Source organism: Giraffa tippelskirchi, chromosome 6, assembly GCF_054371585.1.
Source record: "Giraffa tippelskirchi isolate mGirTip1 chromosome 6, T2T-mGirTip1v1.2.pri, whole genome shotgun sequence".
Classification (NCBI taxonomy): Eukaryota; Metazoa; Chordata; class Mammalia; order Artiodactyla; family Giraffidae; genus Giraffa; species Giraffa tippelskirchi.
Window position 1 is genome coordinate 71,110,283 of NC_137280.1, and position 144,179 is coordinate 71,254,461.

The 144,179-nt window shown below is 40.1% G+C and overlaps 1 long non-coding RNA gene and 1 pseudogene across 1 annotated transcript; both read right to left on the reverse strand.

Moving 5' to 3' along the window:
- Window positions 1-16,355: 16,355 nt before the first annotated feature.
- On the reverse strand, window positions 16,356-90,639 carry LOC145508938 (uncharacterized). Its single transcript, XR_014055701.1, has 5 exons — window positions 90,509-90,639; window positions 60,462-60,717; window positions 19,918-20,030; window positions 18,195-18,424; window positions 16,356-16,478 (listed from the first exon to the last, which is right to left on the reverse strand). It is a non-coding gene; the product is annotated as an uncharacterized LOC145508938 (long non-coding RNA).
- Window positions 90,640-131,293: 40,654 nt separating this feature from the next.
- Window positions 131,294-136,013, reverse strand: LOC145510786 (protein CFDP2-like; annotated as a pseudogene).
- Window positions 136,014-144,179: the final 8,166 nt, after the last annotated feature.

Here is a 144,179-nt window from a genome sequence, read left to right on the forward strand (position 1 = left end):
TGTCATCTGTTAAAAAGTCTCATATCTTCACACTTTAACCCGTTTCAACTATTTGTTCTATAAAATGAAATTGCACATATTATGTGTCCTGTGTCCTTCGACTTCCTCTTTAAAACTAGCCTAGCCTCTCTGGCACTTCCTGGACCCTCACTTTCTCCTGAGTCATTCAGGCTCCCTTTTGTGACTGTTTGATAGCTCAGTTGGTAAAGAATCCACCTGCAATGCCGGCAACCCCATTTCGATTCCTGGATCGGGAAGATCTGCTGGAGAAGGGATAGGCTACCCACTCCAGTATTCTTGGGCTTCCCTTGTGGTTCAGCCGGTAAAGAATCCGCCTGCAATGTGGGAGACCTGGGCTCAATCCCTGGGTTGGGAAGATCCCTTGGAGAAGGGAAAGGCTAACCACTCCAGTGTTCCAGCCTGGAGAATCCTATATGTCCATGGACTGGCAAAGAGTCAATTGAGCAACTTTCATAATCCACTCTTCACCCCACCCATAATCTCCTCAGTTTATGCTCCTGTAGCATGCAACTCGTCGTGACCTCCTACCTCCATCAGGATGTTTCATCACACTCAGAATGATGCCCCTTCCTCTGACTTAGACTTATATTTAATTTAGTGGTATATTTTCTCCACTAGTCACATTTTTCTGCTTTCCTTAGGCAGAATAGAGGATCCTTCTCAATACAAAGAACACTCTCTTTGTATTGCAAGAGAATATATTACACTGCAAGTGTTTGTTTGTTTTCCTTCCTCCCAGTTATGCACAGCAACATCCTTAAAGGCAGGGACCTTATTTTTTTCCTTATTCACTCTTTCCCCTAGGAAAAGGCTTATGGATAGTTGATGGTGGGCTCTGCTATTTAAAAAATGATTGAGAAATTATACTTTCCAGTTCCGAATCTCTATCCAATTCTAGTCTTAGATGTCACATAAGGTTCCTTGAGCAACCTCATTCTTAGCACTCCTCTTAGTATTCCATTATGGGCCATACCTGTGGTCCATTTACATTTGACTGTGTCCACTTAGATTCATTCTTTCCTGGAGGCATGGCTTCCTCTCTGAGGCTCTGGTGGATGATCTGTTATGATACAGGAGGTGTCTGCTGGAGTGGCCAAGAGCTATGGTCAGAAGGAGTATGCCCAATATTCTTTCACTGATTATTGATCTATTCACATGAGAATTCTCACACTAGGAATGGTAGGGGGCATTCCAGACCCCCTGCTGCCTCCTACTTCTTAGATCCTTAAGGCCTAACATTGATATTAATGTGCTGTTCAATTTTCCACATTTGCAGTAATTTCTCTGCCAGACCTACGTAATGATGTATGTTTGTGTTCCTATGTGCTGTTTCCATTAAGCAGGGCAGCAATGTCAGAAAACCGTGCCACATTATTCAATTTTTATTGAATAGCCAGCATCTGTTCTGTGGCAAGGGTTATTACAACTGTCAGTATTATCATAATAATCAAATAAGTGAGATCTGTGCTTCGGCTGGGCCACTTGACATTTTGGATGTGTCTATCTCTTTAATGTCACTTTAGAGAAGATGACTTGGTCTGTCTTGGCACCAAATTAATGGTTTACAATCAACCTGGATCTTTCAAGGAGTGGAAGAGGTAACTCAGGACTAGGTGAAGGAAAGTGGGGTTTCCAGGAACAGCAGGGGAAGGTTCATTCCTTGTGGTATGTAACAAGTGCCTGACTTTCTGTGGGCCTTCAATATTCCCATTTTTAAAGATATGGTCCCATTTATCTCAACAATTCTCAATTCTACTGGGAGCTTCCAGGGGGATACATTACAATGCAATTTGCTGTTAAACACACCTGCATGAAGTTCATTGCAGCTGTTCTTTCATTTGTTGAGAAAATTTCTGTGTAACATTGGGAACTCTAGAACCCTCATTTCTCACAGATAGCCAAGAATAAGTTGCGCCTTGGGCAAGCAAGTTTATTTCATGGAAAGAGTATGGACTGTGGTATTCTGTCTACGATTTACAAGCAGATTCCCCATTTGGAAAACAGGGGCAATGCTGCCTTCTATCATGTGTATTAACCTGTTGGATTCAAATGTACAGGCTCTTATGACAGAGGCCTTGGTTCAAACTCTTTCCAGGTAAGTCTTTTTAGGCAAGTGGCTCTACCTCGCCCGTTCACCCCAGCACTTCAGCTTTCCTGTTTCTGAAACAAGATAACGATCATAGTGTCTACTGCAGAGGACTCTGGAGTGAAACAGGGGTGACTTAAATAATACTTAAAGGCTTGACTAAAGTGTGAGTTCATGGAATGATAATAGGAATAACCAATATTAACATCCTCTTCATAAATTTAAATATTTCAGTGTAATATTTTTTATGTGTTTACATATTAAGTATTTTTTAATGTTCACTGAGTTAGTAACTGAAACCATAATTTGCTATGGTAACTTTATAATTTACTCTATGAAGTAAATCATAGAGTCTATTCCTGAGAAGCTTAATTCTAGTGAGAAAAGTAACATATCAAGAATTATATGCCTTCTGCAGGTAGCTGATGATCAGTAATGACCTAGATATAATGGAGATGCCTTCTAGTGGGGAGAACAAGGCAGAATATCCCATAAAAACACACTCTGGCCAAGCTGTGAAGGACAGGATGCAGAGGGCTTCAGCTTTTGGTTCTGTAGGTTATGAGGAACCATGCTTGTTTCATTTATAAAAACAACAAAAAATGAGTTTTTGTTTATTTTTATATTGTTTTAAGTGTTCATTATTCTCTCCATAAATACCAGGCATTGTGCTAGGTCAGCAATATTCACAAATCACTTACAGTAGTTTAGCTTATATTCAGTGTAGCAGATAGAATATGAATCAGTAAATAAATAGATAAAGATTGGATGAAAGAGTCTATGAAAGAACCAAGAAGGGGCCGCAAGCTGCTATACTAACTAGGGTGTTCACGATTGGCTCTATCCGAGATATTCTGTTTAAGCTCAGCTCTGAAAGAGCAGAAGCGGGAGGAATCTGGAAGTGAGGAGTGGGGGTGTCTGGGGACCTGCATGGGAAAGTTGCTGGATGAGAATCAGTGAGGTGTGGAGTGTGTGCAGTGGGTTTCTGCTGTGGGCTGGCTATTACTTCTGTCTCTTCTTGACTATCTCTCCTGTGGCATTTCATGTCTCAGACCTTTTTGTGCTCATTTGTAAAATGGAGCTCCTACTGTTAACATGCAGAATTGTTGAGAGTTTATAAATGACTTAGTTTACTGCCTGTATCTTAGTTCAGATTTCTATAACAAAAATACCATAGCCCAGGTGGCTTAAACAATAGAAATTACTTTCTCACAGTTTCAGAGGCTGGGAAGTCCAAGCTGGCTGGCTGATTTCAGTTTCAGTTCAGTCGTTCAGTCATGTTCGACTCTTTGAGACCCCATGGACTGCAGCATGCCAGGCTTCCCTGTCGATCACCAACTCCCAGAGCTTACTCAAACTCATGTCCATCAAGTCAGCAATGTCATCCAACCAACTCATCTTCTGTCGTCCCCCTCTCCTCCCGCCTTCAATCTTTCCCAGCATCAGGGTCTTTTCCAAGGAGTCAGTTCTTTGCATCAAGTGGCCAAAGGATTGGAGTTTCAACTTCAGCATCAGTCCTTCCAATGATCACTCAGGACTGATCTCCTTTAGGATGGACTGGTTGGATCTCCTTGCAGTCCAAGGGACTCTCAAGAGTCTTCTCCAACACCACAGTTCAAAAGCATCAATTCTTCAGTGCTCAGCTTTCTTTATAGGCCAATTCTACCTCCTCTGCTAGAACATAAATCCTGAAAGGGGAGGATCATGTCTGTTTGGCTCACTGAGCACTTAGAATAGTGCCTGGCATAGTAGGTGCTCAGGATTTATCTCTGACCACATGATGGATCAGACAGGAAAGAATCTGTCTACAATGCAGGAGACCCAGGTTCAATTCCTGGGTCAGGAGAATCCCTCAGAGGAGAGAAAGGCTACCCACTCCAGTATTCTTGCTTGGAGAATTCCAAGGACAGAGGAGCTTGGTGGGCTACAGTCCATGGGGTCACAAAGAGTCAGACACTACTGAGTGAAGGACACTTTCACTTTAGTTAAACAAATGAATGAATAGACAGCAAGTTGTTGTTACAGTTGCTGTTGTTGAAAGATGATGACAGGAATGCAGAGACTGTCTAGGGGTCTGGACTACATATTCCAAATATGTAGCATTATTTTGCAAAGTAAGGATTTCTTCTCTGTTCTCCTTTCTTGAGCCCTGTCACCCACAGCAGCTATTTATTTTCCAAATATAAGCTATATATTAAAAACAATTAATTTCACTTAATATACTGAACTGGGCTTATGGAAAGATGAAGTGTGGTTGCATAATTAGAGAATTAATGTTGGAGGTGACGATTGTAGAAAAGGTCCCTTTAGGCTCTGACTGACTCTGTTGTTTTATTATGTTTTAATTATACTTGGTGGTTTGTGGTTGGATGCAGACCCCATAGATCATGGGAGCTTAAACTCCTGTGGTTTTCCATTATGCAGGGAACTTTTGTGCAGGAGGGAGAAGAGAATTGAGCAAGGAGAATGTTTTCTACAACTGGGAAAGGGATGAAGACCCAGCTCCAGGGAAAGAGATGCATGCTGAGGAGAAAATGAGTCTTGAATGTGGTGGTTGCATTGCCTTCCAATATATCCCAAGGAAATGGCCTGGTCAGAATCAGAAGGTGGTCAAATGCAGGAGATGGTGTCTTTAAGATGAAGAAAAGGAAGAGTGGGACACTGGGGTACAGTATGGTTTTTTCTAGAAAGAGGAATGGCTTCAAATACTGGCCAGGTTATGTAGCACATGTATAAACAGGGAAGGGGCACTGACTTAATCTCTCTGAGCCTCAGATTCCCCACCTATCTAGGATACATTTCAGATAGTAGCGTGGGGCGTACTGACTCAGCATGTGCAGAGAACTTGGCCTATATAAGAGCAAATGTTAGGGTTTATTTTCCTTCTTTTCAGCAAAATAAGAAAGCTGGACAATCTCTCTTCTTTGGACAGGTATTTATCATGTTACTATATAAGGGCTTCCCTCATAGCTCAGTCGGTAAAGAATCTACCTGCAATACAGGAGACCCGGGTCCAATACCTGGGTTGGGAAGATCCTCTGGAGAAGGAAATGGCCCTTCACTTCAGTATTCTTGCTGAAGAACCCCATGGACAGAGGAGCCTGGCAGGCTACAGTCCATGGGGTCGCAAGAGTTGGACACAACTTAGCGACTAAACCACCACCACCACGCTTTATAAAGCAAGCTTGGTTTGAGTATCTCACAAAATCCTTGTAATTTATGAGAAACCTACTATTGTCCTTATTTTTCAGACTATAAAATTGAGGGACAGAAAGGTATAGGGATTTATCCAAATTTATCAAGCCATAGTTTGATAAAAACCAGCTTTACAGCTCTTTATACTATATCTCCATTAACAATGATTATTTTCCTGAAATGAGTATATTCAGATCTCACTTTCTAGTTGCTTACTGAGGAAACAACCAGATTCACAAGTATTTACCATTTGAAGAGTTGATACAGGTGGGAAGAAGGAACATAGGATTTGATAAACAGCTTTAGCAACTTGAAATAGTCACTTTCCTGATTCAAGTAAAACAGACACTATTTTCCACCCGTGTTTCCAGTTATGACCAAGGGCAATTTTAGAGATAAAAGCCTAAGAAATCCAATAATTGGCTCTTTATACATCCAGAACATTACTGGAATAGGAATTGCTTAATTTATGTTTCAAACTCTACATGCTGAAAGAGCATGAATTCTGATGTCATAATGCTTAAATCCTGGCTTAAATCCCATCTCGTTCTGTGGCTGTGTAACTTTGCAAAGACACCCAACCTCTCTGAGTTACAGTTTCTTCATTTACAAATCAGAAATAACACTACTTACTGTGACAAGTAAATTGGAGGAAAAAAAATATATATATATATATTCCTTAGCATGGCCCCTGCATATAGTAAACACTCTGTACAAATTAGCTACTATTTGTATTAATATTAGCAAAAAATGATATCTAGCAGTGAAAATTTCTATTGTATAAATCAGCAATCATCATTTTTGTAAAGGTAGAGAACTACCAAAACCCAAACAGCAAGAGCAAACCCAGGGATAAAAGAAAGTCCTCTGAGGTTAGAAGACTGTCAGTGCAAACTGATGACTTAAGGTAAAGCCAAGAGCTCTTGTTTTCCCTACAATTGATGTGGAAAAACCTTTAAGAGAGAAAAAAAAAAAAAGAGCGATGAAATTAAAACAGGAAACCTGATGAACTCAACTGAATTGAAAGAGAGACATTCTTCTGAACCTGAATATGCTGCTGCTAATTAGTAATTCAGCTTGTCAATGAACTTATCCAGGAACTTAAAACATATAAATTAATTTTTCTTGGTGGGACGTGGAGAAGGTACAGAACATCCACAGAGGTTTTAGAAAGCAATTTGGCAAAACTAATGTTTCCTAACAAAATTAATTTCTCAGAGAATTATTTACAATAGTAAACAAATTAAATGCCTCCTAGCAATCTTAGGAAGTACATTTTGTTAGTTTTTTTTTCATTTTATTAAATTGAAATTACAAATTCAAAAGTGTCAAAGTACTCTGTAGATATTAAAATTAAATGTAGAAAAAAGTTTAATGACATTGCAAAACGTTTTTATTTTAAGTAAGTACAAAAATAAGGCTTCTGCATGGATTATATAAAATCTCAACCATATAAAGGTACTCAGGAAAAAGTCATGGCAGTAGTTAGCTCTGAGAATTGGTTTTGGCAGGTATTTTATTTATCTTATTTTGTTTTATTATTTTCCTTTATTTCATTTTAGTTTAACTTCTTCAAGGAGAGTATATGCCATTTACAACCAGAAAATAAAATACTATTTTTAATTCTCTAGAGAATGAAAAATGAGAGGACATCCATTTTTCTCTCTCTTTAACTGAAGTTAAAGATAACTTCAGTTTTGCTGTTTTGGTACTTTATAATCTAACTTTACCAACCTCAAACCATTCACTGAAGTTGTAACTCTTAGTTCCATTATGGTAGCAAAATTTCTCTGCCCCTGTCTGACTTCTACATGAAAAAAAGAAACAAGCTGTTCACATCTGTCTTATCTTTTAATTATTGTATTTTAAATTATAGCTATTTGTCAAAAACACTTAAACTTGTAGCTATGGATCTATAAGCTCCCCATGACCTGTCTCCTCTGGAAAGGCCTGATGTAATTAGAAACGTTCCATTATCAATCATTCAACTAATGTGCTCTCCTGCTCGCTCAATCTGTGTCTCTATTTCTTCCTCCCGCCCTCCTCTTCTCAGATGTCAACTGTTCTGAATATTTTAAACAAAAGATTAGACCAACCTTACCTTCTCTCAGCTATAGTGCTGTCATTGTCGCTAATGGAATTTAAAATTTTCCCTTAGAAGGAAGCTTCCTGGGGAGACTTCTTTGCAATTGCCAATTAAGGGGAAGCTAAATCTCATACTCTCAGTGGAATTAGCAATAGATTATAACACATGTGGTTAAAAGTAGCCCTTTTGGAACAAAGTGACTTTTTGATATTTGATGGCTGTTGCTGTTTTTAACTCCTCGGATCAGGAGGGTTAGTACGTTCCAAAGTGTTAGCTACATGTTCAAGTGTTCTGCAAAGGAGCTGTTCCTTCTCCTTCCTACCCCAGCAGGGCACTTCTGCTGGGAATGGAAAGATTAACAAGAGTTGAATATTGTTTCTTTGTGCTTGTTTATTTTATTACGCATAAAAATGGCATTTGGAGCATGTTCTTCATCTCTCCTATTTAGCCTGTGTGCCTGATCTCAGAGGAGCCCCTTGTCCCAGGGATTACCAAGGGAGAGAGAATATCAGAGCTGCATTGCCCACCTGTCTGTCTGGAAATTTACAAGCAGAGCGTTCCTCCCTAAGCTCTCCCCAAACCCTCACCTATTGACAAATCTTATTTCACCTTCCTATGTGTCAATTTCCCATACATGTGTCTTCGTCCCAAACTATTCTCTGAGAATATTTATGGTCCAGAAAAATGTCTCACTTTTCTTTGAGTAAATGACAAAATGTTGCCTTATAATGTTTAGATTAATAGAAGCTTACTCTATTTATTTCAAATCAAATCGAACTGAGCCCCCACTGACCAAAGTAGTGGCTAATTCAATCTATCACATTGTGGGGACCGCCTGTCTTTCCTGAGACATTAAGTCCGCTCATCTAAAGTAGGGAAAGGGTGTGGTCGTGAGTCACTGTGGGCTCCGCCCTTGCCTTGGCTCCATCCACCACAGTGACTGTCACTGTAGAGTTGAGGTCATTGTGATTAAGTCCTCAGCTCTCAAAGTGCCAGTGCAGAGACCCTCAACACAGCTCTTGGAGGCCTCTGGTCTTCACGTCTAGTCTTTGCTGATATCCAGGGGTCACCCATAATGGAGGGGCAGCAGGCAAGCATGGTACAGACCTCTACGAAAGGATTGACCTGCAAATGATAGCTTTTTGACAAAGATAAGGTCATATTTAACTTTCACAGCACTTGAACTGGGTAAAGAGATCTACATTTGACAGATAAGGAAACTGACAGTGAGTTGAGGTGACATCAAGTATGGACATCTTGGACTGGAACTGGTAATGGGATCCAGGCTCCCTCTTTAACCTTTTGTCCTCCTCTACTATTAATACATAGACTGACCAGACGCACGGGCTTGCACAGGACTGCAGTTTCCCAGGAAGTGAAATTTCAATGCTAAACCTGGAAAGTCCCAGTAATACCAGTGTAATTCAGTCATTAGACTACTACATATATCTTGTTTCCTATCTTGGGGGCCCCAAAGTCATAGAGTTTGTATGGTCCTTGAGGTATTTTAAAAGCTTAACAAAATCATTTTTACTCACATTTTATGCATTAACTTTGTGTTTGAATCATTATTTCTACTACTCTCACATTTTCTTTTACCTTCTGCTTTTTAATTTGATATTGAATTTGATAACTTCTCATGTGATTGTTACCGAGCACTCTTTAGCAAGAAGGGCCTCCCTCTTTCTGATTCCGCTGTCCCTTTTAACACATCTTTAAGAGACATTTGAGGCTCATGGAACTTGAAGATAAATAATCATGGATTCAAATTTAGTCATTAATTCTAAATAGCATTGCCTTTAGTAACATATTTAAACTCTTGTATTTTAATTTCACTAGATACTGATACTCCACATTCCATCCATCTTGTATTGCCATTCTAAGGTGCAAGTTCGGTGTTCTAAATAAAAGTAATTAAAAAATCTTTAAGTAAGAATATACTTTCCATGGAGTAATGTTTTTCTGCCTAAGGAGAGAGGATGGTGACCCTGTTATTTGGGGGGAGTATTGCTGTGAGAAATAACCATATCTATTGAAAGAATGCATTTCTGAATTGGGATTCTTTTGATCAATCAATCACTGATTTGTTACAAACAGTACAGGGGACCTCTCAGTTGTCTTCTATTGTGCATTCCCACTTTAAATTTCCTGGAGGATATTCTAACGCAATCATTTAGCTCTTGGTATAAATTATTCTTGATTTAATTGGTTTTGCAGAATCATCAAAAACTTGTCTGAGTGACTATACTGGTCACCATGGTCTTCGTCCCAACTTGGACAGACAGGCCTGGATCACCCAGGGAATCATTCTGTGATAAACCACCTCCTTCAGTCTCTATTGCAGCAGTTCAACAATGGTGTCCAGAGAGCTCATTATAAGAGAGGGAAGAGCCTTGCTCACTTCTCGGGCACAATAAAATTGTAATGTAGCCCTGAAGGAGGTCATAAGGAAGGTTTCTAATAAAGCCCACTCTCTGCCATGGGCAGCAACCATGGGTACCTGATCTTCTCAGGAAAGTTCTGGAATATCATGTGTGAAAGGGCGACATGGAGAGGGAAGATGATGAAATACAGAAATCTATTGGAAAATGAGTCTGTCTGAAGTGGAAAAAAAAAGATGAAAAGGAATAGGAATAAATATAAAGTTTTGAAGTTTAGCCTGAAGAAAAAGAAAAAAATATTTCTTGGCAGAAAAGAAGATTCTTAAATTCCCTTCCTTGCTCTCCTACACTGCTTGCTTACCTATCTACTACATAATTATCTCATTGCTTAGGGCGAGGACATTTGCAAGACCAAGCTTATCAGTAAGCAGAGTTTTGGTCCATTGGAAATCACAGTCCTTTTAAAAGGACTGAGGCAAGATCTCTAGGGGTAGAGACAGCCAGTTCCCTTTTTCTGCATGTTTCTGCATACCTATAACTTGAGTGGAGCATCAGACCAGCATCTGTCTATCCATCCTTCCACTGATGTGCCTGAGTATGCTGGAGGTTTACCTACAGTAGGAATAGGAAACCTAGATTAGATCTTCAAACTAACTTAAAGATGTGCTCCAATTCAGTTCATATTAGAGCTCTCTGCTTTGGAAATTATTTGGTTAAGATATTAAAGTATTTTTTGACCTCGTTCTGCTGTTGCTCTTTTATATTTATAGACTGAGAATAAAACAGGGTAGAATAAAGCATATGAACCAACAGTATGTTGTCTATAAGAAACTTACTTCAAATATAAACATATAGGAAGGCTGAAAGTAAAAAAAAAAAACAAGGAAGGACATAGTATGAAAATATGATGTTAAGGAAAGTAGGAGTAGAAACTAAATATTTACTGTTAAGAATCAAATAAATATAAATATCAAATAAACCAGATATTGGGACTTCCTCAGTGGCTCAGGGGGTGAAGAATCTTCATGCAATGCAGGAGATGAAGGAGACACAAATATGATTCCTGGGTTGGGAAGAGCCCCTGGAGGAGGGAACGGCAACCCACTCCAGTATTCTTACCTGAAGAATCCCATGGACAGAGGAGCCTGGAGGCTACAGTCCATGGGGTCACAAAGAGTCAGACATGAGTGAGTGACTGAAAATGCACATAGTTATTAAGGATATCACAGTTGTAATTACAAAATCCCTCAAGATGAACTTTCTGGGCTAGATAATTTTATTGGTAAATTTTACCAAACATTTATGAAAAATAGCAATGATGTTACAAATCACTGACAGAAATAGATAAGTTGGACCCATCAACTGGAGAAGGCAATGGCACCCCACTCCAGTACTCTTGCCTGGAAAATCCCATGGACGGAGGAGCCTGGTAGGCTACAGTCCATGGGGTCGCTAAGAGTCGGACACGACTGAACGACTTCACTTTCACTTTTCCCTTTCATGCATTGGAGGAGGAAATGGCAACCCACTCCAGTGTTCTTGCCTGGAGAATCACAGAGACGGGGGAGCCTGGTGGGCTGCCGTCTAGGGGGTCGCACAGAGTCGGACACGACTAAAGCGACTTAGCAGCAGCAGGACCCATCAACATTAGAAATGTTTGCTCTAAGAAAGACCCCGAAAAGAGCAGAGACAGATGAGCTACAGCATGGGAGAAAACGTTTGAAAATCTCATATTTGAAGAAGACTAGTATCTAGAATATGTGAAGAACTCTAAAATCTCAGTTCTTTTTTTAAGATACATGAAAAAAGAATGCATTAATCCAAATAAACAACAGGTACAAAACATGAACAAAAATTTCACCAAAGTGGATGTACAGGGGATAAATAAGCACATGAAAAGATTTTCAATATCATTAGCCATTAGGGAAGTGCAAATTAAAACCATTATCAGATATTACAACACACCTATCAGAAACGCTAAAATAAAAATGAATGACTATAGCAAACGCTTTTACACTCGCAAAGAGTGTGGAACAGCTGGATCCTACTCATCCATGAGAATAATAATCTGACTGTGAAAATCAGACTGTGAGACTGTGACAGAGCACAGCCTCTCTGGAAAATACTTTGGCAGTCTCCTTAATAACTTACATTCATGTTAAAACTTATATACAGCTGCTTTTAACAACTTAATGTGCAAAAGACGGCTACTGGGGACAACCCAGGTGTCCTTATAAAGTTAAACTGCAGTACATCTATACCACGATGTACTATTAGACAATAAAAAGGAATTACACATTAATAAGCGAAATGCAACAAACTGCATGAAGCTCCACAGAAGGATGCCGAGTGAAAAAAGCCAGTCTTAAAAGGTTACACACTTTCTGATTCTCACTGTAGAGCATTATTGAAATGAAAGAACTGCAGAAATGGAAAACAGACTAATGGTTGTCAAGGATTAAGAAGACGGTGAGGATGGAGGTAAATAAGTAGGCACAGCTGAAACACGACATCATGAGAAATCATTGTAGTGATGGAAATGTTCTATATGTTAACTCTGTTGATGCCAATAACTACCCGTGATACTGTACCATGTGGCTGAACCACACTAACTCCTTTTTGTCGGTTCCATCTTTGGCCTGCAGTCCTACTGACTCCCATTCTGCATCACTGAGGTTTAGTCTACTCACAGGGAATGTACCCAAGTCAGGTAAGTTCCATATCACCTTCAGCCCTTGCTTTCATCTGATATGAAAGCCTTTTGCATAAAGGTTATTTATTTCAAACACTGTGTTAATACAATGGTGGGACTATTGAAGAGAATGTCTAAATGTTACATTGCACTACTCTTACAATGGGTTTACACAAATTTATTGCTCAGATCACTCATTCACTTGTTCGTTCATTTATTCAATACAAATTTATCCATTATTTACAGCATGAGCAACAGCTGTGATTGGCTAAAATAGAAAGTAAGATGATATGTTTCAATAGTTTGGATTTTCACAGTCAGATTATTAAACAACACATTATTTCTCCCACCACATTATTAAAAAGAAAATAAAGGACTGGAGTAGAAGTCCAAGCCAGTAAAGTAAAGAAAGCCGTTTTGAAGGTTGAGACAAAATGAAGCTCTCCAGACACTGATTATCAAAACCCTTTAGGACTGTATTTCAGACCACCCCAGGGAACATAGGTGGCGCTAGCGGTAAAAAAAAAAAACCTGCCTGCTAACACAGGAGACATAAGAGACGCGGGTTTGATCCCTGGGTTGGGAAGATCCCCTGGAGGAGGGCATGGCAACCCTACTCCAGTCTTCTTGCCTGGAGAAGCCATGGACAGAGGCACCTGGCGGGCTACAGTCCGTAGGGTCGCAAAGACTTGGGCGTGACTGAAACAACTTAGCATGCTTGCACGCATGCAGGGAACACATTCGGATGAGAAACTCCACGTTTCAAGGAACAGAAGCGTACGGTTGAAATGATGCGGATGTTACGTGGATCGTTATATCATTATGGAGGGTATTTCTCTACAACAGCTCTTAGTTACGGCAAAAATGTAGCTAAATATGAGACAATATTCATTGAAAATAGGATTCATAAGATACGCAAAAAATTTTCAGGCCATTTTCACTGAAGTATTTCCATTTTTGGAATATGTTGTACAGAGGAGAATCATTTAATATTTAAAGGGGCTATTATATATTTATATCTCAGGAAAGGATTTTTTCATCTCCAAAATAAAAGAATGGGTTTTATAAATGATGCAGAATTAAAACTTTTTGTTGAACTAGGTAGCGCATAAATCAAGGCTTGACTGATTCTCTCAGAGTAGGACTCTTAAAGATACCCATGTCCCCAGAGGTTGCATGGGTTACACACAGGGTTAACATGTGATTTTAATGAAACAAGACCACATCTGATTTCAAGCTGTGGACCAGTGATTCTATACAAACTGCCCTCCATGTCATCCATTTCAGCCCAAGTTCCTCATACTCAGAGATTTCCCTAACAGCTCTAACAGAAAAGGAAAGCCATATTTTCACATAATGTTATTGTGTCAATTTCACATATCATTGTGACATTGATAACAGAAATTATATAATAACCATCATATGCAAGCATACTTTTATTATTGCTGCAGGTTATACTAGTCATTGATGCAGAAGGAACCTAGGCAAATGGAACCCAGATTGTAAAATGTCTTGAGTGGGTATGGTATGGAGCAACTACAGTGAATTTCTTAGTATATCTGTGGTCCAGGCAAAGAATCTCTTGGTGATCTCTTTGAATGAGGCTCCAAAGTCCCCTTGGGAAGACCAGCGATCCAGCGATAGATGAAATGAGGATACATCAGAGTGGAGGTTTTAATGCAGACAGCCACCCAAGTTCCCTCCTATATCCTATCAGAGTGAGAAGTGGATAAATAAGAACATTACCCTGAGAGGGGGATAGTTTTGAGTACTCAACTTCATCTAAGTGTAACAGTAGGGTCTGAGACAAAGAAAAAGACAATTTGAGTCAGGTATGTGGCAGCTACATTGTCTACCTGCCAAGCTTAAAAAAATCTATCCGGGTCATAGACAGTGATGGTCTCTCATACTGAATTCAGTGACTCACAAGTGGTCTTGTAGGTCTACCTGGGGCAGTGCCCATTTGTGTGATAATTAATATCTCATTTCTATCTTAAAAGTCCACTTTGGGTGACAGTGGACTGAATGTTTCTGTTTCTCCCAAAATTCAGGTACTGAAATCTGAACCCTCAAAGTGGGGATGTTAGAAGATAGAGAGTAGGGCCCTTATAGGAGGAGACAGGAGAGCATTTCCTTCCTGTCCTTGCTCTCTGCCATGTGAGGGTACAAGGCAATGTGGCATTTGCAAACCAGGAAGTGGACCCTCACCCAAACCCGCCCATGCTGGCAACAGGACCCTTGGCTTCCAGCTTCCAGAACTATAAGAAACATATTTCTATTGTTTGATAGTCCTCCACTCCTAGTTCACAGCATTTTGTTGTAACAGCCCAAGCTGACTAAGACAGACCATGAATGTTACGGTCATCTCACTGAGTATGACCCCTAGAATCGTATTTTTAAATTTTGGCAGAGTTCTTTCGTTTTCTTCTCAAAGGGAGTTGTAAGGACTGTATCTAAGCCTTCTTCGTGTTTCTCAAATATCCTGATTCTTTTGTTATTAATGATTACCTTGTTTGTGCATGTGGGTGTGTGTTAGTTGCTCAGTTGTGTCCGACTCTTTGCAACCCCACGAACTGTAGCCCACCAGGCTTCTCTGTCCATGGAATTCTCCAGGCAAGAAGACTGAAGTGGATTGCCATTCCCTTCTCCAGAGGATCTTCTCAACCCAGGGCTTGAACCCTGGTCTCCTGCATCACAGAGAGATTCTTTACCATTTGAGCTACAGGCAAGTCCTTACCTTGTTTACTAAGTTTAATAAAGAGGTGTAGAGTCTACACGGTCATAGCACCTTGAGGCCAGGGGTTGTGTTGTAGTCAGTTCTGTATACACAGTGCTTGTTATTGTGCTTGTCTGAGTCAAAAATCAATAAATTGTTGTTCAGTGAATGAATTCTGCTCTTCAGTCTTTTTGAGGGGACAATAAAGTCCCAGGAAATGAACGGCTGTGCTATGTGTAGTCAGGGACTGAATGGGCTCCTTTGGATCAGATGAACACTCACAGCCAGAAAGAACACATTCTGTTTAAGAAAGGGACATAGTCTCTCTGAGAAAGTTGAATCCAGCTTTTCATCGCCTCACTCAGGGCAGAGGCAGCCCTCCCCTGAGATTTTCCTTGTGATGAATGGTTTATTGATACAGCCACATCTGACAGTTAGAGTATTTTAATTTTGCTTGATCTGAATGCTGCTTTTGACACTGTTGATTATAGCATCCTCCTAGACCACTTTGGATGTTATTGGCAGCTTAGCTGAATCAGTTTTGAGTGGGTTTCACTCATGTGTGCTTGACAGCAATCACCTCTCCCAAAGAGAGGCTTTTTCCTTCTCCTGCACAGACATGGTACCTGGGCCCTCAGTTAAGGCCTGGCTTCATGCATCTCTCCTCTCTGCCTTCCAGGTGAGGCTTAGTTCTCTAAAGTGGAAGAAATTTGGTGGCATGCAAAGAAAGCCATCTTTGACGTCAGGCTTGAGGAACTCAAGTGCTACCTCTGTGCGACTAGTTATTAATACTTTACCTCTCAGTGTCCTAGGTTCCTCACCTCTAAGTGGAGACAATTATGCCTACATTTTACTACATCTGGGATGGGTTCTCAGGGTATCTAGTACATTATGCTGTGTGTGTGTGTGTGTGTGTATGAGCTAAGTCGTGTCCGACTCTTTGCGACCCCATGGACTTTAGCCCACCAGGCTCTTCTGTCCATGGGATTCTCCGGGTAAAAATACAGGAGTTGGTTGTCCTTTCCTCCTCCAGGAGATCTTCCCAACCCAGGGATCGAACCCACGTCTCCTCCATTGACAGGAGGATTCTTTACCACTGAGCCACCAGGGAAGCCCAGCACATCATGCTAGTCCCGACCAGAGGCCATCCTCCTGGAAAGACATTTAATAACAATCCCTTGTAAAAAGTGTCATTTATTGATTCAGCATCACAATAGCATTGCCCATGAAGCTGGAATGGAGATTAAAAGTGGTTCTTTCCTTTGGGATCTTGACACTTTTTATTCCTGTTTTTCTTCATTCTGGTAACATGCAAAAAAAAAACATTTTGAACATGTCTACATCTTACAGTAGATTATAAATTTCAATTGAGGTTTAGAATTCTCAATTATTTAGCTTTGGTTTTCCTTACAACTGAGGAACCATATAACTATGATGCAAACTAGGATACTTTAGTGAAGAAAAGGGGGTGATTTAATAATTACTCAAGGATGATGTCAAAACTCAGCACTGTCCTAACTAAATTGATATCATTACCCTATATAAAAACTCTTCCACAAACATATTCATATAGGAAACAGCAAATCACTAGCAAATTAAAATTAAAAATTTACAGATCATTGCCTCACAAATCACAAGTAGCATTTCCAAATTCAGACTTGTGTGCCACTAACCTATTTCTGGTCTCATGTTGCCTACATACACAACTGGCATAAAGAAATTACCTTCCAGAACGGATATAGCAGTGCATCTTTGGCTTTCTCCCTCTCTTAATAACTATATCCCCAGGGCTGCCAAGCTTGTTTGACCCTCTGTCCTAAATACTCTTAAAATCTGCTTCCCTTTTATCTTCCGTACTGAAGCAGCTTGAGCCCAGTTCTAATTATGAATATCATAAAACCTACTCTTTTTCTGCTCATCCAAAAAAAAAAAAACCCCTTACTATTCTTGTTTAATTAATTATAATGAATTAATTAAAATTAATAATTTAATTTAAGGTAATTAATGTAACTCAAATATGATCAGTTGACTTTCATATTTTAAAAACCTTTGATATTCCCCCATTGACTGTATTACAAAACTCAATCCCAAAATTGGTACAGTTGCTGATCTGACCTCAATAGCAATTGAGTCCCCAGTCTATTTCCTGCTCTCTGTGCACCGCTGCAGTTCCTCCTAATAGCTCATGCTTCCCTGAATAGTGATTTTTTTAAACCATCACGATCTTTTCTATCTTCCTGGAATCGCCTTCCTGTCTTCTTTACTTGAAGAATTCCTAATTTTTATTCCAACTGCAATTCATTTGGTGCCTACTCTGTGAAAACATTCTGCCCCCTTTAGGAAGAATGAGGAATTGCTTCCTTTAAGATTCCAAAGCACTATATCTTTATTTCTATAAGAGCAGAGTGATTGTTCTAAATGCCTATATCTGCACTGGAGTGTGAGCTTTGCGGACAAGGACTCTAGCTTATTAACTTCAGTATTTCCATGCTTTCTGGAAATGTCTCATAGGCATTGAGATCTGTGTGTGAAGAAAAAGAAAATAAGAAAAGTAAAGCAAGAGTAGGAGCGTTCACAGTTTCTGTAGATTTTCACAAAATCCTGACACTCAGAGCTGCTAATGCTGCTGTTGATGAGCAATGGTATTATTATTTTCTTTTTACCAGCACTAGTATTATTGACACTAACATGTGCAAACTCCATTTGTTGAACACTGATTGCAGTTCAAGCACTACACTAGCACGTCTTCAGTATTTTCTGTATGCCTATCACTCATTGGAAAAGACCGTGGTGCTGAGAAAGACTGAAGGCAAAAGAGGAAGAGGGCAGCAGAGGATGAGGTGGTTAGATAGGATCACAGACTCAATGGACATGAGTTTAAACAAACTCCAGGAGATGGTGAAGGACAGGGGAGACTGGCGTGTTGTGGTCCATGGGGTTGCACATGACTTAGCTACTGAACAACAACAAAATCACTGTTATAGGTGAGAAGATGAGACTAATACCTTTAATAATACCTTTTATAGATAATTTACTATGTGCAAGCATGCTGTTCTAAATTAGGCACTTTATAATTAGTTGAATTTTTACAGATGAGAAATAGGTTAAACAAATTACTGAGTCACACAACTACTCAGAGATGAAACCAGGAATGAATCCTGGGAAATCTGCATCTAGTCTCTGTGTTCTTAACATCTCTGTTTTCCTGGAGCTGGTCTAAGTTCCTTTTCCCATGAAACTGACATACCTGTGAGGGAAAGAGAAATAGGTGGTATAAATAAATAAGTAAATAAATGACAAAAGCATTGTTTGCTTTGTTCAGTTGCTAAGTTTTGTCCGACTCTTTGCGACCTCATGGACTGCAGCACACCAGGCTTCCCTGTCTTTCACTATCTCCCGGAGTTTGCTCAAACTCATGTCCATTGAGTCGGTGACGACATCCAACCATCTCATCCTCTGTCACTCCCTTCTTCTCTTGCCTTCAATCTTTTCCAGCATCAGGGTCTTTTCCAATGAGTCAACTGTTTACATCAGGTGGCCAAAGTATTGGAGCTTCAGCTTCAGCATCAGTCCTTCCAAAGAATATTCAGGGTTGATTTCCTTTAAGATTGACTGGTTGGATCTCCTTGCAATCCAAGGGAATTTCAAGAGTTTTCTCCAGCATCACAGTTGGAAAGCATCAGTTCTTCTGTGCTCAGCTTTCTTTATGGTCCAACTCTCACATCCATAAATGAGTACTGGAAAAACCATAGCTTTAACTAGATGGACTTTTGTCAGCAAAGTGATGTCTCTGCTTTTTAATATGTTGTCTAGGTTGGTCATAGCTTTTCTCCCAAGGAGCAAGCTTCTTTTAATTTCATGGCTGCAGTCACCATCTGCAGTGATTTTGGAGCCCAAGAAAATAAAGCCTGTCACTGTTTCAACTGTTTCCCCATCTATTTACCATGAAGTGATGGGACCGGATGGCATGATCTAAGTTTTCTGAATGTTGAGTTTGAAGCCAGCTTTTTCATTCTCCTCTTTCACTTTCATCCAGAAACTCTTTAGTTCCTCTTCACTTTCTGCCATAAGGGTGGTGTCATCTGCATGTCTGAGGTTATTGATATTTCTCCAGGCAATCTTGATTCCAGCTTGTGGTTCATCCAGCCCAGCATTTCACATGATTTACTCTACACATAAGTTAAGAAAGCAGAGTGACAATATACAGCCTTGATGTTCTCTTTTCCCTATATGGAACCAGTCCATTGTTCCATGCTCAGTTTTAACTGTTGCTTCTTGGCCTGCATACAGATTTCTCAGGAGGCAGATCAGGTGGTCTGGTATTCCCATCTCTTGTAGAATTTTCCACCGTTTGTTATGATCCACATAGTCAAAGGCTTTAGCAGAGTCAGTGAAGCAGAAATGGATGTTTTTCTAGAATTCTCTTGCTTTTTCTATGATCCAGCAGATGCTCTGGTTCCTCTGCCTTTTCTAAATCTAGCTTGTACATCTGGAAGTTCTCGGTTCACATACTGTTGAAGCTTAGCTTGAAGGATTTTGAAGTTTAATAAGAAAAACCTAACCTCATGAAGTTATTAACTAGTATTAAATAAGTGTTAATATGATAGGATGAGAAATTTACCTGCTTTCAAGTCCATGCCATGTCACATACACTTTCTCAATTGCACTTCCCCAAAGGTGTGTTCCTTGCTTATCCCTGTTCTATGGAAAAGAAGACTGAGACTTAGAGAAGTATCTTACCAGGGTCACCCCTGGGGAGGTGAACTCCAGCCTATTTGAACCTCACAGCCAGTGCCTTTAACACTCTGCCAGCAACTCCTTGTGCTTGAACTCCAGAGAAGCAAGGGATGTCTCTGAAAAGACAACACTGCAGGTTACACAGCAGAAGACATATCCTAGAGGTGCTTTCACACACACTTGGAAGTTTTGCCTTCTGTCCATCAACAGATTTTAAGCTGGGAAATCACATAACATGTTTGTTTTGTTTTTCCAGCTTTCTTTAAGATTGATTCAAGGCTTGAGATAACAGTTTCAGAAGACTACATGAGTAGTTTTGGTTTCAGAGTGTGGAGGAAGAGGTGAAGAAACATGTGAAAGAATCAGGGACAAGTTTCCTTGATCTCTAAATGATCCTGGATTTGAAGATAGTCTGGTCAGTGTTCAGTTTGGTAGAAGCCTTGACTGTTAATCTCTGGCGACATACTTTTCTCTCCTTGAGCCTTACTTTACTTTCTGCAGAGTAAGGCTGATGGAACAGATGATGACTCATTTCCCTTTAAATCACTAATTCCTTTATATAACAAAGGAAAAATCTCAATAATTTAGAACCCTATGATTTCATGAGTAGATAAGATATGGTATGCTTCACTTTAAAAAATTCATACTGCAACTATAATTAATACCATAAAGCATGTCTTCAGATAAAATATTCAGACTCCTTATCACAGTGATCCAAATCTACCACTCTTATTATATTTCACAATGGTAGCACCATCCATCTTGTTGCCCAGTTCCAAGCCTTGCCAAATACCACCACATGTGATTAATGTTCAAACCATGAAGAGCCTATTTCCTCCATGCATATATCCCTGTATTAAAAGACTGATCATTTCTCATTGAGTTGTTATACTATCATCTCCATCTGGTCTCTGCCTCTCACCTGGATCTATCCGCTTCTCCCTCCACACATTTTTCACACTAATGATTTTAAACCAGCATCCAATGGCATCTCGTCTCTGTCAAAAATCCTTCGATGACTCCCTTTAGTTTTCTGGGAAAAACAAAATCCAACTCCATATCCTAATGTAGGAAGCCCTTCATAATTCGAATGATTTGGTCTGCATCACATCAACTTATCTCTTCTGCCACACTCTGCCTCATACATAACATTCCACCCAGAAGAAGTGACTTAAAATTCCCTGAAAACAGCATAACCATACACCCATGCCTTCTAAATAATCCTTCCTTTCACCTAAAATATGGTTGCTTTTTCCTCTCTTACCTTCCCACGATCATCCCCGGTGTTTCTACTTATTGATCTAGATTCTCCCCCAAAATATTTTCTTCTTTCCAGAACTTCTGCTTCCTTGATTCCTCCACTGCAAGGTGTCTGAACACCTCTTATAAGTCGATGACATATCAGTGCTTTTAGTACTTCTCCCATGGAGGTTACCACAGGGTGGTATGTTGGCCCTAAAGAACACTTCACTTTTTTTGCTAAGAAAATGACTCACTCATCTCTGTATCTTTGATCAGTAGACCTTGTGTTTGGCACATAGTAAGTCCATAGAAATGTTTTGAATAAATTAAATAAGTTCTTGAATTTAAGTTCGCCTCAGTAAAGAGGAGCTTCCCCGGTGGCTCAGTGGTAAATAAACTGCCTGCCAATGCAAGAGATGCAAGTGATGTGGGTTTGATCCCTGGGTCTGGAAGATCTCTTGGAGAAGGAAATGGCAACTCACTCCAGTATTCTTGCCGAGAAAATTCCATGGACAGAGGAGCCTGGCGAGCTCAGTCCAGGGATCACAAAGAGGTGGACACACATGACTCTACGTGCACATGTACACACACACACAGAAACACACACACACACACACACACACACACACACACATATCAGTAAAGAAGTTCCATGAAATGCATCCCAGTAATGATAGCTTGCTAGTTGAATTGCAATATGCACATGAAAACCATGGTGATAAGTAATACATTGCCTATTTTTTTTTTCATTCAAGTTTCCACAATTCTAACAGATGTTCTCTTCAGTTACATCTTAATGAACAAGATAATTGTGTGCTTTGTATAGCTTCCTCATAGGAAGACACTGTATTCATGAAGTCAGTGAAGTCCCAGTAAATAATGGATAGTGATATCATTGCCTGAATAAACAAATAATTTAGGTTTGGTTAGTTATGAAATGAGAAAAATTATAATATTTATGATAACTGAAGAATTTAACAAACATAATACAACTCCTCCAACTATAATTACCATTCTACTGCTTTTTTGTAAACAAAAATGCTCCTCTAAACACCTGGAGTGTGAAAATATGACTCTTGGCTATGAAGACCACTGCCTGGAATTTCTTTCAGCTCTCTCATATTTCCATTTTATCCTTTATATTATTGTAAGTCATGAAGCCAATCAATGTCAACAGGTTGAAAATGATGATATTTAATTCCATGGGCAATCACAACATTTTTATCTAGGCAAGGTAAGATGATAATTGGGCCTTATGCCTGAAGGCTCAAAGCGCTTCTCTGTGGGTGGTAGGAAGGACCTTCTTCCATGCTTCATCTCTACTGAGAGGTACAGAAGAACATGAAGGTTTGCAGCATTTCAAGGAAGAATGGAACTCAAACCTCATTCTGTAATAAAATGAGCATGTGGTTATCAGTGGGTCTACTTCAGATTTTTTTTTTTTGGCATATTTTGCAATGCTATGTAAGATGTTTTTTCTACATTCTAATATAAGAAGAGGGGAGGACAAAATTAATGGGCATTTCTTTGATAAGTACTGTATGAGTATTTTAATCTACCTAATTTTATGTGGTGGCTACTTTTATTTCTATTTCTCAGATGAAGACATGATGCCTTGAGAAGTTACCTAAGTTCCCTTACTTCCTGTTTTAATAAGTTGCAAAAAGAGTAGATATAATACTAACCTTTTCATGTAAGAAGTGATTTTGTTTTGTTTTTCCAAAGTGTTCAAATATATTTCTTATCAGGTGTAAGAAGGACTGGCTCAGACAGGATTGGAATATTCCACAGAGGCATTTGGGGACACAAAGTTGGGACACCTCGTATTTGTGGTTTTATTTTTTAACCCATATTTATTTAGGAATCATACAGCAAGCAGGTATTAGGCTGGAGGGACAAGGTAGATAATTTCTTTATCTTCAAAAGGATCATAATACTTGCTAGGGTAGAAGAAAGATACAGCACATATAAGATACTTAATGTAGGTTAAGAAACATCAGTTACCAAAATGAAGTGAGAACACATGATTTGAAGGGACATTATAGAGGCCTTTTGTGTATGTGTAGCCAACTGAACTTCACAAGCATACTCTCATTTAATCTTCCCATCAAAACTCTGATAAGTGATTGCTTGTCTCATTTTACAGATAAGGTAATTTTGGCTAAGAATTTTGACTAAGAATTTGGTCAGTTGCCAGGTTCAATTAACATTCAACTCAATGTTAACTGAAGAACTAACATTCAATCTGAATTAATTCAAAGAAGATATGTTAGGAGACTATTGTATGTCAGACATTGTGAAGAATCTTGAACAAAGTAGACGTGGTGGTTGCTGTTTTGGATCCAACAGATCATTTTGTGGAGAGAAATAGTAAAAGGATCAAGATAGTCTAAGAGGGAAAATCAGTTCATAGGGAACTTATAGCCAATTTAAGCATCCTGGATTTTATTCTTAAGTATAATGGAAAGATACTGCCACATTTTAAGCAGATGACTTACATTTTCAGAAGGCTACACTGACTATGTAGAGAAAAGAGACTTAATAAGAGCATGCACAAGGCATGTAAGGTTTTGAATGGCAACCAGAAAAGGCTTTTTAATAGCTTGAATCTAGAGAGTGGTAGGCTGCCCTGATGGCTCAGACAGTAAAGAATCTGCCTGCAATACAAGAGACCCAGGTTCCACCTCTGGGTCAGAAATATCCCCTGGAGAAGGAACTGACAACCTGCTCCAGTATTCTTGCCTGGGAAATCTCATGGTTTGAGGACCCTGGTCTGCTACAGTCTATGGGGTCGCAAAGAGTCGGACACAACTGAGTGATTAACACTTTCACTTTCTGAGAGTGGAAGTGAAGATGGGAAAGGGTCAATACTGGGAGTAGAATTTTTAGGATTTTTTGTCTTCATTTATACATGGGAAAAAAAGGGAGATGAGGGCTCCATGGTGTCTCTAAACCTTTCATTGATGTATTTGAATAAACAACCAAACTAGTACTCAGGTTAGGTAGACTAAGTTACCATTTTGTGATGAGACTCACCTTAAGTGAATAACTACTATCAGTGGACCCAATGACCTTAGTTCACCTGGACACAACAGGGAGATACTGCTATTCCCCTCTGGCTGTGACCAAAAAGGATCTGTGATCCCAAGAAAATGAAACACTTGAAAATGTAGTCACTTGCAAATTTCAGAGCTCCATCCAAAGAGTGCGGATCTGATTTTCTGAGATGTCAGTATGTTTCACTAGCTATGAAACAACTGAGTTTTCAAGACATCTTCATTAAGATAAGTCAAGGTGCTGATATACCATAATGTAGATGCCAAGATTTCTTGCAAGTCCCTAGGAGATAAGACAGTATCTTCATGGGGTGGTAATTTGGCAGAGTGCCGAGCCATACTGCAGCAAGGGCTCTGTTAGCATTTCTTCTTGAAACCATATTTTCTGCATTGACTATCTGGCAGTTTTGGATTGCCTCAGGCTTGTAATTGGCAACTGAGCTGTTAGACCAGATGGCATTTATTTATTTATTTTATAAAGGAGAGAGAGGGAGACAAGCATGATGTGAATTGGAAAGTCCATTTTTAGTTATAGAACAAAAAAAAAATAAAGGAGAAAAGAAATTGATTTTAAGCAGTTCCAGATGTTGCATGCTTTCTTATTTGCAAAGTCACATCTAAAAGGAAAGTGCCATTAAACACAGAAAACAAAAAAGACAGGAGAAAATTTTAACAAAGAAGCTACAGAGTAACGTTCAGTTGGATTAGTTTGTTAAGGGTTTGTATTTACAGTGAATAAGCCCATATTTTTAAGGATAGAGAAAAAAAATCATGCAATTTACATATGAATAATTACTTTCATACTGTGTCAAGATGAAGAACAGAATAGCTTCAGCTCCTGAAAGTTCCACAGTGTTGTGTCTTAATCACCAAAGCCCTCTCCAGCCCACCTTGCTTATTCCATGAGTCCATCTGTGAGGTTCTATTGTCTTCTGCCTCTTCATCTGTTTTCTTTTGTCCAAAGCAAGACTTTAATTAGCATCCATTAACAGAATGCCAAGAGCATCTTCCATCATCCTTTGTTTCATTTTAGATGGAAAAGAAGCAAAGGGAAATCATAATTTCTGTGATAGATTCTGCTCTGTCCTGAAACCATGTGCCAAGATTTTCCAAACCTTAAATTCTAATGTGTCATCTCTTCCCTGGGCCTCTGAAGTTTACATTAGTAATATTCTAAGAAGATCAGTAACAATGATTATAGTGAACAGGTTTTAGGCTGGTGTGTTAACTTGAAATTCTTGTCATATATGATCTGGGTTCCATGTCATCTTCACTGGATTTATACCATCCAGAGATCTCATTTGGCTCTTGAGTGACAAACTACTTGTATAATTCCCAGTCTTCCTGAAGTGGACCCTCAGACATGGTATTTGCAATCAGCTACCATGTGTTGTTGATGTTGAATATCTGTCACAGTCTGAGGAAGAGGGTTCTAACATACCATCAAAGAAACTGTATTCAAGGACACATGGTCACGCCACTATGGAGACATTATTTCTCCTCTCCTGGTCTCAGTTTCTTTGTCAGCAAATGGATATATGCTATTTTTGTTGCTGCTTATTCATGAAGGCGTGTCTGACTCTCTGTGACGCCACGGACTGTAGCCTGCCAGGCTACTCTGTCCATGGGATTTTCCAGGCAAGAATACTGGAGCAGGTTGCCAGTTCCTCCTCCAGGTGATCTTCCTGACTCAGAGATCCAACCCGTGTCTCCTACATTAGCAGGCAGACTCTTACCACTGAGCCAACAGGGAAGGCCACATGCTATTGTAGGGCTGATCAAATATTGCTATTGTATTGTGTTGATCAAATTAGAAAATCAGTATGAAAAACCATAAAAGTCAGGAAAAATGATTTTTGAATTTGTATTCTACTTGGCTGTTTGCTATCTATGAGACTTTGGAGAACTTGCCTAACATAGCTAGGCTAATGTTTCCTTATTTCTAAATGTGATTACTCTGTTGAGAAGTTATGAGAATTAAATTATACATTCAGGTAAATATAATATGCCTAATAGAGTGCCTGAAATTTAAGGGGCACAAAATAAATAATAGATCCTTCTGCCCTCCTGTTTTCTTTCTCTGGGCTAATAGATTTTATCCATGCTCATGGTTAGGAAATGGTATAAATGTAATTGCTTATGAAAAACAGACTTGAAAACTATACTTTTCATTATTAAATGCCTTCTGTATGCTGGGCAACATTCTAGGCACAGGAAGTAGAAAAATTAACAAAACAGATGGGACTCCACATTCATATGAAAGAAAGACAAAACACATGGATGTGTAAGTGATACAATTCAAACAAGATATCTGGTCTTGCCCTTGTCTCCCCAAACCAAATTCTGCATCATGAAATCTGGAAATCAATATAGCAAAGAAACAGACTCCTTAGATAAGAAAATAAAAAGGAGGAAAATAAGCTAGTAATTTTAAGGTTTTCTTTGTTAAACTGGAAAATGCTAGAACCCATGAATGTGACCACATGCTACCAGAGGAGAGGCTCCTCTGCTCTAGGGAGTGCTGATGCAATGGAAATGACTCAGGTACCTTTATATCCCTGCCTCCCACAAGCTGATGCAAGAGCACTGGCTTTATTATGCTGAGAACCTAGCCCTCTGAAGCTCCAGCACTTAACTAAACTCAAACACAACTCTGGGCATTTGTTTTTCAATTTGTGATAGGAAGAATAAAGAGGGGTACCATATAGAGAAGACAATCATATGAAGTGACAGTCTAACAGGAGGAGGAAACTGAGGCTCTGCACCTGCATAAGTTTGGGGTAGAACATTAAGCCTCACACAAAACATTGAATAGAGTTTCAGCTGATCCTACCTAGAGCTTAAATGACAGAGAGTGGAGATAACACATGGATTAAACACAGTAATTTGGTAATTACTGTTCATGATGGTAGATTTTAGGTATTATGAAAATGTGACTGAATGTGCAGTTTATTTTATTAAGAATACTCAGAATTGTTTGGTATGCTTCTGAAATCCTTATATCACAAATATTCAAAATGAGAAAACAACAACTGTCTTTTCAAGCAATTGACCTTTATTAGATAGATGATATCCGTTAAAAAAGAATGCTTTCTCTATTGACTCTCAATCATAATTATGGTCTTCTGAAAAGACTGGAGATAGATATGACCACTAGAACATTTTGGAGGAGGAAGTGAGAAATGTATGTAGTCTTTAGTACTGCCGCTTAGTGGTGCTTGAACTCCCTGATAATACTAATGATGTCTATTAGATCAGGTTTTTGTAAGATGCAACAGGAAAATGTTCTAGAAAGAGGTCTCCCAGATTCCCAAAATAAAATGAAACAAATTGTTTGGAAATATGTTAGATTTATAGTAACTACATATTTCACTAGCAAACAAGATAACTACAACGAAAAAGAATCCTGATGCCGAAATTAAACAGACGGTCTCAGAATACTACCAAATTTTTTGTTTGTTCTTATTTTTTTATACCCACATTTATTTGTAGGCTAGAAAAGTTTATACTAAGAATAAAAGAGTGGGAAAGCAAATGAAACAAAATGCATACCCATTAAGATGTATAGGGCATCGTTAAAAGAAATAAAGTTTTGAAGCTCTTCACTTGAGAGAAAAGAAATTGGAGCAAACACAGTAAAACCAGCCAACAAGAAGACAAACTTACTTAATGGGGAAGAACACAAAGCTGCATACAGAATGCTTTTAAAAAATTAGGCTTTAAAAGAAAAGAGAGCAATCTGGCTAATTAGAGAACACTAAGGATGTGACAAAAACAGCCAAGTCCAAAACTGTCCTCAAGTCATGTGGCCCTTGAGAGATAAAACTTGATTCAGATGATCATTTATAAATGAAAATTAAACATGTCATGAAACAAATAAGAAAAATAACAAATCCCATTTTAATTTAGTTTTTAAAACTCATAGCCATAATCATGGTGTGGCAAAGGATGGAAAGTTAGATGTTAACTCAAAAAGCAGTACAGTAAAACTCCATTCTGGACATTTTTGTTAAACTTAGTTTTAATCAAGGTTCTAATATTACCAAGTTGTATGATGTTGGAAAAAAAATCACCTAACTTTTCTGGACCTGTTTCCATTTAAAGAAAATGGATTTGAAGCTTTCTGTAATAATGTATTATTCTACAGCAAAACTTAGGCTGTTTGAAATACTCGGAAAATAGTTTTCCAAATGGCTGGAAATGTGCTCATTTTAGGACTAAAGCTTTTCATTCAGACATTCTTTATTATATTTGTTTTAACCTTGCAGGTTGGTTTCACCTGTTTCTCCTTTAGTATGTAAATGATATTAAATGCAAGTTCACCCTCCCTAATGAATTTAACGAATTCATGCTGCCTGACTGTGATTCTAGCTGGGAATCTAGTGTTCAAGTTTTCCTCTTTCTGCCTTTGTTCAGATTGTACCTCCAATTCATAGCAGCGCTTCCTACAACAGTCACTCTTCCCCTTCTAGTCTCAAGCAATGATTAAACTTGTGCAAAAACAGCCTTACAAGGGGCTTTGGGATGGGGTGGATGTTACATAAAATGCACAGGTTTCCACAAATGTATTTATCTAACACTACAGGGGCCCTTTGGGGCTTCCCAGTTGGTAAAGAACCCGCCTGCCGGTGCAGGAGACATAAGAGACACAGGTTCAGTCCCTGGGTAGGGAAGATCCCCTGGAGAAGAAAATGGCAACCCACTCCAGTATTCTCGCCTGGAAAATCCCATGGACAGAGGAGCCTGGCAGGCTATAATCCACGGGGTCACAAAGAGTCGGACATGACTAAGTGCACACACACACTTGGACCCCTCGGAAAACATTTTTCTTTTTCTCTTTTCAGCAATGTGGGTCACAGAGGAGGTGGTTGGATAAATGGGAGACTAAGCTCAGAGAGAGGACTTGTGTTCCAACTATGTTACACACAGCCTGGAAAGATTACTTCTCCCTCAAACAAAGCCAGTAGCCCCATGATTAAGCAAAGTTGGTCTCTGAACACTCTGCTTATTCATATGGAACATTTTTGTTACCTTTTGGAGAAGTCCAAAGATTTTCTCTCCACCTTAGCTCCCTCAGATCAAGAAAAAATAAAGTGTGATTGATCTTAAAATACTGCCCCTACCTAATATTTGCATTTTCAGACAAGCCTGGAGAAGGCAGAGTTTACAGACATACTGAATGAAGGTTGTACGAATGAACTGAAGTGTGAGTGAGTGGTTTAACTGCAGGGAATAATAGACTTAATTCTGGAAAATGATGAAGTGAATTATAACTCATGGTGTTAATATTTTCATGTTAAGTTTGAAAATAATCTGAGCTTATTTGACATTTTAATCACTTGTAACAGGAGAATTTGGCATATTAAAGTATAATTTGACATTGTTGAGTACCTAGTAGATTAAATCGATTGCAACTTAAAATGTGGAATTGAAAATTTGATTTTGCTTGTCATTCTCAGTTGAATAGTCTAGGAAAATTTTACTACATCTGTGAAAAGTATTAGGACATCTTATAATTTTGATTTATTAAATTTATAGAAGTTGGTTAAGTGCTTGGGAAGCTTAGCTTACTAGAGAATTAAAATACTTAAAATTAAATATGAGCACATTAAATTTGTAATGTTTAAAATGTTTAATGGACATTAAGGTGTAAAGGCTGACTTTAAAGTTTTGCTAGTATTTTCTATATTTGTAAGTAGAGTAGAACATAAAATGATTTGTAAATTAAATTTGTAAGTTCAAAAGCAAAAGAACTTTACAATATTAACACTTTAAATATTAATTTTTAAAACCAAAGTAACCTTTCAGATTTCTTTTTATGAATAAAATGTACTTTCAAATACATGAAAAAGAAATACCGATGGTGAAGACTAAGACATCATTACAATGTGCTTTCATTTTTTTGGAGAATCATATTGATGGAATAATAAAAGTTTATTCTTAGATAAAAAACCAATTGTGGTCCCATTTGTTTATTTTTGCTTTTGTTATTTTTGACTGAGGAGACAGATGCCCCCCCCCAAATATTGCTGAGAATGATGTCAAAGAGCATACTACCTATACTTTCTCCTAGGAGATTTTACAATTTCAAGTCTTAAGTTTAAGCTTCAATCCATTTTGAGTTTATTTTTGCATATGATGTGAGAAATGGTTGACCATTCATTTTTTTTTTAATTACCAAACTTTATTATTATTTTTTTAACTTTACAATATTGTATTTGTTTTGCCATACATTGACATGAATCCACCATGGGTGTACATGTTTTCCCCCTCCAGAACCCCCCTTCCACCTCCCTCCCCATCCCATCCCTCCAGGTCATCCCGGTGCACCAGCCCCGAGAACCCTGTATCATGCATTGAACCTGGACTAGTGATTCGTTTCACATATGATAATTTATATGCTTCCATGCCATACCACCCTGAATGCACCCGATCTCGTCTGATCTCGGAAGCTAAGCAGGGTCAGGCCTGGTTAGTACGTGGATGGGAGACCATTCATTTTTTAGCATGTAGCTGTCCGGTTTTCCCAACCTCACTTATTGAAGAGATTGTGTCTTTTTCACATTTTACATTCTTGCCTTTTTTGTTGTAGATTAGTTGACCATTTGTGAATGGGTTTATTTCTGTGTTTTCTATGTTATTCCAGTGTTCTTTGTGTCTATTTTTGTACAAGTACCATGCTCTATTGATTACTATAGCTATATTGCATAGTTTGAAGTGAAGTAGCATTCAGTTCAGTTCAGTTCAGTCACTCAGTCGTGTTTGACTCTTTGCAAACCCATGAATCGCAGCATGCCAGGCCTCCCTGTCCATCACCAATACCAGGAGTTTACCCAAATTCATGCCCATTGGACAAGTGATGCCATCCAGCCATCTCATTGTCTGTCATCCCCTTCTCCTTCTGCATTCAATCTTTCTCAGCATCAGGGTCTTTTCAAATGAGTCAGCTCTTCACATCAGGTGGCCAAAGGATTGGAGTTTCAACTTCAACATCAGTCCTTCCAATGAACACCCAGGACTCATCTCCTTTAGGGTGGACTCTCACATCCATACATGACCACTGGAAAAACCATAGCCTTGACTAGACGGACCTTTGTTAGCAAAGTAATGTCTCTGCTTTTAAATATGCTATCTAGGCTGGTCATAACCTTACTTCCAAAGAGTAAGCATCTTTTAATTTCATGGCTGCAATCACCATCTGCAGTGATTTTGGAGCCCCCCAAAATAAAGTCTGACACAGTTTCCCCATCCATTTCCCATGAAGTGATGGGACCAGATGCCACGATCTTAATTTTCTGAATGTTGAACTTAAAGCCAACTTTTTCACTCTCCTCTTTCACCTTCATCAAAAGGCTTTTTAGTTCCTCTTCACTTCCTACCATAAGGGTGGTGTCATCTGCATTTCTGAGGTTACTGATATTTCTCCCAGCAATCTTGATTCCAGCTTGTGTTTCTTCCAGCCCAGCGTTTCTCATGATGTACTCTGCATAGAAGTTAAATAAGCAGGGTGACAATATACAGCCTTGACATACTCCTTTTCCTATTTGGAACCAGTCTGTTATTCCATGTCCAGTTCTAACTATTGCTTCCTGACCTGCATACAGGTTTCTCAAGAGGCAGGTCAGATGGTCTGGTATTCCCATCTCTTTCAGAATTTTCCACAGTTTATTGTGACCTACACAGTCAAAGGCTTTGGCATAGTGAATAAAGCAGAAACAGATGTTTTTCTGGAACTCTCTTGCTTTTTCGATGATCCAACGGATGTTGGCAATTTGATCTCTGGTTCCTCTGCCTTTTCTAAAACCAGCTTGAACATCTGGAAGTTCACGGTTCACGTATTGCTGAAGCCTGGCTTGGAGAATTTGGAGCATTACTTTACTAGCGTGTGAGATAAGTGCAATTGTGTGGTAGTTTGAACATTCTTTGGCATTGCCTTTCTTTGGGGTTGGGATGACCTTTTCTGGTCCTGTGGCCACTGCTGAGTTTTCCAGATTTGCTGGCATATTGAGTGCAACACCTTCACAGCATCATCTTTCAGGATTTGAAATAGCTCAAGTGGAATTCCATCACCTCCACTAGCTTTGTTCATAGTGATGCTTTCTAAGGCCCACTTGACTTCACATTCCAGGATGTCTGGCTCCAGGTGAGTGATCACACCATCGTGATTATCTGGGTCTTTTCTGTATAGTTCTTCTGTGTAGTTTTGCCACCTCTTCTTAATATCTTCTGCTTCTGTTAGGTCTATACCAGTTCTGTCCTTTATCGAGCCTATCTTTGCATGAAATGTTCCTTTGGTATCTCTAATTTTCTTGAAGAGACCTCTAGTCTTTCCCATTCTGCTGTTTTCTTCCATTTCTTTGCATTGATCACTGAGGAAGGCTTTCTTATTTCTCCTTGCTATTCTTTGGAACTCTGCATTCAAATGTGAATATCTTTCCATTTCTCCTTTGCTTTTCATTTCTCTTCTTTCCACAGCTATTTGTAAGGCCTCCTCAGACAGCCATTTTGCTTTTTTGCATTTCTTTTCCATGGGGATGGTCTTGATCCCTGTCTCCTGTAAATGTCACAAACCTCCGTCCATAGTTCGTCAGGCACTCTGTCTATACGATCTAGTCCTTTAAATCTATTTGTTACTTCCACTGTATAATTATAAAGGATTTGATTTAGGTCATACCTGAATGGTCTAGTGGTTTTCCCTACTTTCTTCAATTTAAGTCTGAATTTGGCAATAAGGTGTTCATGATCTGAGCCACAGTCAGCTCCCAGTCTTGTTTTTGCAGACTGTATAGAGTTTCTCCATCTTTGGCTGCAAAGAATATAATTAATCTGATTTCGGTGTTGACCATCTGGTGATGCCCATGTGTAGAGTCTTCTCTTGTGTTGTTGGAAGAGAGTGTTTGCTATGACCAGTATCTTCTATTGGCAAAACTCGATTAGCCTTTGCCGTGCTTCATTCTGTACCCCAAGGCCAAATTTGCCTGTTACTCCAGGTGTTTCTTGACTTCCTACTTTTGCATTCCAGTCCCCTATAATGAAAAGGACATCTTTTTTGGGTGTGAATTCTAAAAGGTCTTGTAGGTCTTCATAGAACTGTTCAACTTCAGCTTCTTCAGCATTGCTGGTTGGGGCATAGGCTTGGGTTACTGTGATATTGAATGGTTTTCCTTGGAAACAAACAGAGATCATTCTGTCGTTTTTGAGATTGCATCCAAGTACTGCATTTTGGACTCTTTTGTTGACCATGATGGCTACTCCATTTCTTCTAAGGGATTCCTGCCCACAGTAGTAGGTATAATGGTCATCTGAGTTAAATTAACCCATTCCAGTCCATCTTAGTTCGCTGACTCCTAGAATGTCGACATTCACTCTTGCCATCTCCTGTTTGACCACTTCCAATTTGCTTTGATTCATGGACCTAATATTCCAGGTTCCTATGCAATATTGCTCTTTACAGCTTCAGACCTTGCTTCTATCACCAGTCACCTCCACAACTGGGTATTGTTTTTGTTTTGGCTTCATCCCTTCATTCTTTCTGGAGTTATTTCTACACTGATCTCCAGTAGTATATTGGGCACCCATTGACCTGAGGAGTTCCTCTTTCAGTATCCTATCATTTTGTCTTTTCATACTGTTCATGGGGTTCTCAAGGCAAGAATACTGAAGTGGTTAGCCACGTCCTTCTCCAGTGGACCACATTCTGTCAGACCTCTCCACCATGACCCGTCCATCTTGGGTGACCCCTCACGGTACGGCTTAGTTTCATTGAGTTAGAAAAGTCTGTGGTCTGTGTGATCAGATTGGCTAGTTTTCTGTGATTATGGTTTCAGTGTGTCTGCCCTCTGATGCCCTCTCGCAACACCTACTGTCTTACTTGTGTCTCTCTTACCTTGGACATGGGGTTTCTCTTCAGGCTACTCAAACAAAGCGCAGCCTCTGCTCTTTACCTCAGACAAGGGGTGTCTCCTCACGGCTGTCCTTCCTGACCTTGAACGTAGAGCAGCTCCCCTCGGCCCTCCTGCACCCACACAGCCCCCCGCTCCTTGGACATAGGGTAGCTCCTCTCGGCCACTGCCCCTGACCTAGGATGTAGGGTAGCTCCTCTCGGCCGCCGCCCCTGGCCTTGGGCGTGGGGTAGCTCCTCTCAGCCGCATTTCTGCGGGTTTCATTGCAGCTGCCGCGCTTCTCAAGTAGCATTATATCTACACATTTGTTCTTTTTTCCCTCATGATTGCTTTAGCTGTTTGGGGTCTTTTGTGGTTTGATAAAATTTTAGGAGCATTGTTCTAGTTCTGTGGGGAAAAAAAAAGATCAAAATTTTGATAGAAATTGAAATGAATCTATAGATTTCTTTGGTTGAAAGTGAAGTCGCTTAGTCGTGTCTGACTCTTTCTGACTCCATGGACTATAGCCCATCAGGCTCCTGCATCCATGGAATTTTCCAGGCAAGCATACTGGAGTGGGTTGCCATTTCCTTCTCTTTCTTTGGGTAGCACGGGCATTTTAACAATATTATTTTTTCCAATACTTGAACACAGAATATCTTTCATTTATTTTTTGCATAGCATAAGAAATCTTCAACAAATTGAAAAGGCAACCTCCTGAATGAGAGAAGTTATCTGTAAACAGTATGTCTGACAAAGGCTTAAATACATAAAGGACTAATACAACTCAGTACATTAAAAAACCAATCTTATTTAAAAATGAACCGAGGCCCTGAATAAGCATTGTTCCAAAGAAGATATACAGACATGCAATAGCACATGAAAAGATGCTCAGCATCACTAACCATCAGGGAAATACAAGTCAAAATCACAATGAGGTATCACCTCACACCTGCCAGAATTGCTATTGCCATAAAGACAATAAATAATGTCTTGGTAAGGATATGGCAAAAAGGAAACCCTAGTATACTGTTAGTGGGCCTTAAAGTGTTCCAATCACTATGGAAAACAGTAAGGAGTTTCCTCAAAAAATTAAAAATTGAGCTACCATTTAATCTAGCAATTCTACTCCTGGGTATTTCTTTAAAGATCACCTAAACAGAAAATTAACAAGGAAACACAAACTTTAAATGACACAATATACAAGTTAGACCTAACTGATATCTATAGGTCATTTCACCCCAAAACAATGAATTTCACCTTTTTCTCATGCACACACGGAACCTTCTCCAGAATAGATCACATCCTGGGCCATAAATCTAGTCTTGGTAAATTCAAAAAAAATGAAATCATTCCAAGCATCTTTTCTGACCACAATACAGTAAGATTAGATGTCAATTACAGGAGAAAAACAATTAAAAACTCCAACATATGGAGGCTGAACAACACTCTACTGAATGACCAACAAATCACATAAGAAATCAAAAAAGAAATCAAAATATGCATAGAAACAAAAGAAAATGAAAACACAACAACCCAAAACCTATGGGACATGGTAAAAGCAGTGCTAAGGGGAAGATTCATAGCAATACAGGCTCACCTCAAGAAACAAGAAAAAAGTCAAATAAATAACCTAACTCTACACCTAAAGCAACTAGAAAAGGAAGAAATGAAGAACCCCGGGGTTAGTAGAAGGAAAGAAATCTTAACAATTAGGGCAGAAATAAATGCAAAAGAAACAAAAGAGACCATAGCAAAAATCAACAAAGCCAAAAGCTGGTTCTTTGAGAAGATAAATAAAATTGACAAGCCATTAGCCAGACTCATCAAGAAACAAAGGGAGAAGAATCAAATCAACAAAATTAGAAATGAAATCGGAGATATCACAACAGACAACACAGAAATACAAAGGATCATAAGAGACTATTATCAGCAACTATATGCAAATAAATTGGACAACTTGGAAGAAATGGATAAATTCTTAGAAAAGTACAACTTTCCAAAACTGAACCAGGAAGAAATAGAAAATCTTAACAGACACATCACAAGCATGGAAATTGAAACTGTAATCAGAAATCTTCCAGCAAACAAAAGCCCAGGACCAGATGGCTTCACAGCTGAATTCTACCAAAAATTTAGAGAAGAGCTAACACCTATCCTACTCAAACTCTTCCAGAAAATTGCAGAGGAAGGTAAACTTCCAAACTCATTCTATGAGGTCACCATTACCCTAATACCAAAACCTAGCAAAGATGCTACAAAAAAAGAAAACTACAGGCCAATATCACTGATGAACATAGATGCAAAAATCCTTAACAAAATCTTAGCAAACAGAATCCAACAATATATTAAAAAGATCATACATCATGACTAAGTGAGCTTTATCCCAGGGATGCAAGAATTCTTCAATATCTGCTAATCAATCAATGTAATACACCACATAAACAAATTGAAAAATAAAAACCAAATGATTATTTCAATAGATGCAGAGAAAGCCTTTGACAAAATTCAACATGCATTTATGATAAAAGCCCTCCAAAAAGCAGGAATAGAAGGAATAGACCTCAACATAATAAAAGCTATATATGACAAACCCATGGCAAACATTATCCTAAATGGTGAAAAACTGAAAGCATTTTCCCCAAAATCAGGAACAAGACAAGGGTGCCCACTCTCACCACTACTATTCAACATAGTTTTGGAAGTTTTGGACACAGCAATCAGAGCAGTAAAAGAAATAAAAGGAGTCCAGATTGGAAAAGAAAAAGTAAAACTCTCACTGTTTGCAGATGACATGATCCTCTACATAGAAAACCCTAAAGACTCCATCAGAAAATTACTAGAGCTAATCAATGAATGTAGAAAAGTTGCAGGATATAAAATTAACACAGAGAAATCCCTTGCATTCCTATACACAAACAATGAGAAAACAGAAAGAGAAATTAAGGAATAATTCCACTCACCATCTCAACGAAAAGAATAAAATACTTAGGAATATATCCACCTAAAGAAACAAAAGACCTATATATCAGCTCAGTTCAGTTCAGTCGCTCAGTCGAGACTGACTCTTTGTGACCCCATGAACTGCAGCACGCCAGGCCTCTCTGTCCATCACCAACTCCCAGAGTGTACCCAAACCCATGTCAATCAAGTCAGTAATGCCATCCAACCATCTCATCCTCTGTTGTCCCCTTCTCCTCCCGCCCCCAATCCTACCCAGCATCAGGGTCTTTTCCAATGAGTCAACTCTTCGCATGAGGTGGCTAAAGTATTGGAGTTTCAGCTTCAACATCAATCCTTCCAATGAACACCCAGGATTGATCTCTTTAGGACGGATTGATTGGATCTCCTTGCAGTCCAAGGGACTCTCAAGAGTCTTCTCCAACACCACAGTTCAAAAGCATCAATTCTGTGGCAGTCGGCTTTCTTCACTGTCCAACTCTCACATCCATACATGACCACTGGAAAAACCATAGCCTTGACTAGACGGACCTTTGTTGGCAAAGTAATATCTCTGCTTTTAAATATGCTATCTAGGTTGGCCATAACCTTCCTTCCAAGGAGTAAGCGTCTGTTAATTTCATGGTGCAATCACCATCTGCAGTGATTTTGGAGCCCCCAAAAATAAAGTCTGACACTGTTTCCACTGTTTCCCCATCTATTTCCCATGAAGTGATGGGACCAGATGCCATGATCTTAGTTTTCTGAACATTGAGCTTTAAGCCAACTTTTTCACTCTCCTCTTTCACTTTCATCAAGAGGCCCTTTAGTTCTTCTTCACTTTCTGCCATAAGAGTGGTGTCATCTGCATATCTGAGGTGACTGATATTTCTCCCAGCAATCTTGATTCCAGCTTGTGTTTCTTCAAGCCCAGGGTTTCTCATGATGTACTCTGCATATAAGTTAAATAAGCGGGGTGACAATATACAGCCTTGACATACACCTTTTCCTATTTGGAACCAGCCTGTTGTTCCATGTCCAGTTCTAACTGTTGCTTCCTGACCTGCATACAGGTTTCTCAAGAGACAGGTCACATGGTCTGGTATTCCCATCTCTTTCAGAATTTTCCACAGTTTATTGTGATCCACACAGTAAAATGCTTTCGCATAGTCAATAAAGCAGAAATAGATGTTTATCTGGACCTCTCTTGCTTTTTCGATGATCCAGCAGATGTTGGCAATTTGATCTCTGGTTCCTCTGCCTTTTTTAAAACCAGCTTGAACACCTGGAAGTTCACGATTCATGTATTGCTGAAGCGTGGCTTGGAGAATTTTGAGCATTACTTTAGTAACATGTGAGATGAGTGCAAGTGTGCAGTAGTTTGAGCATTCTTTGGCATTGCCTTTCTTTGGGATTGGAATGAAACCTGACCATTTCCAGTCCTGTGGCCACTGCTGTGTTTTCCAAATTTGCTAGCATATTGAGTGCAGCACTTTCACAGCATCATATTTCAGGATTTGAAATAGCTCAACCGGAATTCCATCACCTCCACTATAGAAAACCATAAAACACTGGTGAAAGAAATCAAATAGGACACAAATAGATGGAGAAATATACCATGTTCATGGATCAGAAGAATCAATATAGTGAAAATGAGTATACTACCCAAAGAAATCTATAGATTCAATGCAATCCCTATCAAGCTACCAACGGTATTCTTCAGAGAACTAGAAAAAATAATTTCACAATTTGTATGGAAATACAAAAAACCTTGAATAACCAAAGCAATCTTGAGAAGGAAGAATGGAACTGGAGGAATCAACCTGCCTGACTTCAGGCTCTACTACAAAGCCACAGTCATCAAGACAGCATGGTACTGGCACAAGGACAGAAATATAGATCAGTGGAACAAAATAGAAAGCCCAGAGATAAATCCACGCACCTATGGACACCTTATCTTCGACAAAGGGAGCAAGAATATATAATGGAGAAAAAACAATCTCTTTAACAAGTGGTTCTGGGAAAACTGGTCAACCACTTGTAAAAGAATGAAACTAGAACACTTTCTAACACCATACACAAAAATAAACTCAAAATGGATTAAAGATCTAAAAGTAAGACCAGAAACTATAAAACTCCTAGAAGAAAACATAGACAAAACACTCTCCAACATAAACCACAGCAGGATCCTCTATGATCCACCTCCCAGAATATTGAAAATAAAATAAAAAATAAACAAATGGGACCTAATTAAAATGAAAAGCTATTGCACAACAAAGGAAACTATAAGCAAGGTGAAAAGACAGCCTTCGGAATGGGAGAAAATAATAGCCAATGAAGCAACAGACAAACAATTAATCTCAAAAATATACAGGCAACACCTGTAGCTCAATTCCAGAAAAATAAATGACCCAATCAAAAAGTGGACCAAAGAGCTAAATAGACACTTCTCCAAAGAAGACATACAGATGGCTAACAAACACATGAAAAGATGCTCAACATCACTCATTATCAGAGAAATGCAAATCAAAACCACAGTGAGGTACCATTTCACGCCTGTCAGAATGACTGCTATCCAAAAGACTACAAGCAATAAATGCCGGAGAGGGTGTGGAGAAAGGGAACCCTCTTACAGTGTTGGTGGGAATGCAAACTAGTACAGCCACTATGGAGAACAGTGTGGCGATTTCTCAAAAAACTGGAAATAGAACTGCCATATGACCCAGCGATTCCACTGCTGAGCATACACACTGAGGAAACCAGACTTGAAAAAGATACGTGTACTCCAATGTTCATTGCAGCACTGTTTTTAATAGCCAGGACACGGAAGCAACCTAGATGCCCATCAGCAGACGGATGGATAAGGAAGCTGTGGTACATATACACAATGGAATATTACTCAGCCATTAAAAAGAATACATGCGAATCAGTTCTAATGAGGTGGATGAAACTGGAGCCTATTATACAGAGTGAAGTACGCCAGAAAGAAAAACACCAATACAGCATACTAGCACATATATATGGTATTTAGTCAATCGGTAAAGATAACCCTGTATGCGAGACATCAAAAGAGACACAGATAAATGGAACAGTATTATGGACTCTATGGGAGAGGGCGAGGGTGGGTTGATATGGGAGAATGGCATGGAAGCATGTAAATTATCATATGTGAAACAAACCTCCGGTCCAGGTTCAATGCATGATACAGGGTGCTCAGGGCTGGTGCACCAGGATGACCTGGAGGGATGGGATGGGGAGGGAGGTGGAAGGGGGGTTCTGGAGGGGGGAAAACATGTACACCCATGGTGGATTCGTGTCAATGTATGGCAAAACAAATACAATATTGTAAAGTTAAAAAATAAAATATAAACTAATTAAAAAAAGAATATGCACTCTAGTGTTCACAGCAGCATTGTTTACAATAGTCAAGATATGAGAGCAAACTAAGCACCCATCAACAGATGAATGGAAAAAGAAAGTATGGTATAATGTGTGTGTGTGTGTGTGTGCATGGAAAGTTGAATATTTCTCAACTATGAAATGATGAAATCTTGCTATTTGCAACAGCATGGAGGTATTATGCCTAGTGAAATAAGTCAGACAAAAGAAGACAAATGCAACATGTTTCACTTACATGAGGAATCTAAAAAACAAAATCAATGAACAATATAACAAAACAAAAACAGATACAGAATAAACTATCAATTGCCAGAGAGTTGATATGGGTGAGGTGGATTAAGAGGTTCAAACTAATATTTTTAAACTAAATATACCACAGGGACTTGATGCACAGCACAGGCAATGCAGTCAACATTTTATAATAACTTTTTTGTATGGGAGCAATATATAAAGGTCTTGAATCGCTCTGCTATATATCTGAAATTAATATAACATTGTAAGTCAACTATACTTCAATTAAACACTGTGAAAAAATACTAATAATTATATGTGCATATATATTATTATATATATGCATATATATGTGTATATATATCAGTCAGATCAGTTAAGTCTCTCAGTCGTATCTGATTCTTTGAGAATCCATGAACTACAGCACAGGATTCCCTGTCCATCAGCAGCTCCCAGAGCTTACTCAAACTCGTATGCGTAGAGTCGGTGATGCCATCCAACCATCTCATGCTCTGTCTTTCCCTTCTCCTCCTGCTTTCAATATTTTCCAGCATCAGGGTCTTTTCCAATGAGTCAGTTCTTCACATCAGGTCTCCAAAGTATTGAAGTTTCAGCTTCAACATCAGTCCTTCCAATGAACTCCCAGGACTGATCTCCTTTAGGATGGACTAGTTGGATCCGTTGCTATCCAAGAGACTCTCAAAAGTCTTCTTCAACGCCACAGTACAAAAGCATCAATTCTTCAGCAATCAGTTTTCTTTCGAGTCCAAATGTCACATCCATACATGACCACTGGAAAAACCATAGCTTTGACTAGACAGACCTTTGATGACAAAGTAATGACTCTGTTTTTTAATATTCTGTCTAGTTTGGTCATAGCTTTTCTTCCAAGGAGCAAGCATCTTTTATTTCATGGCTGCAGTCACCATCTGCAGCTATTTTGGAGCCCCCCAAAATAAAGTCTCTCACTGTTTCCATTTTTTCCTCATCTATTTGCCTTGAAAAGATGGGAACGGATGCCATGATCTTAGTTTTCTGAAAGTTGAGCTTTAAGCCAACTTTTTTACTCTCCTTTTTCACTTTCGTCAGGAGACTCTTTAGTTCTTCTTCACTTTCTACCATAAGGATGGTGTCATCTCTATATCTGTTCACTTCAGTTCAGTCGCTCAGTCGTGTCTGACTCTTTGCGACCCCATGAATTGCAGCACACCAGGCCTCCCTGTCCATCACCAGCTCCCGGAGTCCACCCAAACCCATGTCCATCGAGTCGGTGATGCCATCCAACCATCTCATCCTCTGTCGTCCCCTTCTCCTTCCGCCCCCAATCCTACCCAGCATTAGGGTCTTTTCCAATGAGTCAACCCTTCGCATGAGGTGGCCAAAGTATTGGAGTTTCAGCTTCAACATCAGACCTTCCAATGAACACCCAGGATTGATCTCTTTTAGGATGGATTGATTGGATCTCCTTGCAGTCCAAGGGACTCTCAAGAACCGAGGCGGCTGCAACGGATTGGCGCAGAAGCGTCGCCGAGAGAAGCTAGGCTGGGCCGGGGGCCGGGGGCCGGGGGCGGCGGCCGACTGGGGATAGGCTGGACCATGGGCCGGGGGTGGCGGCCGACAGGGGCTAGGACTGGCCGGGGGCCTGGGGTGGCGGCCGACAGGGGCTGGGCCGGGCCGGGGGCCAGCGGCAGAAGCCGACAGGGCCTAGGCTGGGCCAGGGCCTGGGGGCCGGGAGCGGCGGCCGAGAGGGGCTAGGCTGGGCTGGGGGCCGGGGGGCTAGGGGCGGCGGCCAACAGGGGCTAGGCTGGGCCTGAGGCTGGGGGCCGGCGGCGGCGGCGAGAGGAATTACCCAAGGCCCAAGGTAAGAGAAACCCAAGTAAGACGGTAAGTGTTGCGAGAGGGCATCAGAGGGCAGACACACTAAAACTAAAACTACAGAAAACTAGCTAATCTGATCACACGGACCACAGCCTTGTCTATCTCAATGAAACTAAGCCATGCCGTGTGGGGCCACCCAAGACGGATGGGTCATGGTGGAGAGGTCTGACAGATTGTGGTCCACTGGAGAAGGGCATGGCAAACCACTTCAGTATTCTTGCCTTGAGAACCCCATGAACAGTATGAAAAGGCAAAAAGATAGGACACTGAACGATGAACTCCCCAGGTCAGTAGGTGCCCAATATACTAATGGAGATCAGTGGAGAAATAACTCCAGAAAGAATGATGGGACGGAGCCAAAGCAAAAACGATACCCAACTGTGGATGTGACTGGTGATAGATGCAAAGTCCGATGCTGTAAAGAGCAATATTGCATAGGAACCTGGAATGTTAGGTCCATGAATCAAGGCAAATTGGAAGTGGTCAAACAGGAGATGGCAAGAGTGAACGTCGACATTCTAGGAATCAGCGAACTAAGATGGACTGGAATGGGTGAATTTAACTCAGAGGACCATTATGTCTACTGCTGTGGGCAAGAATCCCTTAGAAGAAATGGAGTAGCCATCATGGTCAACAAAAGAGTCCAAAATGCAGTACTCTATATCTGAGGTTATTGATATTTCTCCTGGAAATCTTGATTCCAGCTTGTGCTTCATCCAGCCCAGCGTTTCTCATGATGTACTCTGCATAGAAGTTAAATAAGCAGGGTGACAATATACAGCCTTGACGTACTCCCTTCCCTATTTGGAACCAGTCTGTTGCTCCATGTCCAGTTCTAACTGCTGCTTCCTGACCTGCATACAGATTTCTCAAAGGGCAGGTCAGGTGGTCTAGTATTCCCATCTTTTTAAGAATTTTCCACAGTTTGTTTTGATCCATACAGTCAAAGGCTTTGGTGTAGTCAATAAAGCAAATGTAGATTTTTTTTGGAACTCTTGCTTTTTTGATGATCCAATGGATGTTAACAATTTGATCTCTGGTTCCTCTGCCTTTTCTAAATCCAGCTTAAACATCTGGAAGTTCATGGTTCACGTACTGTTGAAGCCTGGCTTGGAGAATTTTGAGCATTAGTTTGCTAGTGTGTGAGATGAGTGCAACTGTGTGGCAGTTTAAGCTGTCTTTGAATTGTCTTTCTTTGAGATTGGAATGAAAACTGACCTTTCCCAGTCCTGTGCCAATGCTGAGTTTTCCAAATTTTTTGGCATATTGAGTGCAGCACTTTCACAGCATCATCTTTTATCATTTGATATAGCTCAATTGGAATTTTATCACCTCCACTAGCTTTGTTCACAGTGATCCTTTCTAAGGCCCACTTGACTTCACATTCGAGGATGTCTGGCTCTAGGTGAGTGATCTCACCATCGTGATTATCTGGGTCATGAAGATCTTTTTTTGTAAAGTTCTTTTGTGTATTCTTACCACCTCTTCTTAATATCTTCTGCTTCTGTTAGGTCCGTACCATTTCTGTCCTTTATTGTGACCTTCTTTGCATGAGATGTTCCCTTGGTATCTCTAATTTTCTTGAAGAGATCTCTAGTCTTTCTCATTTTTTTATTTTCTTTATTTTTTTGCTTTGATCACTGAGGAAGGCTTTCTTATCTCTCCTTGCTATTCTTTGGAACTCTGTATTCAAATGGGTATATCTTTCCTTTTCTCCTTTGATTTTTGTGTCTTTTATTTTCTCAGCTATTTCTAAGGCCTCCTCAGACAACCATTTTGCCTCTTTGCGTTTCCTTTTCTTGGGGATGGTCTTGATCACTGCTTCCTGTACAATGTCACGACCTGTCCATAGTTCTTCAGGAACTCTGTCTATCAGATCTAATCCCTTGAATCTATTTGTCACTTCCACTGTATAATCGTAAGGGATTTGATTTAGGTCAGACCTGAATGGCCTAGAGGTTTTCCCTACTTTCTTCAATTTAAGTCTGAATTTGGCAATAAGGAGTTCATGATCTGAGCCACAGTCAGCTCCCAGTCTTGTTTTTGCTGACTGCATAGAGCTTCTCCATCTTTGGCTGCAAAGAATATAATCAATCTGATTTCGGTGTTGACCATCTGGTGATGCCCACGTGTAGAGTTTTCTCTTGTGTTGTTGGAAGAGGGTGTTTGCTATGGCCAGTGCTTTCTCTTGGCAAAACTCTGTAAGCCTTTGTCTGGCTTCATTTTTTACTCCAAGGCCAAATTTGCCTGTTACTCCATGTATCTCTTGACTTCCTACTTTTGCATTCCAGTCTCCTACAATGAAAAGTACCTCTTTTTCAGGTGTTAGTTCTAGAAGATCTTATATGTCTTCATAGAACCATTCAACTTCAGCTTCTTCAGCATTACTGGTTGGGGCATAGACTTATATTACCAAGATATAGAATGATTTGCTTTGGAAATGAACAGATATCATTCTGTTGTTTTTGAGACTGCATCCAAGCACCCCTTTTCAGACTCTTTTGTTGACCATGATGGCTACTCCATTTCTTCTAAGGGATTCTTGCCCACAGTAGCAGGTATAATGGTCATTTGAGTTAAATTCATCCATTCCATTCCATTATATATATATATATATAATATATATATATATATATATAAAACTAGTACTCCCCCATCATCCTTATTCACTTTTTACCCTCACCTTAAGGCTCAACCTTACTCGCATTTATTAAAAAATATTGGGGCTCCATAGGAAATAATTTCTTGAAGTTCTCATCCTTTATTAGAAATGTAATTGTAACTAATTTATGAGTGTCTGTCTCCTTTCTGATTGTATCACTGAGAAGAAGAAATACAGAGGCCAGTGTCCACTCATCTCTTTAAGGAGAGAGTCCAAAACAAGGATTTTTCAAAGTCCTTTCGTATGTTTTCTGACCAGCTTACAAGAGTAATGAGAATATAATAACAGTGGCTAAAACTGACAATGTTGCAACTCTTCTAAAAGCTTTGTGTCTATTTTCTCATTTAAGAATTCAGCTGAACTTTTGAGTTAATTCAGAGAATGTGCAAGATGTTTGAGACTCTAGGTCATAGTAGTAGAAGAGTCTGTAGAAGGAAGTGGCAACGCATTCCATACTCTTGCGGAAAATCCCATGGATAGAGGAACCTGGTGGGCTACGGTCCATGGGGTCACAAAGAGTGTGACATGACTTAGCTACTGAAAAACAGTAACAACAAGCAGAAGAGTAGCTGGTAGGTTATTCTTCAGGAAAGAATGGAACTGAATCCAGGAGGCATGCTCAGCTGATTTCTCACCATTTAGAAGATTTCCTACAATTTCAAGATGCAGTGTGCTTTCACATACAGTATTTCACGGTATCCTGACAAAACCCCAGGCCATTAGGAGTAACATTGGATTCTGTAGAAAGTAAAAAGTGAAAGTGCAAGTCACTCAGTCTTGTCCGACTCTTTGTGAGCCCATGGACTATACAGTCCATGGAATTCTCCAGGCCAGAATACGGGAGTGGGTAGCCTTTCCCTTCTCCAGGAGATCTTCCCAACCCAGGGATCAAACCCAGGTCTCCCGCATTACAGGTAGATTATTTACCACCCGAGCCACAAGGGAAAACTGAGCGACTGAACTGAATTGAAGAAAGGAAAAGTCAGTGAAGAAGCCCCGGCAGAAAAGAACATGATGTTTGTGAAGAAAAACGAGAAAACTGGTGTGGCTGAAGCAGATGTGTGAGGGAGGTTGTGCCAGGAAATAAGAAAGGTCAGGCAATCAACTTCATCAGTTTTGGAAAGCTTATTATACATTTTAAATTTATAAATTTAAAAATGTATATTTATATACATTTATGTACATTTTATATACATTTATAAATTTAAAAATGTATATTTATATATATTTATATATAAAAATTTATGAATTTAAAATGTATAATAAGCTTTCCAAAGCTGGTGAACTTGAAGTTGATTGGCTGACCTTTCTTATTTCCTGGCACAACCTCCCTCACACATCTGCTCCAGCCACACCAGTTTTCTCGTTTTTCTTCACAAACATCATGTTCTTTTCTGCCGGGGCTTCTTCACTGACTTGTCCTTTCTTCAGTTTAGTTCAGTCCCTCAGTCGTGTCTGATTCTTTGGGAACCCATGGACTGCAGCATTCCAGCTTCCCTGTCCATCGCCAGCTCCCAGAGCTTGCTCAAACTCACGTCTGTCGAGATGGTGATTTCCTTCCTTAGAATACTTTTTTACCTTCAATCCACAGGGATTTCTTTTCACACCTAACTTCTGTATTTTTCATTATCTCTTTATTTTCTTCCATAGTACTTATTGCATCTGATTGTATAGAATATTTGATATATTTATTCTGTTTGCTTCACATGAGGATAAGAACTTTGTATGTTTTGTGTATCATATCCTCAGCACCACGAGTAATGTATAGTATCTGTTCAACGATGTGGTTGAATGATGCAGCCAAGGATGTGCAGCCACGCACATTGGATCCAGAGCTCACCCCAGGCACTGCTGACTCCTCCCCTTCCTCCTATCAGCATATTATTCCTGGACCTCACCTTGAACAAAGGAATTGTCAAGACTTTGGAGGATTTTTATTCCACACTAGGCTTGTAAGATAAGAGCCCCCATTAATACAATTTAGCAGCTTTTACTACTCAAGTTCAGAGAGGCTAAGTGATTTGGCCATCGTCACATGGGGCCATCAGTACAGGGCTGTTTCTAACCAAGGTCCGCTGATAGTGTCCACTGATGGATGGCCTGTAAGGAATCTCTGCTGTGCTCCTCCTGCTCATGGGATGCTAATTCAGTTTAAACAACAGTGCTTGGCAAGAATACTTCCCAGTAGAGCTACTGTCACTTTTTAATCTATGCCGTGATCGCTGATAATGTTACCTTAATGTTACTAGCACTCATTAACAAGGAGTGACCATGGACTGAGCAGATGACCAAGCCTGGGAAGACAGAAATTCTACAGAGGGAAAACAAGAGACACTGAAACGCTATTGGTAGTCAGTCTTTTTACTGACTTTTATAGCTTTTGTACAGGTTGCAAAGGAGCTTCCCCTGTAGTTCAACAGTAAAGAATCTGCCTGCAGTGCAGGAGATGAGGGTCCAATCCCTGGGTCAGAAAGTTGCCCTGGAGAAGGAAATGGCAAACCACTCCAGTATTCTTGCCTGGAGAATTCCATGGACATAAGAGCCTGGTGGGCTATAGTCCATGGGGTCATAGAGTTGGACACAGTTTAGCAACTGAGCATGCACACACACACACACACACACACACACACACACACACACACACACAGGCTGTAAAGCAATTTTTAGGACATGATCATATTTGTTTCTCAGTTCCTCCATACAATACAACAAGGAAGCTGGGATGGAGTGTTTGATACCAACCTTATATATGATGAAATTGAGATACAGAGAAGGTTTGGGAGATAGATACAAGGCATATTAGTCAACAATTCAGTTCAGTCACTCAGTCGTGTCTGACTCTTTGCCACCCCATGGACTGCAGCATGCCAGGCCTCCCTGTCCATCACCAACTTCTGGTGTTTACTCAAACTCATGCCCATTGAGTTGGTGATGCCATTCAACTTTTTCAACTTCTGACATCCCCTTCTCCTCCTGCCTTCAATCTTTCCCCAAATCAGGGTTTTTTCTAATGAGCCATTTCTTCGCATCAGGCGGCCAAAGTATTGGAGTTTCAGCTTCAGCATCAGTTCTTCCAATGAATATTCAGGACTGATTTCCTTTAGGATGGACTGGTTTAATCTCCTTGCTGTCCAAGGGACTCTCAAGAGTCTTCTCCAACACCACAGTTCAAAAGCATCAATTCTTCGGTGCTCAGCTTTCTTTGGCGTCCAACTCTCACATCCATACATGACTACTGGAAAAACCATAGCCTTGACTGGATGGACTTTTGTTGGCAAAGTAATGTCTCTGCTTTTTAATATGCTGTCTAGGTTGGTCATAACTTTTCTTCCAAGGAGCAAGTGTCTTCTAATGTCATGGCTGCAGTCACCATCTGCAGTGATTTTGGAGCCAAAAAAAATAAAGTCTGACACTGTTTCCACTGTTTCCCCATCTATTTCCCATGAAGTGATGGGACTAGATGCCATTTCTGTTTTCTGAATGTTGAGCTTTACGTCAACTTTTTCACTCTCCTCTTTCACTTTCATCAAGAGGCTCTTTAGTTCTTCTTCACTTTCTGCCATAAGGGTGGTGTTGGCCACGACTGATGCGACTTAGCAGCAGCAGCAGCAGCAGCATCTGCATATCTGCGGTTATTGATATTTCTCCTGGCAATCTTGATTCCAGCTTGTGCTTCATCTAGCCCAGTGTTTCTCATGATGTACTCTGCATATAAGTTAAATAAGCAGGATGACAATAAACAGCCTTGCCGTACTCCTTTTCCTGTTTGGAACCAGTCTGTAGTTCCAGGCCCAGTTCTAACTGTTGCTTCCGGACCTGCATACAGATTTCTCAAGAGGGAGGTCAGGTGGTCTGGTATTCCCATCTCTTTCAGAATTTTCCACACATTAGTCAACACAGGCTGCCATAACAAAACAGCATAGATTGGATAGTTTAAACCACAAGAATTTGTTTCTCACAGTTCTCATGGCAGGGACATCTGAGATTGAGGTGTAGGGAAATTCATTTCCCTGTGGAAAAGGCTCTTTTTAGCTTGGTGACAGCCACCTTCTTCCTACGTCCTCACATGGCAGAAAGAGAGAGACCAAGCTCTCTGATACTCCTTCTGATAAAGGCTGCACCCCCACCATGAGGGTTCCATCCTCATTTGATTTGTTCTCTAGTTGGTTTTAAATTTAAGAAGGAAAGAAAAATCGATATTTGGGTCTGAAAATTCATTAGTTAACAGCAGGAGATTCAGTTGAATGGGTCAGGCATACTAGTGAAGATCTGCAGGGTTCATTTGGAGAATAAGCCAGAGAGAAGGAAATTTATTCCTACGTGCTGCGTACAGTTTATGCAAAAGATAACTGTCCTAAACTATATAGGTCATCATGTTACTATAATAATAATAATAATTGGAAAATATCATATTCTTTCAAATAATGAAATATTAGTATGTGAGATTTTGATAGGCGATTGCTGTATATTATGTGTTAGCACTGCACTACAGCCTTAGTTAGAACTGTTGCTGGCTTGGAAGTTTTGGTTGGATCTATGAAAAATCTCAACACGTTTCTCCTCATTTGGAGACACCAAATGAGGAGAAATAAAGGAAACGAGCTGACAATAATGTGTGAGATTCATTTTTTATAATTTGCTCCATCACCTGGTTATCGAATTTCTTTATCACTATGCCTAATGGAATAGAACTCAAAGATAACCATATCAGATACATTAGTGACTCCTATAGCTAGACTTTCTGTAACATTTGACCATAATACAGTCTCTTGTTCATATATGAGTTTGGAAGCACAGTTCCAATAACAATCACATGATTATTATTAAAGTAGGAGAAAAATTTAACTCTTAACTCAAGAAACAAATGGGAATGTGTCATAGTTTTGTTTATCACTATGGAAAAATAACTACATCTTTTTCATAATAGAGTTTCTCTATTCCATTACGGCAAATATAATTGTAAAATTCTAGAGTTTTGCAGTGCAGTCCAGTCTGATTGACACATATAGACACTGAGTATTTGAAATGGGGACAATTTGAATGGAGATTATTGTAAATATAAAACACACATTGGATTTCAAAGATGTTCTATGATGAAATATTGAAATATTTAAAGCATTTAATTTTAATGGCAACCTAAAGGTAATTGGAGGTAGGTCCCATCATTGTTTCTCTGAGTTCCCATGACATTGCACTTGTTTTTTTACTTGCTTTTGCTTTTCTTCTTCTCAGTGTAACTTTCTATGAACTTGTGAAAGGTAGTGGGAGTGACTTTTATCTTTATATTCCAGTATATTACAGGAAGTGGCAGATAGCCTGGACTATTACAGTGCTTCATAAAGTTTACTTGATTATATCTTAGGTGGCAAAAAGTTATGATTAATTCCTGTAGATGTACTAGGTATACAAAATAACATCCAGATTTTTCTCTACAAAATTTTGGAGTCATATATTATAAAATCATGCTTTCTGGGTGGCACTAGTTATAAAGAAAGCACCTGCCAATGCAGGCAGGTGTAAGAGACACAAGTTTGATCCCTGAGTCCAGAAGATCAATCTCCTGGAGGAGGGCATGATACCCCACTTCAGTATTCTTGCCCAGAGAATCCCATGGACAGAGGAGCCTAGTGGGTTACCATCCATAGGGTCTCAAAGAGTCAGACATGACTGAAATGACTTAGCACATAAGCATGCATTATAAAATGGGACTGTTTAAAGAGACTTTAAAAATCACTTCATTTCACAAATCAGGACATGAAATCGCATAGAAGTAACAGGAGAAAGTGGAATCTTTGTAGATTACTCCTATTGTTAACCTGATTAATTAGGCATTTTTATTGTGAGCAAATAATGTTTATAATAAAAAGAGCTTATTTAATTTTGATAAAAGCAGGCTGAGAGGGTGAATTCAAAGTGGCAGGCTTGATTTCAAATTTTGACTGTCACTATTACTGTACATGATAATGGATGTACATCTCTGAAATCATTTTACTCATCTGTGAAATGGGAATGATGATATTCAAATCCTGAATACCTAGCTTATACACCGAAAAAGACACATTGAGAACTCCTGGCTAGCATCATGTTTTTAGTATATGGTGGATCCTATGCCCTCTTCACCATCTTTCACTTTCTCCTGCTCCTCTCATTTCCTCCCTGATTCCTACTTGCCAACTTTTCCCACACTGACAAAAACTCGTCATATGTGATATATGAAATTATAAAATAAAATCAAACCCTTCAAAATCATGTCACGTTTTGGTAATTGACGTTGAACAGAAACTGGGATTCAAGCTTAGAAAAATATTCCACCTTATACATGCAAAGAAAAGAAATTCAATATTGAGATCAATAACTTCTTCTTTGAAAAAATGAAAAGATGAATTTAAAACTCATTTCATCTTACCAAAGTTTGTTTCTAAACTACTTAAATTCTTTCACACAGTAGTTGAGGGTGCATTGATTTCTAGTTTTGATTAAAAAAGCAAAAATTTAAGAAAAGGTGTAGAATAGAGAAGAAATGCCTGTTACTGTTACTGTACTTGATCCTCAAGGGATCTCATCAAACTGGAGACTAAATAAAGTACAGACATGATTTGAGGACATCCATTGTCTTGTAGAGAACTAAAGAAGTTGCATGGGTGTGTGTGTGCTTGAGCATGTACACGCACATGTGAGTGTCCAGCATACCCATCCTTGCTGTTTGTCTGTTTTTGGCAGTGTCTAGTAACACTACACACTTCCTGAGTAACTTTAAATGACTGTAATCTCATTAACCCATTCTCTTAATTACTCTACTGAGGGCTTGTCATCTGGCTGTACTCATCTGAATATTATCTCATTTTTCAAGGACACGTTGCTTAATCCAATTTCTGAAGCAGCTATTTTTGCAAGGTCCTCACAACTCCTTAATTAACCATATTTCCTTTCTCTTTGCTTTTTCTCCCCACAATTTCTGCTATTAAAGAGCGCATCAAGTAAGAAAAACGAGGCTTTGAAACCACTGTCAAATACTGGTTCTGCAAACCAAGTGTCTTCCCAGAGACCCTCAGACCTTCCCTCTCTTCTTATCTTTGATCACATTCTTCAAATCTACCTTAAATATTTCTTCTCCTTTATGAAGACTTTTTCTTGTCTTTTTTTTTTAAATACTAGAAGCTATTCATTGTATATATTTTTAAGAACTCGGTAAATTTATTATAGAAAATGTTACACGTACACAAACCAGAGAGAATTATTTATTACATACCTCACCCATATTCCTTAATTACCAACTAGTAACTAACCATGCTTTGTATCTATCTCCACTCATTTCCCATCCCATATTACTTTGAAGGGAACTGGAGATACATCATTTTATCATTAAATATTTTAATAAGTATTTATGAAAGATAAAATTTTTGTTTTTATATTTTTGTTTTGTTTTTATTGAGTTATGATTGACATATTAAAAAAGCTGTATATATGAATGTATACTACTCAGTGAGTTTGGGGATAAGTATACACCCATGAAACCATCATCAACTTTAAGACCTTAAACATATCCATCACTTCTAAAGCTAGTTAAGTGAGAAAGCACTGAGCTAAGGCAGTGGGGAGCAGGAGTGGGAGGGATAGGAGGAGGAGAAGAAGAAGGAAAAAAAGAAGGATCACCTCATCAGAAAATACAAGTTTCTGTTAGAAAAGAAAAACTCAAGACAAATGTATAAGTTTTGTCTAAATGTTCTAAAAGAAAGCCAAGAGATTAATAAATGCATAGCACTTTTGATGGCATGAGACCAGTTTTAATCTATTTTCTCAAGTTTCCTAAAATTTGCATTTTCACTGACTTTTGTTAATTGCTAACATTAATTTGTCCATTAGCAGCTGTTTTCTCTTTTTAGGACATGCAGTTTAAAAAAAGAAAGAAGCAAAGAAAACAAGTGAAAATAAGTCTGACACTACCATTGTGTTGCCTTTAGTTCTAAGGAGTCAAACAAACGTGAATGATACTCAGAAAGGATCTATAGAAGGTGTTCATTAACACAGAGGAGTGAAATCAGAGGGTCATATGCTCAGTGTATAATTAACTGTTAAACAGTTTTTCAGAACAGTTCTATTATTTTACTTAACAAAACCAGTGTACAGAAGTTGCAATTATTCTAGATCTTCTTCACTACTACTGATACTGTCAGGCTTTTTAGAATTTTGGCTTCTCCAGTAGAGGTGCTTAGTCGTTCAGTCTTGTCTGACTCTTTGTGACCCTGTGGATTGTAGCTCGCCAGGCTACTATGTACATAGGGATCCTCCAGGCAAGAATACTGAAGTGGATTGCCATGCCCTCCTCCAAGGGATTTTCACAATCAGGGATAGAGCCCAGGTCTCTCTTATTAAAAGTGGCTTTTTTGCCTTCTGAGTCACCAGGGAAGCCCAGATATATACTGTTTTTTTCACTGTGGTTTCAATTTGTATTTCCCTTCCAGTAGTCATGTATGGATGTGAGAGTTGGACTATAAAGAAAGCTGAGCACCGAAGAATTGATGCTTTTGAACTATGGTGTTGGCAAAGACTTTTGAGAGTCCTTTGGACTGCAAGGAGATCGAACCAGTCAATCCTAAAGGAAATCAGTCCTGAATATTCATTGGAAGGACTGATGCTGAAGCTGAAACTCCAATACTTTGGCCATCTGATGTGCACAATTGACTCATTGGAAAAGACTCTGATGCTGGGAAAGATTGAAGGCAGGAGGAGAAGGGGATGACAGAGGATGAGATGGTTGGATGGCATCACCGACTCAATGGACATGAGTTTGAGTAAACTCCGGGTGTTGGTGATGGACAAGGAAGCCTGGCATGCTGCAGTCCATGGGGTCACATAGAGTCGGACACGACTGAGCAACTGAACTGAACTGAACTGATGACCAATAACGTCAAGCATTTTTTCTTTAATGAGCAATGATTGTTGGCCATTAGTATGTTTTAGAGAAGTGTCTGAAAGTTTTGCCCACTTCTTAATTGGATTATCTTCTAATTGAGTTGAAAGAATTCTTTATTTCTGAATACAAATCCTTTATCAGATACATGGACTGAGAATATATTCTTGCATTTTTCAGATTGTCTTTCATTCCCTGAAAATGACTTAGGAAGAGCTGAAGTTTTCAACTCTGATGAAATCCAATTCTGACCATTTTTATATGGCTTAAGTTTTTATTGTTTTGACTCAGAAAGTGTTACTTGCCCCAAGATCCTGCAAGATTACAGATTTTTCCTATGTTTGCAAGTAGAAGTTTTACAATTGCATCTTTTATGTTTAGGTATATGATTCAAGATAATTTTTTCCATATGTTGTGAATTAAGAATTGAAAAAGTTATTTCTCATGTGAATATACAGTTGCTGAATCAACATTTATTTAAAATACTGTTTCCCCTATTGAATTAATATGACATTTTTATCAAAAATTAATTGACATGTATATGTTGACCTGTTTCTAGAACTACTACTTCATTCCACTGATCTATATGCATAAGACATCAAACTGAAAACTATAAACCATTGCTAAAAGTAAATAAATTCTAATCACATGGAAAATCTATCATGCTTTTTGGGCTGGAAGACTAAGGTTCAAGTGTCAATTCTTCTCAGCCTAATATAGGAAGAGAGTCAATGTAATACAAATCAAGATTATTGACATGTTTTGTCAAGTTGACATGCTGATTTAAAAATTTATGTAGAAATTCAAAGAACATAGACAGCAAAACAGGTTTGAAAAAGAAGGAAAAATTGTTGGAGGACTCTATCTGGTTTGAAGACTTAAAAGTTATAATAATAGTGTTGTCGTGCCAGTAAAGCAATTTACTACAACATGTATGGTGTCACAGAGAAAAAGAGCAAGAATTAGCTCTCTCAAGTTGTATGCTTCCAGGATTGCATGAATGAGTCTCGATTCATGCTTTATATTACCAATGAATATGAGGGAAAAAAAAACTATCTGCCAAGGAGAATGAAAGGATGAGTTGCTATGGAGAGATGGCTTACAGGAGTGAATTGAATCAAGGCAAAGATGGAAAACATTCTGACTGAACAGAGAGGTGAAAGGCAATTATTCACTTTGCAGCATCTGCAGTACCAAAAAGAGCTGAGGCGGCCATCAGTAGTATCCCAAACCATTGTACAACATTGCCACCCCACTAGGCCCCATTTTTCTACTTTCTGGAGGTAAAATAACACAGTGTACTGTGGGAGGAAAATCATTTTAATAATAATAATGCAACACATTTTACAAGGTATTTTAACGATAAATGAGCTTCCCTTGTGGCTGAGCTCGTAAAGAATCTACCTGCAATGCAGGAGACCTGGGTTGATCCCTGGGTTGGGAAGATCCCCTGGAGAAGAAAAAGGCTACCCACTCCAGTATTCTGGCCTGGAGAATTCCATGGACTGTATAGTCCATGGGGTCACAAAGAGTAGGACATGACTGAGTGACTTTCACAGAACAATAAATGGCAGTGTTGGGATTTGAACCCAAGTCTTCTTAACACCAGTGATATTTTCATGCTTTTACAAGATAATTTTCTTGGTATCATCTTTAAAATAGGATAGTACACTACATTGGGAGAAGGCAATGGCACCCCACTCCAGTACTCTTGCCTGGAGAATCCCATGGACGGAGGAGCCTGGTAGGCTACAGTCCATGGGGTCGCTAAGAGTCGGACACGACTGAGCGACTTCACTTTCACTTTTCCCGTTCATGCACTGGAGACGGAAATGGCAACCCACTCCAGTATTCTTGCCTGGAGAATCCCAGGGATGGCGGAGCCTGGTGGACTGCCGTCTATGGGGTCGCACAGAGTCAGACACGACTGAAGCGACTTAGCAGCAGCAGCAGCAGTATACTACCTACCCTATTTTCTACATTATACTATTAACCTAATAGAAACATCTGTTAAGGCATATACCTGTGAAGTCTTATTTGACTCATCCAAACATTATAGATAAGGAATCCCTTCATTATTGTACAAAAAGGCATATACACATGGTTGTGTGATTATTTATTCACCTGACACTTCTAATATGAGTTTTATTTACTTGCAAGAGTGATGGTGGCACAGTTATTTTTATATAATGAAGAGGGAGAACAGTATCTAACACAGGGTAGAAAATAAAGGATCAATCCATTGATATAGTGATTAGATGACCTATAGCATGTATTCCATTAAAAATATATATTTGTGATTCTCCTTCAGTATTAAGCCAGAATTGGTGCCAACAGACAAGCTTTCCTCAGATTTTTTTTTTTTTTTTTTTTTGCATCTGACCCAAAATACAGCTTCTAAAAATTCTACTGGGGAATGGCAATTCTCACAAGACTGGAGTCCAATTTCATATTCTCAACAGGCTAAAATAAGCTCTGGATGAAATTCCAGAGGCTTGCCAGAAGTAACCTAGTTTCAGAGCTAGGCTTAACCAATAAAAAATCTGAAGAAAAGAAAGAGAGAAAAATGTATATATGTAGATATATATATGTGTGTGTGTGTATGTGTGTGTGTGCGTGTGCATCAGTTCAATTCAGTCACTCAGTCGTGTCTGACTCTTTGTGACCCCATGGACTGCAGCACGTCAGGCTTCCCTGTCCATCCTCAACACCCGGAGCATGCTCAAACTCATGTCCATCGAGTCGGTGATGCCATCCAACCGTCTCATCCTCTGTTGTCCCCTTCTCCTCCTGCCTTCAATCTTTCCCAGCATCAGCGTCTTTTCCAGTGAGTCAATTGTGCACATCAGATGACCAAAGTATTGGAGTTTCAGCTTCAGCATCAGTCCTTTCAATGAATATTTAGGACTGATTTCCTTTAGGATTGACTGGTTCAATCTCCTTGCAGTCCAAAGGACTCTCAAAAGTCTTCTCCAACACCATAGTTCAAAAACATCAGTTCTTCAGTGCTCAGCTTTCTTTATGGTCCAACTCTCACATCCACACATGACCACTGGAAAAACCATAGCTTTGACTAGATGGACCTTTGTTGGCAAAGTAATGTCTATGGTTTTTAATATGCTGTCTTGGTTGGTCATAACTTTTCTTCCAAGGAGCAAGAAAAACATCTACTTCTGCTTTACTGATTACACCAAAGTCTTTGACTGTGTGGATTACAACAAACTGGAAAATTCTTCAAGAGATGGGAACACCAGACCGCCTTACCTGCCTCCTGAGAAATCTGTATGCAGGGCAAGAAGCAACAGTTAGTACTGGACGTGGAACAACAGACTGGCTCCAAATTGGGAAAGGAGTACGTCAAGGCTGCAAATTGTCACCCAGCTTATTTAACTTTTAAGTAGAGTACATCATGCAAAATGCCGGGCTGGATGAAGTGCAAGCTGGAATCAAGATTGCCAGGAGAAACATCAAGAACCTCAGATACCTTAAGGCAGAAAGTGAAGAAGAACTAAAGAGCCTCTTGATGAAAGTGAGAGGAGAGCGAAAAATCTGGTTTAAAACTCAACTTCCGAAAACTAAGATCTTGGCATCTGGTCCCATCACTTCATGGCAATAGATGGGGAAACAATGGAAATAGTGATAGACTTTATGTTTTAGGGCTACAAAAATCACTGCAGATAGTGACTTCAGCCATGAAATTAAAATTAAATTAAAAATTAAAAGTAAATATATATATATATATACACACAGTACACTACAGGTATATATATACCTATAGAATGTATTCCAACCAGGGAATTACTGGAATGATTGACTTAGAATGAAAGTTGAATTGTGCTGGCCTCATTCAGAGAAGTGATTACAGTTGGAAAAGAAATGTTTGCTCAGGCAGCACTGTGGTGAGCCCAGAGGCTGAGGTCATGGCTGTGATGGACTAAGGATGTGGGGTATCTCTGGATCCCAGTGGAGTAACGGAGAACTCGTGTCCTGGGAGATGGCTGCTGCAGACATGCAGTCTGGGCAACTAGCCCACAGGTAACAGTAACCTCTCAAGAGAATGAGAGAAGCTACCTTGTCTCTTTTGTGATGGGTACTACCTTTGGTGACTGAAGCAGGAGGAGAGCTGATTAAATTAATGAATTTTGAGTCAAGGAAAGGAATTCACAGCCGGCTTTTCTCTGTAACTGATAATGTGTTTGTTTCTATTACTCCCGAAGGTGTGGCCTTACATAGTTTTATTTATTTTTCAATTATATGTAAGCCGCACGAGAGCAGTGACAAGGCCTTTTCCCCTTACCAGGGATTACTAAGAGCGTACCCTTCTGTAAGATCATGGAAACTTGGACTTAAAGACTGACAAAGATGAACGGGCTTGTAGGAAATCACACAAATCCATTTTACAGATGGGGAAAATGAGGACTACAGAGTAAAATGAATAGTCTCACACTAGTGATTGAAAAGAGAAAGTGTGAGCATCCACTCTCCTTGTCTCTCTGCTCTCACTTCCTGCCTTCCTGCCCACCCCTTACATCCCCCCACCATCCCCACTGTGGAGGGAGGCAAGACTGTCAGGATTGGGAGCGCACACCTCCAGCAGAGCACCTGGCATATAATAAGCTGTCTCCCCATAAATGTTGAATATTACTGTTTTTAGAGTTTCAGGAGCTCTTTGTATCAGAGCCACTGTGATACCCTTTGAAGGGTTTTTAGCAATGATATGCTGATAAATCTTAATAACTTGCCATCTCTATTTGTTTTGTGCCACAACAAGCTATCATGGACTGGGTGAGTGAAAAAAACAGAAATTAAATTTCTCACAATTCTGAAGACTGGAATTCTGAGATCAAGATATCAGTTGGGTGGGTTTCTTATGAGGCCTCACCTCTTGGCTTGCAGATGGCTGTCTTGCTGTCTTACCATGATGTATATGTGTCTGTGTCCTAACCTACTCTTCTTATAAGGACACCAGTCCTATTAGATTGGGGTCCATGCTAGTGACCTCATTTTAGCTTAACTCTTTAGAAGACTTGAAAAGTGAAAGTGTTAGTTACTCATTTGCGTCTGACTCTTTGAGACCCCAAGGACTGCAGCCCCCTCAGGTTCCTCTGTCCATGGGATTCTCCAGGCAAGAATATTGAAGTGGGTTGCCATGCCCTTCTCCAGGGGATCTTCCCGACACAGGGATTGAACCTGTGTCTCCTGCATTGCTGGCAGATTCTGTACCTTCTGAGCCACCAGGGAAGCCCTTATTTGCCTAGATAGTCACGTTCTGGGTTAAAACATCAGCCTATAAATTGCGAGGCCACAACTCAACCGGTAACTTTCTATTAAGAAGAGCTATGCCTTGTTGCATTTTATGATTCCTATGGAAGTAAACGCCACCTCTATGACCCCTGTGACTAAGCTACCAACGTGACTTAACTCGACAGAGTCAGAGATGTACACATGCGATACTTCTGAGCCAGTGTAGGCTGTTTAACGGTATCTGTATTTCCAGTTCTATTTGTCAGCTACGAAAGAAGAGAGAACCAGGGGAAAGGGAGAAATGGTAAGCATATTAAAGCTCTATAAGGAGCATAAACTGAATGTTAGTGAAAGAAAGTTCCTCAGTTGTTTCATGAGGACAGGATGAGTGAAAACAGAGGGGCAGGAGTAAACTGTTGGAAGTGATGGAGGTAGGGTCATTATTTTTGTCCTAATACTTTCAAAGACATATACATAGGTGAAAGTCTTGTCAAAAAATATACTTTATACATCTGCAGTTTGTTTGAAAATTATACCATAATCTGTTAAAAATATGCTTATGGAAATATGAAGAAAAATAATCTGACTGTGGTGGGTTACATAATTCAGATCCTTACATAATAAGAAAACATTTATTTTTAAAAAGCTTATACCTTATTTTATAGATGATATGGGCCTTTGAAAGGTTTTAATGTAGGAAAGTGACATAGTCCTATGTGAGCCTGCTGTTGCTTCAGTCGTGTCGAACTCTTTGAGACCCCATGGACTGTAGCCCACCAGGCTCCTCTGTCCATGGGATTATCCAAGCAAGAATACTGAAGTGGGTTGCCATGCCCTGCTCCAGGGGATCTTCCCAACCTAGACATCAAACCCACATCTCTTATGTCCCCTGCATTGGCAGGCAGATTCTCAACCACTAGTGTGACCTGGAAAGTCCGACATAGTCCTGTAACTTTGCTGAAAAGACCACCAGACAACAGTGTGGCGGCAGGATTGGAAAAGGTTGAATCAAGGACCCACATATCAATCTCGCTTGTGTTGCTTGGTTATTTTTTCCTTGTTGCCATGAGCTCCTAAAAAGAAGAAAATATAAGAAAACATACCAGCAGACCTGAGTTATGAATATGAATGCATTCTCCACAGGCTAGCTCTTTGTTGCTTGTCTAATGAGCAGGTGAAGGCTCCTTCAGGGCAAGAAAGGGCTCCAGATGCAGGTGTAAAGTTCTGTGGCTGAGAGGGCAGTTCTGCTCCCATTTTGTGCCTAAGTAAACGTCTTCTCTCACTCCATACTGGGCCTGACTATGCTGCACCAGCTCTTGTTTCATAAAACATTATTCATGGATGGTCAAATGCTTAACACTAAAAAAGAAAATGAAAACATTACACATCAACTTTGGAGAAACCAGCTTTGAAAAATCTTTTAGTTTCAAATCTATTACGATTATTTGCAAGAAATACATATTTTGAAAGTCAAAATATTAAGAATCCTTTGTTTGCTAATCTTAGGTCTTTCTGGTCTTCCCAAATGAAAACGACATTTCATCTATGCACACATCCATGCACAAGCTTACAGTTTGGTACTTACCCTAGCCTTTGTCATAAATGCCTTTTTGTTCCTTAGACTACATTTCTCTATAAAATTTCAACTTGATTATCCTAAGCAATAAGATGAACTTGCCTTTATTTTCTACCATTAATAAGCTGTACATCTATTATTAAATTAGTATATGTTTATTGGGCATCTACCACTTGAACTTCCCAGGTGGCTCAGTGAGTAAAGAATCCACCTGCCAATGCAGGAGACCCGGGTTCTATCCCTAGGTTAGAAAGATCCCCTGGAGAAAGGCATGACAACCCATGCCAGTATTCTTGCCTGGAGAATCCTATGGGCAGAGGAGCTTGGAGCCATGGACTATGGGGTCACTTATGTAACACTTTTCCAGCCACTAAAGGTAAGGCAATGAAAAAAGAGTAAGCGTCCTGACCTAATGGAGCTTAGGTCCTAACACTCTCTTACGGAGAAAGTTAAAATGTAGCATATCAGATAGTGACAAGCACCTGCAGAAAGAAAATAAGACAAGGAAGGACAGTGGACTTCTGATGATCAAGACCAAGAAAATGTGAGAGGCAAGATCAGACAAGTAGAAGTAGCCAAGATGGTAAATGGTATCTCAGCCAAAAGTTGCACTCACACACTCTGAGGGCTCTACCATTGAACAACTCATTTGTGTATTCGAACAAGTCATTTCCCTTTTTTTATCCTATTTTTCTCAGTAGTAAACTGCAAATATTTAAATTTGTTGATAATAACAGCAGTGAAAATAAATGATATTTATTGAGCCCTGATTTTTGTACATCAAACATATCTAGTTCTCAAAACAACATTGTGACATGCATTTCATTTTATTCATACCTTTCGTAGATAAGAAAATATGGCTCAAAAAAGTTTATGTCCTTCCTGCGGATGTCTAGACAACAAGAAGCAGAGCTGAAATGTTGTCCACTTCATACAGCATCCACACAGTAAAGGGGACTTCTACAGCACCCCTCTCCCACTTCCTCACTGAACTGTACAGCCCTGCCTCTGGCCAGCATCTCAGGGTGCCTTTGTTATCTTCCAGCTACAAAAGTTCCTGGACTGCAGTGGCCTCTTCTAGGCCCCATTCTACATTGATATGACCATGTCATGTAGATGAGAACTTCAGAGGACACAGAGAAAAGTTCAGAAGGACCTGAATGTAGAGAAATAGCCCTAAGGCTGTTTTATTAACCCTACTGGCTAATTCTTTATACGTTGTCTACAAAATAAAACCATGTTAAAAGATTTTCATATACTTGCTGCATGGATATATTATTCCTGGAAAAAATAAAGCCTAAACCCAGTGAGGAAAATTACGAAAAGATCTAATCTTATTTCTATAACAATAACTTAAATAGCTCAAGATGACAAAAACTTAAAAATAAGCACTGTCATATAGTAGGCCCATGTACACATGTATACATGTTTGTGTACATGTGCCTGTTGACATGAGAAGGAAAGATACTTCTGGTTAAATATCAACCTCATCTTCTAACTATTTGTCTTGGGACCAATATTCATCCTCTTCTGACCCTTGACATAGATGTTTGTTAAATTGCAGTCAGAAATGCCTATTTTCCAGGCTAGAATAGATTAAATGACAGCATATATGTGGAAATAATTATTTCAATGGCTAGCTTTTAGCAGGTACTTCATTTATACTCTTTCTTATCTATGCCAAATGAGGATAGGGTCTAACATATTTAGTTTTCATTTGAATGATGTAGTTTACATATTATGGTCCACTGTGTATTCTACCATGTGTTGGATCATGATGAGTTAATAAATCAAAATTCCTCTCTTTACTGACAAGATATTTCCACATTTCAACATCACATTTGTGCATGTTCCAAACCAGGCAAGCTGCAACCATTGCTGGTTAAAGTCAGCAAATACTGAAAGTAGGTAGAGTGGAAAGCAGAAGATAAAGGCTGCTGGTATTAATGTGTGGTTACTATATGGGAAATTCTGAAAGAGATGGGCATACCAGACCACCTGACCTGCCGCTTGAGAAACCTGTATGCAGGTCAGGAAGCAACAGTTAGAACTGGACATGAAACAACAGACTGGTTCCAAATAGGAAAAGGAGTACATCAAGGCTGTATATTGTCACCCTGCTTATTTAACTTACATGCAGAGTGTATCATGAGAAACGCTGGGCTGGAGGAAGCACAAGCTGGAATCTAGATTCCTGGCAGAAACATCAATAACCTCAGATATGCAGATGACACAACCCTTATGGCAGAAAGTGAAGAAGAACTAAAGAGCTTCTTGATGAAACTGAAAGAGGGGAGTGAAAAATTTGGCTTAAAGCTCAACATTCAGAAAACTAAGATCATAGCATCCAGTCCCGTCACTTCATGGCAAATAGATGGGGAAACAGTGGAAACAGTGTTAAACTATTTTTGGGGGCTCCAAAATCACTGCAGATGGTGATTGCAGCCATGAAATTAAAACATGCTTACTCCTTGGAAGGAAAGTTATGACCAAACTAGACAGCATATTTAAAAGCAGAGACATTACTTTACCAACAAAGGTCAGTCTAGTCAAAGCTATGGTTTTTCCAGTAGTCATGTATGGATGTCACAGTTGGACTATAAAGAAAGCTGAGCACCTAAGAGTTGATGCTTTTGAACTGTGGTGTTGGAGAAGATTCTTGAGAGTCCCTTGGACTGCAAGGAGATCCAACCAGTCCATCCTAATAGGAGATCAGTCCTGAGTGTTCATTGGAAGGACTGATGTTGAAACTGAAACTCCAATCCTTTGACCACCTGATGTGAAGAGCTGACTCATTGGAAAAGACCCTGATGATGGGAAAGATTGAAGGCAGCAGGAGAAGGGGATGACAGAGGATGAGATGATTGGATGGCATCATCGACTCTATGGACATGAGTTTGGGTAAACTCTGGGAGTTGGTGATGGACAGGGAGGCCTGGCGTGCTGCGGTTCATGGGGTCGCAAAGAGTCAGACACGACTTAGCAACTGAACTGAACTGAACTGAACTATGTCCCATGCGTTTTCTGGTTGTTGTGATTGTTGTTCAGTTGCTCAGTCTTCTCTGACTCTTTGAAACCCCATTGACTGCAGGACACCAGGCTTCCCTGTTCTTCAGTGTCTCCTAGAGCTTGCTCAAACCCATGTCCATTGAGTTGGTGATGTTAACCAACCATCTCATCCTCTGTTACCCTCTTCTCCTCCTGCCCTCAGTCTTTCCAACATCAGAATCTTTTCCAATGAGTTGCCTCTTCACATCAGATGGCCAAAGTATTGGATCTCAGCTTCAGCATCAGTCCTCCCAATAAATATTCAGGGTTTATTTCCTTTAGGATTGACTGGACCAATTTCCTTGCTGTCCAAGGGACTCTCAAGAGTCTTCTCCAGCACCACAGTTCGAACGCATCAATTCTTTGGCGCTCAGCTTCCTTTATGGTCCAACTTTTACACCCATACATGACTACTGGACAAACCATGGCTTTGACAATATGGACCTTTTTCAGCAAAGTGATACCTGCTTTTTAATACACTGTCTAGGATTGTCAGGATTGTTTCCTTCCAAAGAACAAGCATCTTTTAATTTCATGGCTGCAGTCTCAGTCCTCAGTGATTTTGTAGTAAAAGAAAATAAAATCTTAGGTCTCATCAGACAGACTGTCCTTCACTGAAGGCCACCAAGCTGGTAAGTTGTAGAGCCCACAATACAGCCTTTTACTGGACATAAACGTCTGCCACTTACCTGCCCTGGGACATCTGTGTGCCTCCCACACACACTCACTGACTGATTCACTCATGCATTCCCCAGATTCCTATGTTTGAGAATCCATATATAAATATAGCATGAACTCCTCTCCCCACTAGGTCACAGTCTACTTGGGATAGAATACAATTTCCTTATCTGTAAAATGGGGAAAATACACCCTGCCCATCTTAGGAGACTGCTTGGAAGTTCCATTTACATATTTGAAGTTCTTTCTGGGTTGTAAATTATGCAAGTAGCAGGGAAGCCGTACTGTTGCAGCTGAAATTCTTGGGCCAGACATTGAGATTTGTGCATTTGCCATGGGAGAGGGGAAAACAAAAAAAGACATACACAATGTCTTTGCCAAAGCTCAAAGCAGCTCAGAGCTTTCAAAACAAAAGAAGGGAAGGATGGGTCCATCAATCTTTCCTCCTCACCACAGGAAGACGCCACTGAGGACACCAGCATGGCAGAGATCTGTCAGCTCAGCCCATGTGCTTTTTAATTACTTTGCTAATTAGTAGGCAAACTAAATTTAGAAGCAGATCCATTTTTTCCCTTTTAAAAAATATTTCCCACGTTTATGTCTTGCATTTTAATTGCACCCTGCGGCTGCCAGTTATCTTCTTCGGGGGCTGGAGGTGCTCTAGGACTTTGGGACTCAGGCTAGATCTGAGGACCCTGCAGGCTGGAAGTTAAAGAAGGTGGGTCAGAGGTTGAGGAATAAATTACAAATGCTGAACATGTAAAGATACAGTGAAATAGAGAAAATTAGTATTATTTGAATGCACACTACTCCTTGAAAGTAAAGTGAAGTGTTAGTCACTCAGTAAAGAAGGTGGGTCAGAGGTTGAGGAATAAATTACAAATGCTGAACATGTAAAGATACAGTGAAATAGAGAAAATTAGTATTATTTGAATGCACACTACTCCTTGAAAGTAAAGTGAAGTGTTAGTCACTCAGTCATGTCCAACTCTTTGTGACTCCACAAACTGCAGCCCGTTGGGTTCCTCTGTCCATGGGATTCTCCAGGCAAGAATACTGGAGTAGGTTGCTGGCACCTCCTCCAGGGGCTCTTCCTGACCCAGGGATTGAACCCGCGTCTCTTACGTCTCCTGCATTGGCAGGTGAGTTCTTTACCACTAGTGCCACCTGGGAAGCTAAACACTGCTCCTTCAGTTCAGTTCAGTTCAGTCACTCAGTCATGTCCAACTCTTTGTGACCCCATGGACTGCAGCACACCAGGCCTCCCTGTCCATTACTAACTCCTGGAACTCGCTCAAACTCATCTCCATTGAGTTGGTGATGCCATCCAACCATCTCATCCTCTGTTGTCCCTTTCTCCTCCTGCCTTCAATCTTTCCCAGCATCAGGGTCTTTTCCAATGAGTCAGTTCTTTGCATCAGGTGGCCAAAGTATTGGAGTTCCTGCTTCAACATCAGTCCTTCCAATGAATATTCAGAACTGATTTCCTTGAGGATTGACTGGTTTAATCTCCTTGCAGTCCAAGGGACTCTCAAGAGTCTTCTCCAACACCACAGTTCAAAAGCATCAATTCTTCAGTGCTCAGCTTTCTTTATGGTCCAACTCTCACCTCTCACATCCATACATGTCTACTGGAAAAACCATAGCTTTGACTAGATGGACGTTTGTCAGCAAAGTAATGTCTCTGCTTTTTAATATGTTGTCTAGATTGGTCATCGCTTTTCTTCCAAGGAGCAAGCACCTTTTAATTTCATGGCTGCAGTCACCGTCTGCAGTGATTTTGCCAAGAAAATAAAGTCTGTCACTGTTTCCATTATTTCCCCATCTATTTGCCATGAAGTGGTGGGACCGGATGCCATGATCTTAGTGTTTTGAATGTTGAGTTTTAAGCCAGCTTTTTCACTCTCCTTAGATACCACTTACTGACCATATACTATGCAGCAAAACATTATACTAAATGCTAATTCCTTTAATTCTCAAACAGTGTTATAAGGAAGATTTTATTATAATGTCTTGTTTTCTGATGAGGAAGCAAAGGAGAGAAGTAATTTACCTATTCATAATTATAAAATTATGAAATCGAGTCAATCTAGAACAGGGTCCCCAGCCTTCAAGATTTAATGCCTGATGATCTGAGGTGGAGCTGATGCAATAATAATAGAAATAAAGTTCACAATAAAAGTAATGCACTTGAATCATCCCCAAACCATCTCCCCACTCCCTTCCTGGTCTGTAGAAAAATAGTCTTCCATGAAATCAGTCTCTGGTGCTGAAAATGTTGGGGACCGGTGATTTAGAGGATCTGGTTTCATAGCTCACACCCTTAAATGTGAGTTTGTTTGGTACTCCTGTTTTAGACCAAGAAACAAGACTCAAGGTCACATATGTCTTCTATCATCATTCTATGTATTAATCCAAAAACCTGCAGCTTGGGCTGCTATAGCAAAATTCCCAAAGTTTGGGTGGATTAAACAAAAGAAATGTATTTATCTTACTTTTGGAGGCTGGGTGAGTGAAGTCCAAGACTAAGATTCTGGGAAGGTAGGTTTCATTCTGAAGCCTCTTTTCTTGGCTTATAGGTGTAGCCTTATCAAGGCATTTTAGAGTAAAACAGACTTGATTCTTCTTTCGTTAAGTATGAGACAATAAAGAAACAAGTGGTTTATCTTATAGATGGTTCTGCTGCCTCAATTTGTACTGAGATGCCAACAGTTTCAGTCACCTCTTCTTTTGTACCGTTAATGCAAATGTTTCACACAATGAAAACAGGCAAATGATCTCCTAGAATTATAATGGAAATAGTGTAGGCTTCATCACTTCCCTGGAAGGGTCTGGGGGAGCTCTGTGTCCCTAGGCACAATTTGAAAATTGCTGTCCTAGAATGGGATGATAAGATCACATATTCTCCTTCTGTTGAAATACATGAACAATTTTGTGTAAGCCACTATTCATTAGGTATATTTTAAACATAGCCAAAGTCAATCACGTAGCAGTCCATGGGGTCACAAAGAGTCAAACACAACTTAGCGACTGAACAATGACAACAACCACAACAAAGTCAATCACTCACTAATACAGAATTTGGTATCAAAAACAGAATGCAATTGCTATGAGAATCTAAAAGTTGACATTAGCTTAGTGGAAAGGTTTTATCAGCAGACAGAAGGGTCTAGCCATGACCATCTGGAGAGCTTGTGACTACTGTTAAGCAGTGTCAAACCATCTTGCCTAACTACTGTTTGCATTATCTCTAGGCTCAGGCTACAGACTGACAAAGAAAACGTTTAGAGTGGTGAGGTGCATAGTTTCTTCTTGATCCATTCGGCAATGTCTGTCAAGGGAAAATAAACATAATTTATCTTCCAAACTCAGACTCTTTCACAGTAACAGTGAGAACTATTAATAAATGCATTGAGACAAGGAATACACGTCAGGATAACACCAAGTAAAGTGAAATATATGTTCAACTTGTACATGATGGAGATAAACTCATGTTATACCATGCCACTTTGCAGAATGAAAATGAAGTATCACAGCGCTAAGGGGTGCACGAAGTGTGTGTGGTTTGTAGTCTAAGCTCATTGAGAGTCAAAGAATTTGTAGCACTGCTAGGTATAAGATTCACCTATATCGCTTTATACACTATTTTATCCTAACTCAAGCTGGCTTATATGCTGAAATACACAGCCTGGGTACTAAGATCCCCAGACAATCAAATGGTTATTCCTTTATTTTTATTTAAAAAAATGCCTAAATTGCCCCTCAAAATAACTGTCTCTTTTTTCATTAAATAAGCCCTGTAATTTATAAGATTACATATGTCAATTTTTGTGAAAACTCTGACATTACCTCTGCAGGATCCCTAATTTAACACTATGTGGTTGAATAACAGAATGGAATTGTTCACGCTCATGAACTGACTATATTTATTCTTAAGGTTTTAGAATTCCTTTCCTCCTTCCCTGTCCCTCTCTCTCCTCCTTTTCTCTCTTCTTCCCCTTCCCTTGTCCACCTGCCCCTTCTCCTCTCCTCCTCTGTCTTCTTCTTCTCACTTTCCCTAGAGCCCAGCTATGAGGATCTTAAGAAGAAAAGGAGAAAAGAGTTATCACCAGTGTAATATCTATTTAAAACATATCATGGAATTGATATAGTGCCAGATAGACATGGAAAAATATCCCTCAGATGTTACATAACTTATATATATAATTCACACAAGTGATGGTCTTATAACTTATGTAGTAATTACCTAGTGGTTTATTTATTCATTTATACATTCAACAAATATGTTCTCAGTTATTCTTGGTGTTCAAGCCCTGTTCTGGGAAAATGCAGTTGTCAGTAAGATGAGTGGTATCTCTGTGCTGATCCTGATTAGACATATATTTTTGAGAGATCAGTCAGTTTGAAAAAAGAACAGTAAACTAATACATAAAAGAGATTATGTAAATTGTGGAACACTGCAAAGAAAATGATGCAGAATAATTTCGCAGGGTGAAGTAGAGGATGCTGATGGAGAATGACAGTTTCAGACAGGGTGTATATAAAGAAGGCTTTTATGAAAAAGTAATATTTCATCAGCACTCTGAAAGCCAGAAGAACCTCGGTAGGAGAAGATCTGGTGGAAGAGCATTCCAAGCAGAGGAAACAGCAAATGCAAAGTCACCGTGTAGTGAGAAGAGGAGAGTGTTTAGGCTGATGTCAGAGGTGAGGGCAGGAGGCCCATCACATGACATGGAGAGAACACCATTGTTAGGAGTTAAGGTTTCATTTTTTTTCTGAAAAAGCTGGAAGTGAGCGATTCAGAGAGTGATAGAGTGTAGTTAATACTTAAAAGTCACCTATTTGACGTATGAAGGATGTTGTAAGACTGAGTGACTGCTCAGTCCTGTCTGACTCTTTGCAACCCTATGCACTGCAGCACGCCAGGCTTCCCTGTCCATCACCCGCTGCCAGAGCTTGCTCAAACTCATGTCCATTGAGTCGGTGATGCCATCCAACCATCGCATCCTCAGTCGTCCCCTTTTCCCCCTGCCTTCAATCTTTCCCAGCATCAGGGTCTTTCCTAATGAGTCAGCTCTTCATATCAGGTGGCCAAAGTATTGAAACTTCAGCTTCAGCATCAGTCCTTCTCATGTATATTCAGGGTTGATTTCCTTTAGGATTGACTGGTTTGATCTCCTTGCAGGCCAAGGGACTGTCAAGAGTCTTCTCCAACACCACAGTTCAAAAGCATCAGTTTTTTGGCATTCATCCTTCTTTATGGTCCAACTCTCACATCCATACATGATTACTAGAAAAAAAACATAGCTTTGACTATACAAACCTTTCTTGGCAATGTCTCTGATTTTTAATATGCTGTCTAGGTTTGTCAAACTTTAAGAAGACTATAAGCAGGAAAATTAAAAAAAACAAACAAATGATGTGCTGCAGGTAAAAGAAATCAGAGATCTAGAGACTTACTTGATAAACTTAGATCAATTAAAATTATATGAAGCTTCAAGGCTAAGCCAAAAACACTTTAGAACAACAAATTAATACAGTAAGAAATTGTCTAGGAAGAAAGGAAACACTGAGTGCTGAAATCACTGCACCATGAACTCTTTCAACACCTGGAATTTTGAACCATGTGAACATATTACTTATACAAAAAATAAACTAAATAAAAATATTCATATATGTGTCTTTTAAATAGAAAAAATAAAATCAACCTCATGTATATCCACCCATACTTACACTCTTGATTTCTTTTTCTCACATTTTAAGCTTCATTACTTTCTTTAAAGAAGCTACTTTGTGGCTTGCCAAACAATAATTCCATTTTCTTGGAAATCAAGTAAACAATGTGTTTTTGATAAATAAAATCATGGATTAAAGTATTTAGAAGCGTTTGCTCTTTTCAAGTATGTTATAGAAATGGAACCATACAGTATGTGTTATTTTGAGACTTTCTTTTTTCACTGAACATGATTCTTGGAAGATTTATCCAGGTGCTGTGTGTATCAATAATCTGTTTTTTTTTTTTAATTTTATTTCTGAGTAGTAGTCCACGATGTTGATGTACCACAGTTCATTTAATCATTTGCTCACTGAAGGGTATCTGAGTCCTTTCTAGCTTAAGGCTTTTATGAACAAAGCTAGTATGAACATTTGTATTCAGATATTTTTTTGTGAACATAAGAATTTATTTATCTGGGATAAATGCCCCCCAAAGTGAAACTTCTAGATTGTATGGTGATTACATGGCTAGTTTTCAAAGAAATTGCCAAACTGTTTTTTAGGTTGTCTGCAGCATTTTGTATTCCTATCCCTAATGCACAAGCAATTCAGTTTTTCCACATCTTTGTCAGCAGTTAGTGTTATAACCATATCTACAGTCATTATGATAGAAGGAAGAGCAGTGATAAATAATTGTTTTAATTTGTATTTGTTTAATGGTTAGTGGTCTTGAAAGGGTTTTTATGCCCTCATTTGTCATCTCTATATCCTCTTTGGGCAAATTACTGTTCATGTCCTGTGCCCATATTTTAACTGTTTTTTTTTTTTTTTTTTCTGTTGAGTTTTGAGAGTTCCACTTCCCATTATCTGACTGCACATCCTCAAGGTAAGATGGGCATTGGGAAGACATGGCAGAATAGTCCCATTAAAAGGATACACAGGTTGTTGCTTTTACTTCTCTAAAGGGACATTTGGGCTTCCCAGGCGCTCAGTGGTAAAGAACCAGCCTGCCAATACAGGAACTGCAGTAGACGTGGGTTTAATACTTGGGTCAGGAAGATGCCTTGGAGAAGGGAATAGCTACCCACTCAGTATTCTTGCCTGGAAAATTTGATGGACAGAGGAGCCTGGGAGGCTACCGTCCATGGGGTCGCAAAGAGTCAGACAGGACTGAGGACACAGTGGAACATTTCCCTTTTATTCTACCTTCCCTCAGTCCATCTACCTCCCCTCAGCCCCTTGACCTCTGAATATGTCTTTTGTATTAATATATTTTGAATAAAGCTAGTCAAGAAAAAAGCACTTTACACAAACTATGTTCTGACTATGGAATTCTCTCATACTTTTCCATATTTTTTTGGAAAGTCATTTTGTTTTTCTGTATAGATTTTCACATATTAAGTGTTTGATGAATGATAAATGAATTAATCAATATTTATTGAGTAATAATACATAAATTAAGTGAGAGGAAAGTAAAATTAGACATACTAAACTCACTACTACTTTGAGACACAGAGACAAAAACATATTTAATATACAGCAAATTAACATAATTTTCCTCTAATTGACATGAATCAATTAGCTTTTCAATACTGATACATGCAGAAATCTGAAAGGCTAAATGTGTCTGCTCTATTTTTAAACAGGTATGCTCTATTGGACCATTTCCTCAAGAACACAACTTTGTTCAAGATGACTCTAAAAACCCTCTTGTTCTCAGGTCATGCATTAGAGTGGAGCAAGCATATTTGTACTCACACAGATCTGGATTTTGGTACTTAAAAATATTTCTGGGACTTTGAAAACTTAACTTCTCTGAGCTGCAGTTTATTCAGTGACAAATTCACAAATATAAACTAGACTTATGATTTTAACATTTAGAAACTAGATGGATCAGTGAGCAGAGAAAGTTTAAAAGGGGAGGACAAGAATGAGGTAGATATTATGACATTTGATTTTTAATTATGTGCAGAAATGAACAGTTGGTGGAAGACAGTGGGCAGTGGATCTGTGGCCACATGCCCAAATCGGGGAGAGTTTTGACTTGTAGGTGACCAAAGTCAAGAGTAACCTTGATCAGAAACAGAGGAGAGGAAATAGGAGTTTCTGAAGTGCAAGTCCTTTCGTTAACTGGCTGGCTGATGCAGAAAACCATGGTAACCAGTGACTCCTGCCCTTTAATTAATCAATTAATTATTACTCTTTTAAGATGAAATGTACAGATTTTATACTATTTGTTGACTTCAACCACTGTATACACCCATACCTCACTACCCAAAATGCGACATATGATGAAACTCCCCTCCTAATCCTTTCCATCAATTAACCCTTATCACTGAACTAAGCACTTCCAGTTGTTTCTAATTTCATCATCATTATATACCTATAGATTGGTACTGTTATATCTATTTGTAAAAGAAAAGTTCAAATTTGACTCCATATTGAATCTATTTCTTTTACTTTAACCTCTGTAATTCTACTGATTTTATTATAAGCTAAAAATATTGACTGGGCTTCCCAGGTGGCGCTAGTGGTAAAGAACCCATCTACCAATGCAGACTAAGAGACACAGGTTCAATCTCTGGGTCAGGAAGAGCCTCTGGAGGAGGGCAGGGCAACCCACTCCAGTATTCTTGCCTGGAGAATACCCTGGACAGAGGAGCCTGGTGGGCTACAGTCCATAGGGTCACAAAGAGTCGGACAGGACTGAAGCAACTTAGCACACATTTGCATTTTACCTGAAATATATAAGATGGCCCCTTCTCAAAACTCTGGTCTTTAAATGTATTTTTCCATTCACACAGAGATAAAAAGTTGTAGAACAGAGAATAAGATTTGCTTTGCAGGTTTATAGGAGGTTTACAGGAACACTGTAAAGCTGAGCACTGAAGAATTGATGCTTTTGAACTGTGGTGTTGGAGAAGACTCTTGAGAGTCCCTTGGACAGCAAGGAGATCCAACCAGTGCATCCTAAAGGAACTCAGTCCTGAATATTCATTGGAAGGACTGATGCTGAAGCTGAAACTCCAATACTTTGGCCACCTGATGGGAAGAACTGACTCATTGGAAAAGACCCTGATGCTGGGAAAGATTGAAGGCAGGAGGAGAAGGGGATGACAAAGGATGAGATGGTTGAATGGCATCACCGACTCAATGGACATGAGTTTGAGCAAACTCTGGGAGCTGGTGATGGACAGGGAGGCCTGGCGTGCTGCAGTGCATAGGGTTCCAAAGAGTTGGACATGACTGAGCAGCTGAACAGAACTGAACAGGAACACTGACCTGACCTAGGTGGACAGTTGTAAGAACGGAGTCCAGAACCAAGGAGTTTACAACAACCAACCACACTCCTCTCCCCTTTTAGTATAAAAGAAGCCTGATTCCTAACTTAGGGAATATGATTCTTTGGGACACTAGGCCACCATCCTCTTGGTCTGCTGACTTTTCTAAAACTGTCATTCCTTGCCCCAACAACTCATCTCCTAATTTACTTGCCTGTTGTGTCAAGAAGTATGAGCTTGGATTTGTTAACAGATTTTAAAGATGAGGATATTGCCCAGGTTCATGTAGCTAGTAACCAGTAAACCAGGATTCTAAACTTATATCTTATTGCAAAGCATTTTAATTTGGCTTCCAAAGAATTTGGTTGGGTGACAATGATTTGGTCATGTTGATGGCGAAAGACTGATGGAGATGTTATGATGACAACAATTGCAGTGTTGGTGAGATGAAGTGAGTAAGCAGACCATTCAGAGTAGGATTGTAATTAGGCCAGAACAATTATTGTGTCTTCAGTGAATAAGCAGCTCTAAACATCTACAGACTATGGATACTAAGTTCAGTAACACTTTTCCTAACTTCAATGAGTTTATGGTCCTCTGATAGAGAAAACAAATACATTCAGTCAACTAAAATTTTTAAGAAAATATTAGCGTTCAGTGCTATATAAATATCTCAACTGAGTGAATAGTTTGTCTGACTTTTATGGGCCATGCACGATGCTGGGTGTTTAGAAAGCAAAAAAGAGGTGCTCATGGCACAGTGGGAAACAGAGTGGAGGAAAGGGCCACATGCTGGAAAAGGGAGAGCGACCAGCCACGTGTTGTGAGCTGCACAGCCCCAGGGAGAATTCATATGGGAGTCAGCAGAGCGAGAGGACTTTATTTGCCAGGAAAAGAAGCAGCACGAAAACATGTAAAAGTACCCCAGATCAAAGACATGACAAGTAAAAAGCTAGGGAAACATGAAATAGCATGACATGTTTCAGTAATGTCTGAAAACTCAGTGTGCTGGCCGCAGGCATAAGGGAAAAGCAGACAGAGTTAAGACTTGAAAGCTAACCAGGGTCCCTGCCACAAGAGCCTCTTCTGCTGTGTTTTTCTGAGGATGAACTTAATCTTCAGGTACCACTGTCAGGTCACTGCACGATCTTAAGAACAAGGTGGACATGGGAAGGTCTGTCACATCACTCTCCAAGAACATGCTTCTTCCATATACAGGCAGGGGAGAACTCCTAGCCATGGGAGAGACCTTGCCTTTCTTTTTTTTTGGCTGTGCCTCGCAGCATGAGGGATGTTAGGAACCCATCCATGCCTTCTGCAGAGGAAGCATGAAGTCTTACTCACTGGACTGCCAAGGAAATCCCAAGGCCCTCGCTGTTGATGCTAGTATACCACATGTCTAACAGGTCTGGTATAAAATATGCATAGTAGTTCACTTAGTCATTCAACAAATAATGTATATATATATATTTATAAATATATATGTAATTATGTGCTTACTACTGTAGTAAATTCTTTTGTGTTCAACTTGTTTGGAGTTATGTTCCAAAGCAGGTAGACAAATGCAAGCACAAAATAGTTTACCTTTTCTTAATGCCCAGACATTACCCTCATGGCTACACCTTTGTTTTATGTTGTCTCTTCATCTAGAATTTTAAAAATATAATCCAGTGTATGAAACATTTGAGTACACGGAGTTTGATGTGAAACATGCTTCACTTAAATCCTACGCCCAAAATCACTCAACTGAGGTATGACCTAGAGCTTTAACTTCACCCGTCTAAGCTTTGGTGGTGGTTATTATGCAATGTCGTGAGTCGTGTCCAACTCTTGAGACCCCATGGACTGTAGCTTGCCAGGATCCTTTGTCCATGGGATTCTCCAGGCAAGAATACTGGAATGGGTTGCCATTTCCTTGTCCAGGGGATCTTCCTGACTCAGGGATAGAACCCATGTCTCCTGCACTATAGGCAGATTCTTGACCAAATGAGCTATGCAGGAAGCCCTAGGCTCTAAGCTTTAGTTCCCTCATTTGCAAAACATAGATTAAAATATAACATACTTGTGAGGATGTACAAAACAATGCTTCCCGCATAGCTCAGTTGGTCAAGAATGTGCCTGCAATGCAGGAGACCCAGGTTCTGTCCCTGGGTCAGGAAGATCCCCTGGAGAAGGAAATGGCAACCCACTCCAGTATTTTGCCTGGAGAATCCCATGGACAGAGGAACCTGGCAGGCTATAGTCCATGGGTCACAAGAGTTGGACGCGTCTTAGCGACTAAACCACCACCACAAAACAATGCATTTAAAGCACTGAGTACCTATCTGGCACATAGTAGATAATCATGTTAGCCCTGTCATTACTTTCTTGCTAGTTAGACTACTGACACATTATTCTAGTCGTTTTTATCCCTACTGCATTTCCCTACATTTAAAATCTATAGCTTTCTTGTGATTGTCCTTCTGAAACATCTGCATTAATATTTCCTGCTCAAAATTTCAGTGATTCTCCTTTACCAGTAGAATACACAATCCAAACCTCAATCTTTTTCATTATTATGACAAAGTTCCGTATAGTCCAAGCTATGGTTTTTCCAGTAGTCATGTATGGATGTGAGAGTTGGATCATAAAGAAGGCTGAGTGCCGAAGAATTGATGCTTTCGAACTGTGGTGTTGGAGAAGACTCTTAAGAGCTCCTTGAACTGCAAGGAGATCAAACCAGTCAGTCCTAAAAGAAATCATTCCTGAATATTCATCAAAGAGACTGATGCTGCGGCTGAAGTTCCAATGCTTTGACCACCTAAAGTGAAGAGCTGATTCATTGGAAAAGTGCCTAATGCTGGGAAGGATTGAAGGCAGAAAGAGAAGGGGATGACAGAGGACAAGATGGTTGGATGGCATCACTGACTCAGTGGACATGAGTTTGAGCAAGCTCTGGGAGATAGTGAAGGACAGGGAAACTTGGTGCTGTCCATGGGGTCCAAAGAGTTGGACATGACCGAGCGACTGAACAACAACATTCATTTTACACAGTGTTTTAAAATGAACAGACTATTGTTACATAAACCATGCCAAGTTTCCTGAGGCAATCATTTAGTCCAAGCTGTTCTTTCTTCTTAAAACTTTCCCCATGTTCTTTTTCTTGAAATCCTATTCTACTATTTTTCCTGTCTCCAACTAAAAGCACCTCTCTTCTCCTAAGTTATCATAGCATCTTATACATTATGTTCCCCCAGTGGTATTTGTTATATATATTTATTTCCTGGGTTACTGCTTTCATGAGTTCATGCTATTTGAATTAATGATGACGATAATGCACATCTCTTGTGAGTATCTACAATATGCCTCACTTTTTTCCAAGTTTGCAACCTACAATATCTCTAATGTTCATACACTTCCCTGAGATAAATATCAGGGCTCCATTACTTAAGGTGATCACGAGGTGCAGGGATTTTAGGTAACTTTCTAAGATCACCCAGTAAGGGGAAAAAGTAGGTTTCAAGCTCATGCCTGATTTTAAAGCTCATTCAACTGTACGAACTTTTTCTCAGTGAACCTTCTGCTTTGGCTAGATTACAGATTCTTTGATGTCAGGAGAAGTATTTTCCTCCACTCTGCATGTCCTCCAGGCCCTAGCCTTGAGTCTATTTTTCAACATGGAGCTGGCCACCAAGTCGTGCATTTGTACATGTAATTTCAAACACTGCTGCCAACAGCTCTGAGACAGATATTATCTTTGCTATTTGAACTCACATATAGAAACAGAGACAAAGAGGGTTACAGTGATTGTCGATGACACAGAAAGTAAATGGCAGCGGCAGGATGTGAAGAAAAACGGGAAGCTAAGCGAGAACCAACTGTGTGCTGGGCACTAGCTTAGGAAGGTGGATGCTAAGAAGCCGTCCTAGCCCCTGACACAAAGCCCTCTGGGTCTAGGAACATAGGAGGTGTGTGAGGAGAGCCAAGAAAGATGCTTTTAAAGACTGAAAGAAATGCTTGGGCTCCAACCAGCAAATCCCCTGTCTTAGCGAGGGCTGCATCAGATTAGGTCATGCATTTTGACAGTTCCACTCAATTTTATCCAATTTTCTCCTGAAGTTTGAAATGTGCAAGATTACATAGGGGATGTTATGAAAAATGTCTATTTTTACATTTAATTTGCACTTACCAAGCTGAGAATTTTTAGGAGACCTAACTTTGCCTCACAGAAAATCCTCTCTAAGTCGTTTTAGGCCTTTTTATTCTTAGGAACCATCTGGTGAGAAACCTGGGTTCTTGGTTGGAAACTTTTCCTTTATCCTGTTTCTTCTATTTATATCATTTTTCTTCCTTTCTATTTTATGACTCCAAACAAATGTACTTCCTTTCCTCACTTCCTTCATCTCTCTAGCAATGACTTCCTCTCTTTATTGGCTGACATGAAAATATTTATGAATATTAGCAGAGAATCAATTAGTATTAGAAGAATGCTCTATTAAGAAAACCTATGGACTTTGGAGATAAATAGACTGTGATTCAAATATCAACTCCACTACTTTATAGAAAATTAGCCTTCAGTAAGCTCTAGAACACACTGACATAATCTATTAAACTGTAAATTGGAAATACTAGAATTTATATGTATAGTAGTGTCTTATAAAAAATGAAAATACAGTGAAGAACTACGGTGTCAGATACAAGGGACAATCAAGAAGTGAAAGTTGTACTTATTTTTGTTATTTAGTTGCTATCACTATGCTATTTATATTTATAGAATCCATGGAGCTGCTAGATAATGTCATACATTTCTAGACGAGGAATACAGTTCAAAGCTGCTGTTGCTAAGACTGTGAGTGCCATGTACAGAAGATGTCTTTAGACACAAATGCATGTTTTTCTGGCCAATAGTGTTTGTCTCCCAAGGTGCTTCTATGGTAATGGATCAAGAATTAAGGGAATCAATCTTTCTGTCTCTTAGACTGGAATCACTGCCCAGGGATGTCTCTTGCTTTATACTTTATCAAGTAATGTTTATCAGATGGCCACAGAATAATTCACTTTATGAATAGATCCTTGCTTACATCCTCTGGTCTAAATATAATGTGAAGTATGAGTAATTTTATTTAATTTAAAAAAGTATGATAACTTTAATTAATCTGCTTTCTTGTTTGTAGGTATTTGGAATGTAGACTAATTGAATGTCACCACTTTGCAGAGTTTCTGGGTAGCTCCTAGTCCTTCCCTTGGTTTCCTAGAAGCTATTTTTCCTTCTGCAGTACCAGCCAGTGTCTCTCTACCACGTAATGGAAACCTGAATTTAGTCCCTTCTTATGTCTTGCAAATTCTTCCCCTCAGACATTGGAGGATGTCCAGTAGAACCTTTCTCTGTTTAAACTCTTTCTGATTTCATGGCAACAAACCTATTTCTCTCTGCCAGTGACATGAAGCACATTTCCTCCTAAAAATATAAAGGAAAACACAATTTTCTACCATTAGAGTTATTTTCTACTAGAAAAAATTAATTTAATCTAATAAGTTTCCTTGCAGTCTACATGGGAGATCCATATCCTTCCTATTAAATTGACTGACCTTATTACTCACAAAATTATAACCCTGACTAATGGCATGCTCCTTTCTGTTCTCAGTCACCTGGTGTTACTGGTGCTATGTCTAAACAGTTTGTTTTTAAATCTCACATTACTTATCAGCCCCTGATAGCAACAGCGACAGTTTCAGGTCATCCTGATATATCTACATAATTCGATAAAACATCATTTATTAAACATTCACTCTGTGCCAAAGTCTTTGCTAGCAGGAGAAATAAAGCACTATATCAAACAGCTAAGCAACTCAAATACTGGGTGGACACCACGTGCCATGGCCCCTGGAATTTTTAAATGGGAAAAAGGCATGAATTCCCTTTGTATCAGCTTTCTGCCCATAGGTTTCATACACAGCACTCAAAGCTGAGAGCAACTATGGCATATTTGGTACCATATGTCCTAGGTTTTGGGCTTTCCAAGTGGCACTAGAGGTAGAGAATCCACCTGCCAATGCAGGAGACATAAGAGACGCTGGTATGATCCTCGGGTAGGAAAGATGCCCTGGAGGAGGGCATGGCAATCCACTCCAGTATTCTTGCCTGGAAAATCTCGTGCACAGAGAAGGGTGAAGGCCTACAGTCCATAGGGTCGCAATGAGTCAGACACAACTGAAGCAACTTAGCAAGCACGCATGCATGCTTAAGTTTTATCACTATTTTTCAGTACATGGTAGATGATTCATTCCTATATGCTCAGCCAAACAAAAATGAATTGAAAAACACTGAAGAAAGAAAAGAATATTAACTACTCAAAGCAAAAACATAGATATTTTTTTAGACCTTGATCAATAAAAAGCCAATGATTTCCTAGTCTGAATGTCATTCTATTCTTTAGGTAGATATCCCACAGAGGAGGGCTTCCCAGGTGGCACTAGTGGTAAAGAACCTGCCTCCCAATGCAGGAGACATTAGAGATGTGGGTTTGACCCCTGGGTCAGGAAGATCCCCTGCAGGAGGGCATGGCAATTCACTCCTTCATTCTTGCCTTAGGAAATCTCATAGACAGAGGAGCCTGAGGGGCTACAGTCCAGGGGGTCACAGAGGTGGACACTACTTTAGTGACTGAACACAAGATATGTATGTACAGATATTATAGAAAGTAAAGAACCCAGATTATTGATAATTTACCTTTATTTGCCCAGATTATGTTTTGTTCACCAGAATATCTCCCTGGGCAGAAGCACACAAGGACAGCCAAGCAGTTCCCATTAATCACCTCTGTCCTTCACAGCACTGGTGCCGGGAACACAACCGTCTGGGCCACATTTTATGTCCGAGGGCACTGAGGTGCAGAGAGACCAAAAATTTTCACCGGAGGCTACATTGGTGACCACTCACAGTCCCGGACAAGATCCAGGTCTCCTGGATGCAGCCTTTTCCAATGTCCAGCCTCTGCCTGCTGGGGACTCATTCTCTGGTCTGTTCTTCTAATGACCTAAGCCATCCCCATGTCCATGCTAGAGGCACTTCAAATAAAACCAGCAGGAGCTTGAAAGACTGTGCACAAATTCCCGCTTTCTCGTATCCCTTTTGAACTTGCTCCCACACTGGCTTCACTGGGTCCCTAACATGTTTAGATTTATGGCCCAGTGAGCTCTCATTTGGTTATCATTTGAGCTCAGTAATCTGCTTTCAGACAGGCTTTGACGAGAGAAGGATGAGCAACCCCGCTGCTCTGCCCTGAGGAAGGCGCTGGCACACCACCCAGTCTTCAGACCCTTCTCCTTCAGGGAGCAGGGAGAGCTAGCCAAACTCTTAAATATTCATTTTTTATAGAGAATACTTTTGTGTTTTACTGTGACATGCTAATTTAGTATTGCAAGTCCCTTGTCTCTCTCACCCCATTGAAACAATCACTCTCATCACTCTCTTTTAGTATGACACTATTCATTTTGTAAGCTGCTTTCACATATATTAGTTATTCTAAGAGTCACAAACACCTCATGAGACACAGGGCCAAAGTAAATTTGGAAAGTAGAGGAAAAAAACCTAATCATAACAGCTACCCTAACACAAGAGTAGTGATAATGCTGCTGCTGCTGCTGCTGCTAAGTCGCTTCAGTCGTGTCCGACTCTGTGCGACCCCATAGACGGCAGCCCACCGGGCTCCGCCATCCCTGGGGTTCTCCAGGCAAGAATACTGGAGTGGGCTGCCGTTTCCTTCTCCAGTGCATGAATGGGAAAAGTGAAAGTAAATCGCTCAGTCGTGTCCGACTCTTAGCGACCCCATGGATTATAGCCTACCAGGCTCCTCCGTCCATGGGATTTTCCAGGCCAGAGTACTGGAGTGGGGTGCCATTGCCTTCTCCGAGTGATAATGAGGGATCCCTAATTTTTTATTCATGTGTGTGCATTTTTTCTATTGATTTCTTTTATTTAACATTATGTAATGGACTTTCCTCTTTGTACTATATAAAACCTAATATTAATTATGATTCTAGTTTCAATAAAAGCTATAATTTCCCAACCAAATATACTCACTATACTAGGTGCTTTACACACAGTATCAATTCACTTTTAATAAATACCATTAAACATGTAATGTTTTTCTTATTTTGCAAATCAGAACATTACGTTTCAGAGAGATTGAATAACTTACTCAAGATAGCTTGACAATTTTGTGCTATTAAAGAAACCAATTTTTCTCAATGTTAATTTTCATGTGCACTTCATTTTTGCTACTACATGTAACACCAAAATGATCTTCATACAGTGGGTTCATTTTTCTTCCTTTGTTTTAATTCCTTAAGTTCATTTCCCAAAATCAATATCACCAAATCAATATATATACACACATATATATATATATTTATGTATATATATATACTTTTTAAGTTTACTGACACAGGTTGAAGAATAAAATGCTCCAAGCTAACCAGTGACAATTTACACTTATACCAGCCATTCATTTCACAGAACAATTGCTAGATTAGTTTGAAACATACTACCCATTGTTTTTTTTTTTCTAATTTTCATTCCTTTTAGCACATTTTTTTCATCTGCAACTAAGCATTTATATTTTCTCTTGTCTGCATCAATCCTTTACCACTTGCTTATTTATAGACAACTTGTAATTATATTTATAGTCTAAGAGTTGTGCATGCACATGTGTATGTGCACAAGTGAGAGAGAAAAGTGTGATGCTCCCTTCAGAGGATGCATTTACTGCTCAGCACCCATCCCCATCTCCTGCTGCAACACCTAATCTGCCTTTAGGAGCCCTGATCCTTCCACACTAGGTCCATGTGCTGTGGATGCCACTAGCATTGGGCCCTGCATGCTCCTAGCAGTAGTAACAGGGTGAGACCTGTGAACCACAGTCAAGATTGGAGTTATGAAAGACCTGCCCAGTTGGAACTATGGGGAAATAAGTTCTCTGGAACACCTGAGCCGGTAAACACTGTCTCAGACTTCATAGTGGCAGAGAAAGTGTCAGCATCAGAAGTCCCTGATTCTGCTAAGACTGAAACTAATCCCAAATGTGACCTTTTTGGCCATGTGAGACTGTAATATGTGTCAGTTGAGCTGAACCCTGTCACTCGCTATCAAATACTACATCTGAGTCTATCTGCCTGCTTTCTGTTCACAGCCCTTGCTGGTTTTGAGAGAACCATTTGTCTAAACCAGGCTTCTCACTGAGTCCCATTTACTTCCTGTCGCTCTTTCCATTTCCTTTGTCAAGGGTCTACTCGTTGGTTATAAAGCCCATCCTGGGAGTCCTCAGAAAAGAGCTCCCAGATGATGATAATTCCCATTCCTGCTGATTTCTTAAATTTCTTGCTTCAGGTTGCCCTCCATGGCAAACCAATTTTTTATCTGAGTCCTATGACCCCGTCTAGAAATTCTCACAGGTGGTGCCTGAAAGTCAACATTCCAAGTTGTTTAACCCCCCCATGCTGTGTATTACTGACCACTAGCTAAGCTGCATCCAACTCTGTGACCCTATTAGCCCACCAGTCTTCCCTGTCCAGGGGATTTCCCAGGTAAGAACACTGGCGTGGGTTGCCATTTCCTCCTCCAGGGAAACTTCCTGACCCAGGGGCTGAACCCACATCTCCTGAGTATCCTGCATGGATGCTTTACCAGTGAGCCACCTGAAAGCCTAACCCAGTTGCAGTCATGCCCTAAGTATAGAACTCCATACCAACGGTCAGGACAGAATTTCCTTGTGTCACCATCAGCTTTAAACTCCCAAGTAGGTAGAAAATACTCAAAAATATTTTTGTGACTGAATGATTGGATAGATTAATTTTACACATATTCTGGCATAGTTCAACCATCCTAAAGAGGAAAGCATTTTGTTTTACATTTGACATATGCATTCGATACTGTGTGAAGAATGCCAAATGTCTTTGGTGCTAAACTTTATTGATGTGAATTTTATTAATAGGTATTATTCTCCACTTTTGCTCATGGCTTGCACAGCTAAAGCTATTGCTGAACTTTGAGCTTCCTGATAGACAAGATTCATATTCAAAGGTCGCGAGTGATCATGACAACCAGAATACTGCAAACAAATAAGTGATTCCATCCAATTATGGTCGCAGGCAGGTGAAAGGCAAACAACTAAGAATCTGAAGTAAACACGTTCTTCCTCAGAACCATCCTTGAGACTGAACAGATGCTGGTTCTGGAATAGAAATGTCTTTCTGATCAAGTCCTGCTGGGAATAAACTCGGCCCAATACTGGCTCAGCCTTAATCACATTGTCTTCTTTTGATGTTATTCTCTGGTTCTTTTAGGGAAGCTTAGCTGTACTCAGGCACATGTAATTCCTCCTTAACTCTTTTTATCTGCAGACTTTCATATCTCAAATTTTGTTAATTGACAGCAGAATTTTTTTTAATAAAATGAGGGGAAAATGTTTTTTCCTTATTTCCTTCATTAATGTTTCTGGTAAGCACCTTAAAAACAAGATAATGTTCTGTCCGCCACTTCCCTCCCCTTCCCTTCCTTCTTGCTAAGCTGCCAAGTTCTTTTCCCCTTCTGTATACTTGGCTTCAGATATAGAGATTAACTTCTGGGCTGATTTTGGGGGGTTAAGAGCTCTTAATTATTTTCTTTCCAAATAGTTTCATATCTTACAATGGTGATGTCATAAGAATATATGATTTTAAACTAAAAACTTTGGATTCAAAGTCAAGCTTAATTTTTAGGGTTAATTTACTTACTAATCTATGAATATCACTTCATCTGGAAAAAAAGATTTTACAACAATACTTAAATTATATAATGATGTCATTTCTGCCCTTCATACTGAACATGAACATTACAAGGCCAGAAACCCTGTCTTCTTTGCATATCTGCTGTTCAGCTGTGTTTGCTCAGTCGCAACTAGTAATGCATATAGCTGTTACTGCCATTTTGTAAATATAGGTGTTGCCATGAATGACGTAAGGACAGAAATTCATTAAATGGGGTTTATGTTACTTCACCTATTCTTTAATAGCACTGAGAATAGTTCACACATAAAATCTACATAATCCCTTTTATTTGCTTTATTGAAAAGGCTGTGTTTTTTCTTTTTCAGACTGCCTCAGTTCACTCATACACACATTTACACATATATACACCTTGCCTGTAAGTATAATTATAGGTTACAGACTAATTAGAGTGTTATTTATGCCTGAATATTATATACTAATTATATGTGAAGTTATTATGGGAAAACTGGCAAAAGCAATGTGAGCAATGGCTGTAAAATTATAAGTGAATGCTGTTTCATTTTATGATTATTTGTATCATATGAAATAACAAGTAGCCACATATCAAACCAGAAGGGTGTTGTGAATCTGTTACCCATGTCCTTTTAATATTGCTGAGCCTTAGTAATGCCAGAAGCACAGCTTGCTTTGGTTTCAATGACAGTGGCCTTGGAGACAGAGCAGAATTTAGAATTCATGCCTATGATAAAGCAAGTACAAGCTGCCTTGTGATACGACAGAGATGCCTGATTTGGAGTTTGGGGATAAATCGTGAAGAAGGAGCTAAGGGGTTACTGTAAAAGTGTTAGTTTTCTAATCATCATCAACACCATCATCATACTAGCAAATACATACAGAATAAATAATAAAATAGTAGTAGCAACTTGTGCTTGTTCTGTGCCAAGCACTGTTGTAACACTTTTGCATATTACCTCATCACACCCTCCCATCAGTCCTGTAAGTGTCATTCTATGTATTATTAATCTTTTTGTTTTAGAGATGAGGGACCAAGAAACAGAGAAACTTTGAACCCTAGTCCCACAAAGCGTAGGACAAAGACAAGGATGCCAATTGCTCATTCTCCCTGTTTCTTCCCCTTGGCTTGAAGCCTATGACAACAATGCACATCTCTATTTCCTTCCCTCCAGTGTCTAGAAGGGGAAGCACTTGTCGGATCTGGAACTTCCTGCTCCTTTGAACTCTGCTTGCTTTCTCTTTCCTCCTCTGGCAACATCCATTGGTTTACAAATGTTAAGATATTTTTTCACCTTGAGAAACATCCTTGCATACTGCCTCTCCATAAATCAGCTAGTCTATCTAATCCCTGTCCTACATCAACATTATATAAGAGGGGCCCTATTCACGTCCTGCACTTTACCCTGTAACATCTACTGTCTCCATGCTCAGGCAATAAGTTGTGTCTGTCTCTTTTGTGATCCCATGGACTGTGGTCGGCCAGATTCCTTTCTCCATGGGATTTCCCAGGCAAGAATACTGGAGTGGGTTGCCATTTCCTCCTTCAGGGGATCTTCCTGACTCAGGGATCAAATCTGCATCTCCTACATCTGCCACATTGGCAAGCAGATTCTTTACCTGCTGAGCCACGTGGGAGGCCCTCTATCTCCATGGGCTAACTAGAGTCTCTGTGCATCATTGTCTGGTTCACTGTGTTTTAATGCAGTCTCCCGTGGGACACACAATTCTGTTTTTTAAAGGATCTTCTCGCTTTACTTCCAAGTCCTATGTGTCTCCTGACCTCCTTCCTCTTCCTGAACTACTGTGATTTGCCCTGCTGGATGTTACATTTTCTCACCATTTTATTCTCAGTCCCTGATGTGCTTCCTGGCAGATAATAAATGCCTGATACTAGCTGAATGAATAGAGAGTAAAATGAAAAATGCATCCTGAAGGTGAAAATTTGCTTTTATTTTTCATGTTCTGAGATGATATTTATTCACTGGCTTTTGTTTGTTTCTGTCTCCTGACAACAGAATGAATCCTCCATGAGGAGAGAAACTTGTGTGACTTATTCATACTTTCAGCTTCGATGTCCAGCATAACCTGCCAGGCAGTGGGTGCTGAATAAATATGTGCTCAACTAGGACACAAATGTACCTTGTCGAAAGTGGAAACAAACCAACCCACCCACAGAAAGCAGTGCATGAAGACAAGGACGCTGTTATAGAATGGTGGGAGGAGCAGAGAGACAGAGGAAGAAGAGGACAGAGTGAAATCCTCTGTTGAGGACCACGTGTGTCCGACTCCACGTGTGGACATGACTCTAGTCATGCAGTGATGTGTGTTTGTATGTAGAACCACCGTGTTAGACTGTGTGTGGTGAGACAACTGCCATGTCAGACTGTGCCTGGGTGTTTGTACCTGTGCTAAGGTGTAACAGTGAATGCTAGTTAGTTTCTGCTATCAATGTACAGGGAAGGGAAGTATTATGCTTGAGCGTCTACTGTGGGCAGGTAAACACTAGTTGAGCGGTGATCATAAATGCCTGCCTGCATTTCACATCAGTATTTTAAGTGTGTAATCATGTGGAGGAATCAAACCTTGAAACACTTTGTGTCTTAATGAGGCCTGATAGAAATAGCTCAATAAATCATAGGTTCATAAACTTTCAGTGTGTGATGTGGTCTTAGGGGTCATCCACAGAAGTTTAACAGCTAAAGGAGTTGATAAAATCGATGTCAATCATTATCAGCATTAGCTGTTCCAGCCTATTCAATATGTGCTACATGAAGATGATGATGGAAGAGAAAAATAGGACCTTCCAATGTTTCATTTGATGCAATGGGAAGTAATGGAAAAGTGTCATAACACCCAGGTCTTTGCAACTATCATAAATACATGTCAGTGAGGATGCCTCTTAGACTCTAAGGAAAACAGTAAAAGGGCAGGAGGTAAGTCAGCCAGGAAGGATAGGTTTGTTCAGATGTCTTAGTTACCTTGTTTGGTAATAGGCCTTTCAATACTCACAGCCCCTCATCTGGACCACCCTCCTGTGCAGACATCCTGCCAGACTGTCCCACAGGTTAGAACATGAGTGGCAAAGGGCTTAGTAGTCACAGCCTTGAGTGTTCCCAGAATCAAGTACTGGCTCAGCTACTTACTAGCTGCATGACCCATGACAAATTACCCAGATTTGAGCCTATGTTCAATATCTGAGCCTGTGTTCCTGGAGATACAGCATTTGCAACTCACAGGGTTATAGCAGGGATACACTAGCACTCTGCTTTTGGAGAAATAAATGAGATAAATGTATGAAACACACTGTAAAATACTAAGTATATTTCAATTATTTATACAATTGCTCACATCTGTTATATTATTTCATACATAATTAGGTTGGAGGGTTGATGAGAAAACTGTGGTTCAAAGGACTGAATCGCTTCCTAATATTTATTCAGGGCCCATCCTATCTCTTTGCCTTTGAACAGTTGGACAAAACTTGAATGACTGTCAAGTATCCGAGATCCACACAAGCCCAGAGTTCTTCACATTTCACTTCTCACAGAGGCATCCTCTGAGACTCTCTGCCTCTATTTGGGTCCCTCCCTTTTCTGTCATGCTCAACACTTCAGATTCTACCAACTCCAGCTTGGATTCTCCACTTCAAGCTTGCTTCTGTCTCCCTAAACTGGCTCTTCCCAGGTGGTGCTAGTGGTAAAGAACCTACCTGCCAATGCAGGAGACATGAGAAATGTAGGTTCAATCCCTGGGTCAGGAAGATCCCCTGGAGAATGAAATGGCAACCCTCTCCAGTATTCTTGCCTGGAGAATCCTATGGACAGAGGAGCCTGGTGGGCTACAGTCCATAGAGTTGCAGAGAGTTAGACACGTCCGAAGTGAATTAGCACACACACGTACAAACTGGCTCTTCACATTTGACAGTCTAGGCAGTCTTTGTGACCAGCATGCTCACCGTTCTCAGAAAAGGACTTTCTATCACCCTTTGCTCCATGTCCTCACTTCCTCTCCAGCTGTACTACAATTACTGGCTGAACTTCACCACTAAGGCATCAGCCTAGTCTACAAAACAGGTTTCCTTGGGGAGAAAGCCTGGGCTCCAAACTGGATCAGACTCTCCACATCCAGCTTTGGCTGATTATAATCTACATCTTAAGCTGTTTCACTTTGGCTTCTACTGCCCACCTGTCCTCAGGTACCCCGATCCAAGAACTCATTTCCAGTCTGTTACGTAACAAGTACACCACAGACAGACTGCTTCATTGTGTCCCTTCTCTCCTCAAATATAACTCACATTGGTACCTGGATTCTGTGTGACTCCAGCTACAAGAAAAATAAGTTATTCCATTCGGTGCACACCCACCTGCTAGAGATCGTCAACCACTGTTAGCAAATGGTGTCCTAAGACTTGAGCCTTTCTTCCCATCCCATCCTTTTGTAAGTCTATGTTGACCATCCCAGCACACACTGTGAAGCGTGCAGATCCATGGAAGGAGGCTGGTGGCTCAGACGGTAAACACAAGAGCAATGCCAGCATACGATCAGCTGATAAATTACATCATATCAAGAGCAAGGATACTTTCAAATAAATGTGGAGGGACTAAAAATGAAGACAGATCCGTATTCTCTCTCTCTCTTTCTCTCTGTCATATGAATATATTTTGAAGCCATGGGTTTGGCTTTGTTCTTGTTTGTTTGTTTTTTTTCCAGTCTGACCTCCTCACTAGGGAGGAGAGTAATCAGATGGTACCAGATGAGGACGTGACAATGTTACATAAAACACGTCCTCTGGGGATGTCTCCATAAGCACCACACTCCACGAGGGTACCACTACTCTTCTTTCAAAGTGTCCACCACATCCTCCATCTTGCGTGACCACTGACAGAGATTAGTGACACGTTAAAGGAGAGGGAATTTGGATTGTGAAGGATGTTTGCTCATCCCTCATTTATTTATTTTCCCCTTCACTTGTTAAATCTAAGCGACACTTCTACACAGAGTCTGCCATTATTTTGCCTTGATGACTGTGTGACCCTCACTTCCAGGAACTGACTCCAAGGAAGGATTATGGTATGACATTAGAGTTTTGAAGTCTTTCACCTTCTCCTGCCTCATTATCCGATGCTGTGGAATTTATCTTTGGTTATCTTTTTCCAACTCATAACGCCTCTGTATCAATCCAACAAGACAGCTTGGGGGTGACGGAGGAGCCGGCGTGATTCACCATGAAACACTGAGAAGTAACCTCCAGTTGCTGTTCCCACATCAACCATGACCCTTCAGCTGGGACTCACTCAGAACAGAGAGGAAGCAATCAGACATCCCCTAAATATATTCAGAATGTGTCTGTTTCTTGACGATGATGGTGAAAGAATAGGTTGGAAATGACCACAGTTCTATTACCTGTCAAGGATGAGAGTAAGTACCTTCTAGTCCAAGGAGCAAACTGAAAGCAAGGCTGCTCCTGCTTTAAGAACCCTGCTGCACTGCCGCCCCCTCCCAGAATGTCCAAGAAAAATACATTGAGCAAAGCAGGAATGAGAGACAGAGAGGGAGAGGTTAAACAGGTTTTAGATACTTGGTAATTTCAATATATGCTAGTGTGCTACTCGAGGGGAAAGTATTTGCAGAGGTGGCCTAGGGCTCCCTACCTCTACCATGGAATGCAAATCTTTAAGAAATTGTAGAGGGTAATCATTTTGTTCTACCTCCTTAGTTGTGTGGTTTCAGGTCCACAGCAGTTAAGTGATTTGCCTAAAGCCGCTCAGAGAATTAGCACAAAGAAACAGGGTTGTATCATGAAAGAAAAGGAAAGCTTTGATGCTAGGACAACAAAGTGTCTGACCCTGATCCTTGCATTGAATGAGAGTGATCACAAGCAAATTTTAAACTTCTAAGTTTCAACTCTTTCTATTTTTAAAGAAAAGAGGAAAATATCTACCTCACTGTGTAATCTTGAGAGTTAAAATAAGAGGGAATTAAAAAACATAAAAGAGAAAAAGTTACTATAGCAATGCCCATAGCACACTGCAGTTTTACTGTCATTTCATCCGTAGGATGCCCAGTCAGTGATGATTTACAGCATGCTTACCTCGATCTCACCAGGGCTTCCCTTGTGGATCAGATGGTTAAGAATCTGCCCGCAATGCGGGAGACCTGGGTTCAATCCCCAGGTGGGGAAGATCTCCTGGAGAAGGAAAAGGTTCCCCACTCCAGTATTCTGACCTGGAGAATTCCATGGACTGTACATTCCATCGGGTCACAAAGAATCAGACCCCACTGAGTGCCTTTCACTACCCTGACCTCTGTAGTTCAGCCCTGTGCTGGCCCTGGGTGCTCCTGTATGCCCGATTCAGTGCCAGGTACTTCTTACCTGGCAGAGGTGTGGGGATCTCCTCCCACTCTTACAGATGTTCTCAGCATTTGGAGGGGGCAAGCTGCATGGAGGCATTCTCAGAAAGCCTCTGGAGGGGGTCCAGGAAACCACTGTGGCATCACTCGGATCCCTCAGTCCCACTGCTGGAAGGATTGGCCTGTGGTTGGCGAAGACAAGTGTATTATTAGTAGCATAGATTTCTCTATCGCTTGAAGAATGGTAAGTCATCAGCACACACCTGGGGTCAGTTGAGCACGAAGCTCTCATCCTTAAAAGATATGACTCTAATCCATCATAGTCCCAAGCGCCTGAGTGATGCTTCTCACAGGGGCCCTCCTGCAAACCCACCACAAAGAACCTATCAGCTGACACACACACTTTTCTGGCAGAGATCCAGCTCTGAGATGCCTGGCATCCACCTTTCCCTCTATTCCTCTCCTCCCCTGACTCTTAAACTTTAGAACTAAACCCCTTTATCCCACCTTTAAAAACCTGATTTTCTTCTTCTCTCCCATAATAACCCAGGGTGTCTGCTCAGAAAGAATTTTCACTATACACAAAAAGCTGGAGCCCAAATAATTTCAAACATGAAGGCTGGTCTCATTCCCTAGTTTTCAAGGTCGGAGAGGACTTTTCTTCAGAAATACAATGAGCAGGTATTCATTCCCAGAGGGGAGACTGTTTTATCGAGTCCAGATAAGATTTAAACATCCTGAGAAAGGGCAAAGAAAAAGCCAAGTTTTTATGTTAAAAGAGGTTTGAAAGTTCACTTACCATTGAAAGTCCGAATTGAAGTGCAAAAGCAATGAAAACTGATAAACACTTGTGGAATTAAGATGATGTGAAACCAAAGAGAGCTGTATGACCAGAGAGTGATTCTCTGTGTTCATTTAGAGCAAACCTTAAAGCAGAGACATTACTTTGCTGACAAAGGTCCGTCTAGAAAAAGCTATGGTTTTTACAATAGTCGTGTGGATGTGGGAGTTGGACCATAAAGCTGAGCGCCGAAGAATTAATGCTTTTGAACTGTGGTGTTGCAGAAGACTCTTGAGAGTCTCTTCGACTGCCAGGAGATACAACCAGTCCATCCTAAAGGAAATCAGTCCTGAATATTCATTGGAAGGACTGATGTTGAAGCTGAAACTCCAATACTTTGGCTGTTAGAGCCAAACGCTCTGGGAAACTAACTCACTCAGAAGGACAATGCAGATAGTGGAAAGCAGTTTATTACACCGGCGGGGCCCAAGGCAGAGTCTCCTCTTAGCCAAGGACCCCGACCAGTTTTTGTGAAAACCTTATATATACAAAGTGTATGTGCCCAAACCCACCTCCCCAAATTCCCTGAAAGTAGTCTGAACAAAGGAAAAGAAAAATACAATCAAAGTTAACCCGTGATTCATATGCCTCAAACCCAGGTAGTTAACAGTGGACAATTATCACTAGGCCTGTGGTCATACTCCAATAAGCATAACAGAATGTATGATTCTATTCAGTTACACAGATAGTTAGGGTATTCTTTTAGGCGACTGAGAGTCTAAGTACGAGCCCTGGGGCTCTCCCTTACGGGGACCTGATTTTCCAGTTGGTATGTTGTTTCCATAGATACTGGGCATATAGCTCAAAGTTCACAGTCTGGCCCAAGATGGTGTCCTGCTTTCAAGATGGAGCCTGTTCTGTCTGTTTCCTCCTTCAATACAATCAGGTTACACCATGATTCATACTGGGAAGGGTCAGCTGACCCTACATCAATGGGTGCCATAAAGAATACAAAGGTGATTGACTACATAGGGGATGATTGCATTCTTTTTGGTGCCAGGAAATCTTGGTATGGAATCTGGTGTTTATCAGTCCGGGAGGCCAGTTGGGCCCTAGGTATGTTATCCCCATGGCTACCAGGCACATAGTCCAAAGCTCACTGAAAGTGCAGGCAGGCATATAGTTCAAAGTTCACTGGGAATAAGATGGAGTTTCCTTCTTTTTCAAGGTGGAGTCAGCTCCTCCTGTTCCTTTCCTCCTTCATGGCCACCTGAGGTGAAGAACTGACTCATTGGAAAAGACCCTGATGCTGGAAAAGAGTGAAGGCAGGAGGAGAAGGGGACGAAAGAGGACGAGAGGGTTGGATGACATCACCAACTCGATGGACATAAGTTTGAGTAAGCTCCAATAGTTGGTGATGGACAGGGAAGCCTGTTGTGCTGTACTCCATGGGGTCGCAAAGAGTCAGACACGACTGAGTGACTGAACTGAACTGAACCGAAAGGTTACAGCATTGACTTCTCAACCATTCCCTCATATTTTTCCTGTCCAGCTGTTAATTAATTTTAAAATAATAAAAGTGTGAAATGAAAATATCTCTGGGCATACCAATAAACAAGAAATGTCACAGTCATCAGCAATTTCTGGCCTCCAAATGTGAATGAGGGCTCCCAAAACTGTGATACAGCAGATGCTGTCACCCCTTAAGGTGATTGCAGAGGGGCTGGAGGAATGAAAGAAGCAAAGTGAACAAGGAAACAGGATTGGCCCCAGATAGCTGAGGTGCATATGAATGGAATGAATTCAGTGAGCCCAGAGGCTTGCATCTTCCCATACAGAGAATGCTATATTCCTTAACTTGACACCTGATCTTTGCTGTTCAGACTGCCTGCCCTGCCCCCTTTGTTGCAAACTTATATATAGACTGACTCCCTCTCCTGCGTCCTCTGAGCAGTTTTCTCAGAGCTCCTAGGATGCTGTCTCCGGGTCTCTAAACATTCTCACCAAATCAAATAACTCTCTACTTTCACGTTGCACGTATGTTTTCAGTTGACAAAAGTAATTTCAAATTCAGCATTGCCTGATCAAAGCATAACTTGTAGAAGGCATTTTCCTCACCATCCTCACTTCTAAGATTCCCTGGTAAACAGATGTCTCACTGAGAGTCTCAGAAAAACTGGTAAGCATCCTTCAGTCAATTCAGCTCAATTCAGTTGCTCAGTCCTATTCAACTCTTTGCAACCCCATGGAATGCAGCATGTCAGGCCTCCCTGTCCATTGGCAACTCCCAGAGTTTAGTTAAATTCATGTCCATCAAGTCAGTAATGCCATCCAACCATCTCATCCTCTGTCATCCCCTTCTCCTCCTGACTTCACTCTTTCCCAGCATCAGGGTCTTTTCCAATGAGTCAGCTCTTCGCATCAGATGACCGAAAGACCGAAAGTTTGGAGTTTCAGTTTTAGCATCCTTCCAATAAACATTCAGGACTGATTTCCTTTAGGATGGACTGATTGGATCTCCTTCCTGTCCAAGGGACTCTCAAGAGTCTTCTCCAACACCACAGTTCAACAGCATCAATTCTTTGGTGCTCAACTTTCTTTACAGTCCAACTCTCACATCCATACATGACCACTGGAAAAACCATAGCCTTGACTAGATGGACCTTTGCTGGCAAAGTAATGCCTCTGCTTTCTAATATGCTATTAGAATATTAGCATTCTAATATTCTAGAATATTAGAATATTCTAGGTTGGTCATAACTTTTCTTCCAAGGAGTAAGCATCTTTTAATTTCATGACTACAATCACCATCTTCAGTGATTTTGGAGCCCAGAAAAATAAAGTCGGACACTGTTTCCACTGCTTCCCCACCTATTTGACATGAAGTGATGGGACCAGATACCATAATTTTAGTTTTCTGAATCTTGAGTTTTAAGCCAACTATTTCACTCTCCTCCTTCACTTTCATCAAGAGGCCCTTTTAGTTCTTCTTCACTTTCTGCCATTAGGATGGTGTCATCTGCATATCTGAGGTTATTGATATTTCTCCCGGCAATCTTGATTCCAGCTTGTGCTTCATCCAGCCAAGCATTTCTCATGACGTACTCTTCATAAAAGTTAAATAAGCAGGGTGACAATATGCAGCCTTGACATACTCTTTTCCCATTTTGGAACCAGTCTGTTGTTCCACGTCCATTTCTAACTGTTGCTTCCTGACCTGTATACAGGTTTCTCAAGAGGCACGTCAGGTGGTTTGGTATTCCCATCTCTTTCAGAATTTTCCACTTTGTTGTGATCCAAAGAGTCAAAGGCTTTGGCATTGTCAATAAAGCAGAAATAGATGCTTTTCTGGAACTCTCTTGCTTTTTCAATCATCCAACAGATGTTTGCAATTAGATCTCTATTTCCTCTGCCTTTTCTAAAACCAGCTTGAACATCTGGAAGTTCATGGTTCACATACTGTTGAAGCCTGGCTTGGAGAATTTTGAGCATTACTTTACTAGTATGTGAGATGATTGCAATTGTGTGGTAGTTTGAGCATTCTTTGACATTGCCTTTCTTTGGGATTGGAATGAAAACTGACCTTTTCCCATCCTGTGGCCACTGCTGAATTTTCCAAATTTGCTGGCATATTGAGCACAGCACTTTCACAGCATCATCTTTTAGGATTTGAAATAGCTCCACTGGAATTCCATCATCTCCACTAGCTTTGTTCATAGTGATGTTTCCTATTGCCCACTTGACTTTGCATTCCAGGATATCTCACTCTAGGTTGGTGATCACAACATAGTGATTATCTGCATCATGAAGATCTTTTTTGTACAGTTCTGTGTATTCTTGCCACCTCTTCTTAATATCTTCTGCTTCTGTTAGGTCTATACCATTTCTATCCTTTATTGAGCCCATCTTCGGATGAAATGTTCCCTTGGTATCTCTAATTTTCTTGAAGAGATCTCTAAACTTTCCCATTCTATTGTTTTCCTCTATTTCTTTGCATTAATCACTGAAGAAGGCTTTTGTATCTCTCCTTGCTATTCTTTGGAACTCTGCATTTAAATATGTGTATCTTTCCTTTTCTCCTTTTCCTTTAGCTTCTCTTCTCTTCACAGCTATTTGTAAGGCCTCCTCAGACAACCATTTTGCCTTTCTGCATTTCTTTTCCTTGGAGATGGTCTTGAACCCTGCCTCCTGTACAATGTCATGAACCTCCATCCATAGTCCTTCAGGCTCTCTGTCTGTCAGATCTAATCCCTTGAATCTATTTCTCACTTCCACTGTATAATCATGAGGAATTTGATTTAAGTCATACCTGAATGGTCTAATGGTTTTCCCTACTTTCTTCAGTTTAAATCTGAAATTGGCAATAAAGAGTTCATGGTCTGTGCTACAGTGAGCTCCTAGTCTTGTTTTTGCTGACTGTATAGAACCTTTCCATCTTTGGCTGAAAAGAATATGATCAATGTGATTTCAGTATTGACCATCTGGTGATGTCCACGTGCAGATTCTTCTCTTGGAAGAGGGTGTTGTTGGAAGAGGCTGTTTGCTATGACCAGTGTGTTCTCTTGTCAAAACTCTGTTAGCCTTTGCCCTGCTTCATTCTGTACTCCAAGGCCAAATTTGCCTGTTACTGTAGGTATTTCTTGACCTCCTACTTTTGCATTCCAATCACCTATAATGAAAAGGACATCTTTTTTTGAGTGTTAGTTCTAGAAGATCTTGTAGGTCTTCACAGAACCATTCAACTCCAGCTTCTTCAGCATTACTGGTGGGGGCATAGACTTGGATTACTGTGACATTGAATGGTTTGCCTTGGAAATGAACAGAGATCATTCTATCATTTTGAGATTGCATCCAGGTACTGCATTTAGGACTCTTTTGTTGAATACTGTGGCTACGCCATTCCTTCTAAGGGATTCTCGCCCACAATAGTGGATATAATGTCATCTGAGTTAAATTCACCCATTCTAGTCCATTTTACTTTGTTGATTCCTAAAATGTTGTTGTTCACTCTTGCCATCTCCTATTTGACCACTTCCAACTTGTCTTGATTCATGGACCTAACATTCCAGGTTCCTATACAATATTATTTTTTATAGTATCAAACTTGACTTTAATCACCAGTCACATCCACAACTGGGAGTTGTTTTGCTTTGGCTCCTTCTCTGTATTCTTTCTGGAGTTATTTCTCCACTGATCTCCAGTAGCATATTGGGTACCTACCCAGCTGAGAAGTTCATCTTTCAGTGTCCTATCTTTTTTGCCTTTTTCTACTGTTCATGGTGTTACACTTGACAAAAGCATAGGAACACACTTGGGGGGGGTAATCACTAAAATTAATACAAATGGGCCTGATTTTAAAATGTGACTTGACTGCATGCTGACTTTGGACCTGCCAGAGTTAATATGGTCTCTTTCTGCCTCGGTTTGCTCACACATAAATTGGTGAATATAATTACTACCTTGTTGGTTCTGTGTGCTAAGTTGCTTAGTCATGTCCAACTCTGTGTGACCCCTTGGACTGTAGCCCATTGGGCTCTTATGTCCATGGAATTTTCCAGGCAAGGATACTGGAGTGGGTTGCCATTTCTCTCTCCAGAGAATCTTCCCAACCTAGGGATCAAACGTGCATCTCTTTGTATCTCCTGGATTGGCAGGCTGGTTCTTTACCACTAATGTCACCTGGGAAGCCCCGTGCTGATTCTGTTGTGAAGACCAAATCTGAAATGAATCACAAAGTGCTACCAGACACACACATGGCACACACACACATACTTACATTGCCATTGTAAAATTAGACAAGAATGGTGCTATGCCAAGATGAAAAATATTTCACTGTTCATTTCCTTTAATTTTAAGTTGATCTATGACCAATTCAGCTGTATCCTATTTTTCATTTGTTGAAAAGGTTTATTGACATTTGTTCTCATTTCACTGTTACTCTTGAATTTAATTACTTACACTGTATTTGCCAAGCATCAGATCAATTTCCACTTCCTGAATCTTTTTAATTTATCCCATTTCTGGTCTAGACCGCTAAGAACCAAGTTCCAGGACCCTGGCAAAGCATTTAAGAGCATGCACTTTAGATCATTGAAAGTTTAAGTTCATTTCTACCACTTACCTTTAGTATAAATTCAGGCGTGATTAATTTCTCTGAACCTCAGCTTCTATAATACATACTTAAAATTTGGCTAATGATATCTACCATCTGTTAATTGCAAATTAAATAAATTAACATATGTGTATTAATCAAATAAATTACTATATGGATAAGTGAGTGTTTGACATAAAATATCTTATTGTATACTGGTACATAAAATATATAATACAAGATACCAAACATAAATGTTATGAAAGTTAGCTTACCACTATTAATAGACTAATTATAAATGTGCTTTGGTTGTTTTTTCAGTAACCCTAAATCACAGCACAGCATGGTGATATGCTACATGAAATAAGAACATGTGTCCTTCCATCCTTCAAAATATTTATAAAGCATCTCTTTTCCCTCCCATGAAGCAGTTCGCCATATTCACATTCATGTCTGGAAGACTGGCAAAGGAAAAACTGTCTATGCTTTCAAAGCCATCCAATTCCCCAGCCTGATCCAGGAACGGAAGTGAAAGGACAGTGACAAATCTTTGAGATAATAGCAGCGGGCGGGATCACGGAGGTGAAGAATCTGTTATCTGATGTAAACTGCTCATCCGTGTGAGGTGAATGAACTCTTTAAGGGGTGCCATTTAGTTCATGGGCAAAGATAATTTACTGAACACTACCCAGTGCCCGAGGCTGCGGAATTCGTTCCATTCTGCTAAGCAGGCTGCTCTAAAGAACTTGTTTATTTCTCCCTCTTCATCAGCTCATTAATAAGAAATGACAAATGATTCATTCACACTATGTATTATATAACTCTAATAATAGCCATTCTGCATTTCTAATGAATAAATTTTGTCTTGTGGAAGCTTTTGTCTTGTTTTGGGGGTTTCTTGGCTGGGTTTTCAGATAGGACCAGCATCTTGCTGGCAGTGAGGGAAGGTCTGGAACTCCTCAGACTCAAATTTGCTACTGGCTTAGCCACTGTTTTTCAGTGTGACCTTAAAATAGCCTCTTCTTGACCTCAGGAAATGGAATACATATTACACAGCACACAACATGGGCTGTCAACCCAGTGTCAAATAAACAAAATAAGACATACTGTAGGTTTAGCATGTTGAGACGGGGTGAGACTCTATGAGGGGCTTACAGTGAGTTTTAATGAGAACTCCTAAGGCCTCAGTAATATTTTATTTCCAGATTTAAAAGTTCAGACAGTAAAGGATCTTCTTGCAGTGTGGGAGACTCGGGTTCGATCCCTAGTTCAGGAAGATCCCCTGGAGAAGAAAATGGCCACCTACTCCAGTATTCTTGCCTGGAGAATCCCATGGACAAAGGAGCCTGGCAGGCTACTGTCCATGGGGTCGCAAGGAGTCGGACACAACTGAGGGACTAACATGTTTTCATGTTAGTTCTACAGCTCTAAAAATTTATTAAATTGCTTTCCATACTGTGTGAACTTTCAAAATTTGTAGTTTTACAAGGAAGAGGTTTATATTTTTTTAAAAAAGAAAGAAACAGTCATTTTCAGAGTGCTAAACATTGCTCATCTCTGTAAGTGTTGAATAAATATTTGAAATTCAAAGCACACACAGTAAAGGTCAGTGGCACTTGGATTGACAAAAGAAATGTTTACCTTTATGAGTTTTGCTCTGGTCTACTCACACTGCCCTTTCTATTTTGTATGCATCCTAGTCACCCCTTATCTCCAAACTCAGGAATTAAGATGACACTTGCTTGGCATCTCTTGTGTTCTGAAAAGGTTTGCCTATTATCCATTGTGTGCATGCGAGGTAAGTCTCTTCAGTCATGTCTGACTCTTTCTAACCCTATGACCTTAGCCAGCCAGGCTCTTCTGTCCATGGGATTCTCCAGGAAGAATACTGGAGTGGGTTGCCATGCCCTCCTCCAGGGGATCTTCCTGACCTAGGGATTGAACCCATGTCTCTTATGTCTCCTACATTGGCAGGTGGGTTCTTTACCACTAGAGCCCCCTCGAAGCCCTTATCAATCATTATCCAATTGCTATTAGTGAAAGTGAAGACAAGGCCCTAGTACTTAGAGCAAGAACTTATTCAGTACATGACCCAGTGATGACAACTTAAGAGCACATATTTTCCTTGAGATCATCAGAACTTAACTCTTTAAGTTCTTATTGTCTTGTTCCATGAGCCACTAAGATAAACTAAGGAAACTCAGGTTATATCTCATCTCTCAGTCTAATCTTCATATTTTTGTGAGAACAGCGAGGCTAGTTTGGCACTCCTATCTCTCTTCTCTGATTAGTTTTCTTTATAGCATATGTCATCATATGATGCAGGATATATTTTGCTAGTTTTTTTTTTTATCTCATACCACTAGAATGCAAGATTTGTGAGGTCAGGGACTTATTCATATTTCTTATTTTTTGTTTTTCTTTGATATATACATTGCACATAATAGACATTCGATAAATTTGTGTTGAATGGATGAATGAATAAAATACAAACAAATAGAAAGCTTCAATAGCTATTCTGACACCAGGGAAAATAGAATGCAAGGCAAAAATTATTACTAGATCTTAAGAGGAGCAAGAAATAATTTAAGAAAAAACTAATACATGAACTGTATATGTTTTATGAATTTGTATTCAGCTATATAATTTCAATGGTATGAATGAAACAACAAAAATACAAGAAGACTTTGGCAAGTCCAAAATCACAAGGAAGTTTTAACATTCCTCTCTCACTAAATGATCAAGCAGACAAAATAATAACATGGAAAGTTTAAACAACAAAATTAATAGGATTGATCTAACTAGAGTTGCCAGATTGAGCAAGAGAAGAAAAAACAAAAATAAAGGCCTCCTTAGATCTGAATTCAGATAAACAACATATATTTTGAAGCATAAAAATATATGTACCTAAAATTCAGATTAAATGTAGCATCCTGTACTTTATCTGGAAACCCTATATCTAATGTCCACATATAAAACATCTAACAATTGCATAATACACATCCTTTTTAAGTACATGAAGTTCTTTAGCAAAAACTGACCACATATTAGCCATTGAGGTAGCCTCAAAAATGTGAAATAACTAGTAACTTATAGAATACATTTTCTGAGCATATGTAATCTTGGAAAAATTCATAACACATAAAATAAGTTTAAAAGTATATACATGAATAACCTACTCAAAAAAGAATCAGTTATGAAATAAATTGAAAAATATTGAGAATTCAACTATAACATATCAGATTAAAAATCTGAGTTGCAGCTAAAGCAGCATTTTTGAGAAAATACACAGTTTAGTATTTACATTAGAGTTTAAAATTAATGATCTATGCATCTGATCTAAGGAATTTATGTAAAGGATGGTAGAACAAACCCAACAAAGCTGGATACAATGAAATAATGAAGATAAAAATCAAATTTAAAAAAATATAATTGAAAAAATTTGAGAAAGTAGTCTAATTTAGAAATTGTTCCTTTTAAAAGACAAAATAAGCAATATATATTAGTATTTTAAAAGGAGAGAAAAGTACAGATATTATCAACATGACATATTTAATAAGAGAATCAGGTGGCTCGGTGGTCAAGAATCCACCTGCCAACGCAGGAGCCACAGGAGATGTGGGTTTGATTCCTGGTTTTGGAAGATCCCCTGGAGGAGGAAATGGCACCCGACTCCACTATTCTTGACTGGAAAAATCCCATGGACAAAGGAGCCTGGCATGCTATAGTCCACAGAGTAGCAAAGAGTTGGACACAACTGAGCGACTGAGCGACTGAGCATCTGAGCACACGAAAAAAGTATGCCAAATTTGGAAAACGTATACAAAATCAACAACTGTTTAGAACATATCTTAGTAAAACTGATTCAAAAATAAAAATAACATGTGAATAGTCTCATAATATTAAAAATGTAGATCACTTTCAGGTACCTGACCTGAGGCAGACTTTGCTGTCTTTCCTTCAAGTGTGTGCATATGTGCTAAGTGCTTCAGTCGTGTTTGACTCTTTGCCACCCTATGGACAGTAGCCCACCAGGCTCCTCTGTCCTGGAATTCTCCAGGCAAGAATATTGGAGTGGGTTGCCCTGCCCTCCTCCAGGGGATCTTCCTGACCCAGGGATCGAACCCTGGTCTCTTCTGTCTCCTGCATTAGCAGGTAGGTTGTTTACCATAGTGCCAACTGGGAAGCCCTTGTTTCAAGTATGATATGGTTACTTTCATCCTCACCAAGTAGAAATGAGAAAGATAATGGAAGAGAGATAAGGGAGGATTTATAAGGCAAGGCCTGATAGTGATGTGGATCATTTCTTCTTATATTTTGTTAGTTAAAACTCAATTACCTGGCCATATGTAACTGAAAGGGAGTGGAGTCTGGCTTTGTCCAGGATGAAGTTTATATTTTCATTTAAAGACAGAAGTTTCTCCAATTCATATGCTAACAGAAAAAAACAAGCATATGATTAACTTAACAGGTAAAGTAAAAGCATTTGATAAAATTCAACAACCACTAATTGCAAACAAAATAAAACAATATAAAAGGCAAAATGAAAATTTGGCTATTTTAGGACTAGAGTGCCATTTCATTAATCTGATGAAAAATACCCGAAAAAGTAAATACTGTACAGAGGGAGGTTCAAAATGGAGGGGATATATATATATATACCTATGGCTGATTCATGTCGAGGTTTGACAGACTGCAACAAAATTCTGTAAAGCAATTATCCTTCAATAAAAAAATAAATTAAAAAGAAAAAAAATACTGCATAAGCATTGTACTTAATAATAAAGTGTTGAACACATTCCCTATAAGATTATAAAACAGGCATGGATGAACATCATTCCCACATGAATTTATCACTGCATTGGATATCATATTAACTTTTATATGGAAATAAAAAAGAAATACAATGAATATGAAAAAAATCTCTTGTTCCTAATAATGGTATGATTTTTTAAAACAATATAATCCACAGATACGTAAAACTAGACTTAATATATTATCTACTTACTGGATTAAAATTAATATATAAAAGTTAATCACATTTCACTAACAAAAATATTTTAATATTTAATTTTAAATGATTCCTTTTATATAACATTAAAACATACAGAATTTTAGTATAAATGTAACAAAAGGTTTGCATAGTTATCAAGAAAATTGTAAAAAACATTATTAACTAAAAGGAAACCTTAATGTAGAGAGAAATGATAATATTCCTGGATGGGTAATTTTAATATCATAATTAACATTTTTCAAATCAAGTCATAATTTCAAAAATGTTGCAAACTATTCCTGGCAGAATAATTTTAGAAACTGACAAGAGGACTACAAAACTACAAGAGGACTACTGACAAAATTTTATAGAAATGCAAAGAGTCAAGAATAATAAAGATATTTTTGTAGGAGATGAAGAATATGAGGAATAGCCTTACCAAATAATAAATATTCATATAAATGCAGATTAATTGAGACATTAAGTAAGGAACATAAAATAGAGGTGAAGATTCACAGGAAAAAATAAAAGTGGAGGTAGAGATCCCTGATGATCTGTAAGCTTCACTATGGAATACCTGGCATATTAGATTAGTGGAAATAAGAATACTTGTATAAATGGTTCAGGGAAAGCTGATTTTCCATATAAAATAAAATCAGAACCCTACTTCTCATAATGCAAAGTTATTAATTTTATGTGGATTAACTAAAGTGAGTGCAAAATTATGCAGTTTGTAGAAAGTAATATAGAAACTTTATTCTTTAACCTCAGGCTAGAAAAGACTTTTAAATCAAAACCAAGAATATGCTAAAAGGAAATATTAGCAATCTCCATGACAATAAAGCAAATACACTTGCTCATCAATAAACATCAAAAGAGAAAACATATTTGCAAATTGTGGGAAGATAGCTTTGTAAAATATAAATCTGAAAATATATGTACCTAAAATTTCTAAAGAATGACTTCAATTCCATTAAAAAAAAAATCAACCAAGTGAATTAACAGACCAATACCTTCAACAGATCTTTCACATAGGATGTATACCTACGTAATGTAGGCATAGTTACCAAATGTGTAAAACAGACGGTCAGTCTCACTAGTGTTCAAGGAAATGAATGATTAAAGTCACTCAGATACCATGTCACAGAGTCCAGACTGGTGAAGTTAAAAAGCACAGAATCTGACAGTGTTATGTTTTGTCAAGGGCAGAACAGCCAAAACCCTGGCGGTGAGAGTGTAAATTGATATAAGAACTTCTGGAAGCAATTTGCCCTCCTCTGGTAGTGTCAGGGTTATGCCTACCAGGTGAGTGTGTTGGCCTAAAACAAGGGCGTACATGCAGGAAGGAAAAGTGAATACTGAGCAGAGTCCTCCAGGTGTCTCCCGCTGATTCTGCAGAAAAACCAAGAGGCAGTAAATGAGAGACACGTGACGCACCTTTAAGATATAGTGTTGCCAAAACAAAGCTGTCCAACTCTCAAGAAGTGGTTTATCAGAGCTGTTTTCCAAGTCACAGGTGAGACCAAGAGTTTGTGCAGCGCTGCACAAAGTATCCTGTGAACCTGTGACCCCACCAGTCCCCCCTAAACAGCCACAGAGAAACTCTTGCATAAATGCTCCAGGAGCCAGATACAAGATGCTTTAAGCTGTATTTTCCTCAGAGGTGCAAGGTGATGGATAAATAGTGGCTTATAAAGCAATTAAAAAAAAATAAAAGGATGAATATAGGCACACTAAAAGCATGGATGATTATCAGGAGCATAAGGTTAAGCAAACAAAGAATAGTCTAAAGTAATCCACAGAATATGCTGTCATTTATGAGAAGTTTAAAAAAATTAAAAGGCGAACAAGACATTGCTTAATGAATACAAAGCAAGGACATGACTAACACAAATTTCAGGACAACGGTTATTTCAGATGAGGAAAAGATGACTGAATTTTAGAGAGGTTGAAACAAGACCTGAAAGTTGATGGTTATATTGGTTTTAAATGGAATAGCTTGTTTCATAATAATTTTCCAAATCTTAAATGCATTTTACACATTTTCATTATCTTTCTGGTAATTAATAAAATAACATTATTAAATGCAAAATTAGTAGTATAAACTACAGGATTTGCACTTATGCTTATATGTTATTGTCCTGTTTATCCGTTTTCTTTGACCTACTATGCATCTGATTATTTATATAACCTTTTTTAACTTATTTTTAGGACTTTATACCCCTGCAATGTATTGTTTTTCTTTCTGATTTTAGGGTTTATAGACTACTTTAAGTAGACTGAACAGTTGTTGTTTAGTTACTAAGTTGTGTCCGATTCTTTGCAACCCCATGGGATTTCCCAAGGGAAATACTGGAGTATTTCCCTTCTCTAGGGAATTTTCCCAACCTGGGGATCAAACCTGTGTCTCCTGCAGTATTTGGTTGCAAAATGCTGATCCAGGGAATGCACTCGCCAATTAACATGCTTGGTTTAGCCCACATGGTGTTTGATCTCTGAAAAGAGTACCATCAGGATGGACACCCACCGTGTTTGCCAGGTGCCCTCACATACTCCGTCATCTTGCTCCAGCCTTCTTCCCTCAATGACTCTACTTTTACTGGCGATTACCAACGCGTGTGACTGCGACTCTACTGAAAACAAACATGCTGTTGCGAGGCAGTGGCTCAGGGCTGTAAAAGGATAAGACCCCTTGCCCCAAAGTAAAACGAGGGGCTTCAGCTTAGTTTGCCCCACACCTGCAGGTCTTACATGCTGTGCCCAGGTTTTAATGGTCCTCACCCACTTGTCACCTACACCTTCCACAAACATGATTCTGAGAGCTCAGTGTGCGTTTCACTTCCTCTTGAGGTCAGAGACATCAGGCAGGGGCTTCCGAAGGGAAGAGGTGCACCGAGCCAGCTGAGGGGGCAGGAACGGGGACAGACACACCTGATTCAGGGAATGGGAGTAAGGCCTTTGGGCTCCTCTCTGAAATTAGCAATGAGGCGTGAGCCTGAGTGGTTTGTGTGTGCCCACATCTTTCAGGGTTGGCAGAGCCACCTGCAAACACATTATAGAATTCATAATGGAAACTGGGGCAAGGTTTGCTAGAGAGCAATTTGTTGCCTATTAGTCACATTTGGACAATATTCTCTGAGGAAATCACGTATTGGCCTGATCCTTGTCATCAAAGAGGGGAACTGACAGCTACTTCTAACTCTTCATTACCATGGCTCAAATGGTTCCATTAAAGAGGAGAGTGAAAACACAGGATCGTTATTCAAGGCATGTTCGACAGCCGAGACCCGACACCCAGGCATCTATCAGCCGCCCGGGGACTCTACTGGAAGTGAGCAAGCTTCACTCCTGCCCTCACAGATCACATGATGAAATGAGGAGGGAACATGCTCACTCACAGCTGTACTTCTGTGAGGGAAATACTAACAGAGGTTGGTAAACTAGTGCCTCGTGATCCCAGAGAATGCAGTCATTTGGTCTAGAAGCTCATTCAACTTCTTCATGGAACTTGTCAGTGGAGAGGAAGAGAAGAGAGGACAGAATGATCTTTTGAAGGTGATGTAAGAGCAAATAGCTAAAGGACACGTTGAGATTGACAGAGTAGAGGAGGAGGGAGAGTCCTCCTGGCTAAAGAAATAGGAGGAGCAGATGTAGAATAAGGAATGGAATGGCTTACCCACTCCAGTATTCCTGCCTGGAGAATCCCAAGGACAGAGGAGCTTGGTGGGTTACAGTCCATGGGGTCGCAAAGAGTCGGACAGGATTGAGTGACTAACACTTTCACTTTTACTGTAGATGGTAAGTTTGGGAACCAGAAGGATTTAAACAATGAGTGTGTGGATGGATGATATAAGAAGAAGGAGGAGGATATTACATTTGGAAAATGCATGGAGGAAAAAACTCTGGGGTGTTTTAACACAATATATGTTGGTTTTTCTGTCTTTCTGTGAAAGGTTAAAATTCATTTACCACCTTTAAATACTATATTTAGTCAGAGCTAAATATGACTGAGAATGTCAAGCCTTGTTTTAGCTTCAACTTAAAAATTAATACTTTGAATATGCCAAAGCACAATGTCTACATGCTTAAAACGTTTCAACTTTGAAAACATTGTGATCAGATCCTAAAGAATGGATTATAGTATCATGACTATTGGTAAACTGAATAAAACTACAGACAGAATCCAGTTTTATAAAGAATCAACAAAATAGTTCAAGAGATGTCATTTATCTATATTGCACTTTGTAAGCATCTCTAAGGACCCACTGATAAGTTTCCTTTTTGCTGGTGATAGCCACCTGATGCGAAGAACTGACTCATTGGAAAAGACCCTGATGCTGGGGAAGATTGAAGGCAGGAAGAGAAGGGGACAGCAGAAGATGAGATGGTTGGATGGCATCACCAACTCAATGGACATGAGTTTGAGCAATCTCTGGGAGTTGCTGATGGACAGGGAAGCCTGGCGTGCTACAGCCCATGGGGTCTCAAAGAGTCAGACATGACTGAGCCACTGAACTGAACTAAACTGAGATATGCAACTTTGAGTTCAAATTACTAACTATCTTTTAACATTCTCATTCTTTCCCATTCTCTGACCTGCTCATGTCCTCCTTTTACCACACGATGAGCAAATAAAACTAGATGTCAGAGCTGAATTTAAATTCTGGATCACCTGTAGAGTAGCTGTGTAGTTTGAGGGGTCACATAATTTTATGGAGAATCAGTGTTCACATCTCTAACACGGTCATGGTACCTGCCCTGTGGTTTTCAAGGCTGTGTCAGAGATCAAGAAAACAGTGTCTTTTATGGTCATAAAAATAAATAGAAGAGTAGGTTCCAGATCATTATCAGTCTCATCCTCAGCCCCTTTCCCTCTTACTTGACTTTTGTTTCTCATGCCAAGATGAACACATCTCACCACAGAGTTAATAGGCATTCATGCCTCGGGAAATACCTTTTCCTTAAGTCTGCATTTTAACAGCTGTATCCTGAGCTTCCTCACAGCCATCCTGAGACAAAAATGGACTAGATATTGTAATGAATAATGTTAAAGGAGAATCAACATCATGTTTTGGTTTAGAGTGTTATGGAATCCGGCATCTTGGGTTCAAATCCCAGCCTTTTCACTATTAACTGCATAGTCTTGGAAATGATCTGTAACCTCTCCTTGCATTGGGCACCTCACTGGTAAAATGGGGTTAATATTACCATTTATTTCATCAAGGTTTTATGGATTTACAAATAATACAGATAAAGTGATTAGTACAGTGCCCAACAATTAATACACACACTAATACTAGCTATTCAGTTGATGTAATGATTAAGCCATTATTTTGTCAAAGCTGCTGCTGAGAAATTTAGACTCAGTAATTCTGGGTGGTGTTCAGTAATCAGCATTACAAGCAATCTTTTTTTTTTTTTCCTGGTGATTCTGTTGCAGGTGCCACTTAGCTTGCATTTTGACAGATAAGTGTTAGCTATCAGGCCTTCCCTGGTGGCTCAGTTGATAAACAATCCACCTGCAACACATGGGGAAGATGCTCTGGAGAAGAAAGTGGCAATCCACTCCAGTATTCTTGCCTGGAAAATCCCATGGACAAAGGAGTCTACCACCATTAGTTACTATCAGTTAGCAGAGCCTATTGGAGAAGGAAATGGCAACCCACTCCAGTATTCTTGCCTAGAGAATCCTGTGGACAGAGGAGCCTGGTGGGAGGGTCGCACAGAGTTGGACATGACTGAAGCGACTTAACATGCATGCATGCATTGGAGAAGGAAATGGCAACCCACTCCAGTATTCTTGCCTGGAGAATCCCAGGGATGGAGGAGCCTGGTGGGCTATAGTCCATGGGGTCACACAGAGTCGGACACGACTGAAGTGACTTAGCAGCAGCAGAGCCTATTAGAGGGACTCTGTCCTGGCTCCAAATAAACTTCATTCATTTCTTGCATTTATTGCATTCCGCTTATATGCTAGGTACCTTGTCAGTCTCTAGGGTATATCTGCTCTTGAATCTGTCTTTGTGTGCCTGTGTGTTTATCAGATGCAACTCAGTAGCTTGTCCTGAATCTTCCAGGACTGAAGTTGTTGCTTCTTTGCCTCAGAATTCTTACTCTCAATCTTAACTGAAGATCTTGTACAAAGAACATGTTTATTGATGTCTGTTGATTTTGCTTTCTTCCAGTTTGCTCTGCAAAGTGCCGGCTACCTGCTTTCCTTATCAAGAAATAGCTTCAGGTTGACTCTATGCATCGCATCTCTCTTTAAGCTGAGCAGTTGCTCCACCCTGTCTTATTCTCTTGGATCACTGGATGACATGTTGCACAGTGTAACAATACGAGGGGTATTTTAAAATCTTGATCAGAAGAATGATTTCCTACTTGAAATACAAACTTATGACACCTTCCTGAAAGCGAAAGTGGTCAGTCTCTCAGTCATGTCCAACTATTTGTGAGCCCATGGATTGTAGCCTGCCAGCCTCCTTTCTCCCCTTTTACAGTTGTTAGCATTTGCTGTGTGTAAGCATTTCCAGGTATCTTGTAATGGTCTTTATTTTAAAGTCCATTTTATCTGATATGAATATTGCTACTCCCACTTTCTTCTGATTTCCATTTACATGGAATATCTTTTCCTAGCCTCTCACGTTCAGTGTGTCTATTTCCCTAGGTCTGAAGTTGATCTCTTGTAGATAGTATATATATAAGGGTCTTGTTTTTGTATCTGAAGTAGTGTTTGTAACAACCAATAGTAATAACACTGGTGTAAGCGTGAGGAGGGCTTCCCTAGTAGTTCAGATGGTAAAGAAACCGCCTGCAATGCGGGAGACTTGGGTTCCATCCCTGGGTTGAGAAGATCCCCTGGAGGAGGGCATGGCAACCCATTGCAGTATTCTTGCTTGGAGAATCCCCATGGCCAGAGGAGCCTGGTGGGCTAGAGCTCATGGGGTTACAGAGTCAGACATGACGGAGCGACTAAGCACAACACAACAATCATGGGGGGAGGAATGTCAACTGACGTGGACAGAAATGTGTGTTAAGGACACGTTAACTAGGGTGGCTCTGTCCCAAGCGACAGTACTTGCCACCTACTGGCTCTGTACAGAGGTTGAGAAATAATCGTGGGACTGTGAGCATATGTCCAAACTCACCAAATTATACACATTAATTATGTGCAGCTTTTTGTATATCAATTATACTTCAATAAAGCTGGGGAAGCAAGACACTGTGAGCAATTGAGGGCACTGAATATGGGATGGGTACTAACTAATAAGGAGTTATTGTCATTTTCTTAGGTGTGAAAACTTATCGTGGATATACAGGAAAATGTCCTTTCTCCTAGGAGATATATGTTGAGTTACTTGAAATGCCATGGTGTCTGCAATGCACTTTCACAAAAAAAAAAAAATCAGCAAAATAAATTTTATTTTAAAAAATTGATGATTTTAAGTCAAAAGACATTTAAGAAAAATCTCTTTGATTGTAGGTGAGAGTTCAGTTGGAGAGAACAGAGACTAAAGCAGGGCAAGTAGCTAGGAAACTGCTGAGAGAGCCCAGGGGAAACACTCAAGCAGCTCATTGACAATGGGGAGGAAAGAAAGGGTTCCCAGGGTAGAGCTTAAGAAGCCTAAAATCAATGGATTTCACTTAAATATTGCATATGAGGGGTTGGGTTCACTGCAAAGGTATTCCTTCTTGCTAATGTATTTCCTGTTTTCTTACCAACCATTGTGCCATTTTTCTAGGAAGTCTACCTCTTTTTCTCCCACCCTCTCTCCTCAAATTCCTTCTAGCATCACTCACTAATAGGGTTTGGCATGTGCAGAAACTGAGGCTTTAAATATGAGCTCCTAGAGAAATAACACCTTCCTCCATAACCTTCTCATTCTAGGCAGAGTGAGTTCCAATTGCAGAAGAGCAGAATGAGAAGTGGGGGGTATTCACTGGGACTGGGTCTCTGTTTTTAAAATATATCTTCAGTTTTTCTCTTTCCCCATTTATGTTTCTGTTTCTCCAGCTCTAAGTAGGTTCTAGCTGCCTCAAAGGGGTGTTGGAATAATGAGTGCATTTTCTTGAGGATGGCTTTGAATTCTCAGATGAAAGGTGCTGCGTCACCAAAAATTATAATTCAAATCAAAGCACTCAACCTTTCATCCTTACATGCCTTTGAGGTTTAGAGCCCTTGTGCCAATTCCAAATAAAGTTAGAAAATGCCTTCAAAATAGCAAAAAGTTTCTAAAAGCAAAACATGGAGAAGAGATTAAAAACAAGGTTTAAAAAGAAAGAATATTTCCTAAAATCCCCATTTATTCAACTTTTCGATCTTTACTATCCTACAGAGGAAAGACATGAGGATAGAAATGCCTGATTTAAAAACAAAAACAAAAAAACATACTTCAATTTACAGGATGGATTTGTTTAAATTATACATCTTATACAAAAATAAGGTCTGAGAACTCTGACTAAATTAAACTGCATAATTATATTAAGATCTCCACTTAGTGAAGAAGAGTATGCTTATACAACTCTATTCTGGGTAGAGAAATCTGAGGTTCCTGAGACATCACTCAAACTATAGAAGGCATTTTAAAAAATTTAAAAGCTCGTAGCTACTGCAGAAGGCGAGACCTGCGCTTGAATCCTAGTTTAACCATGTCACACCTGTGGGAAAAGAGGGAATTGATTTTCTCTTGCGGACTCAGGTTTCTAATTTCTAAGGTGGGAAAAATTTCTACTAAGAGCTGTGAGGAGATGGGCAGATTTTGAACCCAGGGCACTACTTCTGCAAGTTCTTTAGATAGTTTTTGCGAAGAAACAAGACTTTGGGGAAAATAATGATACTTTAGATTGCTATAAGATTTGACCTCATGTGGGATTCTGAAATAACTACTGGTGAAAATTTTTGTTAAAAGACCACAAAATATCAGAATTCTATCCAAAGTAATCTCTGAAGAAAAGAAGTAGAAAGCAAAAAAACCAAAAAAACACACATCGTATTAATAGCTATTATTTGTAAGTCTGTGACCCTGGATTCCTTTGAGAGGTCTAATAATGGAAGCGCCCTCTGTCATCCTAAGCTTGATGAGCATGACTGGCTTGGAATAAAAACAGCTGAAGTCTTGCTCCACAGGTTTCTTACAGCCAGGTTCAGACAGAGTGAACTTTTCACACCAATGAAAGGAAGCACGTCCACGCATGCGTCAGAAATTAGAAGTTCGGTAAAGTCAGGAAGTTGCCTGCTTTGTGAGATCTTATAAGGCCAGGACAGCTGCCTTGTGGCCTGGGGGGTGAGGTGGGATGGGGTGTCTGTGTGAGAGTTCAAAGGGAAAACGTCTGGCCTCTTCTGTTAGGGACTCATTCATTCTCTGGCCCCTATTACTCTGACTGCTGCAGGGAAAAGACAGGGGAAGGACCTTCCCACTGGATTCTCTGACATGCATTCCTTTTAAACATTTCATCTCTACAAAAAGTGCCCGGTGCGTCTTTTTGAACTTGAAGTGGAGGTTTGATATTTTGGCTACCTCTTGAGAAATATTAGAGAAGGGGTAAAATTTGGACACTTCTCATCCACTAGATCTCCTCTGCCAAGTGGCCAAAGGCCTTAAGCAGACTAAACAGAAAGAAGTTAGTACAAATGTTGGAATTCTCCCGAGTTTAAAACCTAATGTGTCCTAGAGTTCTTGTCATTCATATGATTCAAGAAAAAAAAAAAATAAAGGAGGCAGATTAAATCTAAGAAGTGCAACAAAGTAAATAAAAAGCTTACTTTCTCTTAAATCTTAGAGATTATTTAAGGTAAACACTTGATGTAACTAAATGTTTTATTGAAAAATTGTCCTTTTTTACCATCCTCTGCCCTGTATGCTCTTAGGTCAATTTTATGACACCAGATATGTGGACATTAAGTATTATGAACAAATATGACAAGGTGACACAAGAGAAGAAAATTAAGTACAACATTCATCTAAAGTGATGTTTATACCATCTAATATGTGGACAAATATTGTATTGATCTTGATCTTTTTTTTTTTAATAAATTTATTTATTTTAGTTGGGGGCTAATTACTTTACAATATTGTAATAGTTTTTGCCATACATTGACATGAATCAGCCATGGGTTTACATGTGTTCCCCTTCCTGGACCCCCCCACCCACCTCCCTCCCCATCCCATCCTTCTGGATCATCCCATTGCCCCGGCCCTGAGCCCTTGTCACATGCATCGAACATGGAATGGTGTTCTGTTTCACATATGATAATATACATGTTTCAATGCTATTCTCCCAGAACGTCCCACCCTCACCTTCTCCCTCAGAGTCCATAAAATTGTTCCATGCATCTGTGTCTCTTATTCTGTCTCGCATATAGGGTTATCGTTACCATCTTTCAAACTCCATATATATGCATTAGTATACTGTATTGTTGTTTTTCTTTCTGGCTTACTTCACTCTGTATAATGGGCTCCAGTTTCATCCATCTTGATCTTGATCTTGATCCATAACAGTACTCCTCCTCTTTCTCTGAGTGAGTGGATGGTGGGATCATGAACATTGAGGGCAAATCCTATCATTGAGGATAAGCTAACAGAAAAGGTGAAATGTTTAGTCAGGAAAGCTTAGGGAGTTGTTTCACTTCATGGGATGGGTTATCCCACGATAATCCATCATGGATGGATGGATCCACCCATGGATGCCAACTTGTGTAAGACTGGGAACTATATTTCCCTGATTCTCCTTCTCTGTAGATATAACAGAGGTCTAGTTTAGATTCCACCAAAAGACTAATGTTCTCATGTTTTGAAAGAAAGAAATAAAGCAGATATCACTTTCTTCCAAGGTTGGAAATATTAGACACAGGGACTGAAAAACACAGCCTTGCCCAATGGCTCCCAGTTGGAGTGCTGCTTTCCTCCACTCCATGTCCAGCTTTTCTTCCCAGCAGTGGCAACTGCTGAAACCAACAGCCCCAGGGCAAAAGGATTGGGCACTTGGCTTCAGGCTGTTAGAGACAGTGAGTCCTCTTCCTTGTCACCAGAATTAAGAACACTATGCACTTTTTGAAAATTTCATTCTGGGAAGAAACTTATAAGACTGTTTAAAATGTAGATGGCTCTAAAAAGGTTGAAGAAGAAATGATGCCAATTTTCCATAACCTCTTCCAGAAAACAGAAGAATTAGGAACACTTCCTAACTTATTCTATTAAGCCAGGATTGCTCTAATACTAGAAGTAAAGACAATATAAGAAATGAAAGTTACAGACTGATATCACTCATGAAATAGATAAAAAATCCCCAACAAATAATAGCAAATTGAATTCAACAATGTACAAAAAGAATTATGTACTAAGACCACCTGGGATTTGTTCTAGGTATGCAAGAATATTTCAGTATTTAGAAACCAATTAATGTAATCCATCACATCAACAAGAAAAATCAAACGATCATACCAAAAAATTCAGAAAGAGCATTTAACATAATCTCACTGCTAGTCGTAATAAAAACTCTCACCAAGCTAGCAAAAGAAATTTCCTCAATTTGATAGGAAATGTACATTAAAAAAAATCAATAACTAACTATTAGAAGAGGTCATTGAGAGAATGTGATCACTGGTTGATCCGAGAGCTGGATCCTGGCAACTTGAGGCTCCTCACCCTCTCCCCTGTGCAGGGAAAGTACACTCTGCCCACTGTGGGAACCGTTTTTCAGGACACAGTCTCAAGAGAGCAATGTGTTTTTGAGACAACTGGAATGGCATGTGAGACTGAACCCAGTTAAAGCCTCTATGTAAAGTGAACATTCTGGGGGGCAGGCCCAGAGATTTACTCAGCTTATAGTCACCCAAGACAAGCCTGGAAAGTAAGTTCTCTTATTTTTAAACCTGCCACCTACCAATCTGTAGTGGCCACCTCTTCCATTGGTCTCTCCTTGCCCTCCTGGTACAGGGTCCAGTTGGATGAACTAATGTAACAGCATTGTCAGTGGTGAGCAACTAGATGCTCTTCCTCTAAAACTGGGATCAAGGCAAGGATGTCCCTTCTTACCACTCCCATTTAATACCATAAAGGAAGGCCAAGCTAGTGCAATCAGACAGTAGAAGGAAATAAAAGGTATATATATTGAGAAGGACGAAAGAAAGCTGTGTTTTTTCACAGATGATATGATTGTCTATGTATAAAATCCCAGTCATTGACAACAACAATAAAAGTCCTAGAACTAATAAGAATATATAGCAAGATTATAGGATTCAAGATTATTATAACAAAAGTAGATCCCATTCTCACATATTGCTAATGAATGACTAGCACTGTGTGTAAAATTTTTTTTAAAAATACCATTTATAATGCACACAAAAAAAAAAAGAAGAAAAGGAACAAGGTTTTTAGGTGAAGCCAGGGCCCAGGAATATCAAGGCCCTTGAATACTCAGATCCTCTACTGCTGGGAGCAGACCTGGTTCTGCCATCAGTTCTGGCAATGGTTGGATCCAAATTTTGTGCAACAGATATTAATAGAAGGTGGCAGATTCTTAGAGGTTATAGTGCATAAAATGGTGTGGACTTGCCTTTGAGAGAAGGAAGAAAGGAGTTTTAAAAGAGAGAGTCTTGGAACTCCCTTGTCTTGGTCATAAGGTTGTCTTTACTAAAAAATATTTAGAGATTTAAATGAGATTTGGAAAGATCATCTTGTGGGACTGAGGAGAGATAAGAAGTAGAGTAAATAAACCCACACTTGTATTTCAGCTCAGCCTGGTGGCTAAATGATTTTAATAATATTCTAATATACGTATTTATCACAGTTGATTGCCATTCTCCTGGTAATGGACATCTGAGCTATTTTGCATTTGGGCTATTATGAATAAAGTTAACTAAAAGCAAAAAAAGAATAAAATAGATTCAAAAAAATCATAGAGTAAACTATGGATTATAATTCTTCTTTAACTCCCACCCATGGGCTTAAATCCCAGTTATAACTTTACATAATTATGATTCATAGCCAAGTCATGATCTCATTATAGCTTGGAAACTTGATCATTTTCCATTGACTTATCCAGTATATAGAAAAAGAAAATTTCTCCTTTGTATTTTCTTCAACTATTTTCCCAAGAGAAATTGAGTTGACTCATGACAATATACCTAAATATGAGAAAATCTATTTTCTGGTGAAGTGCAATGGCCACAGCAGTAGATCTGTTTTCTTAATTCCTAATTTATGCTATTTGATAAGTTCAATCCTCTCTGATAAGGTCAATAGCCCATCAGTTTGTTCTACTATAGTATGTCTCCTTAAACATTTTTCTTGACTTCTACTCATCCTCCAGAATTATTCCTTCTAAATGCATAGCTGAATCTTTTCTGAGATATTTTTTTAAAATCTAGTGCCATTGTTTTATTTGCATATTTCTGAAAACTCTTATTATAGATCATTTTCTTGAAACTGCTAATCTAAAAACCAGGAATTGTAGCCTAATCAAAATTGAATTTGTTGTTTTCATATTGCTTTTCATCTTAGGGACTTGGTGTTCTTATTAAATGCCATTTCTTATTGTTTCTCAACATAAATATCAATCTTATTGGGAGTTAATTTATTCTTTTTAGGGCTTCTCTGATAGCTCAGTTGGTAAAGAATCTGCCTGCAATGCAGGAAACCCCAGTTCAATTCCTGGGTCAGGAAGATCTGCTCGAGAAGAGATAGGCTACCCACTCTAGTATTCTTGGGCTTCCCTTGTGACTCAGCTGGTAAAGAGTCTCCCTGCAATGCGGGAAACCTGGGTTCAATCCCTGGGTTGGGAAGATCCCCTGGAGAAGGGAAAGGCTACCCACTCTAGTATTCTGGCCTGGAAAATTCCATGGACTGTATATAGTCCATGGTGTTGCAAAGAGTCGAACACGACTGAGCAAGTTTCACTCACTTATTCATTTTCCAAAGCACTAAAGAGATGCATAGAAGTCTATAGATTTTGCATGGATCAATTAAGTTTATTTTTTATTATAATAATTCTTCATATAGGCCAAAAAGAATATCTCTTGATGTGTTCTTGCTTTTATTTGCGTCCACAACGTTAAGAGAAGAACGCTAAAGAAGTTGTGTGGCATTTACATGACATTTGTAGTCAGTTCAGATAACTATATAGTAGGATGTTAGAAAATATTTACTCTGGGTCTCAATAACAAACAACTTGAAAGTTTATTATAATATCTAAGAAATATTTTAAAACTATCTCATGCTTTTTAATGCTGCAGATAAAAGACTGGTGAGGTTGAAATCAAGTTATTTATTTTTATAAGCTGCCAAGTTTGGCAGTTAATAAAATGTGTTTTTCAGAGTATGAATTCAATTTGGATTTTAAAATACATTTTAAATATGTAAGTATATCTGTTTCCAAGAAGATTTGTTGTAATTAATACAAAATCATAACCCTTTATAACGGTAGGACTCAGGTCAAAGACGTTATCCTTTCTGAGCCTCTGACTACTATATGTGAACTGCCGTATGAATTAAAATAGTCTTTCTATGCATCTAGAATGTATGTATTTATCTATCCATCTGATCTACCATTTGCATATATATTTATCTAATCATCTCTCATCTTTCAGTTATGGATCCATAAATCTTTATATACATATGTTTTATCTGGGATATTATTGGGGCTCTCAATAAAGGTAGCTATTCTTCATCTAACTTAGGATGATTGATTTGGAGGTAGGGCAGAGTAACAACATTAAAAAAGCAGACTTCAGTCACAGAAGTCCTGGAGTACCCGATATATTAGCAAGGAAAACCTCTCCATGCTATTTCTCTGCTCGGTTACTCCTTCACCCTTACTTCCCCAGTTAACTGGTGCTTTTCTCTCACATCTCACAGCAAAAATGACATCCTTTGAGAAGTTTTCTCTTACCACTCCATTTGAGGCACACGTCCTTCCATTGTATTATATTGATTTGCCCTTATTTCTTTGTTTTTTCTTGTTGATTTGTGCTCACACTGCAGTATGATAAATTTATTCTTCTCCATGCTAGGACCAACCCACCTAAACAATACCTGCCTCTCTTATTCATTTATACACTCATTTTATATGTAATTCAATTAATATTTCTTTATCATTTGGTTTCAGATAGTTCTCTCTTTTTCAAAAGAAATTGGTGTCTTTAATTAATTTATTTATTTATTTTTTGGCCACACTGTGCAACATGCAGGATCTTAGTTCCCTGACCAGTGGTGTAACCCAGGGGGCCCCTGCCCTGGGAGTCTGAAGACTTGACCCCTGAACCACCAGGGAAGCACCTCAGATAGTTTTCTTAGTGTTGGAAACAGAAAATAAATCAGACAAGGATATTGCTTTTGTGTAGATATATTAATGAGAAAGATTCAGTCACATAATAACACAGTGATTTTTGAGCTGAGCTTTAATAGACAAGTAGATGTTTGCTTACCTAAGAGAGAAGACAAATGGTCCTAATAGAAAGATCAGCAGGAGCAAAAACATCAAAGGATGAAACACCTGGCCACTCTTTTCTGCATCTTTAGGATCATTTACAATGCCTACAGTGCTGGTGATAATCAAATTTTTTTTTATGAATAAATGAAGGCAAGAATGATTTCTGTAAAAATACTTAGCAGAGTGACAGGATTTTATAAAAGCTCAGTAAATTAAATAAATTACACATATCAAGTAAAACTAATTTGATAGTAAAGAGACATGAGAAATTTTAATTGAGGCATTAAAAATACCAGCTGGTGAGTTTACAGATTATCCTAAACACTGTTGTAAGGACTGGTAACTGCAGATATTATTCATTTCAATCTCTTGAGATGCATAAACTGTCTTTGCCTCATTGTCTCCCTATAATGCAGTTTTCACTCATGAATTAATACAACAATGAAGAAATGCTAATACAAGCATAAGGAGGAGCTTAAATCCTGTGGTCCCCGTGAAATTCTCAGCAGTCAACCTCCATACACTGTCTTTTTTTCTCAAGACCATGTCTTGCCTCTCAATTATTACTCAAGCTGATATCTTCTGATGCCATGCTCTAGAACACCCCAAACACAACCTCTCCCAAACTCCTCAAATGTCCTTCTTCTTCCACTCTTTGCTCTTTATTTCCTGTCCTCCAAATTTGCATGTGGCTTCTCTACTTACAGTAAACTTAACCAGAGATGGAGGCTTTGTACACTGGGATTCCTGTGAGTGCAGCTTTCATGTGTGCGAGTGTGCATGTGTGGTAGGGAGCTTCAGTGTCTGACTCTCTGTGACCACACGGACTGTGGCCCGCCAGTCTCCTCTGTCCATGGGATTCTCCAGGCAAGAATACTGGAGTGGGTTGCTGTGCCCTCCTTCAGGGGACCTTCCCAATCCAGGGATCAAACCCGCATCTCTTATTATCTTCTGCACTGGCAGGCAGGTTCTTTACCTCTAGAGCCTTCATAGTCTAGTCCTAAGTAGTCTTAGCCCCACTGGTTTAGAGTCCAAATCTGTCCTTCTTTTACTTCATTCTTGTGGTTGCAATCATTTCTCTTTATTCCATTTTTTTTTTCTAGAGGCCTGTCCTTGTTACTAGTATAACATTTAATTTGTATTAGGAGATTACAAATTTGTAATAGGAGAGATTATTCTTGCAATAGTGTCTAAGAATGTGAACACTCGTTTTTGAATCCCAACTACTCCACTTAGTGAGTGAGCACAGGTGAATTTTCTTATCTACAAAATGGAGACAGAGTATAATCTAGCATATTGGACACTTAGGAGGACAAAATGCAATGTAACATTATAGAGCTATTTCAAGAGACCCAATTAAAATGCCTCATTATTACCTTAAAGCCTCCCTAACACTTACTACATAGTTAATTACTTTCTTCCTTCCCATGGGAAAGGAAAAAAATATAGATGGGAAATAAAAAAAATAGATGGGAAAAAATAAAGATGAACAAAACCATTTGTGAGTTTTAACTACTGTTTTTAAAGTTATAATAAGATCTTTGTGGGGTTTTTTTCTTTTTTTTTCTCAGAAAGGTACCATTTCAAAAATTGTAACTAACAGCCCTGAGAATTGTTTTGGAATTCAAGGTTTTTTGGGGTTTTTTTTTTAATTTTTTTTTTCCAGGTGTGGGAGGGAAAAGATAGGAAGGCAAGATTTAAACTGGGGATGCCTCAAATCCTTCACTAATCTTCTTGGGACTGTTATCTTTGGCATGTGGTTCGATATGCTGAGTTGCCTGCACCTGTTTCTGGCAGGGGCGAGGAAAACTGAAATGTGCTCCCAAATCTTTCAATCAGGTTTGTTGTGCTTTTAGTCTTTTATCAACACAATTGCATCCCTCCCACCCCCTGTACAAACCATTAAATGGTAGCAAATAGTACATTCTGGTATAAGTAAAAGAAATATGTTTTATGATAATGATAATGAAGATGATAATGGTGATGGTGATGATGATAAACATTAATATAGAACTTGTTTTCATTTTAAAATATCAGGTTATCCATCTAACATTTACTAATAGATATACTGTGAAGTATGTATGAAAGACAAATACCTTGACCCACATGAATCTTTTCTAAACCTAAAGCTACTACCCGTTTATCAGTATCGATAGTAACAGGTATCACTGTTAGCCTGGTGTGTGTATGCTCAGTCGTGTCTGGCTGTTTGTGACCCCATGGGTTGTAGCCCATCAGGCTCCTCTGTTCGCGGGATTCTCCAGGCAAGAATGCTGGAGGTTGCAGTGTCCTCCTCCAGGGAATCTCCCTGACCCAGGGACTGAACCCATGTCTCTTGTGTCTCCAGCATAGGCAGGCAGGTTGTTTACCACTAGCGCCACCTGGGAAGTTTCTTAGCCTCGTAGAAGTCCCTAAAACTCCATTTGTGGGCTGGGGCTCCCAAAGAAAATACCAATTCAGAATAAAATTTTATTTCTTTGGCCACTCAACAACCTCCTAATTTAGTTGCAGCCTGAGTGTCTTAACTATAAATCCAGCTGACAAAATGTAATTATAACCACACAGATTGAATTTATGTTTAAACTATAAGCAGATGATTCCTCAAGGACCTTCAGGCAAGTTAGAAAAATACTCCACCTTTTCTCTACCGTTAGCTGCGCTACATTCATATGATTGAAACATGCTGTCAAATTTAACGCTTCCTCTTTAGCCTTCTCTAATTTCTTCCATCTCTGTTTTTACTTTTTCTTTTACATCGGAGCCAGAGAAATTAGGAAGTAGCATAAAAAGATTAGTAGTATTTTACTAGCTCATAGAGTCAAGGCTGTGTTGTCCGGGAGCTTTGTGTATGGCTCCTCCATTCCAGGGGGTACCATATATTATACATAGACCATGCATGATCTGGGTTTCCCTGGTGCTTGAGATGGTAAAGAATCTGATTGCAATGCAAGAGACCTGGGTTTGATCCTGGGGTTGGGAAGATTCCCTGGAGAAGGGAATGGCAACCCACTCCAGTATTCTTGCCTTAAAAATTCCGTGGACAGAGGAGCCTGGCATGCTACAGTCCATGGAGTCCTGAAGAGTTGGACATGATGGAGCAACAAACACACACACACATGTGTGATCGATCTACCATAGAATCATACATGGTGTGGCTCTGGATTTTTCCTCTCCCTGTTTTGATGTTTCACTTTTGAGAGCCTCTACTATAAACTTTATTCTTGGGAACAGAATATATTAATAAGTTCATAATTAGATAACCTAACATTTCTATATGAATCAGGATTGGATTAGACCCAACAGATACCTAACAAAAATCAGTTATTTAATTTGCCTTATCATTCACACAATCACGTAAACATTTATTGAGATGTGCAGTGCTTGATAGAGAAATCAGAAAGGGAATAAAATAGATATAAAGTCTGCCTTTGTAGAGCCTACAGTTTACTAGTAGAGTCTGATATTAATCAGGTATACAAAACTTTGGAATACTAAAGTATATATTATGAATGTTTTAAAAAAATGAAAGTTGACAGTATATATCAGAAATCGGATCTGGTCTGTAGGCATCATGGAAGGCCTTCCAGGAGAATTCAAGAATTGAGTTCAAATATGAAGATCAGTAGGAGTTGAGATGGGTAGAAGGAATCACATGGCCAGCTTGTAAAAACTGAGAAAATTTGGCCTGACAACATAAAGTGAGCAATGTGTGTATTAGCATATAAGCAGATGAGTCTGGGAAAGTCCACATTACACAAAAGACCAAGCTAAGGATTTTGGCCATCGCTATAAAGAGCAGTGGTGAGCCCTTGAAAGGTTTTAAGGAAATAAAAGTCACAACTATGTTTTCAGTTTTAAAAAATCACTCTGCCTCTGCTGTTGAGAATTAATTGAAGAGAATTAAGAGTAGGTCCTGGGAAAAGTTAGGAAGTTACTGCAGTATTTAAGAATAGAGGCACAGAAGAGAAGGCAGCAATCATAGGTAATGGTCATCATATAGCCTGAATTCTAGATTTCTCTAGATTTTAAGGAAAAATTGCTGAGATCTCTCTCTCTCCATCTCCTTATCTTTGTCTTCCTTGTCCAGCACATATCTCTTATAAACTATTTTCCAAACTCACATTGACTCCCTTTGTTTGTATAATATACTTTTAACACTGCTCATATATTGGATGACTACTAGCTACACTTGTTAGAGAAGGAAATGACTACCCATTCCAGTATTCTTGCCTGGGAAATCCCATGGACAGAGGAACCTGGTGGGCTACACAGTCCATGGGGTAGCTAAGGGTTGGACACAACTTAGCGACTAAACAGCAGCAGCAGCTATACTTGTAATACAATCTTGATGGTCAGTTACTGGATGTGGATACTTCTTTCAAGTTGAACCTTCAAGATTATCTGTAAGAAACATGAAGTCTTGAAGTTTGCTAAAATTGAAGTTTTCGGACTTTATAGTCAATAACTCTTTTTATGATACCCTGTTTTCTCAAAAGAAGCTTTTCAAAATATATAAAGATAAATGAATTGTATTTTTGAAATATTGAGAACAAAATTTCTTTCTCATGCACACAATACTTCAGTTGTCACACTAAAGATTTCTATTTTGGAAGAAAATAAAAATTCTTCATATGGTCATCTGGTTGTCAAATGTGTTTAAATATCATCGTTGGTCACTGAGTTGACCTATCTTTCTCTGTTTTGTTGTTTTGTTCCATTTTGGTTGATTTTATTTTGGCCTATAATATTAAAAAACAAGTAATATATAAAACATTCAGTGCAATATAAATTTAAACATCTGAAACATTATATATTAATAAAATGGAAATCAATATTACTGAAAATAAAATTTGGAATATTTTGAGTGTCACAATATATTTTAAGGTACGATTATCATTCATCATAAAATAAATGATGACCAGACAGCCTATAAATCTGCTGTGTACATAACTATCTTTGTGACATTGGCCTTAAACGTACCCCCCAAAAGTGAAATGATTTTAGATATTTTATATTCCAGGTCAATATTTATATCCTTAAGCATTTTTGAATTTCAAAATTATTTGTTTTCTCACAGTATGTTTATACCAATAAGTATTATAGTAAATTTAGCTATTTTATTATTATATACATTGTAATTACCAAGATCACATGGTACAATAATCTTTGTAAAATTAACCATGACAAAATTAAGTAAAGGAGAGATAAAGAAAGGTGTTAGGAAATGTCATTTTGTGATTTGAAATTCTAAGTGCCCCAATAGTCACAATGGGGTTTTGTGTGTGTGTGTGTGTGTGTGTGTGTGTGTGTGTAAAATACTAAAATAATTCATTTTAAATTTTGAAGTTTCTGCTAGGCTCAGTGAATTATATTTTGTCATAACAAGGAAGCGATTTCCATTTACCTGTTTATTGATTGACTTTTGGACAAAATCTTATTTGAGTCAGTGTTAAAAATGGGTGAAAGTGCTTTACTTTGGTTTAAGCAGGATGGGTATCCCTAAGCCTTATTCTCTTGACTCTTATCTCATTGAAACTTGGTGTAACCAGTAAGTTTCTGAAGCTCTCTGTGGGACGAAATCCTTATATAAAGAACAACGTGGCAGGAAAAGCTTCTACAATGGAAGTAGGAGACTTAACTGTATAATTTATTAGTCAATCTTGAACAACTCTTATATTCTGAAAAAAAACCAAAACAAAACAATAAAAAAAAAACCTTTCATCTGTAAAATGGAGATGAAGATAGGCGGCTCTTGAGACGCAGGGTCTCCTTTCGTGCCACGTCGACGACCTTGGCGCCGCCCTGCGGTTCGCTCCCGGCGGCCCAGGCCCAAGACAGGTAAAGGGGACCGGCCCCGGGCTGTGCCCGCCGGGAGCTCCGGGAACCGCACCTTGGCGTCGCCTCGGGCGGCCTCCTGAGGCTGAGGGGCACGTCCTCCCGCGCGTGGTCCAGGCAGCAGAGACAGCCTGAGCTGAAGGGACCTTTTTGAGAAACCCGGGCGTTGAGGCTGCCTGCACTGTCCTTGCGGGCCGACCCAAAGCTCCCTCAGCCCGGGGTCGGGGGGCGAATGGGGGGCGCGGGCCGCAGCGTCTTGGTGGAGGATGAGGCCCCGCCGCTCCGCGGTGAGTGAGGCCCGTTTGGCTGCCCGCCACCAGCGCGGGTCAGCGTTCCGTCATTAGCCCTTTGCGTCCGCGTGGTCAGGCCCTGGGTCGTGATCGGCCTTGTCCGCCTCCTCACGGCCTTTTCCGCCAGCCTCCGTCTCCACCAGGGAGGCTCTGGCCCTCTCTGCTCCGGTTGGTTCCCTCAGCCGGAGGAAAAGGAAACCCTGGCCTGGGGCTCTCACAGCCGGCCCCCGGCCCCCCGGCCCCCCAGCCCCGCGCCTGTGCCTTCGGGGGACCTCAGCCTTCCGAAGGCCGTGCCAGGGGGCGCAGGAGTCTAGACCAGAAGCGTACTGGGCCGGCCAGGGGTCCCCTAGGGCCCCACCTGGGTGTAAATAGGCCTGTATCCTTGGCCGTCGTCCCGGGAGGGTCTTTTCTAGAAGGAATGAGAACTTAACGTTGTCCTCCAGGGCTTGATCAAGTCGACCAGACTTCGGCCTGGAGATGCCACTTCATTTTCAAATCGTCCATGGGCCTGGGGTCTTGAACGGCGCAGGCCTGTCAGAGTTGGGGGCGGGGGAGGGTCCTCCTGCCATGGCCGGTGGGGGACGTTAGGGGGCTGGCATTGCAGTGGCATTCTGGAGAATTCCATTGGTCATTTTGGTGTCCACCTGTGGAAGGAAGAGGAAGGAAAACGGTTTGGGCAGGGGGAGAAGTTGAGCTATGATTTAAGCCTGAAAACAGCTTCAAACTTCATGTGGTGAAAGTGAAAGTGTTGTTCACTCAGTAGTGTCTGACTCTTGAGACCCCCTGGACTGTAGCCCACCAGGCTCCTCTCTCCATGGAATTCTCCAGGCAAGAATACTGGAATGGGTTGTCATGCCCTTCTCCAGGAGATCTTCCCAACCCAAGGATCGAACCTGGGTCTCCCACATTACGGGTAGATTCTTACCGTCTGAGCCACCAGGGAAGCAACCCCCCAGCCCCCTGCCTCCCCACGGAGTAGTGGAGCAAGCAAAACTGATTCAGCACATTTGTGAAGAATGAACCTGAAATGCCCAAATCTTAAGCCCTATCGATCTTAATGAGCCATTAGGTGTGAGTTGCCACAGAGGTGAGCATGCATGAGGTTATTTATCTGCAGCCAAAACAATCTCTTGAAGCAGCTGATAGGTTGCAACCTGTTGCTATGACAACACGTTCTTCCCTGAAGGGGTACCTGATGGACACTTAACTGTCTGCCGCATCACGATTCAAGGATAACTAAACTCGTCCATGAGAAAAGCTGGGCTGGAAGAAACACAAGCTGGAATCAAGATTGCAGGGAGAAATATCAATAACCTCAGATATGCAGATGACACGACCCTTATGGCAGAAAGTGAAGAAGAACTAAAGAGCCTCTTGATGAAAGTGAAAGAGGAGAGTGAAAAAGTTGGCTTAAAGCTCAACGTTCAGAAAACTAAGATCATGGCATCTGGTCCCATCACTTCATGGGAAGTAAAGGGGGAAACGGTGGAAACAGTGTCAGACTTTATTTTGGGGGGCTCCAAAATCACTGCAGATGGTGATTGCAGCCATGAAATTAAAAGACGCTTACCCCTTGGAAGGAAGGTTATGACCAGCCTAGATAGCATATTTAAAAGCAGAGACATTACTTTGCCAACAAAGGTCTGTCTAGTCAAGGCTATGGTTTTCCCAGTGGTCATGTATGGATGTGAGAGTTGGACAGTGAAGAAAGCTGAGCGCTGAAGAATTGATGCTTTTGAACTGTGGTGTTGGAGAAGACTCTTGAGAGTCCCTTGGACTGCGAGGAGATCCAACCAGTCCATCCTAAAGGAGATCAGTCCTGGGTGTTCATTGGAAGGACTGATGTTGAAGCTGAAACTCCAATCCTTTGGCCACCTCATGCAAAGAGTTGACTCATTGGAAAAGTCCCTAATGCTGGGAAGGATTGGGGGCAGGAGGAGAAGGGGATGACAGAGGATGAGATCTTTGGATGGCATCACCGACTCGATGAACATGGGTTTGGGTAAACTCTGAGAGTTGGTGATGGACAAGGAGGCCTGGCGTGCTGTGATTCATGGGGTCGCAAAGAGTCGGACATGACAGCGACTGAACTGAACTGACTGAACTGAAACTTGTCCATAGACAGTTTACAGACCAAAATTCAAAGACTTTGTATGAGACTATAATAGGCAAAGGAGGTTACATTTGGTAATAATCACTCCCAAAGTTAAAACCCTGAAACAGCAAAGTTTTATTTTTCACTAATGTAACTTGCCGTCATGGGTCATCAGGGGATCTTAATATATTTACTTGGAAATGTGGCTAAAAGGACGGCCACCATCTTGAATGTTTTTGGTTACCAGAGGGAAAGAAGGTTCTGAAGGTTCTCAAACCCAAAATCAAACGGCCATGAGTCCTCAAATATCACGTCTGTTCATCAATATTAGTCAGAAAACACAATCCTAGTATGTATTCAGAAGAGAGAACTAGCAGCCCCAGAACCTTACCTCAACAGATGTCTGTCTAAAGGTGCCTGAAACCTCATTCCTTCTCACTTCATTAAAGGCTGCTTCCAAACTCCAGTTACCTTTGTGTTTGCCGAACTTTTCATTCTCTCTTATTCCAATATGAACTTGCTTATACTCTTCCTCTGCTTTTGCCAAGATACACTTTTGAAAAGGTGAAAGAAAAGATTATATTTTCATAATTCAGGCTTCCTTCTTTTCACTGGTTCTCTCATTTTAACGAGACTTCCCTGGTGGCTCAGAGGTTAAAGCGTCTGCCTCCAATGCGGGAGACCTGGGTTCGATCCCTGGGTCGGGAAGATCCCCTGGAGAAGGAAATGGCAAACCACTCCAGTATTCTTGCCTGGAGAATCCCATGGACGGAGGAGCCTGGTAGGCTACAGTCCATGGGGTCGCAAAGAGTCGGACACGATTGAGTGACTTCCCTTCCTCATTTTAACTCTGGGATGAAATCAAAATATGATCTCAGTCAGAAGGACTGTATGTTTTCTTTCATCCTAAAGTACTATTTCTCCTCTAGAGTAGCCACATTTTGTACATCCTGTGTGGCCTATCTCCAACTTTGTGTGTATGTGTGTTTTAATCCCTAGAGCACCCTTTAGTCATTCCACCTTTTAGCGTTAAGCAATTATTTTGTGTCCATTTATTAGAGAACTATTAAAAACTAAGAAAATAGGAGGTCTTAAAATGTTTCATGTATTTTAATTTACTTTTATTTTATTTGAGGTTTTAAAGGTGTGATTTATCTTATAATTACCTTTTCTGCTAATTCAGTGAAAAATAAAGATCACCTGTTGCATAGAGAAAACATCATTAGAAAAAGCCAAGAGTTTCTAAGTCCTTCTCCAGGCTTAATTAATCTTGCTTGATATTATCACCTAACTTCAATTTACTCATCTGTAAAGTAAGAAGGTTTCACTAGAAAATCTCTAAGAAGTAGCCCACAATTAAAATGAAGTGATCAAAAACTAGATTACCAATTCTCTGAGGCCAGAAGTTCCTATATAGAACAATAATTCACTTTCTAAATAATGTGGTTGTTTGCTTGCTTCCAATCCACTAAAGATTAAAAAAAAAAATCACTGTTCTGTTCTCTGATATATGAAGTTAGGATAGGAGACAGATATAATATCTAGGTTACAGATTACAAAAATAAGAAATATGCTCAAGTACTTGGGAATAAATAATCTTTTAAATTAATATTGGATAAAGATTTATAGGAATGATCCATTTCCTGACGTTAGATGCTCTTCTGGATTAAGGGCCATGGGAAAGTGAGTGTCAAACAGACACATCCACTGGGATAAATTGAAGTTGTTGTAGCCCGCAAGTCCACTCTGACATCTTAAGTTGAATAAACAATACCGCAAATGAACACAGCATTTTCAATACCTTGATTATCATGACTTTTCTGTATAGTTTCAATAAATAGACTTGTAACTCAATAAATGTCTGTTATTTGCTAAAGAAACAATAAGGATATCTGGTCAGATAGCTCTGCTAAGAATGAGTGTTGAATTTTAACAGATTTCTTATATTCGTACTGAGAGTATCATATAATTTTCTCATTTTTATTAATGTGGAAAATTACCTGATGATTCCCTTTGGTAACTGAATTTAATTACTGGAATAAATGCAGCTCATGTTTTATTGCATATGTGTATCTCTGAATTCAGCATGCTTCTGTTTTATTAAAGTGTGTGTCATCTATAGTCATAGCAAAGATTGGCCTTATAAGTTCCACACTGCAGTGTCCTTGTCATATTTTGGTATCAACGTTATATTGTACCATAAAGTGATTTTGATTCTGTTGCACTTTTCTCAAAGAGTTTGTGTGAGATTGTATTTCTTTCTTTTTTTGAATGTTTGAAAATAATTTATTCCTGACAAGAGAAGTCAGGGGAAGAGTAGTTAAGATTTACTATTGTTAATAGATTTAAGACCAATTCTTGTGGTCAATTTTAAGTTCTTTTATATAGGAATTTGTATTTTTTTAAACTTCAGCCTATTGCCATGCAATTGTTATTAAACAATATTCTTATTGCATTTAATATGTGTCAAATCTGTATTGATCTCTCATTTTGCATTCTGGATATTGATACTGATTTTCTTTTGCTGAGTCTTTCTAGGTACAGCCAAATTATTAGATTTGTCAATGTACAAATTTTGAGTTTTTGATTGTCTATTTGTACTTTTTCAGGTCTAAGATTTGCATAGTCAACCTTTACTTTCTCTCAGGCTAATTTCCTTTGTCCTCTTGCTCTCCTGTTTTTTTTTTTAAAAAAAAGATTATTAATATATATATAATAAACATCATCCTCATTGTCTGCCTGTCTGTTTTGCCTCTGTTTTGCTTCTAAGGATGCCATGTATTTTTAATCATCTCCACAGTTCTTTGCAGACCCAGCCCACTGGACTGTCACTCTGGCCTTCCCTGGACTTCTGGTTTACTACTTCCCACCTGACCTCTGTTGCTACTTGGCACCATCATCCTCATTTTTATCAATGAACCCAGCTTGTGACTATCCTTCCCACCATTAGCTCTGGCCTGCAGGGCAAGGCTACCACTGCAGTTTCCAGTGACTCAGCACATTCTGGATGAGTCTTCTGTCCATGATGACAACAGGGGAGATGGTCATGGTGAGGAAAATCCAGAAGACTCATCCAGAAGACAGCTTTCAGCTTTTCTTAACATCCTAGACTCATATAATCTCTCTGAAAGATAGCATAAAGCTTTCTAGCAGCCTCTTTTTACAGACAAGGAAAGTAGAGGCCACACGATGGCTTTCCCATAGCTGTGGAGCTGATGGAAACAAAATCTGCTTAACCCACAGCTCAGGTCATCTCTGTCCTATTTTTTTCTGTTTTATGTTCTGACTTTGTTATTTCCTCCAGCTGATAATTAGAGCCAAGACTCTAAGATTTGTATAAATTTAGTGTTACTTTTTCTGCATCTATCTTTGTTTCATTATTACATATTTTTTCATTTCTTTGTTCCCCCTTTTGTCTTTCTTAATCCATTTCTGTTTCATTGTATTTCACTTGCTCTTTTTTTGACCCTCTTCTTTTCCTCTCTGCCTGCTTCCTTTTTTCATTTCTCTCAGTGTTGCCTTTCTGACTACAGCGGCATGCTGCATTTATACACAGAGCCGTTTCCTTGATGAGCTCAGAGTACTGAACATGCATTACCTTATTATTAATCCCTCCTATCATTTCTGTAAGGCCCATTCATTACCTCTCGTTTACAAATGGGAAAAAGAGACGCAGGAAGATTAATCGAGCTACTCAAGGATAAACAATGAATCAGTGCCAGAGCCATAAACAAAACCCTGTTCTCATCGACTTCCCCCATATCAACTCTGGTCATGTTTTTCCTTTTCTTTCTAAACCTTGCCTCATTAAGTAGTGTTAACTCATCCCTGAAGTACTTCGAGGCAATCTGCCACAGTAGGCTGTGTTCTGGGACACTGGGACAAGAATGATGCTTAGTTTTGTCTCTGATATCATTTGTGGGAACTTGGTCTGGTCTCTCAGTGTGTGAGTATGATTTCCCCCAAATGCGTAGTGGGAAATAAGGGATTTTACTCTGAGAGTGTTTTTTGAACTTGACACATAGGATAATTTTATCAGTACAGGAGTTGATTTTAGGTGGTACTAAGATAGAGCATTAAATAAATCATGACAGTATCATCATTCATTTCTTCTAAATTCTGCTGATGGCTTCAAGGAGAAAGGTTTATATTATACTCTTACAGCACTCGCTAATTACATATTTCAGAAAGAGATCTTTAGCGCTCTGGTAGTCAGGTGTCTTGAGATAATTTAAAAGAAAGCAGGTTCTTTACCACTAGTGCCACGTGGGAAGCCCATATCTTGCATTTATGATGAGTAAAACAAGTTTTTGTGGTTTTTTTTTCATTTAATATGATGAAACAAAACTTTTAAAAATATTTTTTACTGAGGTGTAACTGACCTGCATTATTATTACTATCAAGTGTACAACATAATGATTTGATATTTGTATATATTGTGAAGGGCTTCCCTGGTGGCTCAGACAGTAAAGAATCTACCTGCAATGCAGGAGACCTGTATTCAATCCCTGGGTTGGGAAGACTCCCTGGAGAAGGAATTGACTACCAACTCCAGTATTTATTGTAAAATGATCACCACAGTAAGTCTAGCTAACACCCACCACCATGCATAGTTACAGACTTTTTTTTTTCTGATGAGGGAGAACTTACAAGATTTACTCTGTTAGCAACTTTCAAATATGCAATACAATCTTGCTAAGTACAGTTGCAATGCGAAGTCCATTTTAAACATAGATTTCTGTAAGTTTGCAAAACAATCAATGAAAATGAAACCAGAAAGCAAGTAATCAAATGGGTGGTATATAAATATGGAAAAATACCTTGTAGCTAAAATTAATATGGCTGAATTTGGGGAAAGACAGAACTGTAGAATGCTTTTCCATTTCTACATTTATGTGAGTCATGAGTATAGACTGGATTACTCTTCTCAGTCCTTTCATCCTTTGTGTTGTTATGTGACTTCATGGTGCCTCCAAGTGAGATGTAAGTTCCACTCTCATTGGTTTTGGGCTTATCCGAGTGACTTGCTTTTACTGATGGAATGTTCACCAGCGTCTGGCTTGGGATCCTTGCATACGGGCCTCTCTACCATGAGAAGAGTGTGAGGTATGTTTCTGACATTCCTGGAGTGATAAAGCTCTGTGGTGCTCATGTGGCCATCAGTCAAAGCGTGGATTTTAGCCTGGCAGCCCCAGCCCAGGAAAGACCAGCCCAGAGCAGCCAAACCACTGACACGTGGATTGCTCCAGGACACTTCCTCAGATACAAGGAGCTTCAGAGGAAAAGAAGAAAACAAGCGAAAAAGAAAACAAACAAGAAAAATACGTTGCTGCTCTTTTTCTCTCTTCCCTTTTTTCCCCCAGGGAGACAAGCAGTTCCTGAGGCTGCTTGTCTATTTAGCGGGCTGCAGCCTCGTCAGAACATTAGTTTGCTTAACATGCCTCTACGAGACACTATCTGCTCACCACTGCCCTGATGCTTTCCTGTCAAACACTGATGGAGCCCCAGGGGAGGACAGTTGGGTGAAATACATGTCTAGTGGCAGTCACTGGAACCCAGCTGGCCCCCATCCGAGTCAGGAACCTCATGCTAAACCCTGGGAACCTGGCGGCCTCCACAGCCAGCATGTCTCTCTCCCCAGTGTGGCTCTGCCTCCAGGATCTCATCCATTACTGTGGGTTCGATTCAGGAGGTCTTGAATCAACAGACCTCTTCTCTGCCTTACAGCTTTTCTGATTGCAATTGAGTTGCTTAAACATTTTAGGGCTTGATATCTTAATTTGAAAAGGTAGAAAATTCCTGTCAAAAATGTTATGTTGATTGAACAAGTCAATAGCTTTAAAGCAATTAGCAGTGTATGTGACTCATAGTCAACACTCGGTAAGTGATATTCATGATAATGATTTATTTAACCTCATTTCCTACAACCTTGAAATTGTACCCTCATTTCAAATCTTATGAGTGGCTCTTCTAACACACTCAGGCAGGACATAGGTTTAGTACATTCATAATTATAATTTAGACTATTTTTGATAAATTTTTCAATTTTTTGTATCTATTGACCTTATCAAATTCTCCTTTAATTTATTTTCATTAAGGTTCCTGAACTTTAGATGCTTTTAATCATATGAAATGCAAATGAAGATACAATTGTTCCTTCTTTAATATTTATAATAGAAATTTTGTTTTTCTTATCTCATGGTGTTAGTTAGACCTTCTAAGACAGTGTTGAGTAAAGTAGCGATAGTACACATTTTCTTGATTTCTCACAGAAATCTAAAGCTTTAACATTTCACTATTTAATTCTTTTTATTGTTGTTGGTTTGTTGTTGTTTAGTCGCTAAGTCCTGTCTGACGCTTTTGCGACCCCATGGACTACAGCTGGCCAGGCTCTTCTGTCCATGGGATTTCCTAGGCAAGAGTATCTGAATGGGTTGCCATTTGCTTCTCTAGGGAATCTTCCTGACCCAGGGATAGAACCCACATCTCCTTCATTGCAGGTAGATTTTTACCAATGAGCCTCCTGGGAAGCTCTGTTTACTGTCACTTTTTGTAAATAACTATCGCAGTTAGATAAACTTACCTTCCTATTATTTACATAGTTTATACAACTTTTAAACTGAAGGTAGGCATTAATATTCATATACATTTTCTTTGATTATGTTGAATATTTTAATATACTACTTGATATGATTTGATAATATTCCATTATTAATTTTTTCAGTTCAGTTCAGTCACTCAGCCGGGTCTGACTCTTTGCAACCCCATGAACCACAGCACGCCAGGCCTCCCTGTCTATCACCAACACCCGGAGTCCACCCAAACCCATGTCCCTTGAGTCAATAATGCCATCCAACCATCTCATCCTCTGTCGTCCCCTTCTCTTCCTGCCCTCAATCTTACCCAGCATTAGGGTCTTTTCCAATGAGTCAACCCTTCGCATGAGGTGCCCAAAGTATTGGAGTTTCAGCTTCAACATCAGACCTTCCAATGAACACCCAGGATTGATCTCTTTTAGGATGGATTGAGTGGATCTCCTTGCAGTCCAAGGGACTCTCAAGAGTCTTCTCCAACACCACAGTTCAAAAGCATCAATTCTTCGGCACTCAGCTTTCTTTATAGTCCAACTCTCACATCCATACATGACCACTGGAAAAACCATAGCCTTGACTAGACGGACCTTTGTTGGCAATGTAATGTCTCTGCTTTTTAATATGCTGTCTAGGTTGGTCATAACCTTCCTTCCAAGGAGTGAGCATCTTTTAATTTTATGGCCACAATCACCATCTGCAGTGATTTTCGAGCCCAGAAAAATAACGTCAGCCACTGTTTCCCCATCTATTTGCCATGAAGTGATGGGACCAGAGGACATGATCTTAGTTTTCTGAATGTTGAGCTTTAAGTCAACTTTTTCACTCTCCTCTTTCACTTTCATCAAGAGGCTCTTTAGTTCTTCTTCACTTTCTGCCATAAGGGTACTGTCATCTGCATATCTGAGGTTATTGATATTTCTCTCAGCTTGTGCTTGATTCCAGCTTGTGCATCCAGCCCAGCATTTCTCATGATGTACTCTGAATATAAGTTAAATAAACAGGGTGACAATATACAGCCTTGACGGACTCCTTTTCCTATTTGGAACCAGTCTGTTGTTCCATGTCCAATTCTAACTGTTGCTTCCTGACCTGCATACTCTTTTCTCAAGAGGCAGGTCAGGTGGTCTGGTATTTCCATCTCTTTCAGAATTTTCCACAGTTTATTGTGATCCACACAGTCAAAGGCTTTGGCATAGTCAATAAAGCAGAAATAGATGTTTTCCTGGAACTCTCTTGCTTTTTCGATGATCCAGCAGACGTTGGCAATTTGATCTCTGGTTCCTCTGCCTTTTCTAAAACCAGCTTGAACATCTGGAAGTTCACAGTTTATGTATTGCTTAAGCCTGGCTTGGAGAATTTTAAGCATTACTTCACTAGCGTGTGAGATGAGTGCAATTGTGTGGTAGTTTTAGCATTCTTTGGCATTGCCTTTCTTTGGGATTGGAATGAAAACTGACCTTTTCCAGTCCTGTGGCCACTGCTGAGTTTCCCATATTTGCTGCCATATTAAGTGCAGCACTTTCACAGTGTCATCTTTCAGGATTTGAAATAGCTCAACTGGAATTCCATCCCCTCCACTAGCTTTATTCATAGTGATGCTTCCTAAGGCCCACTTGACTTTACATTCCAGGATGTCTGGCTCTAGGTGAGTGATCACACCATCATGATTATCTGCATCATGAAGATCTTTTTTTGTACATTTCTTCTATGTATTCTTGCCACCTCTTCTTAATATCTTCTGCTTCTGTTAGGTCCATACCATTTCTGTCCTTTATTGAGCCCATCTTTGCATGAAATGTTTGTTTGGTATCTCTAATTTTCTTGAAGAGATCTCTAGTCTTTCCCATTCTGCTGTTTTTCTCTATTTCTTTGCATTGATCGCTGAGGAAGGCTTTCTTATCTTTCCTTACTATTCCTTGGGACTCTGCATTCAAATGGCTTTATCTTTCCTTTTCTCCTTTGCTTTTCACTTCCCGTGTTTTCACACCTAAATATAAGGCCTCCTCAGACAGCCATTTTGCTTTTTTGCATTTCTTTTTCTTGGGGATGGTCTTTGTTCCTGTCTCCTGTACAGTGTCACAAAATTCCATCCATAGTTCATCAGGCACTCTGTCTATACGATCTAGTCCCTTAAATCTATTTCTCGCTTCCACTGTATAGTCATAAGGGATTTGATTTAGGTCATACCTGAATGGTCTACTGGTTTTCCCTACTTTCTTCAATTTAAATCTGAATTTGGCAATAAGGAGTTCATGATCTGAGCCACAGTCAGCTCCCAGTCTTGTTTTTGCTGACTGTATAGAGCTTCTCCATCTTTGGCTGCGAAGAATATAATCAATCTGATTTCAGTGTCGACCATCTGGTGATGTTCATGTGTAGAGTCTTTTCTTGTGTTGTTGGGGGAGGGTGCTTGCTATGACCAGTGTGTTCTCTTGGCAGAACTCTATTAGCCTTTGTCCTGCTTCATTCTGTACTCCAAGGCCAAATTTTCCTGTTACTCTAGGTGTTTCTTGACTTCCTACTTTTCCATTTCAATCCCCTATAATGAAAAGGACATCTTTTTTGGGTGTGAGTTCTAGAAGGTCTTGTAGGTCTTCATGGAACTGTTCAACTTCAGCTTCTTCAGCGTTACTGGTTGGGGCATAGACTTGAATTACCATGATACTGAATGGTTTACCTTGGAAACAGACAGAGATCATTCTATCGTTTTTGAGATTGCATCCAAGTACTGCATTTCGGACTCTTGTTGACTATGATGGCTACTCCATTTCTTCTAAGGGATTCCTGCCCACAGTAGTAAATATAATGGTCATCTGAGTTAAATTCACCCATTCCAGTCCGTCTTAGTTCACTGATTCCTAGAATGTCTATGTTCACTCTTGTCATCTCCTGTTTGGGCACTTCCGATTTGTCTTGATTCATGGACCTAACATGCCAGGTTCCTATGCAATATTGCTCTTTACAACATCAAATCTTGCTTCTATCACCTGTCCCATTCACAACTGGGTGTTGTTTTTGCTTTGGATCCATCCCTTCATTCTTTCTGGAATTATTTGTCCGCTGGTCTCCAGTAGCATGTTGGGCACCTACTGACCTGGGGAGTTCACCTTTCAGTGTCCTATCTTTTTGCCTTTTCATAGTGTTCATGGGGTTCTCAAGGCAAGAATACTGAAGTGGTTAGCCACGTCCTTCTCCAGTGGACCACATTCTGTCAGACCTCTCCACCATGACCTGTCTGTCTTGGGTGGCCCCATATGGCATGCTTTAGTTTCATTGAGTTAGACAAGGCTGTGGTCCATGTGACAGATTGGCTAGTTGTCTGTGACTGTAGTTTCAGTATGTCAGCCCCTTGATCCCCTCTCTCAGTGCCTACCTTCTTACCTGGGTTTCTCTTACCTTGGACGTGGGGTCTCTCTTCACTCTTCTCCAGCAAAGCGCAGCCGCTGCTCCTTACCTTGGATGCGGGGTAGCTCCTCTCAGACACCACCCCTGACCTTGAGCCTGGGGTGGTTCCTCTCGGCTGCTGCCCCTGACCTTGGGCCTGGGGTAGCTCCTCTTGGCCACCGCCCCTGACCTCTGGCCTGGGGTAGCTCCTTTCGGCCGTGAGAATTAATTTTTTACATCTAAGATAATAAGTAAAATGGATCTTGGGCTTACTCTTATTTTCTCATTCAGTAAATATTTATTGAAAACACATGAAGTGTTAGATATTTTGCTAAATACTGGGAATTCAGAGGAAAACAAAACATACATTTTCTCTGCCATCATGGAGCTTACAGTTTAACACATAGGATTCAAACGCTGTTGAATTGCAACAGCACAGGATTGCAATTGCTAAAACTGTAGTGCACTCCTGAGGATATTAGTGATGGAAATAGGTAACCAAGTCTAGGCAATGAAGCCAAATTCCCACAAAATTTTACTGAACCTAAGACTTGAAGTACATTTTGGAGAGAATGAGACAAAAGAAGAATGGAGGGAAGAAGGTTGGGACAGGTGAACACATACCAGTTGATTTGTTTAAGGAAAGACAAGCAGCCAAAGTGACCACTCAAAGCTGACCACTCTGAAAGGGACGCAGGGAGTCACATTGGGGTAACAATGCTGCACAACAGGATGAGGGTTGAGGTACAAAAGTGGTTCTACTGAAAAACTTGACCACGTCGACTTTAACTTGGTTCAGAGTTTAATTTTGAATTAAGGGTTTCTTAATTCACAAGACACTAAATATTTTCTGAGAAAAATAATTGAGTGGGCAGTCAAATACAAGGTCTGGCTCCCAGAACAGAGGAATGCTCTGAAGGTACAGCTTTGTGATCAAATGGCTCTAGTGATGATGTCTACCATCTGCTGGGATGACTTTCAGGCATAGTGTAAACTAATTTAGTTGCCTTATCATTGTGTCAGAACCTGTAAGTTTAATAAAAGAAGATTTCCAACATTCTCTCAAATATGCTACTCCTTCCCAGTTCAGGTGGCCGCCAATGATGTCGTCCTTTAAGCTTTCACCCACACTGCTTCTCTATCTCAGTTTTCCAACCAGTGTTCAACTTCTGGCTTTTCCTTGCAAATTCCTTTCATGTGTAATATCTTATCCCTTCTCTTGTCATTCTAGTTTAATCTGTCATCAGTGCTTCCCTACACTTTTCAATTGTCAAATAACTGGTCCCGCAACTGCCAATCTTCATTCCCTCAAATTTAACTTCTGTATTTCAAAACCACAAACTTTTAATACAGTTTGTCACTGAACAGCACAAGAGTGGTTACTGATTTAAAATATCTTATTTATTTTAAACGTTTTTTTATGAGGAACATTTGTAAAGCCTTTATTGAATTTGTTACGATATTGCTTCTGTTTTGTGTTTTGGTCTTTTGGCCGTGAAGCATGTAGTTTCTCAGCTCCGTGACCAGGGATAGAACCCACAACCTCTGCAATGGAAGGCAGTCTTTACCACTGGACTGCCAGGAAAGTCCCTAAAATATTTTAGATCCCATATATTTAATGCAAAAGGATTTAACCACAGAGTCTTCATTTGATGTAAAATATCTGAGGAAGATTCAAGAGGTTGAATATAATAAAAATACCACTATGTAGGATTGTTTTAAAATTAGGTAATCCTGATTTATCCTTCTTTCTGGAGTTATTTCTCCACTGATCTCCATTAGCATATTGGGCACCTACTGACCTGGGGAGTTCATCTTTCAGTGTCCTATCCTTTTGCCTTTTCATACTGTTCATGGGGTTCTCAAGGCAAGAACACTGAAGTGGTTTGCCATGCCCTTCTCCAGTGGACCACAATCTGTCAGACCTGTCCACCATGACCCATCCGTCTTGGGTGGCCCCACACGGCATGGCTTAGTTTCATTGAGATAGACAAGGCTGTGGTCCGTGTGATCAGATTAGCTAGTTTTCTGTAGTTTTAGTTTTAGTGTGTCTGCCCTCTGATGCCCTCTCGCAACACTTACCGTCTTACTTGGATTTCTCTTACCTTGGGCCTTGGGTAATTCCTCTTGCCGCCGCCACCGCTGCCGCCGGCCCCAGCCCCCGGCCTGGCCTAGCCCCTCTCGACTGCCGCCCCCGGCCCTCGGCCCCCAGCCCCCGGCCCGGCCTAGGCCCTGTCAGCTGCTGCCCCCAGCCCCCGGCCCGGCCTAGCCCCTGTTGGCCGCCGCCCCCGGCCCTCGGCCCGGCCTAGGCCCTCTCGGTCGCCGCCCCCAGCTCCCGGCCCCCAGCCTAGCGCCTGTTGGCTGCCGCCCCCAGATCCCGGGCCCCGGCCCGCCCTAGGCCCTGTCGGCCGCCGCCCCCGGCCCCCGGCCCGGCCTAGGCCCTCTCGGTCGCCGCCCCCAGCTCCCGGCCCCCAGCCTAGCGCCTGTTGGCTGCCGCCCCCAGATCCCGGGCCCCGGCCCGCCCTAGGCCCTGTCGGCCGCCGCCCCCGGCCCCCGGCCCGGCCTAGCCCCTCTCGGCCGCCGCCCCCGGCCCCCGGCCCCCGGCCCGCCCTAGCCCGTGTCGGCCGCCGCCCCCAGCCCCCGGCCCCCGGCCCGGCCTAGGCCCTCTCGGCCGCCGCCCCCGGCCCCCGGCCCCCGGCCCGGCCTAGCCCCTCTCGGCCGCCGCCCCCGGCCCCCGGCCCGGCCTAGCCCCTCTCGGCCGCCGCCCCCGGCCCCCGGCCCGGCCTAGCCCCTCTCGGCCGCCGCCCCCGGCCCCCGGGCCCGGCCCGGCCTAGCCCCTGTCGGCCGCCGCCCTCGGCCCCCGGCCCCCGGCCCGCCCTAGCCCGTGTCGGCCGCCGCCCCAGCCCCCGGCCCCCGGCCCGGCCTAGCCCCTCTCGGCCGCCGCCCCCGGCCCCCGGCCCGGCCTATCCCCTCTCGGTTGCCGCCCCCGGCTCCCGGCCCCCGGCCCCCGGCCCCCGGCCCCCGGCCCGGCCTAGCCTCTGTCGGCCGCCGCCCCCGGCCCCCGGCCCGGCCTAGCTCCTCTCGGCCACGCTTCTGCGCCGAGCCGTCGCAGCCGCCTCGCTTCTGCGCCGAGCCGTCGCAGCCGCCTCGCTTCTGCGCCGAGCCGTCGCAGCCGCCTCGCTTCTGCGCCGAGCCGTCGCAGCCGCCTCGCTTCTGCGCCGAGCCGTCGCAGCCGCCTCGCTTCTGCGCCGAGCCGTCGCAGCCGCCTCGCTTCTGCGCCGAGCCGTCGCAGCCGCCTCGCTTCTGCGCCGAGCCGTCGCAGCCGCCTCGCTTCTGCGCCGAGCCGTCGCAGCCGCCTCGCTTCTGCGCCGAGCCGTCGCAGCCGCCTCGCTTCTGCGCCGAGCCGTCGCAGCCGCCTCGCTTCTGCGCCGAGCCGTCGCAGCCGCCTCGCTTCTGCGCCGAGCCGTCGCAGCCGCCTCGCTGCGACCAGCAAGAATGATGGGATGGAGCCAAAGCAAAAACAATACCCAACTGTGGATGTGACTGGTGATAGACGCAAAGTCCGATGCTGTAAAGAGCAATATTGCATAGGAACCTGGAATGTTAGGTCCATGAATCAAGGCAAACTGGAAGTGGTCAAACAGGAGATGGCAAGAGTGAACGTTGACATTCTAGGAATCAGCGAACTAAGATCGACTGGAATGGGTGAATTTAACTCAGATGACCATTATATCTACTACTGTGGGCAAGAATCCCTTAGAAGAAATGGAGTAGCCATCATGGTCAACAAAAGAGTCCGAAATGCAGTACTTGGATGCAATCTCAAAAACGACAGAAAGATTTCTGTTTGCTTCCAAGGCAAACCATTCAATATCACGGTAATCCAAGTCTATGCCCCGACCAGTAACGCCGAAGAAGCTGAAGTTGAACGATTCTATGAAGACCTACAAGACCTTCTAGAAATCACACCCAAAAAAGATGTCCTTTTCATTATAGGGGACTGGAATGCAAAAGTAGGAAGTCAAGAAACACCTGGCGTAACAGGCAGGTTTGGCCTTGGAGTACAGAATGAAGCAGGGCAAAGGCTACTAGAGTTTTGCCACGAGAACGCACTGGTAATAGCAAACACCCTATTCCAACATCACAAGAGAAGACTCTACACGTGGACATCACCAGGTGGTCAACACCGAAATCAGATTGATTATATTCTTTGCAGCCAAAGATGGAGAAGCTCTATACAGTCAGCAAAAACAAGACCGGGAGCAGACTGTGGCTCAGATCATGAACTGCTTATTGCCAAATTCAGACTTAAATTGAAGAAAGTAGGGAAAACCACTAGACCATTCAGGTATGACCTAGATCAAATCCCTTATGAGTATACAGTGGAAGTGACAAATAGATTTAAGGGACTAGACCTGATAGACAGAATGCCTGATGAACTATGGACAGAGGTTCGTGACATTGTACAGGAGACAGGGATCAAGAAAATCCCCATGGAAAAGAAATGCAAAAAAGCAAAATGGCTGTCTGAGGAGGCCCTACAGATAGCTGGGAAGAGAAGAGAAGCGAAAAGCAAAGGAGAAAAGGAAAGATATTCTCATCTGAATGCAGAGTTCCAAAGAATAGCAAGGAGAGATAAGAAAGCCTTCCTCAGTGATCAGTGGAAACAAATAGAGGAAAACAACAGATTGGGAAAGACTAGAGACCTCTTCAAGAAAATTAGAGATACCAAGGGAACATTTCATGCAAAGATAGGCTCGATAAAGGACAGAAATGGTATGGACCTAACAGAAGCAGAAGATATTAAGAAGAGGTGGCAAGAATACACAGAAGAACTGTACAAAAAAGATCTTCACGACACAGATAATCACGATGGTGTGATCACTCACCTAGAGCCAGACATCCTGGAATGTGAAGTCAAGTGGGCCTTAGAAAGCATCACTATGAACAAAGCTAGTGGAGGTGATGGAATTCCAGTTGAGCTATTTCAAATCCTCAAAGGTGATGCTGTGAAAGTGCTGCACTCGATATGCCAGCAAATCTGGAAAACTCAGCAGTGGCCACAGGACTGGAAGAGGTCAGTCTTCGTTCCATTCCCAAAGAAAGGCAATGCCAAAGAATGCTCAAACTACCACACAATTGCACTCATCTCACATGCTAGTAAAGTAATGCTCCAAATTCTCCAAGCCAGGCTTCAGCAATACGTGAACCGTGAACTTCCAGATGTTCAAGCTGGTTTTAGAAAAGGCAGAGGAACCAGAGATCAAATTGCCAACGTCCGCTGGATCATCGAAAAAGCAAGAGAGTTCCAGGAAAACATCTATTTCTGCTTTATTGACTATGCCAAAGCCTTTGACTGTGTGGATCACAATAAACTGTGGAAAATTCTGAAAGAGATGGGAATACCAGACCACCTGACCTGCCTCTTGAGAAAAGAGTATGCAGGTCAGGAAGCAACAGTTAGAATTGGACATGGAACAACAGACTGGTTCCAAATAGGAAAAGGAGTCCGTCAAGGCTGTATATTGTCACCCTGCTTATTTAACTTCTATGCAGAGTACATCATGAGAAACGCTGGGCTGGAAGAAACACAAGCTGGAATCAAGATTGCCGGGAGAAATATCAATAACCTCAGATATGCGGATGACACCACCCTTATGGCAGAAAGTGAAGAAGAACTAAAGAGCCTCTTGATGAAAGTGAAGGAGGAGAGTGAAAAAGTTGGCTTAAAGCTCAACGTTCAGAAAACTAAGATCATGGCATCTGGTCCCATCACTCCATGGGAAATAGATGGGGAAACAGTGGAAACAGTGTCAGACTTTACTTTTTTGGGCTCCAGAATCACTGCTGATTGTGACTGCAGCCATGAAATTAAAAGACGCTTACTCCTTGGAAGGAAGGTTATGGCCAACCTAGATAGCATGTTTAAAAGCAGAGACATTACTTTGCCAACAAAAGTCCATCTAGTCAAGACTATGGTTTTTCCAGTGGTCATGTATGGATGTGAGAGTTGGACGGTGAAGAAAGCTGAGCGCCGCAGAATTGATGCTTTTGAACTGTGGTGTTGGAGAAGACTCTTGAGAGTTTCTTGGACTGCAAGGAGATCCAATCAATCCATCCTAAAAGAGATCAATCCTGGGTGTTCATTGGAAGGTCTGATGTTGAAGCTGAAGCTCCAATACTTTGGCCACCTCACGCGAACGGTTGACTCATTGGAAAAGACCCTAATGCTGGGTAGGATTGGGGGCGGGAGGAGAAGGGGACGACAGAGGATGAGATGGTTGGATGGCATCACCGACTCGATGGACATGGGTTTGGGTAGACTCCGGGAGTTGGTGATGGACAGAGAGGCCTGGCGTGCTGCAGTTCATGGGGTCGCAGAGAGTCGGACACGACTGAGCGACTGAACTGAACTGATTTATCCTTAATCATTAACCCTAGCACATATGTAATCCTCAATAAAAGATGACTATTTTTTCCCAAACCTTTCCTTTTTCATCCAATCATTATTATTATTATTTTTTTTCTGATAGAACTGGAATGACCCAAGGAGTCTTGAACTAACAAAAGGAATTGACGTGGGTTCAGTACTTCTCAGGATCCAGCATGTGGCTATGAATTCATGTAAGTGGTGTCTTTACTATGGTCCCTCCTGGGGATCCCATATAGAGAAGTATCTCAACATGTACTTCCTAGATCTGAGCAATTTGTTTCCTGTAAGCTGTCTTCCTGACTTTTTAAGAATAAAGGACAAGCAGCCTTAACCTGACACATCAAACAGCTTAACACTCTTGACTGTGCTTATTTTAAAGTGTTTTGTAATTGGCATACCTACATGCAATCTGAACACTCTAGCTGGGGCTGCTGAGATGCTAACTGGCTACTGAATTAACACACCAGGCTTCTGCTCAGGTGTGCCAGTAACGAGGTCATTATATTTAAATAACAAACGCCACTGAGAATTAAATCTTTTCTAGCCATTGTTCCTTTTTTTGCTTGAATTATCCACTAAGAATACTAGAGAAAGTAAGGAAGTTTCAGGAGAAAAAAAAAGTCTCTGCCTTATATTAAGAGCCATATATGTAATTTTATGATCTTCCCTGAATAGATATATATTGGAGCTATCATCTAAGACAAAAACAAAATGTGCTTCCATTATTATTAATTTCTCAGAGAGCCCTCATAAGAAGATGTGATTATGACTGTCTCACTCTGCATAAAGGTATGTTGACTCTAAGATTAATCCTCTGACCAGTTCTATATGAGACTATGTAATTCTCTTATGGCATTTATCACTTTCTCTGCCATTTAGCCCCAAATTGATGAACTTACTCTTACTAGGCTGTGGTGGTGGAAGGGTGCAGTCATACCACACACAGCCTTTTGAGCAGTAGTGATGACATGGTATGTCTGCAGAGAAAGATGCTGTTTTACAATAAGAGGATGGAGAGCTAGAAGGAGTATTGTAATGAAATTTAAGATGAACTAACTCTTTCCCCCATTCTCGATACATCCATAGGGTTACAGAAAACATGGTCCTACATGAGTGTGGGAGGGGAGAATTTATGTAACAATTCTTTGTTTTCACTTTTATGGGTATAACTTCATTCCAATTTGATGTTCCTCAAAATTCAACCCTTGGGTCCTTTTATCTGACAATGTGCACTAAAAGAAAGACAATAATAATGATAGTAATACTAATCCAAAACCTTATCATCATTATTATAAAAGTGAGACGGGCATTAATATTTATTGTTAAATAACTTATTCTCTTTATTACTACCATTTTGTAAATCAGGGCTATTTTTCTACCCATTTTGGAATCACTAATGTCTAGAACAAAAACTGGAAAAAATAGATGTTAAAAATATCTGTTTACATTCAACTATAGTTATTTTTCTCTTAAGATAGCTACCGAAA